Source organism: Tamandua tetradactyla, chromosome 2 (assembly GCF_023851605.1).
Source record: "Tamandua tetradactyla isolate mTamTet1 chromosome 2, mTamTet1.pri, whole genome shotgun sequence".
In the NCBI taxonomy this organism is placed as follows: Eukaryota; Metazoa; Chordata; class Mammalia; order Pilosa; family Myrmecophagidae; genus Tamandua; species Tamandua tetradactyla.
The window spans coordinates 8,660,649-8,804,827 of NC_135328.1; the positions used below are offsets into that span (position 1 = coordinate 8,660,649).

Genomic DNA, 144,179 nt, shown 5'->3' on the forward strand with positions numbered 1-144,179 from the left:
TCCATGGGTGTGTGCATGCTCTGGGTGGGTAGGGTGCCTGGGGAGCCAGGATTCAGGGCTCAGCTGTGAGGTGCAGGTTGTGCATCCTGCGACCCATGTGGACGCGAGTTGGGGTGGGGGTGGGATACCAGGCAGTGAGGGTGGATGTTGTGCATTGAAGGAGAGCAGCTTGGCTTACTTCCTAGTCCCCACCTCCTTGTGTGTGCACTCTTGAGGGCTCCAGGCTTCCATTTGGAAAGGAGCACGTTAGGCTCTTTGCTCTAGCTTGAAGGTCTCCAGTTTTCTGCCTCTCAGTTCCTCAGCTTTTTCATCCAGGACCTCCCTATCTAGTGTAGAAGACCCTCTCAGGTCATTTGCACCCTGGAATTACTGTCCCAGATGTTTTTCTGTTTCTTCTCTAGCTGTTCATTGTAGCAGAGGTGAATTCGGCCTACTCTATTCCACCATCTTCCTAGAAGCATATGCTTGATTTTTTAAAGTATGCTATGAACTGTTGCAAAACACAGAAATCATTTTAGTCTAAGATAATGACATTTTCGTATGAAGGGATTTACATTGGCTTCTGCCAGGCACTATTGGAACTAGTGCTTTAAGATACTCTTAATTCAATTTCAGGTATTGAAATGACTTAAAACTGAGGTTCAGTTCCTTGCAAGGATCTGACATTTTCCAGTTCAATGTCACTCCTAGGATGCAATTTTTTTGGTTCTCAAATTAAAATAAGTTGTAATAACCACAGTACCCCTTTGACATGCCATGCCCTTCATGTCAATTACGATTCTTCAAATCTATTAAATGTGCCACTCTGACTCTCAGCTACCCTCTAAGAATTGAAAATGTCCCCTGGAAGATACCCCAGAAATTGGAAAATGCTGACCTTACTTTTTGGGATTTCCGCCTTCACTCAGTTCTTGGTTCTGCAATTCTTCACTAAATTTTTGTTCCCAGATATCCTTACATTGATCTTTTCATATTTTATTTAGATCTAATATTGTTCTTAGCAAGAGTTTTGTTTCAAAAGACCTAATTTATTATTACTAGAAGCAGAGTTTGCTGATTCAGTTTTACTAAAATTTGGGATCTCTTTGGACACAATGGGAGAAAGTGGGAGGACAATGCAGGCAAATATAAAGACTTCAAAATCAAGTGGGTATTATATAGGTTCAGGAAAGGATTTGCTTCAGGAGGTTTAAGAATAAGAGGGAAACTCTAGAGGGAAGAGGAGGCTATGCCTAATGGAAGGAAGATCTCAGAGTCCATGGAAAGGTGCTTTATTGGTGGAAAGCAATTCAAAACTTAAGCATGAGTGGCTTTAGTTGTCATAACATGTAAAATAATTCAAAATGGTTTAAATGATAAAGGAATTGTATTTTCTCACATGTTAAAAATTTTCAAATTGACTTATTCATCAGTTCAGTAATGTCTTCAAGAGTTTGGGTTCTATCTTTTCTACCTTTTTTTTCACATGGGCAGGCACCGGGAATTGAACCCATGTCTCTAGCATGGCAGGTGAGAACTCTGTCACTGAGCCATGGTTGCCCACCTGGGTTCTTTCTATCTTACTCAACATGTTGGCATGCTTAGGTTGGAACCTGGCAAGATGTCTCAACTATCCAAACACGTCCTCCAGAGAAAACAATAGACCATGCAACTGGAGGCACTGCTCCTTCCCCTAGTTGTACCTCTTTTAAAAGGCAAAGACTGTTTCCCCAGAGGCCTCCAGAAGATGTTCACATCTCATTTGTCAATTGTTTCACAAGTCCATGCCTAATATAGCACTGGGATCATTGTGATTGCCTTAGACCCATTGTGATCACCCTGTGGAACTTGGATGGGGTCCCCAGTGGGGCAGAATTAGGAGGTGTTATAATGGAGGCTCCCTATGTTTGAATAATGTGTGGATAGGATAGGAGAGGAAGGAGAGGCCATAAACACACCAATGTCTGTTAATTAGGTCTGGGTCAGAGGCTGGGACGGTGAGTGTAGGAACAGAAAGAATGTGGGGAAGAAGGATGGAGGAGGGAAAAGCAACCTGAGTATGGCCATTGAACAAAAGGTAGGTGTTGCACATTGCTCAACCCTCTTACCTCTCTGCTTTCATTTCTCTGAAAGTTTAGTTGGATCAGTCTACAGAGATGTATGTCTGAATTGTGAATCAACTTGTGCAGGGCAGTTCAATACTACTTCCAGTGTGCAGACCCAGAAGCTTGAGTGGGTAATAGGATCAGCTCATATTGGGCAAAAGCATTAGGTGCCCCATAAAGTGGGGTTTGCCGTAATGACAGGCCATAATGACAGACCCTGTGGCCATTCGGACTAAAGAGAGCTCTAGTATAAATCAAGCTTGAAAGAGGCCCTTTGTCCCTCTTTGTCCTTTTCAGATACTACCATCAACCTGAGATGACAGCAACCACAACAGCATGGATATGTTTGGAATGATTCATGCCCAAAATTATGTCTTTTTTTACTATGGTCTTGGGGGCAAGCTGAGTTGAGTTTTCTGAAGGGTTGATCCTGGCTAGTCCTTTGGCCATCTAGCTGGCTTTCACTCTTCCAAAACATGATGGAGACCTCCTGTAGGCAGCTTGAGACTAAGAAGATAATTTTGATTCAGAGGTGTCCCAACAAAAATGGGAGCATCACATTGTGGCTATGCTTTACTCAGAGTTAGAAACAAATCATAGGAGCTTGGACTGAGCAGATTATCTTGAGACTCTAGTTAATTGGACTAAAATGTGTCATAGTCTACAGGTTATCCAACCTGGGGATTAGCTGGATCTCTATTCTGTGCGGTTCAATTGAGTAAACTCTCCCCAAAAGCAAACCCTGTGCCAGACACTGATGACACAGAGGTCATCAAGTCATGTCTGTTCCCATTGATTGCCCAGACCAATGGCTTTAATCAACTCCTTCCTTGACCTTCACGTCGCAGGACCCTCTTACGGAGGTTAGGACTCAAGGAGGTTAGGACTCAAAGGTGTAGATTAGAGTTTGGCAGACTTTTTCTGTAAAGTTCAGATAGTAAATAATTTAGGCTTTGTAGTTGATATGGTTTGTGTTCCAACTTTTCAACTTTGTTGTCATAGCATAAAGGCAGCCATAAGCAATATGTAAACAATGCATGTGGTTGGGTTCCAGTAAAACTTTATCAGGTTTATCTAGCCAGGTATTGGGCTAGATTTGACTACAGGTCTTAATTTGTCAATTCTTAATCTAAATTCATCAATAGTAGTATTTTCTATGCATTGATTGTTCTTTCATCTCAAGTCACTGATTTCAACACTTGGTAATGGTGGTTTTTAATTGCCAGTTTTAGTAACTGTGATGAATTACATTTTAATTGCTTTCGAATTGGCTAACAAAAGGAAAAAGCTGCCTCATATCTTCTTTCCTACCATATAAGGCATCTGGTCTTTTGAGTCTGATTTGCTACCTAAGTAACTGTACCAGAGATTTATAATAATTTATACAGTGAGTGAGTCAGACTCTAACAGTTCTCTCTGTTCCTATTTGTACAATTGATGAAGAGAGTCTGGACTTGCTGCTAGCATAGCATTTGTCACCCACTAGCTCTCCATTCACTTGGCCTTATGTTCTTAACCACAGCTGAGAGCTCAAGCACCTATGCAATTCTTAAGGTTCATTAAGACTGTCAGTCAAGTGTCTTCAAGATAGAGGAGAAAGTGTGCCTGAACCATCTGTGATGGAGAATTATATTTAAGCCAGAAGAGTCACACTTTTCATGTAGCATGAATATATTGATACATATTTTATTATTTATTTACTTATTTTTGCATGGGCAGGCACTGGGAATCAAACCTGGGTCTTTGGCATGGCAGGTGAGAACTCTGCCTGCTGAGGGAGTGTGGCCACCCTATATTGATATTTAAATCAAAGCTGTGTTCTTTTTCTCAATGTGAAACACTCCCAGTCTCATAGAACCCTGTGGTCAGGTTAGTTGCTGCATTTCAATGGGGATCTAAAGTCATTGCCTGGGGCCTCAATGAAGAGGTCTGGGGTAAAATACTTAGCTTTGAGTAATATTGTTTGGTGAGGAGAGGAGTCACACATTGTTTTAGAGCTTCCTGTGTGCCCTGAACTCTTCCAGTGATTGTGCAAGGTGGACAGAGATGTGAGTTTGCAGGCAGAAAACCCATTTTCAAGTCTCTGAGTGCTAGGGTCTTAGCCAAATCACAGATTTTTCTCTCATCCTCTCTTTTCTGTAAAATGGGAGTATTATGAATTGATGGCAAGAATGACCCCAGTACTTAATCATTTCCTCCCTTTCCGATGTGACTTTTAGCTACTCCTATTAAAAGACAGAGTCTAATTACCCATCCCTTGAATTTGGGCTGGCTTTGTGACTTTGTTTTGGTCAACAGAATGTAGCAGAAGTGACAAGGTGCCAAGTTCAAGTGTTGGCCCTCCTAAGCCTGGTGCATTTTCACTTATCCTTGCTCCTTTGTCTTTGCCATGAGAGTAAGCCTGGCTTAGCCTGCTGGAAGAAGAGGCAGCACGTGAAGGAGAACTGAGGCACCCAGCTGACAGCTAGCCGTGCCCCAAAAGCGCATTTCCTAACTGACACACAGGTATGAAGGAGCATGGCAGAGGAGATGAGAATAACTGTGCAGCTGATCTCAACCTAACTTGCCAAAAAGCTGAATCATGAACTGGTTTGTTATGCAACAATAGCTGACTGATACAAGGGGTACCAATCCTTCTATCTCAGAGGATGTTGTGGAGATCAAATGAAAACATGTGTATTAAAAGGCTTTGCGAATTGTAAAGTAGTACACTGATATAAACTGTTTTTAAATCAACTTTTAAGTTTCATCAGTGTTGAGACCATGTAGAAGATGCAAAGCTATAGAAACAGCCCCTTCACTCCCCTCCGCGCTCCACCTTAATGCATGAAAGAGTTGTTTATCTCTTCCATATATCCAGATGGAAGTCTTTAAAACTTCACACACTCAGTCAGTGTTTATTCACCACCTATGGTGTAGCAGACACTGTTTTAGACACTGGGCTTGCTGGGATGGATGGGTAGAGAGGTAAATAAATAAATGAATAAAACAAAGAAAATATAAACATTGAAATGTGCAATGCAGAGGATTAAAACAGGGAGAAGTGATGGAGTAATTAGGCAGCTACTCTAAATTGGGAGGTCAGGAAAGAAGGAAGCAAAGAGGTGGGACCCAATGAAGGAAAGAATATTCTAGGAAGAAAGACTTGCAAAATACGTCTGGGCCCATGGGAGCAGGAAGTGTACAGAGCGGCAACTCATGTTGGGATGAGCTGTGAAGGCCAAGGTAAGCTGGTTCGTTTTATCCTCTAGTATAACAGGAAGCCACTGGAAGGTTTGAAGAAAGGGGATACTAGGTTAGAATACATTTAAAAGCCTTTTTAGCTGCTGTATAAAGAACAGTATATAAAAGAGCAAGAGAGGGGGCGGGCCGCGGTGGCTCAGCGGGCAAAGTGCTTGCCTGCTATGCCGGAGGACCTCGGTTCGATTCCCGGCCCCAGCCCATGTAACAAAAAAAACGGAAAAACAAAATACAATAAAACAAGAAAATGTTTAAAGATGTTTCCCTTTCTTCCTTCCTTCCTTCCTTCTATCCTTCCTTCCTTCTCTCTTTATTTCCTTAAAAAAAAAAAAAAAAAAAAAAAAAAAAAAGAGCAAGAGAGGAAGCTTGGACACCATTTACATTTCTGCTTCTGATAGTCCATGGGAGAGATGTAGGTGACTTTGAAATGGAGAAAAGCCAGCAGATTTGGGACATGTTCGGAAGTAGTTTCAGCAGGACATGCTGATGTATTATATTTTAGGGGTATAGAATAAAAGAGGAAATGAGAATGACAAGACTGACAGTTCTCATAATACATGTGTGTGCTATCAGAGCACATACAGCTTTTTCGGTTACTTTACATTTTCTCTTTAAAATCGATAGGCTCCTCAAAAGTTCAGTGCTGATAAGCTTCTTGGGGTTCTGCTGCTCTGGAATTCATTGGTAGAGCATGTGGGGTTATTCAGTTACCATTTGTTCTTACCACCAGGATGGTGCCAAGGTCTCACATCACCGAATTTGAAAATAAACTAAAGACGTGCATTAATGATCTGATGCTTTGCAAGTGTCTCCCCAAAACGTAATGGCTTAGAGCAATAATAGTCATTCCATACCTTCCACAGTTTCCATGGGTTAGGAATTTGAGAGCAACTTGACTGTTTGTTTCTGATAGGGTCTTTCATAAAATTGAAATCAGATGTCTTTGGGAGCTGTAGTTATCCAAAGACTCAACCGAGGCTGGAGGATCCAGTTTCAAGGTGATTCACACATGTGGCTGGCAAATTGGCACTGGCTGTTGGCTGAGGGTCTTTGTTCCTTTTGACATGGGCCTCCCCACATTGTTGCCTGAGTGTCCTCATGACGCGGCAGCTAGCGTCTCCCAGAGTAGGAGACTCAAGAGACCAAGGTGAGAGCTGCAATGCCTTTTATACCCAAGTCTTTGAAGTCACACACTGTAACTCCTGCTACATTCTACCCGTCACAAAAGGCTAGCCTTGATTCAGTATGGAAAGTGGTGAATAGCAGGAAGTAATTATCTTGAAGACTGGCTACTATAATATACCCTGGTTTCCCCAGAGAGCTAAGGATATCAGTTGACCCCTGGTCAGAAATGCACTGAAATTACTTTTCAGTAGTGGTGATTTATTCCTGAGTTATCCACAGAGTTGGATTAGAGTCAGACTACTTATGTCCAGTTCTGGCTCTTCCCACTTGGGAGAGCATGTAAGTCTCAAGTTCCTCATGTGTAAAATGGGATGTCACTCCTGCCTTGTGGAGCAATGTGAGAGTTGGGCTCAGTGCTGAAACAAAAATTAGCACTTGAAAAGTATCCTTTCCCTCTTTTTGTTTGCTAAGCAGTGCATATTTAAACACAAGTTTTAAAAATGGGTACCTTTGTTACTACTGATCTTTTGTTTTAATCTTTGCACCTTGTATCTATCAAGATTGAAACAGGAATCTCCTCTTGGCTTTGCCTGACACTTTCTGAGTAAGTACAGATTAGAAAGAGCATCTACTGGGGACGTGTGATCCTCAACTGCTGAGCTAGTATTGAACCTCAGCTCATGGGGTCATGGTGGCCATCCTTTGAACATTCATGCCTGTGGTAGTTTGAGGCTGTTATGTACCCCAGAAAAGTTCACGTTCTTTTAATGTATTCCTATGGGTGCAGACCTATTGTGGTGGGACCTTTTGATTGGTTATTTCTCTGTTTTGTTTTTTTTGATTGGTTATTTCAATTGAGATCTGACTCACCTTATTCAAGGTGGGTTTTCGTCCTTTTACTGGCATCCTTTATAAGAAGACACACACAGAAGCTAAGAGATAAAATTCAGTGAAACACCCAGAGGAGATTACAGAAAAAGCACAAATGGTGTTTTAGTATGTTGGAGCTGCCTGAATGTGATATACTAGAATTGGAACCATTTTTTAAGAAGAGGATTTAATAAGTTGCAAGTTTAACAGTCCTAAGGCTGTGAAAATGTCCCAATTAAGGTATCAAAGGAAGATACCTTAATACCAAAGAAAGGGTTGGGCTGATGAAGTTCAGGGTTGCTCTCTCAGCTGGGAGGGCACATGGCAACATCTGCTAGCTTTCTCTCCTCATTTCATAATGCTTCTTCAATGACTTCCCCGGGGCTCTGTCAGTTCTGTTGACTCTGTCAATTCTAGCTGCTCTAAAGCCCTCATAAAGGGCTCCATAAGCAACCCCAACTTGAATGGGTAGAGACACATTTCCATGGAAACCATCTATTCAAAAATTACGTGCACAATTGGATGGGTCACATCTCCATGGAAACAATCAAAAAGATTCCCACCCAGCAATATTGAATGAGGATTAAAGGACATAATAGCTTCAAACCAGCACAGATGGAGAAGCCAGAAGCTGAAGCAATGAAACCTGGAAGAGAAGAACCAGCACACAGAACCCTGTGCCTTGCTATCTGACAGAGGAGCTCAAGCTGGTCTGTAAACCATCTGCAGAGAAGGTATCATCCTGTTTCACAGCTTTAGAACTGTAAACTTGTAAACTAATAAGTCTTCATTCTTAAAAGCACGCTCATTTCTGGTAGTTTGCATTTCATCAGCATTACCAAATCAGGACAAAGCCCATCCCAGAGTTATCTTCTCTTTCAGTTGATTATTCTAGTAGCTCATAGGAGTCATTCATTGTATTCTATACTTGAGGTCTGAATTATATGTCCTGATGAGCCATTCCAAAAAGAACCAAACTGGTGGCACCTTGTGGCTTGTTGGTAGCTGTCTGAGAATGCACTCAGGACTGTGATTCACATATGGCAACCTTCTTGGCTGCAGGTTCAGTATAGGCTACCTTTGATTTTTGCTAAATTTCAGTAGGTTAGATGTAAGTTGTGTACTTTGGTTTAAATTATTTTCATTGTTCTGAAAATTGGCTTCATGTTTCAGAAGCTGGGAGCCATTTAATATTCCAGTTCTCATGTCTTATGTGTTCTACAAATCGGCAGGTAGTTCAGGATAAGATAATGAGCCAATACTTCTTTGCATTAGATGGTGTCTTATTTTCCTAGGGCACAACAGAAAGTTATTTCCTCAAAGGTGTGGGGTAGCTGAAAACTCCCAAATAAGGTGTTGAAAGGAACATATTCTCTCTGAAGTCTGTAGGGGAAAATATGTTCCCTGCCTCTTTCCTGGCTTCTGTGGTGGCTGGAAACCCTTGGACTTCAATCTCTGCCTCAGTTGTCACATGGCTGTCTTCTCTCTTTTCAATTCTATGCCTCTTCTCCCCTTCTTATAAGGACACCCGTCATCTTGGGTTAAGGGCCCTTCTCACTCCAGCATAACCTTGTTTTAACATGCCTATTTCCATCTGAATCAACTGTATTTCCAAATAAGGTCACATTCTGAGGTATGGGGATTAAGACTTCAATATATTGCTTGAATATTGTTGAAATGATATTGTTAAATACATCATTTTTGAAGGATGCAACTCAACCCATTACAGGTGGTCACTGGATCATTTCTTTGTAGCAATATCATTAGCATCACTATCCAGCTGGGAGATTGTGGCTTTGCAGACACCTTGACTTGTCCTTTGGTGTGGGGTAAGGATTGAGTTATGTTCCCCCAGTCAACAATGTAGAATGGGTCGGTCTCAATGGAATGGAACTCTTGGGAAGACAGACCAAGCTTAACCTGAGACCAGATATCCTCACCAGCTTCCCTCCCGGCGGTCACTGGTGGCTGCAATCCTCACAGCCTTATGAAATGGCAAAGGTTTAGTGGAGACTTTGAGCTTCACATTGAACTGGAAGTGCTTGATATGATTTCAGAAAAAAATTTCAGATTTAACATTCTGGAGCCATCTTTATCAAGTTTTAATGTTTCCACCAGAGATATTCATAAATCTAAAGATAAGCCTATGTGATCAAGTGGTCTTCCATCTTAATTTATTTAATAATGCAATTGAAATCAGAACTGGGTGCGATGATGTGCAAGCTGTCATGGAGTGATTCATGCTGCTCGCATGTTGGGTAATTGGTGGTTTATGTGCTGTGAGCTTGGGTTCTGTAGAGTCTCGTTAAAAGAGAAAGGTGGCTTTGTCTTATGGAATGGTCACTAATATTTTTGCTTTTCTTCAAATATTATTTAACTCAGAAGCCAACTCTCAATAAAATATCTTGCATGTGAGAGCTCATTGAATTGCAGCAGTTAAACGTTTGCTCTGTTTACCAGCCCAGCACTTTGTTCCCATAACCACTGAAAATAACTTTCAGGACACATTATTTAGAAAAATAGTAATAATAGTGCCCCCATAAGATCTGTTTTCTGATGAGTCCTGTGGTTAGGAATTAGTTTCCTGTGGGAGTCTGAAGAAAGGAATGTTCCTAGGTGGAATTAAGGCAAACCCCACCAATCCTATAGGTCAGTGCTTTTCAAACCTTAACCTGCATAGGAACCACCAGAAAAACTTGTTGAAACTCAAGTTTCTGCTTCAATAGGTCTAGAGAGAGAGCCATGGAATTTGCATTTCAAACAAGTTGTCAGATTCCCCTGCTGCTGTCCCTTGCCTTGAACAGCCTGTGATAGTTTCCATCCCTACAAAACTACCAACTCCCAGCTGATCTTCTTAGTTTGAATTGTTAGCTTATGATGGGTTTCATTCAGGGAACACTGGCTGTGTGGGAAGCTTTGCTCATCAGTTCCTTTTCCTAGTGTCCCTTTGAGACTGGAAACTGGAGGTAGGGATGTGGTTGCTTTAGGACAGCGAAGCTATAGCGAACAGGTACTCACTTCCTTGGGGTGGCATTGTGTGTGTGTGGGGGGGGGCATCCAGATTGTCTTTTGAATGCAAATAAGTGAATTGTTCTCCCTGGTTAGTAACCGGTAATGACTACTTCCTCCCATAGGGCAAGAATCTGACTGCCTTTGGGAGTAACTGAGTGGAAGAAAATGTATTAGTGAAGTCTTCAAAGGAAACAGAAGACAAATGCTGGTGGGAATCAGAAAAGCACTTGAGGATGGAAGGGTCTGAAAAGTGGGAGGCAGGGTTAAGGGATTCACAAGGATAGTGAGTCTCCTAGGGACTTCCAAGGGCAGGAAGACAATTCACCTTCATGTTTGGAAAAGCAGCAGAAGTCAGCATCATTCCCGGAGCACAGAGGGAGTGGGGGCCCTGGAATGGGGCCACCCAGCAGGAAATGTGGTCACCAAAGAATGCAGCCATGGTCCAAACCACAGAAATAGCTTGATGTTCACGGTCAAAGCCAGGAGGGCAAGAGAGCCTGGGTAATACCATTTGGAGGCCAGACTGGAGAATGGGTCTTGGAGAAAGAACATTTTAGAGGGGGTCTGAGTCCAGTGGATAAGATAGGAGCCGAAGGGCAGTCCACCCTGCCTAAAGTCTTGTGGGGAAAACCCAGATCCATGTTAATATTTTGGTTTCAAAAATAACTACAGTCCTTCCACAAAGGAAGGACTTCCACATAGCCTCTAAGAACCCATTTTCCTTTTCTAAAGGAACAGTATTGAACTGTCTGATCAGGAAGAACATTTCCATTCTGAAAGTTCTGTTATCAGTAGAGGTATAATCTCCCTGGCAATGTGGGGCATGACTCCCAGGGATGAGCCTGGCCTTGGCACTGTGGGGTTGACAATGGCATGCTGACCAAAATGGTGAATGGAGTATAACAAAATAAGGTTTCAGTGGCTAAAAGATTTCAAATAGAGTCGAGAGGCTACTCTGGAGGTTACTCTTATGTAAGTTTCAGCTAGATATTGCTAATTGTCATAGTATGCCAAGCCCCAAACAATAATATTCCTGAAAATTCTAAATAATACCCAGGGTTCTATCTGAGACTCTATAATAGTTTCACTTAGTTTATTTTTCCAAAACCTAAAAGGTCCAGATGGGTTCCTTAGCCAGAAAATCCCTGAAACCCAAAGGTACCAGTCTCTCCAAGAACATCAGCTAGTTGCATATCCCTACCCCATAATGTCGACACCCCTTCTTAGTACGAAGAAGTTAGAATGGTCACTGCCCAAATGTCCCTAAAGATTGAGTAAAGGATCAAATGAGAGGAGGAGTTGTAATAGAGATGATAGGATTTAGCAAACGACTATGACTGCTAAGTCATTATATTTATATTTCTTTTTAGTCTCCAGTGTCTTAAACCAACTAGAAGGAAATACCTAAAATTGTGGAAATGTCATCCATATCATTCTTTGCAGTTTGTTCTATAATTAAAATGTACTTTGAAATCTATCCCTTTTTTGTATGTATTTCACAATAAAAAATGTTTAAAAACAAAACAGAAAAAACTGTTAGTGGAACCATGAACAAGAATAAAAGAAAATTTAAATATTAATAGTGGCTAGCTTTGGTTGAAGGAAATGTATATACAATTATATCAACACAATAAAATCAAATAAAAATATACCAACAAAAATTCTATTATCAATGTAGACATGGGTCATAAGCAAGATTCCTAATTTTGGTGTGACTGGTGTTAAGGCTGGGCTGTCTTCAGCCTTATGAGTGGTTTACACCATGCTAATGAGCTAGTGTAAAGGTATATTAAGATGTCAAGTTGGGAGGTCTCTGATGCTACTGAGGCCTGATATTAACCAAAGGAGACATGATATCAAAGTATAGAGACCACAGGTGGGCAGATGACATTTGATTGGCTCCCTTCTCCATTCCCTACCATGGATTTGGCAGTACCACCTCTCAACCAGACTCTGAGTGTGGTGGACTCGAAAGTCAATCAGATGGCTTTCCCAACTTGAAAGGGACTTGCCAAATAGCAGGCATATAGCAGGTAAGAGAGGCATGGTCAGAAATAACTACAGGATGAAGCAAAGGGGAAAGGTCAAGAGGAAGAAGCAGACACCTTTGGAATCTAAGAGGAGAAGCTGTTCCTGGGCAAAATTAGGGCAGGCCCTGCTAAATAGGGTCTTGAGATATTTGAAAGGTCTTGAGAGAATGATACCAACTGTGGCATTGTGGATCAGCCAATTCTGGGAGCCTTGAGCAGAAGTCTTGTATTATGTACTTTTCCCCAGCCCCTGCCATCATGCCTGCCTGATGGGTGCTCAGTGAAAGTGAGACGAATGAGAGCACAGCAGGAAGGGCACTGTGAGCAGAGTTCAGCTAAGCAGAGGCTCAGGTGGAGGAATGTGGAGGACAGGACACATACAAGGCACCATGAAGACTGAGAGGTGTGTAACAGGACAGGTTTACCTGAGGACTAATTCCCACAGTGGATGAAGATTGTGCTTCCTGGGTGACTGACATCTTGCACGAAACTCCATTTTTAGCTTAAGGGGCAGTTTCTTCCAACAAATCAAAGTTCCACTTCCTGGTAGGTCTGGGAAGGCCCTAGAATTTGAAATAACAAGATTTCAGATGCTGCCACTGCTGCTCATGGTCTACTCCCTTGAGCTGCACTGAGATAGACCATCCCTACAAAATTAGTACCTTGCTGCTGACCTTAAGAGTAGAAGTTGTTCTTTCATGATTAGATTCATGCAAGGAACATTGCCAGATGAAAAGCTTAGCTCCTTGCACACCCAGCCCATTGCCCTTTACCTCTCACCATCAGTAAAGGTGGAAAACATGGTGAGTCATCAGTCACTTGCAAACTTGAAGACCGCAGAGAAATGGAGCATGACATCAGTAGGTTTGGATGGCAGGGGGTGTATCAAACAGAAAGAGTCTTGAGCTACTGAGTGCCCAGTGAGATTGGAGAGGAGAGGAAGGACAGATGAAGGGTTAGGGTCTTACAGTGGTGGTGAACACACGATCATCGCTCCTTCCCAGCTTTTTGCTTTGTTTTGTTTTTTTGTCATGGGCAGGCCCTGGGAATTGAACCTCCCTGCTTTCTTCTCTGGAGATGATGGGCTGTTATTGAAGAGGATGCAGACTTGGCAAGGCCTTGGCAAAAATTCTTCTCTGCTTCTTAGTTGTTAAGGGAGATGTTTGCTTGAGGAGGCTCAGGTACTTTACCAGGGTGGGGGACCCAGTGGTTGTGGCAAGGCACAGAGATGAGGCTCTCCATGGAGAAAAGGAGACACTGGCTGGTTCCCATCTCCTACAGAATGGAAGCAGAACAGCACTCAAGCATAACGAATTGGGTGAAGAGGGTCTTATAGGAGGCAAAGTCAGTGAACTTTCTTCTCCTTGGGATATTGACTTTTTTCGAGGGGTGCGTGGTCTGGGAATCGAACTTGGGTCTCAGGCATGAAAGGCAAACATTCTACCACTGAACCACCCATGCAGCCGGGGCATTGACTTTAAAACTCAAAACCTTGTAGCCAATTTCAGGCTGTTCACAGAGAGGACAACATGAGAGGAGTTCTGAGGCAATTGCTGCTAAATGTTTAGCATTGAACACGGTTTAGCCATTTGCCCTTTGACACATAAAAAAGCAACTATAGATTCATGTGGACTATAAATTCTCTATAAGATGGCATATAATTATGTTCTGATTGATAGGAAGCTTCAATTTCACAATTCTAGGGTTTGCTTAACCTCTGAGGAGAGATTTGTCAGTTCCATATCTGTGACAGTAGAAGGAATATCAAGTGAACCAACTCAGTTTCTTCCCTCCAGCATTTGATAAGCCCCACATTTGCTTGAAGGTAAGATTTTGAGAAAAATCTAACCCCAAAGCACCTCCCCACACCCCCAGTCCCCACCCCCACATTTATCTCCAGGTGTATCTAATACCTTTGATGAAATTATTCCCATTTTTCTGTTATTTTCTTTCTCTTGAGAGAGCTAATTAGAAGGAGAAATAATTAATGTTCCTGCATAATTTGACTAGAACATTGTCAACCTATAAAACAAGCTCTACTGGTTCTGCCAGTGATTTTTCTTGATAAGGGAGCTGGCAGCCTCTGTGTAAATTTGTTCTGCTATGTGTAAATGGATGTGGGGAGCAAATGTTCCTTTCCTTACAAGATCTATTGCACTGAGAATGAGGTTCTTGTTGTGAGGCGTGAGAAATAGAGCCAACTGCATTTATAGTGGCCTTCTGGATAGATGGTTTCCTGGGATGTTTAGGAAAGTTGGACATTCCTAGGTACTGAAGAGGACCCAGGACAACACAACTTCACTTATAGCTCAAGAAGCAGAGAGCTGGGGACAAGAACTTATGAGTAAAAAAACAACTTCTAGAGCCTTGAACTAGCCTCTTGGCTTTCTATACAATGGAAGGGCCAATGATGTGTGTCTCCATTGTGGTGGGGTTGGGAGCATGGAGGACATAGCCCAGTAGGAGGGCTGGAACCACTGACTGCTGTCTTACTCCGTATTTGGAGTGGGACACCAAGGGCAGGTCTGCCTTAGGTAGAGCCTTTGCCTTCCCTGTGCTTTATCATCAAGTCAAAGAGATGATCCAGGGATGGCTAGTCCTCCTTCACCATCTGAGAGTCTACAGAGCCCATGGGTAGCTCCTCCCCCAGTGTTTCACTACACTCCCCCCAGAGACTCTACTACAACATGGCCCAACTCACAGACTTGCTCCAGCAACTTGCCCTAGATGCTATCCACCAATGATCCTGACTCCTAGAGAAATAGCACCTTGTGAGCAGCTCTGGGTTGCCCAGTGAGAGACTCAGAATACTTCTCTAATGGCAAACAGGGTGAGAATATTGTCTCCTCTTTCCTTTTCTTCTGTCCACACTTCCACTGCTCTCCTTCCTCTTCTTTTTATTCTCTGGAGTGATCCCATCAATTCTGTGTGTTGCTGTGTCACAGGGCCTATTCTGAGAGAATGTATGGGTGCTGATTACCTATAGTTTGCAGTGACTTCTGCCACTAAAAAAGGCTTCCCATGAGTGCTCATGGATTGGCTTCTCCCCAGGTCACAAGGTACCTGGGAAACTTGGGTGGAGGAACCCAAGCCTGGAAGAAGTACGAATGCAAAACCCTGGTAGGGAATTCTGATTGTCCTCAGGTTCTTTCCACTCCAGACATGCCCTACTTGGGAATGCAGATTAAGCAAGCTCCACGGGTCTTCATCATAATATTACTCGAAGTCCCATAGAACCTGCCATGGGGCAGAGAAAGAACTCCAGGCTGTTTGTTATTGGGTCTTAATCTCCTTGACTGTAAAATGAGGGGATTGGCCTTGATGGTCTCTGATGTTCCTTCCAGTCCTGGAAACAGCAAAGGCTGTTTGAGGTCTTCTTTCACATTCCCTCTGTCCATGTCTGCTTATCCATTGCTGAAAACAAATTACCCCAAACCTCAGGGTGTTAAAATGATGATTTGTTATTATTGCATTGGTCAGAATTTTAGACAGGGTACAGCTGAAATGGCTCATCTCTGCTCCACTCATGTCTGAGGTCTCATCTGGGCTGATGTTTCCCGGGGTCCATTGTCTGCATGCAGCATCTTCCTGTAGCTTGCTGGGGCTTCCTCACAGCAGAGCTGCCTCAGGATAGTCAAATGCATATACGGTTGTTCAAGGGTGGGTGTTCCAAGGGGTGTGGGTGCAAATTGCAAGGCTTCTGTTGATCTAACCTTAAAAATCACAGAAACCAATATCACTCCCAACACATCCTATGCATCAAGCAATTCAGGAGAGTGGGTCCCTAAGATTCCACCTGTCAATGGAGGAGTACAAAGAATTTGTGGTTATCTCTTATCCACCACGACCCATCTCTGAGTCAACTTGCAGCCAAGATGAAGAATTCTTCTATAGCCTAACGATGTTCCAACCCAAGCCTGCTCTCATTCTCTGCTTGAGGGCTTCCTCTGGTGTCTCAGGAGCTTGCTCAGCAAATGGGCAGTACCCCAGAAATGCCAGTTCTTTAAAAGCAAGCTCACTCAATGAGCAACAGGAGTAAGTAACTAGTACCCCACTTTTCCATTCCATGTTGGGCTGATTTGGAGGCACAATCTGGGGCATAGCTTGGAGGGTCCCCAGGGGGATTGGGCACAGAAGCCACAGCAGTGACATGTTCCTTCCTGGCTTCCTTTCCAACCCTGTCTTATGTTTTCCTTCCTTTCATTTAGGTTTCCCAGTTCATTGTCCTCCCCTTCTCCCCACCAAAAAACAAAACAGAAACAAAAAACCCTACTTGCTCTCAAGTCCTTGTCTAGGCTCTGCTTTGGGGGGACACCCAAACTAACACAAGAGCTTGGGCGAGCATCTCTTTTAAAGGTACATACTAAATGCCAAATAAATGTGAACGCTATTTATCTTGCCTTCTGAAAATGCCTTACAACCTAATATGGTTAGTTTCATTCCAGATACAGACAAAAATGTTATGATCTGACTCCTTCAGTGATTTCATGGTTAAACTGTGCTTGTGCCTGTGTACTTCTTAGTCTTCCAAGATCAAAGGAACCTTGCTGTCCTTGAGTAAACCATCTGCCCACCATCGTCATGAGTCACACACCATGGTTTGTGTTGGACGTGGTCCACAGCAACAACACACCTTGGCAGTGCTTGGCAGAAAGGCCTTCAGGATGGATTAATGCAGACCTCACTGTCAGCCCTGTCAGTGGCCCTTGTGTCTTTCTGTGGTTTTATTCCTAGGATAAGTACATAGGGATGCTTTTAGTTTTGTTATTTTAGAGTTAACATTTAATGACATTGTGCCTTCAATAGCTGCTTGATTTCAGGTATGCTTAGGATCCACATTTAGTAGATGAGGAGAGCAAAGCTTAGAGAATTTGATGTAGAGAAGTTGAAAAATTGCTTACTTCTGGGGTACATCACAAACTAATGTACCCCAGAAAAGCCATGTTCTTTAAATCCTAATCCAATCTTGAGAGGCAGACCTATTTTTTAAGTGGGACATTTTGATTAGGTTGTTTCTACGGAGTTGTAACCCCACCCATTCAAGGAGGGTCTTTATTAGTTCACTGGAGTCTTTAAAAGAGCTCCTGGAGAAAGAGCTCAGAACCAACCCAGAGAGCAGAGAAATGAAACCAAGACACGGATGTTTGGAGATGCTAAACTAAGAGATAAAATACAGAGTTTGCCCCAGAGAAGCTACCTGAGGGCCCACAGAAGCTCAGAGAAGAGGCCACTGGAACCAGGAGCTGAGAGCAATGAAACCTGGGAGCAAAAGGCCAGCAGACATTGCCATTTGCCTTCCCATGAGATAGAGAAACCCCAGAAGTGATTGGCCTTTTTAGAGTGAAGGTGTGCTCTTGTTGATGCCTTAATTTGGACATTTTCATGGCCTCAGAATTGTAAATTTGTAACCTAATAAATCCCCTTTGTAATAAGCCCATCCATTTCTGGTGTATCGCATTCTGGCAGCATTTGCAAACCAAAACACTAAATTCAAGTTTCTAACAAAATCTCCTCCTCCCAACACTGTCCTCACAGGCTTTGCTCCCCATTAATTTCTAACACATATGCACACACATCTTAGAAGCGGGGAAGGGAGTCTTTTGGGATGCCATTGTTATTATCATGAGATATGCTGCTATATTTGTGGATATATTAGACCCAAATTCAAAGACTTTGGGGGTCAAGAAAATATTCCCAAAAAGCTGAAAGAGCTAGGAATTGCTGGGAACTACAAATAAGAGGAAGCACAATATCAGGAGCATATCAAGTATGGGAGTGGGGGCCAGTGATCTGTATTGGGTGTAGGCTAGGGGTTCATTGTCTGCAGAAAATAGAAAAAGAAAACAAGAAAGCTGACTAAAATCGTGTCTTCTCTAGAAATTCTACCCAATGCCAGTGATGAAATATTTCTTCTCCAAAATATCTTTTGTTGGCCTATGTTCTAAACAATTGCTGCAGTTACCAGTTTCAGTGCTTCAGTGGTGTACATGTTAGCTTCAAATTAGCGTACATTTATTATATATCCCTTAACTTGTCCAAGTTTGCGTTTATGTTTAAAATTTCAAATAGTGGCATAGTGTGAGAATTTTGAGGTGCAAGAGTTTTGTTTGGTAAGTTCAAATTTTAGCACATATGTGAACTATGTTTATTTCATTTCATGAATGTTATCAAAAATAATTTTACCTTACAGAGGGAATGAGTGTTAAAAACGACCCACTTTACAGGTGCACGGGTGGTTCAGGGGTAGAATGCTCGCCTTTCTTGCGGAAGACCTGGGTTTGATTCCCAGACCACGTACCACCCCACACAAGAAAAAACACAATAAAGGAAAATTACCCACTTTGGCATTAAACATGCTATGTGTACATTACATTTTACCATCACAAAGTGGAAGTCCAGGCTTTTATTTTTTTGCATACAGTTGTCTTAAACCTGAAATATATGTGGTATTGTGAACTGAGAAATAACTAAAGCTGCAAAGTAACAAAGACCTTAATTGGGGGACTTAGAATTGTGATTCATGGAGCACAGATTCCAGAGGAAACCCAAACCGTGCTCCATCTTGGCAGTACCCAGGCAAGGGTTTTTATGAAAAAGAAAAAGATTACATAAGTTATTTGTGATTGTGGATATTTGGGGTGCTCCAAATGTTGAGTCTGGTGTCAGGATGCCCTTGGGCTTTTGAGGAACACTTGTATACTGTGGCAATTTGTGATATCTGGCTGGGATTTGCATAAGAGTGACCTCCAGACTGGACTCTGACTCCATTTTAAATCTCTTAGCCATGGTAACTCCATTTAAAAAAATTTCTTTTTACAACGTATTACACATACTATTATTTTTTTCTATTAAATTGCAGCTGTCACTGTGCCTTATTAAATTTTCACACCATATATCTTTATCTGAAAGCACAGATTATGGTCACTTCTCATAGAAAAGGGACTACTGATTGACCCTTCTGGAATGTTATGTCCCTGGGGCTTGAGAATTATGGTTCCAGAATCTTCAGACTGGCACATCAAAGACCCTGGGTTTTCTTGCTTGTTCTGGATACTGTGATGTGCCACACAGATGCCCTTTTGGGACAAAGGCACTCACTTCCCCATACAGGGGGTGTGGCTCCTGAAGGTATCTAGGTAAGCCATCCCTAGGGACTGCCTCAGTCAAGAGGAATTGCCTCACTCAAAGAAAGGCCCTTTCCTGGGAATGACCTGCATCCAGGGGCTGGTTCATGTGCGAGCACAAAGGCCCAGCCTCCTTGCCTCTGTTGGGGGCAGTTCTGAAAGGTAACCCCAACTGAGGCCTTCCTTGGGACAGTACCCACAGTTCAAATTCTTCCTCTGCCTGTGATGGCTAATTTCCTGTGTCTGCTTGGCTAAATTATGGTGTCTAGTTGTTTGGTCATCAAGCACTGGCTTGCCTGTTACTGTAGGTGGGATTTGCATCTATAGTCAGTTGATTGCATCTACAATCAACAAGGGTGATTGCCCTCAGCAGTGTGGGGAGTCTTATCATCCAATCAATTAGAGGTCTTAAAAGTCAGAACTGAAGATTTCAGAGGTCAGAAGAATTTCTGCCTGACTATCAGCATAGGCATTTGCTGGAATTTCTAGCCAGCCATCTTCCCCTGAACTAAGAACTTCAGCATTACCTTGACAGTAGTTTCCGGCCTGAGGCCTGCCCTATGAAGCTAGGACTTGTCAGCCGCTGTGGTTGCATGAGCCTGTTTCTTATAATAAATCTCTTCACACACATACATACACACACATAGAGAGAGAGAGAGACAGTGAAAGAGAAGGAGAGAGAGAGAGCTCTTCTTGGTTCTTTTTCTCTGGGGAACCCTGACTAATAAACTGTCAGCCCTACTTCTTTACTATCGCACAGGGATCAATTCTTAGAACGTACACCCACATGCTGCCTACATATACATTAGGTTCTGTTTCCCAGGAACACTATTATGACATCATACACCTCCCCAGACCCAGTCCCCAGAGACTGTATCTCTATCCTGCTTCCTGAGTTATGATCTCTTCTCTAAATGCTCATTGGTACCCCCACTTTCACCCTTACCTCTTAAGGTCTTGGCAAAGTGCAATAATCTCCTTAAAGCCTTCTGTGAATCCAGTAGGGATTCTGTGTTCTACTTCAGTTCTTTACAAATCTGTCCCCCCAAATATGCTAGACTGACAGTGTCTCCAGCACAGGAAGCATGTCTTATATCTTTTGCAAGACTTTAGTCTTGGTAGATAGGAAATGTTTCCTGAAATGAAATGAAACTCATGAGAAATGGATTGAGGTGCTAGGGATAGCAAGATTAATAAATATGTATAACATTACGAGATACTAAAAATGAAGACATTCTTAAGACCTATACTAAATATCACAAATCAAGTTCCTTTTATTAGCTTTAGTGCAAACTAACTGAACTATCGCCCATCAGCTGGACATCCCACATTCTGTGCAGGTAGAATATTTGATTTAAGCATATCCACATGTATTAGTGTCTTAGGGCTGCTGTAACAAATATGACCACTGGGTGGTTTAGAACAACTGACATTTATGCTCCCATAATTCTGGAGGCTAGAAGTCTGAAATCAAGGTGTGGGCAGGTTTGGTTCTTTCTGGAGACTCTGAGGGACAATCCTTCCTTGCCTCATCCTGGCTTTTTTCTGGCTACGAGCAATCCTTGGCATTCCTTAGCTTGTAGACTCATCATTCTATTCTCTGCCTCCATTGTCACCTGGCATTCTCCCTATGTGTCCCTGTGTCTTTGCATTGCCTTCTTATAAAGAATCCAGCCATTTGATTTAGGGCTCCCCCTAATCCAGCATGACCTCTTCTTAACTCAACTAATTACATCTGCGAAGATCCTACTTCCAAATACGGTCACATTCTGAGGTTCAGGTGGGTATGGATTTGGTGGGACGCTTGTCAACCCACTATACTTCAGTACTCTGTAACATTTTTCTCAACCACTGACTCAATATCAGTGTCAGATGTTCTCTCAGTCAGTTACTTGGGTTCATTTATTGAGCAATCATCAAATATTCTGGGGTGCCAGATACTGCTGATTTGAATTGAAAATATGCCAGTGAGTCCTGTTAAAATGGACTCTAATGAGCTACCCACTGAAAACATCCAGTTATAATACCATGCATTTTAATAGCTCTGCACATGTCTTGAAACACTCTCACTATACAGTCTCACTGAGCCCCTTGCTGGTAAAATGGCAGTGCTACTGTTCCCACCCTGCAGCAGAGCCCAGAGCCAGGGATGCTGAGGGATCTTCTGTGGCACAGAGGCCAAAGCTAGGACCCAGCTTAGGAGCCTCACTTCATCATTGCCACGGCATAGAGCATGCCTGCCCTCCCCTGCAGCCTTATCTTCTGATGCTATTATTGAATATATTCTCTCCGAGAGACATTTAACTTCCTTCTCAAGCATTTCAAGGAGCATCCCAAAGTGTTTTCCAATTTCCTTCTGAATTATTTCCCCTAAATGTCAGATCATTTACTTTTTATTGATTTTAACTTCATCACTTTTCCCAAAACTGTTACATATATTTGTCTTAACTTGTCTTCACCTTGTCTGTTTCACAAAACCACCTTGAGCTTGAGGCTCAGAGTATCAAGAGAACACTGAGTCACAGGGCTGCGTTTTTAGTGCCAGGTCATGGAGTGAGAATTTTCGAGTTTCCAGGCCCCTGAACTGCACTGGGGTGCCCAGGCAATGAGCCACATTATAGTTTCTGTGGTTATTCTCCATCAAAGATAGGTCTTGGGTTGGCGATTCTCCCTGGACCCCATCACCTTCTTTTACAAGACCCACTGCACTTGCTACTACTGCTGGAGACCAAAGGTTCGAGAAGTTCAGGCAGCCAGAAGTGGAGAGAAAAGATAGGAAGTCCCCCAAGAACCAGGAATGGGCATAATCTGCCCCACATTTGATAAACATTTGGCCCTTATTTGAAAACCAATGAATCTGGAACCTAGATTGTGATGCCCTTATGGTGGACTGGAGCTCAACATGCTTTCTACTCTTCTACTGTCTAGAGGCTGAAGCTGAAAACTACATCCTCTAACCCCCCTTGCAGCTAGATTCCACTCCATCTTATTTCAATTCAATTCGGTACATGTGCTGGAGACTTATAGGGCAGAAATGAGCTGGGACTGTGCTGCTGCTGTGTCTGCCATTTTCTTTGGAAGCATGGTGGGGGGGTGTCTAGATTTTTTGCAACAGTGTTAGTGGAAGTCCCACGTCCAGCCAGTGGGAGCATGAATGTCAAGGGGAGGATTGGAATCATCTGCTTTGCTGGTAAGGATCTAGCAGGAGCTAATAACTGCGGTGGCCTCTGCTCATTCTTAGCTCTCAGCTAAAGTGAGGTATTCCTGAAGCACTCAGGTCTGGCTAATATTCTTCATCCCTGAATTGACATTAAGGATGGGTGATCTTAGAGCCAAAAGTGGCACGACATCTTCCTCTTGATTATCCAACTTCCTGATGTGGCTGTGGTAGCAGATCATTTGGTGGGCCACTTTTCCCCTGGGTTCTGGAAACCCTTTCCAGAGGTTTAAGCTAGAGACCACTCTAAGTCCTCTCAAACCAGTTTGCCAACATCTCATTTCTTATATTAAGTCCTGTTTGGCTTAATAGCACCTATACTTGTGTTAACACAAAATGTCCTTTAAAAGTATTGTCCATCTGCTGATGTCTTGACTTACAAACCAAATTATAAACTGAATTTAATTTGCATTGAAAAATTAGAAGAATGACTATGGATCTTCCCTTCTTATATTCTGCCAAAGACTTGATGAAAGTGGGGTTGGCCATAGCAGTGATGGTGTCGGAATCATCTTTTGCTATTCTTTTTAATAAGGAAATAAATCAAAGGAGTTTACAAAGAGCCACTTACTTATGGTGCAGGACCCTACAGGAGAGCAAATGCATGGAAATTGTATGAAAGCACTGCATCTCACTGTGGCTGCTTCTGTGTAAACCACAAAGTCCTGTTCTGTTGTCTATTATTGCTCATAGTAAATCAATATTTAGTGGCTTAAAATTTGTTATTGTCTCTCAGAGTTCTGTGGAGTGACTCAGCTCAGCTAGGTGGTTCAACTTGGGCTCTCTCATGCATTTGCAATCAACTGAAGGCTTCTCTGAGCTGGATACCCAAGATGCTTTCTTCACATGGTTCACAATCGATGCTGGCAGGGAGCTTGGTGGGACTGTCAACTAGATAGAGTTCCTGCAGACTGTCAGCCACTGGCCTCTTCATGTGGCTGGTTTGGACTTTCTTGAGCATGCTATTTTGAGAATGGTGGCTTAGGGTCTTCAGATTTCTTACATGGTGGTTAAGGGCTTCATAAACAATTCTTCCAATGCTTGGAATGAGAATTAGTAGTACTTGGAAAGGAGGTCTTCTTGCTCCATCTGAGACCATCCTACCATTTTGGTTGTGTGTGTGTACTTCCGTTTTAGATTGCTAAGTTTGCTGAAATGCAGTATACAAGAAATGGGTTGGCTTTCACCATGGGGATTTATTAACTTACAAGCTTACAGTTCTTAGGCTATGAAAATGTCCAAATCAAGGTAACAAAAGGCAATACTTTCTCCCCAAAGACCAGCCATCAATGACCCTCAGCTCCTCTGTCCCATGACCAGGCACATGGCAATGTCTACTAGTCTCTCTCTTTTCTTCCGGGGTTTTGTTGCTTCCAGCTACTGGCTGCCGTGGTTTCTACTCTGTTTTCTGTGTTTTAGCTTCTGCGTGTACTTCTCTGAATTTTGACTCTTATGAAGGACTACAGTAAGAGGATTAAGACACACCTGGGGCATGTCTCAGCTGAAATAATCTAATCAGATGTCCCACCCACAATAAGTCTACATTCACAGGAATGGATTAGCTTTAAGAACAGGTTCTTTTCTGGGGTACATAACAGCTTCAAACCATCACAACTTCTTTGATAGATGGAGAGATTTCTGCCACTTTTAATGGGCTGCTTGGATTTGCTCTGTGCCCAAAGGGAAACAATAAATTAGAAGCTCTAGTTTCAGGAATTTTCTTTATTGTTAGTATTTCATAACTTAGAAACATACTCCAGGAAAGTATTAGGTGGAATCAGATTTGTTGTCCTGCTCCTGAAATTTAGGCTGACAGTCTCTTCTCTTTTCCCATATTAGATTATTTTCTTACTGGAGCAAAAAGGCAGCCCACAGATTTCATTCCTGGGATCAGCTTTCCTCCCATTAAAAAAAAAAGTTACTTTTAGTGCTAAAGAATTTTGTTTTAATTTGGATTAAATTATCCTATTCAATTTGGATAGCAAGTGATTTTCTGTATTTCCCAAATTTACTCCAAAAAAAGTGATTATTTTTGCATTTTATACTGTATAAGTTAAAACAACTTCCTTTCACCCAGGCCATTCAAAGGAAATATTTTTGCATCTACAGCTATACATAAGCATACCCCCTTGTTACATTTTAATTTCACACAGATGGGACTTGAGAAAGCACACCAATGTGTAACTTTCTTGGGCACTTTTGCCTAGCAGGGCATATAATAAAAAAGCATGATAATAGCATTTACTAAGCATTTTCCAGGTGCAATATACTAAGCTAAACCCTTTAAATGAATAAATACATTTGATTTTTACAACTGCCCTAAGAAGTAGGCACTCTGAGAAAGCACTCCCCATTTTTGAACATTTTTGTGGACCCTTCCCAGTTCCCTTCACATTCAGCCCCCTCCAGCTGGCTTTCCTCCCTGCAGCCACAGAAACTCATTCAAAGATACCACTTGTCATGCCACCCAGCCTCTTTCCAGGACCTCTCAGGGCTCTCATGAAGACAACATTTCTCCCTCTTCTCAGGGCTCCTGTCATGTCCCATGCATATCACATTTCACAGAACAGCCTCTTCTGTCCCGGTTCTTACCCGGTAGGATGTTTCAGCCCTTTTTTAGTTTGTATGCAACTGGTGTCTTTTGGCTGACTTTGCTTGGCAGGATGGGGGTGGGGGGCTTCATTTCATTAAGTTTAGAAGGAAAGAGGTTTTTCAATCTTTCTATAACACCACTACCTTTCCTTGGATGTCTGCATTGGCTTGGAAATAAGAAAAATAATTTGAAAACCTTTTACCCTCATCGATCATTTGATACTTCCTCTTGGGGTTAATGGAGAAAGTAGGCAACACCAATAGGTATTAGGAAGTGGTGGGGATTTCAGTGGTGTGTAGATAGAACAATGACGCTTGGACAAGACAGGCAATGGACTGAAGACACCCAAGCAAGCTGCAAGCCCTGGGTCATCTTCCCCTGGATGTGACCCAGCCTCTGGGGTAAGGCTGCCTAAGAGATCTGGATTCTGGAGAGAGCCACACTCTGGTCAATGGCCAAATGGATAATGCTGTTGTCACAGGTGAGTCTGTACCACCAAACACCCCTGCGAGGAGAGCCTGCCTCTTGCATGGCAAGGGACCACTTTCCTTGGAGAAAGCCTTCTCCTTGAATGGGAGGGGATACCTATGATGCCAGTGCCTTCTGGACCTTACTCCTTGTGATGATTTGAAGCTATATGGACCCCAGAGAATCATATTCTTAAGTTTAATCCATTCTTGTGGGTGTGGTTCCATTATAAGTAGGCTGTTTTCGTGAGTAGGATTGTAAGGAAAGACATGTTGGAATGAGAAGTAGTAACACATTCAGGGTGGGGCTTATCTTCTTACTGGAATCATTTATAAGAGGATGAAATGCAGGAAAAGACACAGAACTTGACAGAGGTAAAGATACAGAAGCTAAGAGAGAAAGCCACAAAAACGGAAAGGAATCCCCTGAAGCCAGAAGCTGGAACAACAGAACCCAGAAGAGAAGGGAGAGCTCAGCAGACACCAACACGTGCCTTCCCGTGTGACCAGCAGGAGCTGAGGATCGCCAGCAACTGGTCTTCAGAAACAAGGTGTTGTCTTGATGATGCCTGGATTTGGACACTTTCATGGTCTAAACTGTAAGCTCATAAGTTAATAAATCCCCATTGTAAGAACCAACTCAGTTCTGGAATTTCACATTTCAGCAGTGTTAATGAACTAAAGCCCTCATCAAGGCAGCTACTCTTCAACTGAGGGAGTAATTTACATCTTAAAACTCAACCAAATTTCTACCTGGAATCTAGGTGAATCTTGAAACCTAAACTGCCTTCTTCATTAAATGGAATCATTTGCTTTTGTGTTAATTGAGTTAATTTATAAAATGCTGCTCTCTTGGGAAATAAAATGCACAACATCCTGTAAGTACCAGATAATTCCATTTAGCAAATATATATTCACCACAAAAAAAGGACATAAACATCAAATTTAATGAACAATTCAGACTTTTGAAATCTCCCTTCTCAAAGGTCTCTGTGACTTATTGCCTTTAAGGTTTATCTTAGGTTGGGAAATTTGATTTTGTGGTCAGAGGTTTTTATCCAGCATGTTCCTCGACTTCTTTGAATGGTCTGACTTCTGAGATTTCTGGTATAGATCCCCAGGATCAACTCCTACCCTCCTTGAATCCAAAGGAATTTTTTTGGAGAAGACAGTGAAAGTTCTGCTCCTATTTTCTTGGGTAGTGGGACAAATTTCACCAGTATGGACATACTCAACTTGTGAAAATTCAACAAACTTCACACTCATAAAATGTATATAAATGTATGTTTATGTATAAACTAGGGAGGAAAGAATGTGGACCAGCCTTTGTTGTAGGGTGAGCAAATCTTAAGATCATACTGACCTTTGGAAAGAAGGAGAGGCCTTTCTTTAGGCATCCGTTTACTGACTGAGCAGCACTTCTCTCACCACTCTGTGCTTTGTCCTGTATTTTTCTCCCTGCTGGCTGTGAAGGATAAATTCCAGGGCAGGAAAGAGTGACCCTTTGATTGAAACTACCAACTATTCGGCCAGTGCAGACCTCAGGTGGACTCCTTGAGAGTTTAGCCACTCTGGTATGGTGGTTTTGAGGAACTCTGGCAAAAGAGAAAAACAGAAAACCATCTTTTTTGTTGTTTGTAACATTGAGATTCCAGATTATCGAAAAGAGTGGGAACCCCCAAGAGCATTTTGGTACTTGAAGTGGAAGAGTCAGGGAGTCAATCTGGAACATTCTAAAAAGTTCAAATGGACAAAAAGTTCAAAAATATAAGAAAAAGCTGAAGCAGGAAGGGCAGTGACAGAAGTGTCAGCTCCATGTTGGAGGTTTCTGGGAGAAAACTGTGAAAGGATTAGCATAAAACCTTGCAAAACTCAGGAAATAGACCTGTCCACAGCTTACAAAAGTTATAATCCATGTTTTATTATTATTATTATTATTATTATTATTGGTTTGGCTCATGGAAAAATGACCTCTTCAGAGGAAGAAATTAAATTTCTCTCTCACAAACCCTTAAAAAAAATCCTGCCTAGATAAAAGAGGACAAACCATGTTCAAAAGTTCTACTTCCTCATTTCTTAGCTGAATCTCAAGGCACTTAAGGGGGAAAAAAACCAAACTGAGACACATAGACCTATTTTGAAACAGCAGGTATTTTCACATTGGTCTTTGACTTATTTCTAGATCAGAAACTGGGTTGCACATCCACAAAGCCTTCTCTCCACCTGGTGTTTGCTTGGCACTGAGGTTGGGAAAGAGCAGCTCTTGGGGTCTTAACTGAAAAAGCTGTATTTTTTTCCTTTGCATTTTTGTGAGTAGAAGGTCACACATTTACTAATTATAGCACCTAGTTACATTGTACACTGAGGCCAGATTGCAGCTTAGCCCAGAGTTTTCTGGAAATACTGATTCATTTGGTATTTGGAGGTCCACTTAAATGAAAGAAATGTAATTTGTGTTCTCCTATTAGTTGCCACATCATTGTGTCTGTAGCTTTCTCTTAAGAAGCTTTAAGAGAAGCCACTATGAGTTTGATGGTGAATAAGTCATTGTGAGTCCATCTGCCAAGGGGGTCTTCCTAGTTCTAGAACCTTGCCAAAATAAAGGGATTTCACTGAAGTTCAAATCTGGGCATTCCCCATAACGAGTGATATAATATTGGAGCTTGAAATGGCCATATGGTTCTCCTGGTCTGCTAAACCCTACACTAGCTCTAAGGAGTGGGCTATGAGGTCTGAGGATGAACTGACCAGGAACCACTGGGAAAATCATCCTTGTGCAGCAAGGGGGGTGAGGGAAATGTTTCCAACAAGCCAACACTCCAAGATGGCACCTCCAGGGCTACCATCTCTTATTCCTACTCAACCTCCAGGTACACACCGGGATTCCATAAATACATTTTCATTTGATAACATTTACCAAAGGGAAAAGAGTTAAATGTCATGAATCTACTTGAAACCCTCATCTTACAAACAAAAAACTTAGGCACAAGAAACATGGTTGCTCAGGGATTCCCAAAGAGAAAGATAAACCAATAGCCAAGAACTGGCAAACATTTATACAAAATGAATGCTGTAAAAAAGTGGCATCCAAATTCAACAACTCCAGAAAACAGCCAATACAACAGACTGAAGCCTTAAAGGCAATTTTAATTAATATACTCAAGGCGATTAAACAATATCACCTATCCAATCAATAAGAGGAGGTTGTTAAGAAAAGAATGATAGAACTTAGGAATTAAAAAATGATTGCTCAAAAATCCTCAATAGATGGACCAACAACAAAACAGACAAGATTGAAGAATGAAGAAGTGAACTGGAAGATCAAGGGGTTCTACTAGAATGTAGTTCATAGGCACAAAGAAATTCAAGGAAGAGAGAAGATCTGAGCCATAAAAGGGAGAACCAGAAGTTTCATTATCTGTTTACAAGGAGTTTCAAGAGAGAACAGAGAGAACCAAGGGAATAAAATAATCAAATAATGAATCAGAAAAAAAATTTATCAGTTTTTAGTTCAAAAGCAGGGCCAGCTTCATGTGTGTTGAGCTTGCGTTTGGGTAAGTGAAGCCCATGGGAAAATGGAGCCTGCTTGTGAGCAGAAAAGATACAGGTATAAGGCCTGTCCACCTGTGTTCTTTTCCTCCCCATTTGCATATAGCATTCATGACATGCCCCCTGAACACAGAATTCTGGTGGACCATGATGATGCGTAGGAGTCCAGCCAGACTCAATGTGAGTACAAGGGAAGCATATCACCTCTAGACAGAGCAAAAAGGTTCCTAGCAAGTCCTGGGATGCCAACTCTCTGCTGGAACTTGAACTTGCTTCAAATGCACTGTCTTTGTTTGTCAAAGCTGCTATGACAAAAACCACACAATGGGTTGGTCATCTTAACCAGCAGGAATTTATTGTCTCATGGTTTTGGAGGCCAGAAGTCCCACATCAAGGTATCAGCCGGGCTTGCTTTCCCCTGGGGTTTGCAGCATTCCAACAGTCCTATGTAACATGGCCGCCTTTCTCTCTCTCTGTCTCCTTTGTCTGCTCCTCTGGTCTTTATTGGCTTTGGGCTTCTGCTGACTTCTGGATTTTTCTGACTGACTGTGTCCAGATTTCCTCTGCCTTAGAATGGCTCCAGCCCTATGGATTAAGTCCTACCCTGACTCAACGTGGCCTCATCTAAATAGGATCTTCAAGGAACCTAGTCACAAATGCATCTCCATTTTAATAACACTTTCCAAGGTCCACACGTTCGGGGGTTAAGACCTGACATGTCATTTGTGGAGGACATAATTCAATTCCCAACATGTGGAGAAAAGACAACTTCATTCTAAGTAACACCAACGGCCAAAGAACTCTGCCACATCCTTTCTTACCCATGCTACTTCCCCCATATTAGTCAACCATTTACACTGAAAGTGATGACATAGAAAGGGAAAAATGGGGCAACCCATAGTTTCTTTTACTTTCAGTCCTTCCCTATTCATCGATAAGATGAAGGGAGAGAGTAGTGCTTGAATAACTGGGTATCAAGAAGTGAGGTATAACAGAAGTGAAATAATAATAGTTCAGATAGTTTGGTGCAATGTTTCCACTGTTCTGGTAAGAGTGAGATATATATGCATGTACAAGCAAAAAAATATGAAATGTATAATTTCAATGATTGTGCAAATGTGTTAAATTCACTTTTACAATTGAAAGTGGCATCGTATAATATAAAGATGAATGGTAAAAGTCATGCTAATAATTTAAACTTTTAATTGTTCTTTACTTAGAATGACATGAAGTGGCAAATAAGAGACACCATAAGCTAATAAAAACAAACAAACAAACAAAAAATAGCTGTGGCAGACTGGAAAAATATATCTCCAAGCAGTTTGTCTCGGCCCTGAGAAGTACTGCCGAAGTTTTGAATGAACAATCCCTGCCTTCTCCTTTATTTCTTGGGCAAAGCACTAATGAGAAGCCCAGACAAAGCCATCTAGGGAGGGATGTGTAGAAACAAAAGGGCTGGAGAAGTGCGACAACACGGCAGTGTTCCCCGAGTCCCTGCAATGTGCGTGGATAGTGTGGTTGTGGGGACCATGGGATGCACAGAAAAGCTAGAGGCTGTGATCCCTACTCTCAAAGTGCAGACTAATGTGCATAAAGCAATTGACCTCAAACTGGTTGGTGCATTGTGTTTCAGGGACTATAAGAGCTGGGGGATTGTGATGGATGGGACAGACAGCTGTGGACAGAGGGCACCATGAAGGGGAAAGAGGCATGAGCTGAGTTTTCAGGTACAAGTAGACATGGTTAGGACAACAGGCACCAGAGAGTGACACCACCCCAGGCCAATCCTGCACATTGCCCTGTAAAGATGTTCCACAGCTGTTGCATAAGGACAGATTCCTTGGTTAAAAGCATTTAGGAAATGCTGGACGAAATGAACTTAAATGGGTTTCTTTGCTGCAGTAATTCTGTGCATTTTGAACATGCAAAATGAAACTGAATATGCAATTTCAGCTTGAACATGCAAGCTGAAACTCCAAAAGGGGGAATATAAGCTGCGGAGTTTTCTGTAAGCGTTCAGTACTGGAGTTCTTTCTTACCCCTTGAGCAGGATCCACTTGGGAAAGCACTGATGCTATACGGCAATGGTGACATCTGCAATGGCTGTGGCACAGGTGACATGTTATGGCTTGGGTGGCAAGAGGAGAGGGTCTTGGTTCTATTGCACAGGATGCTTGATTCCTCCTCAAATGATCAATGGCAGGATGGAGCTGAAAAGATCACTGTGTTGGTTTAAAAGGGCTGAGCCAATACTTGAATTTCACTTGCAGCACAGTGGAGTATAAGATCCATGGTGGCATTCATGCAACCCATCCACAGAGTGAAAGGCAAAAGGACTCCAGGAATGGGAAATTATGCCTTTCTAACCCAACTGCACATTTGAAGGGGTAAATATATATCTTGAAAAGGGGAAAACCCTGTAATGGCGGTGGTCATTGATTTTTTTTTTTGGCATGGGCAAGGACTGGGAATAGAACCCGGGTCTCTGGCATGGCAGGTGAGAACTCTGCCACTGAGCCACTGTCACACCACTCGAGCCACTGTTGTACAGCCCTGATTTTGACTTTTAAAATTCCTTTGAACCATCTATTTGCTGAGGATTGTTGCTAAACAACAACCACCACAATACTTACTCTGGTCATGCTTTGAAGAATGTTTGTCATGGATGGATATGAATCAAAGGATGGCAAGATGATGAGTGAAATGAGAAAATGAGGCTTCTTTAATAGTTCCTTATGTTCTTTGAAAGAAAATGTGCACAATGAAATTTCCAAGTCTAGTCATCCAAAGACCGCAAATATGTATTGCGCCCCACTTCTGTGAAGGCTGTTCTGGGCCCTAGGGGTGGGTTCAGAAGAGATGACTGATGGGCATGGAAGAACTGTTTTGGAGGGGGATTTCAGGTCAGCCAGCATGCCCTGCAGCAGGCACTAGCCTGGGCATGGGGACATGGTGAGTCACCCATGTGACAGACATTTATGGGCCATCCACTAAGTGCCAAGTCTGTCCTTGATTCTGAGTTAAAACAATACATTCAGTCACATGGGCCCAGTACAGTTGGGGAGGGGTCAGAACTGGCGCTTGCTCTCCAGTCTCATGATCCAGTATGGATGGAGAATCCTTTGGTTCTCTCTTGGGGTAACAGAACTAGTTACTCTGCCAGTGCCATTACTCTTATGTGCTGCCTTAGTTTGCCATGCTGCTATGACAAATACCACACAATGGGTTGGCTTATTAACAGGAATGTACTGGCTCCTATTTTGGAAGGCTAGAATTCTGACATTAAGGTATTGGGAGGGCTTACCTTCTCCCTAAAATCTGTAGTGTTCTCATGCTGACTTGCTGTAATCCTTGGGGTTCCCTGGCTTGCATCTCTGCCTCCCATCATATGGCAATGTCCTCTCCTTGCATCTGCTCTTCTGGTTTCTGCTGACTTCTATCTTCTACCCATGGCTTTCTCTAACTTCTGGTTTTTGGTTTCTTCTCTTTATAAGGCCTCCATAATCCAGATAAGGCCCACCCTCATTCAGTTGGGCCTCACCTTAACTAAAAATAATGTCTTCAAGAGGTCCGTTTTACAATGGGTTCACACCCACAGTCCCGCAGATTAAGATTAAGACCATGTCCATGTTAGGGAGCATAATTCAATGCCACCAGGTCATGTCATGGAACCTGCTTAAAAAATTGCCATTGTCTCTGAATGACTGAGGACCAACAGGATGCCTTGAACAGACCCAGGACTAGTGTGAGGCAAGTGGGAAGTCAAAGGCACAAAATTTAAGGAGGCAGCTGTTCTCAGGTTGGGCAGGTGTCTCCCTGAGTTTTGGCCCAAGGACTGCTGAAGTGGGGCCAAGCAAGCAATGCACCTGATGGGGAAGAGGTTACACGGATGGAAAAGGCTGGACCCTACCTTCAAGGAAGGTAGTGAGAGCTAGTGAGATAGGTAGACGTGCAAACAATGAGCTGTGAGGCCAGGAGGCAGAGACAGCCCACTGAGGCAGCACAGAGATGGCAGTGACCTACCTGTGGCCACCTCCCCATCAATCAGGAGCACAGGTCAAATGTCCACTAGCTCCCACACATATTGGGGGTCCTTGGGTGGTAAGGGTCCTTATTTCCTCCTGGTTTACTTTCACAGTTTCCATCATGCAGGAGTCCCAGGCCTCAGGCATTCTGAATGCTCATGGAGACATGGTAGCTGTAAGTACTATTCTTTGTCCATCCCTAATGATGGACCACATCAATACAAAGTCAGTATTTATTAGCATTATTATGGCTATTGCCACAGCTATCTTCTCGGGAAGATGAAGAAACCGAAGCTCAGGGAGGTCAAACTACTTGCTCAAGATCACTCAGATTTTTTTTTTTAAGCATTGAAAAACTCAAATGGAGGTGTTGTGGAGTCCAAGGACCTAGTCCAAATCCCTGAGGGTCTAAAAAGGCACCAGGGGTAAAATAGAGACTATGAAGTCCTGCTTATCTCTTTCCCTGCAGTACATTGAATTAGGCAGCCTCTCAAAAGACCTGTCTTACTCTTAATCTGCATTCCTATGGGTGTGAACCCATGGTAAGCAGGACCTTTCAGGATATTATTTTTAGTTAAGGTGTAGCCCAACTGTATCAGGGCGGGCCTTAATCCCTGTCCCTAGGAGCCTTATAAAGAGAAGTCAGGGATCAGCCAGAAACCAGAAGTCATGAAGGCGGAAGAACAGACACAAGAGGAGAGCAATGGCCGCGTGCTGGGAGGTAGAGCTGCAAGACAGGGAACCGCAAGGGTGTGACAAGCCAGCACCAGACCACAGACTTCTGGGAGAAAGCATGGCCTTGCCGACGCCTTGACTTTGGCCTCTGAAACCGTGATCTAGTAAATGCCTGCGGCTTAAGCCAACCCTTTGGGTGGTGTTTGTCATAATTGGCAATATCTTAACCTGGCAAACTAAAATCTTCCCCCACCTCTTACTGTTTCTGTTCGTTGATAATTATGGCCCTAACTGAGCTCCAGTGTCTCCTATGGTATTTACATAAGGACAAAATTGAAAGTTAAAGGGGAAAGCATGAATTATCCAATATTGTTGTATCTGCATTACTTTTTGTTTCACTGAATTTGTTTAATTTTCCAGTTAAACAAATTGGGTTCTGGGGAACTTGAGACTCATAAAGAACCTGAGACGACTAGAAGAAAGAGTACCATCTCATCTAAAAAACAATAGGCAAAGAAAGTCCTTGAATACTTTTTGAGTCCACTCTTTATGAGCCAGACATTTTTCTAGGGTCAGGTCCTTCAGAGGGAAGAATGGAATTTAAATAATATCAGATACCTGGGAATCAAACCTACTTTCTTCCTTAAAATTCTCCCAAGGCTTTCTTCAGTCCTATACAGAAGTTATATCTTTAACCTCACTTTCTCATACGACATACTAAGAAACATATGACAGAGACTAAGACATTTTTCACAATATAAAATCTTATGTCCCTATGCCAAATCTCTACTGGCACTGATGGAAACTTTTGCCCAGAAGAGCTATGGTGAGAGGTTAGAAAGCAGTTCTTGAACTGGTTGTTGGAAATGTCAAACAATCTCTTTGACTTTCAGAGTGATGTTCCCCAATTTAAGGGAAACTGGAGGAAAAATTATACTCACTTAGGGCCTAAATCCTTTACATCTGTTTTGCACTATCTCTAGACTGCACTGTGAGGTAACTGAAGGAGGTAAGAGAATAAATATAGAGAAATGCATATCTTTTCCTCATGCATCAAATATTTGTCAAGGGGTGTGGCTCACCTTGGGCTTTGCTTCCCTTTATAGAATCAAGAGAAAACACAAAGCTGCCCTGTAATGGGATCTCCACAACACTGCTTTATGGCATGGAAGATGTGGGAATCCCAGGGTAGGACTGGAACAGAGGAGAAAGAAAGCCTTTATTTGATCAATGGTCTTAAACCATGCCCATCTTACTCACCTTGGATTTTTGGGACTCAGTTTCCTCACCTGTAAAACAGAGGTTGGAATAGAGCTGTGTCTTTATTTCCTGGGGTTGCCTGTAATAAAGTTCTACAAACTGGATGGCTTAGAATAACAGCAATTTATCTGCTCACAGCTCTGTAGGTAGGAAGACCAAGTCAAGTTGTCAGCAGAGCCAGGCTCCCTTCGAAATCTCCAGGGTCCTGGAGATAGCCGGCCACCAACTCATGCTTCCTTTAGCCTGTCATGTAACTCAATCCCCATCACAGGGCTTACTCTAGTCTTCTCTCTCCTATTTTCTCTTCTGCTAAGGGCACCATTCACCATGGATTAGGGTCTCAGCTTAAGGAATTCTACCTTCAAGTATATTTCCAAATAAAATCTCTTTCATGACACAGACTTAAACATATCGTTTGGAGGGACACGAGTCATCCTACACAATCTGAGATCCTTTGTTTAACCCCCTTAGACCCGACATTCCAAACCATATTGATTAAGTAGGAGATAAGTCCATTACTTTGTTTTCCACACTGTTCTTTAATCAAAGTCCTTGGCTATTCAAGCCCTAAGTGAAGGACCTTGGCGTGTCTGCTGCGGACATGACCTTCCTCCTGGTCAGTGTGATGTGTTCTTCTTGTCCCCAAAAGTTAATGGTGCCAGTTAGAGACCAACACGTCCAGGAGGGAACTCCGTTCCAACTCAAACTTTATATATCCCACCTTTGGTGACATAATGGTGGTCAAAATGACCACCCTTCGAGGTCGAACGTCAATGGTCACTTTCCAAACAGGTCTTTAACAAAAGGAAGCAAAAACACCATTCAAAAATCCCCTTTACTAGCCAACTCTTTGATGACAGAGATTAGAAATTGCTTCCCCGAACAGACCAGCTGGCTGCCAACCACTTATTTTGAACATCAATGGCTTAATAAATTGCTTCCACACCTGTTGAAATGTGATTTCCAATAGCGAGTCCTGCTGGCTTCCCTGAGTCTTTAGAAAGATAGACATAAACCAGATGAGTAGCAACACCCTTTCCTGCCCAGTGGGCAGCAGGGAGCAACAAGCTCTTGCTCAAGTGTTGGCTTGCCACCTGGTGGCCACCTGAGAGATAGTACGCGGAGCGCTCGGTGGCTGCCCAGGAAATTTGGGGTGTCGGTAGGGTCCCAAGTCACTGTCCCCCGTCCCTGTGTGAGGGACGCTGCAAGCCCTCTTCCTTCCTGCCAACTGTTAGAGCTCAGGAGTATGTTCACCTTCCCCCTTTCCCCTCCCCACCCACCTCCTACTAATGCTTGCCTTTTAAAGGAGGCTCACATCTAAAGAACAATCCTCATTCAAGGAATGAACCACCAGTGGGAGAGGGAGTCGGGTGGTAGTAGGGCAGTGGTTTCCACTTGGCAAGGATTGCCAATCCCTTGAAAATACTATCTTGGGGCTGGTCGGCCGTGGGTACCAACTTGGCTTTGGGCGGGTGTGTCATGTTAAATTCCTCCAGCTTCGGCGTTGCAGGAATAGATGCTCACCTGGGATGGTCATCCATGCCCTTGGCCCTGAAAACTTTGGGTGCTCCCAGCCCACATGGGGGAGTGTGGGTGAAACTGGCTGACTGAGGGACTTGTGTTCTCAAGGGACGGGTGTTGGGGAGGCAGGGGAGTGGGTTCCAGGCCAGGGTCAGCCTCCGCCTCGTCCTCTGAACACAAACAGCCTCTCACTCGCTCGCCAACAGGCCCCAAACTGGGGTGATAGTTCCAGATGTAGCAGCTAAGGCCAACGCCCTGGGGGGTGTGGTGGTTTTCTCTAGGGCCCTGGGGGAGGGAGTCAGAACTGGGACCAGATCCAATCCACCGCAAGCCTTGTCCCCCTCACTCACGTGGAGTGCGGCTTTGGGGACATTCACCCCCAAAGAGTGGGGTTCCTGCTTCTGCCTCTGTCAGCCCCTTGTGGGAGTGGAATTCATTTGCACTGTAACAAACTAGAAATTTGGAGATTTCTTTGGTAATAACTGTAGGTTTTCTCTGGGCTGTAGAAAATTCTCTGTTGGCTTTTTTCTTTTTCTCTCTTGTCTAGTTCTTCATCTCTCTTCTCCATCCATCCCCTCTCTTTGGCTGAATGTGTGTGTGTCTCTATATTTCAGTCTCTCTCTTACACACACACACACAGCTGAGCCCTAGAATGTGAACCACCCCCACCCCCGTAAAGCAGCAATCTCAGAACTGCCTCCCAAGGCCCTCCCGTGGACGGGAGGATAGGTTTGTGCAGGGAGGTGTTGATCTTTGACCGCCAAAGGCCTTTGAACTCCCCAGTTCCGCTTTGGATGGGAACTGGAAAGCAGGGATGGTTTCAGCCCTTGGGGCCTGCGTGGGGAGGGGGGGCAGCAATCAGGTTGGAAATGACTTTGGGGTTTCCATAGCCTTGTGGGGACAGAGGGCAAAGTGAGACGAATCCCCCGGCCCCACCCCACCCCCACCCCTGCCCCTAGCTGCCCGGGCACGATTTCTCCACACACCTGCTGGATAAGCACACCCGGAGAGGTCCCGACTGCAAAGAAGGGGCCCGGAGCTCACCGTGCAGCAGCCCCCAGCCCGGGGCGGCACAGCGCTCTGCAGGGCAGGAAGCCTGGGGCCTCCTGCACAGGTCCTTGCCCTGGGGCAGCTCTGGGAGGACATTGCCCGGTTAATTCACCAGTGACTCAAGCCACGGTGCCCAAGCCTTTCTTGAAGCAGTGGGGACGTCACCCCCACCACCCTGTGGGGTCCACACAGCAACGGGCGGGCAGGGGTGCTGCGTGGGGCATTCAGGGCCCTGCTTGTTGCGGGGCTGGCCTCGTGCTGTCCCTTCCCCACTGGTGCCCTGGCCAGGACGGCTGGGCACCTGCATAGGGTGACGCTGAAACTATGACCGGGAAAAGTCCCGGGAGTCTGCAGGGGGGTCCAGACCCTGCGAGGGAAGGTGGAGGAGAGCCTGGCTTCTCAGAGGAACCCCTTGTCTAGGTAACTTTGGGGAAGGAAGGGACTCAGGGAACTCTGTGAGTGCCAGAAGAGGAGGGAAAGGCAGGCTGGTGGCGGAGAAGGGGGGCTGTGCCGGGTCGGAAACTACAGCCATTAACAGAGGAAAGCAAAGGGCCTTGAAAAGCGCCCCGTTTTCAGTCTGACAATCAGTGAGCACCCAGAGCCCAGAGAAAACTCAGCCGGGGGTGGGATGAGAGGACAGGGATTTGGGGCTGTGCCGGGGCAAGGTCATTGAATTGAAAGTTGTCAGCAATGACCCATAGAAAATACATGGACAGTCGATGGTTATTTGCAGCGGTTCTGTCAAGGCACTTGTGAGCACTGCATTAGCACATGCTGCCTGAACCGTCCCTCCTGGAGAAATGCAGCGTTGGGTTTTGGGCGAGCCTCTGGTTACCACATTTTCATAAGAAAAACGGACATGTAACCTTGTTTGATGAGTGTTTCTGCTTAAAGACGCTTATTTAATACATATTGTTGATTCATGAACATTGAGCTCACAGCCAACAGGCCTATAACTCATACCTGAAGGAAGCCTATTGTACATGCATATTTTCCCTGAAGGCACACCACAGCCTTCCTATGTGTAGGAATAGAAGATACCACTTCAGCACTGTTTGGGGGATCACTTTAAACCATGATATCACCAAGAAAAAGCACAAAAAATGTGAAAAACGCGGCATGAATTATACCACCAAAAGACACTTGTTCACCTTATGAGAGCTGAAACAGAAGGCAGATGTCAGCTCGTTCAACCTTAGCTGGAAACATACACATTGGGTGACTCACATTTGTCACTGCTCTACAATCAGTGAATAACGAGGATTGACTGCACGTATGGCAATTAAATCATTTCTGAGGTTGGCAGCTTCACAGAGTCTCTGAATTTGGGTATTCCGTGAAGGTCGGGGATGTCCAGCCCAAATGCTACTGTAGAGGGATAAACTACGCCAGATGGGTAAAATACTCAGACTTACAATGATCACACCTCAAATTCTTCCGTCAAAGCTATCTAAGTAACTTGGCCAGCTTGCTCCAGTGTGGACAGGTAAGGAGGATACGGCTGAGCTCACTGTGTGCCAGCACCGTTCTTTATATGTGGGAAACCCTCCCGTGAGAAAGTGACTGTGAGAAAGCTCTGGGAGATAGGGACTTTCAGGTGGGAAACACAAGATATGAAGCAGCCTCATAACACATGATGATCACACAGGTAGGAAGCAGCAGGTAGGAAGGAAGGTCAGGCAATCAGCTCGGAATTTCGTTCTTTACCACTTGCTAAAGTGAGCTGTTGTTCCCAAGAGGTGCCAGATTGGGACACAGGGACTACCAGTCCTGACCAGGAAGCCCCACCTCCCCACAATGGCCCCCTCATTTACGCAGCGCAGCTCACTGAGCTCAGGTTTGTTTTCACGCCTGGTGCTGGAGCTGGGACAAAGACCAGGTGGGTGTGTGCTTTGCCACTCCCGCCCCCATGACTCTGATCCCTTGCAAATTTGGAGAGATCTGTGAAGGCAGAAAGTTACTTCTCTTTCCCTGGACCTCTGGTCACCTCTAGTGGTGGTGGGAGGAGGAAGAGACAGACACAGGTTCCTCCCAGACTGATGATGGAAATTTAATCTGTGGAAGCTTTGGGAGACAGTTGGGCAACATCTCTCAGTATCTAAAATGCTTGTGCCCTTTGGCCCAAGAAGGGTCAGTACACACAGCTGAGCAAAGATTGTGTGTTGAGTGTCCCACATTTTGTTCACTCCTCAGGGTTTGGAAGATATTTGCTGCAGCTTAGTTTTCTGGGAAACTGACTCTGGGATGGAATGGAGGGGCAGGGGATTTGTTGGAGGGTCCTTCAGGTTGACACCTGGGGAGGTGAAGGGGTGGAATCAGGACTGGGCAGAAGAAACTGCTCAGGGACATAGGCCCCATGGCAACTTCAGTCAATCCACGGGAGCTTGGGAGATAAATGAGCCAGTAGAGTTATCCCAGGTTGGGCCAAATGGCCCGGACCTGTTTAAGCCCATCTCAGTCATGAGGGCCCCAGCCCCAGCCTCCCTTAGGAGGCCCAGCTTATGTAAAAATGCTGTAAGGACTCTGGAAACCTGGGTTTCCTTTCCTGGGCCCTGGGATAACCTCTGGGGCAGCATTTGGTCCAGTCTTACACAAGTTCCCAGTGGCCCTAAGAAAGGTGCGTTCATTGTACCCCAGGACAAGCTCTGGTTTGGGGGCCCTTTTCTTAGGATGTAGGAAGGGGCTTGATAATGTGTCCACACAATCCGATGTTTTAGTGAAACTTGCAAATGTGAGATATTTCCACTATAAGCCATGTTGGGTTAATCACATGTCTTCATTCTTTTTCTTAAAAATGGTCTCTGGACTGGATGAAGTTCAGATCCCACAGAATCTGGAGGAACTTCTACTGGCCACTCACTGGCCTGGGAACTTCTCCCTCCTGAAGGCAGTGATTCTCCAACTGACCGTTCTTCAGACTCACGCAGGGGCTTGGAAGAACGTCAGGCCCCAGCTCCAGCCCAGACCAGCACACCCGCATATCAGGCCCTGAGGCTTGGACGTTGGCATTGTGTTCCTACCCAGGTGAGGTAGGAGCCCCAGTACCCTGAATGCTTGTTACTCAGGCATGGCCCACATTGGCCACACCTGCGATCAGTGAGAAATGCCGAGTCCCAGGCCATGCCCTAGACCCACAGAGGCAGAATCTAACTGTGTCCAAATTTCCATCTTCTTATAAGGACACCATTCCTATTGGGTTAAGACCCACCCATATCCAGTTTGGCTTCATTTTAACTAACCACATCTTCAGAGATCCTATTTCCAAATAGGACCAGACTCATTGGACCAGGAGTTAGGATTTGCTTTGAAATTCCCCTGTGGTTTTCAGAAGTCATCCTCACCAACCTTGTATCAGCCCCTCAGTAAACAAGAGCTAAGGGAACCATCTATGATTGGTCAGAAGCATCTTGTGAGCTGGGGGCAAACCTTTGATCAGGTCCCTCTGGGGTTCTGGACATTTATGAGCACTTAGAATGAACCAGAAAATGGACAGAGTCATTTGCATAGGGATTCTGGCTGGGAGAGGATGTGAGTGGGCTCCATAGAATGGCTAGGACACAGGGAAAGAGCATTTGAAGTGTGTTTTTGATGCTGGATCTCATTGCCACATCCAGCTCCATGGAGGCATAGCTGATACCATCTGAAAGACAGGTTCTGAAGAAGGCCCTGTGAAATGAGCTGGGTCTTGGGCACAGAGTGATGAGCCCAGGAAGGTGAAGGTTTCTGTGTGGACTCTAAGGCAGGCTATCTCACATGACCCCTTCAGTTCCTGGCCAGAAAGCAGTAGGGACAGCCATTACATTCTGCCTTCGGGGGACATAGAGCCCCATTGGGGCCACACGTGAGACTCTGGGGACTCTTGGCCTTGCCAAGATGATGAAGGCTTTGCTTCAGGGAGGTAAGAAGGAGAAGGGACATTTTCCCTCTTTCTATGAGTGTGATCTTGGTTGTATCCAGAGGTGAAAACTAGGGAAAGGTTGGTTACACAAACACCAGAAAAGAAGAGTCAAGAAGGGAGGGGCCCTTGTCAGAGGCTGCAGTCTCATGAGGTACTGGTAGAGATCAAGCTCTGGAGATCCCAGCCTAAGGGTCCAGGAATGACTTTTGCCTGGCTTAATAGTGTGGGTCCCTAGCAGGTGACTTCTCTCCTTTTGGGGGCACCAACTACCCCTTCTGCCTGCCTCTTCCCCAGACTACCCAATCACACCTTTCTCTCTCACTCTTTTTTTTTTTTTTTTTTTTTTTTTTTTTTTTTAAACATTTTCTTGTTTTATTGTATTTTGTTTCTCCGTTTTCGTTACATGGGCTGGGGCCGGGAATCGAACCGAGGTCCTCCGGCATAGCAGGCAAGCACTTTGCCCGCTGAGCCACCGCGGCCCGCCCCCTTTCTCTCTCACTCTTGCTCTCAATCTCTCCTAATACCTTGTCTCTCTGAGTTGATTGGCCTTTGGCACTGATGGATTCACCAGGTGCCTTGTAAACCTTAGGGTCCAAAGTTTACATGGGGTCCTTCCAGAACCCTTGGAGAGTACTAAACAACACAGCCATATATTTTTGTAGAATTTGCAAAAGTCAGACATTATATCTGCATCTGTTCAGATGGCTATCTCCTTTCATCTCCAATTTCTCTGGGTAGCACTGGGATGGCCAGGGGCATTTTTGAGATTCTGCTAAAGGAAGTTGCACTTGAGATACATATAGTTTGGGTTTAGTGAGATATAATTTGTGTGGTTTATGGTCTCTTGCATGAAGAGTTAAGCGATTTTTAGCCAGTGTAGGAAAGGCCAGTGCCCACTGGTTTTGGGGCATGAAGTTCATATGTGGCAGGAACACAGCATATGTTATGGCCAGCATTAGAAGTATGTGGGTAGTGGAAGAGAAAGACAGCTTGATGAATATGGAGCCAGAAACTTATCTATGGAATGGTCTTCTAATCATTGATGGAGGAGTTGGTTCTAAAAGTCAAGGCAAGTTATTACGCATGTACTTGGTACCATTAAGTGTAGACAATTATAAATGAACCATACTTTTGCTTTCCTTTTTTGATAGGAATCACATGGAAAAGAATTTGTTAGAATTTATCAAATTGAGTGCTTCTGCATATGCAGTTGCACATTTCATATATCCCAACACTCTGAATCAAGTATTACGTTAACACCGGTTCTGGTTGTTCCAATGAAATGAGACTCAAAATTCTCTTTCTTATAGAGACTCCAAATTGTTTGGACATTATGCTCCATCAGCCTGAGTCTGCCCTGGACTGTGGTTTAGCATTATAAGATTTTTAGTTTCCCTTTTCAGGCAGTCTCTTGTCTAAGGCTCCATGACCCCTGGGATGAGGCTGGTTGCAGTTCAGTCCTAAAAATGTAGATCTCCACTGGTATGTGGAGTCTCTTAAAGAGACTCACATCAGGCTGAAATGTTCTTGGGTTTTGCTCATTCGAGGGGATCCCTGAGCCTCCAGGGAATGGGATGGTGGTTGTGGCACTTGAATTTGGATCGCCTGGATTCTTCCATTCTCAGGTAAGGCCAGACTCAGAGTCTCCCAGGAAGCACCTGAGAGTTCCTCCTTCATCTTGGGTTGACCGAGTCTCCACAATGCTCTCTCTCAGGCCCCAAATGACCCACTCACTTCCCTATTTGTCAGACGCTACAGACAGAGAGGTCATGAAAGATGTGGCCAAGTTCACTGACTTGCAGAGCCAACACGGACTGGTCATGACATTGACCTCTCCCTGCTATAAATTTCCCAGGAATGTTGGATCCTAAGTCACAGAGAAGGGATGAAGTTTAACAATGAAAGCTACTGGGGCAATTTTTCTATAAGCCAGAGAATTCAAGAACCTCATCACTGAATCATTTTGGAATTTAATGTCTGTAGGCAATAGACTACTTGGTAGTGAAAATATCAGGTCAAAACCACTTGGGCTGGAGTGAAAGAACCCAATCTGCCAGAGCTCAGTTCTAGCTCTGGCTCTTGACTTCCTATGTCAGTTTTCCAGGGGCTTCCAGGGTCCCTGAAGTGAAAGTAAAGATGAACCAGAACACAAGTGGGGGCCACCCATATGCAATGGTTGCAAACCTTACCTCCTGGGACACTTTTAAAACTTATCCTTTTAAAACTTATCAGTGCCCAAGCCCCATTTTAGACAAATTAAACCAAACTGTCTGGGAATGGAGTCTGAGGACTGGTATTTTTTGTGCTCCAGGTGGTTTAAATGTACAGTCAGGGCTGTGAACCACTGGTGTAGGATGAAATTCGGACTTGCTTCCCTTTTTTGTATGCTGGTTTCTAAGTCATGCTTGTTAGTTTTCTTAAAATGAGGAGTGTGCCGTTTGAAACTGTGGTGTACCCTAGAAAAGCCATGTTCTTTAATCCTCATTCAATATTGTTGGGTGGGATCTTTTTGATCAAGTTGTTTCCACAGAGATATGACCAACTCAATTGTGGGGTTTTTGATTAGCTGGTTTCCATGGAGAAGTGTTTCTACCCATTAAGGTGGGGCTACTTACTGGAATCCTTTAAGAGGGAATTATTTTGGGAAAAGCTTCAGAGTCAACAGAGTCAACACTAGTTCCAGACTTTGGAAATATAAAAAGCAAGCACCCTCGAGGAAGCTGTCTCAAATCAGAAGTCAAAGACCCCAGCAGATGCCAGCCACGTGCCTCTCCAGCTGACAGAGGAGTTCTGGACCCATTGGCCTTTCTTGAGTCAAGATATCTTTCTCTGGATGCCTTCATTTGCACAATTTTTTTATGGCCTTAGAATTGTAAACTTGCGACTTAAATTCTTTTTTAAAAGTTGTTCCATTTCTGGTATATCGCATTCTGGTAGCTTTAGCAAACCAAAACAAGGAGTTAATAATAACAGCTATCTCAAAAGTTGACTTTTGACTTAAAATAGAAAATAACCTGCAAAGGCTTTTTTGTAAACTTTGAAATATTGTGCGAATGCAGGTTCTATTATAGAGTCCTCAAGCAATCACATCCTGTGTCTCTTGTCTACCAAAGCAAGCTAAAGTATCTGCATGTGTGCGAAATGCTCTGGGCATTCGCATGTTTGGACGTATTTATTACACCAGTCTTTGGCGTGCCCGTCTGCCCCAGGATGCTAGCTGCAGCCGATGGTTTCCTGGTGGGTGGACCCTTGAGCATTCATTTCTCTGGCCCAGGAGTTCTCACCTGGGGGTGTCCCAAGGCTGTGACCAAGGAGGAAGGCTAGGATACCCAAAGATTCGAAAGTCACTCTTGAGGGACTCAGATGAGTAGTCTAACTTGGTTTTCTTTCCTCCTGAAGCCTGTTCTGTCTTCAAGAAGGCATCTCCGAGAATTACGGCATCCTACTGTCACCAGGCACATCACTGGGGGAGCACTGGCCGTGGAAGGCAGCTGGTATTTCCCGATGCCATGAACCGTTGGTCTGGGACTCCCCTCACGCCACTTACCCATCAGGGGACCATGCGCAGGACAAACTGTTTATAAGGCCAAAGCTGGCTTTGCCTGGTAAGCAGGCTTCTCGTCCCAGGCTCGGGGGGCAGGAGTTGGTGCTGTGAACCTGGGGACATAGTAATAGCGAAAGTCCAAGTTCCACCGAGAAAGCACCAACAGGTGAGAAGAGGTGCTGTTCCCTGCGTCTCGGGGAACCCTCCTCTGGCCTGCCTTGGAAGCTAGGGTTCCTTGTGCCTGCCCATTGCCCCCCGTCATGTCTGTTCCCCAAATCGGGGGAGGTCAGCATCTGAGTAGTACAGGAAAAGCAGCCCGTTTATTGTGAGCTGAAACATTAGTCTCTGACAAAGACTTGAGTAAAAGTGCACTGGCCAATTTTGGGCTTCAGTTACCTAAGCAATGGCCTCTCTGCAGTTTTATTTTGACCGTGGCAACAGAAGTGTCAGTGGCTCAGACAGGGGAGTGGGGGTGCATGTCCAGACCCACACCCCCGGGAGAGGTTCAGCTGCTGTGAATGCCTCGTGCTGAGGGAAAAGCAGCTCTTCACAATAAAAGCTGAAGGCGGAAAAGCAATTTGCGAGCAGGTGAATAGCTTTTAAAAATGTTATTTTCAGTTTAAGTGGAATATTAGGAGTACATAAAATCTGGGGGAAAAAAAGGCAAAAGCACCTGTGTAACAGTTTCTCTCTCTCTCTCACACACAAAACACACGCGAATCCTGGGGAAGCAATACAAAAGAATGCGGTCCCCACCACCCAATTTTAGACCACTTGTTTCTAAATTACCCAACATAGAAGTACCGACTTGAACTACAGTGAACCCACCTGCTCCACAGGGCAACCCCTCACCCGACATGCAAAGTAGCATCTGGAAGATTATTATTCAGGGCACAAGAATAGAGGACTGGAAGGACACCAAAAAAAAATTGTAGTAGAACATTAAGGGACGGAGATTTTGTTAATTTTGAGAGAAGGGCGTCCTAGAATGAACAAATTGTCTAAATGTTTGGGTTGCAGAAGGAGAGTGTGTTCCGATGCTTTAACTGGTCCTGGGTTTGAATTCTCTCCACCTTGATCCTCATCTCGGGGCTAAGGGAAAGCTGCGCAGACCCTGCTCTGCTGAGATCCACCGGCTCTGCAGATCACCTCCTGTCTGTCTAGCTTTTCCTGCCATGAGCGTAATGGGATGGGGTGCAGCGTTTAGGTGGCTGGGGTGGGTTTGAACACACACCTCGCTTTGGTTTTCCTTTGGGGTTCAACGTTGACAGAAGCAAGAAGAGAGGGGAAGATCCAAAACTATGTCATGAGATTGTAAGCCACTGATTGTATAATACGGTTGGACTGTATGTGCGTGGATATTTCTCAGCAAAAATAGTTTTAAAAAAAGAAGGGAGCAGACGGGGTGGGGGCAGACTTAATAGTTTGTGTCCTTAAATGCTGACAGGTACGGGAATGCGAGTTGCGCTGCTGGGTGAGCTTGCTCCCCGGGACGCTGCTGGCCGCAGAAGGCTCACCCGCAGCCCCCCGAATGCATCCTACATCATCCTGGTTGCTCAGGAAGTTTGCTTTACCAGGCACTTTTCTGTAATGGGAGGGGACGCTGTGCTTGATGTAATCTCAGAATCTCCAGGTTCATTATGGAATTGGAAAGCATTTCCTGTGTCGTTAGCGTAGCCGCCTTGCCTACGCCCACAAAAATCATTTTCCTTCTGGCACAACCCACTTGATTAGGACTCTAATTTAGTAAAATGATCTTGACAAGTGATGGTTCTTACCTTTCCTTATCTGCTCACCACCTTTCGAGGCCAAGTCCTCTCATTTCCTGCCGTGGCAGAGATGGCAGGAATTAAACCAAATGCTTGGAAGCAGTGGAATATTCAGTCTTCCAACAGGCTCTGTCACCCCTCAGCGGCTTATAGACATTTATGATGTCACTTGATGGGAGCTGCCAAGAATAAACAGCACCAGAGCACCGGTTCCTTATTTTTTCAAATGAAGAAATGAAGAAATTGTTTATGAGCCGTACACAGTTTTCACTCATTGTCCCACAGTTTAATGACCATGGTGGAAAATGGAATCATTGAATGTGCTCAAAGACTGCAGCAGCTTCAAGTCTTATGACTCATGGCTAAAATAATAGCTCCTGGAAATGTCCCCGGCAGGGTGGCGTGGGGGCTGTGGGCACCCTTCATTCGTCAGCGATGCACCAAAACGGGCCGGTCAGATGGAGGCGCTCGGGCGAGTGAAGGAAGGTTTGAGTTAGACTCGGCGTTTTCTGTGCAGCTCCGAGGACGCTCACTGGACTCGGTGGCAGAGGCTCAGGAAGGATATTCTTTCTTCCTCTAGGTTCCTTTTAAAATGGTCTTTTATTTGCTATTTAAAATAGTAAGTGGCATTAAAAAGAGTTTTCCACAACAAAGCATCAACTTCTGTCCCCTGGACCAGGGTGCTGTGTCAAAGTGCCATCGTTTCTTTTCTTTTTCTTTGAAGGAAAGATTGATTCTATGAGTCACAATGTGTGTGCATGAGAGGGCAAGAGAGGGAATATGTGATGTGTGTGAACAATCAACACTTGAGAACATAATAAGATAGAGCTGGCTTTTCAGTGAGCAAAAATAGGTGATTTCAGGACAGAATTACCTTTCCCATAAACACCTACTATTCCACTTCGGGGGTACGCCCTCCACAGTGTTTGGTAAGTGTAGCATTTCCCACAGTGGGTGTGGGAAACACCAATGCCAATGTGCTAATAGGCGTGGAGCTGAATGGGGGTTCTGTGGTTAAGGAAGTTGGGAAAACATTGTTAGAAAAAAAATTGTGCAAAAGTCTTTATTGCAATTTTCCTTGGGGTTTTTAGAGGTGCTAAAAAGGTGCTGTAATCAGGAGACAGGAACACATCCATTTGTGTTTTCCAGTGTTATTTAATCAGGGAAGCTGCTTGTTGCTTAGCACAGCTCTAGTCTTCTGTAATAGTATTCTTTGGAAGACACTGTAAAATGCTTTGTTGGCTTCTCTTCTGAGGCTTGGTACACTTGCCACATAGGACAGGGAATTGAGACAAAGTGCTGGGGGTGGGCAGGGGTTGGGGGGCACGCACGCTTCACCTCTGTTGGGCTCATAACCCCAGAGAAAATATGACTCAGTAAGACCTGCTTTCCCTGAAACAGACCAATTTTCATCCTGGAGTCTACAGGCCGGTTTCCAGGAGAAGGAAGCAATTGCTGCCTAAAGTTGGAAACACTGGTATTGTTTAAACCTGAACTAGATAACTGAAAAAAACAAAACAAAACCAAAAACAAAAAACCAAACAACTCATTTGGGCCCTTTCAAAATGCTTCCTTCCTTCCTGAAACGAGAACATGTTTGTTTGCCAGTTCTGAAATCCCCTCCTGATCTTGGAAAGACAGGCCCGGCCTCCAAATCACTCTTGGCTGGACCCCACTTTAGTAATAAAGCCAAACTGCCATCCACACCCCACATGCAGATGAGGGGGTATGTTCTCATGCTTTAAATGCAATCATACAGCAGCGCCAGGGTGCCGGCCCCTCCCTGGTTCTAGGTCCAGAAGCCAAAAGCGGACGTTTCTTTCTTAAACGCTGCCACGCAGCACCCCTGCCGACCTGCAGAGGCCCCCCTGCGAGGCCCTGCAGCCAGAGATGGCCCAGCAGGCTCCTGCTGGCATTTTCAGCACCCCAAGCGCCCTAATGCGACAAAGAACTGGGCCTGCATGTGAAATCGTGAAAACCAGGCGGGTGGAGTCACAGACTTGGCCGCAGGCTTTCACTACATGGTCAGGCAGTGCATGGCACACCTCGCGGCCCGGCGAGCCAGTGGGTCTCGCCATTGCGCCCCCCGCCGCGGGCTCAGCACTCACCAAGGAAACCCAGGCCAGCGCTCCTTGAGTCTCCCCAAAACCTGTGACTCAGGGTGATGTTAGAAAGGACCTCAAGTGGGGCAGAAAGGAGGCTTTGCGGCCAGGAGACTGCCTTTAACCCTGCCCCCAGGCCTGGGGAGGGCAGGAGGGAGGCCAGGCACAGTGTTTGCATGTACGAGTGCCTGTGTGTGTTGTGTGTTGTGAATTGTGTGTCTGAGAACGCGTGCACGTATGTGCGTGTATGCATCTGCATAGGTGTTTGTGCACGAGTGCCTGCATGCGTGCAGTTGTGAGTATGAGTATGTGTGTGTGCGTGAGAGTGTGCATATGGCCATCTCCGCTAGAAGAGGTAACGCTCAGGACTCTGGAATTCTTTTCTTGGCTCCTTAAGCTCCTGACCTTCACTGAGAAAGGGAAAACCCACACCCCACATGCTGTTTTGGTCCCATTTGGGGATCTTGGGGTCTCCTGAGCCCACCTTCTCTCACGGTAAAGTGCAGGCTGTGAGGCCATCTGCTGTGTAGATTTTCCAGACGTGATCCTGTGTGGCACCCGGGCTACAGAGAGGAGTGAGGCTCTGCCTGGGAGAAGGGCTCTTCGCCCCGGCTGTGGTGGGAGATGATGGACAAGCTGGGGACAGGGCTGGAGACACCACCGTTTAGTCCTTACACCAATCTTTTAAAACACACATTGCATATATGACAATGCTGCTTTAACTACTTATTTGACATTGTGACCTATCACAGTCTCCTGACTTCCATGAACATCATCAAAAAGCTTGTTCCCAATTTGTATTGCTACACAGCCTATTTAGTCAAGGACGGCTCGTTGGAAGGTTGCGTGGTCACCTCTGCATGTGACACTCCAGGCACAGCTGCAGTTGGTGCCTCTGACATAAAGCCACCACCTGACAAATAAAAGCATGGCTAAGTGACAGCAAGCGTGGGGAAAGGACATGCTCAAACTGAAAATGTGCATTTTAGCCACTGAATGGATTACATCTCTGTGCCAAGAAGGTTTAGGGGGCTCAGATACCTGGGGCATCTGCAGTAATGCGAGGCTGGCCAGCTCCGTCTTGGTGGGATGCTGAGGGTGGACGGGAAAGTGGAAGCACATGGAGTGAGGTCTGATCCTACTGTCAGATGTGCACCTGCAATCGGAGAGGGGTTGGTGGGCAATCCAGCTAGACGTCCCAATAGAAGCCCTGAGGACCCTGTCCCAATCCTCCCAAGGCACAGATCTTTCTTTAATTAAGTTGCCTTTCCTGTTTCCCTACCCCACATCCAAGGGTAAAAGAGACTCACCCTAAACCCAGTGCACAGTTTCTACACACTGGTCCCAGTGGGTCGTCTACACCCAGAAGCCCACTCTCACCCACTCTGCAAAGCAGACAGGCCCAGGAGAGCCTGATGGCCGTGACCACTGCGCTGGCCTTCTGGGGGGTGAGCACCTCCCTCCTTTCTGCTCACTCACGTTCTAGAGGTTTCTTATCTCGCACTCCTGGTGGGGGAGGGAGTGCTGCTACAGGCTTTGGAAAATCAGCAGGTACAAGAGCTAAAAGGACTCCACACATTCCCTGCACACTTGACCTGGCTCCTATGAGCGTGCAATCTCACACACCATGGGGGTGGGTCTTTAGTAGGATAACCTCTTTCTCACTGCCTTATGAAAATCCACACACCCAACCATTTCTTCTATGACTCTAAATGGCCTGGCCAGTGCAGATCTTGGCATTGATCTTTTCAATATCAGGAAATATAAATATCCTGTTTTGAGTGCCTCATCAATGTTTCCAGCACACAGGATTCCTCTCTCTAACAGAATGATTAAACCTACCAAGTCATGTAATTTCACAAAGGAGTGAACAGCTTTTATACGTTTCTTAAGGCAAGTTCTAGGCGTGACTTGCGCCTTCATTTGGCCAAGACCAGGCACTGATGGCTTCCTTTCTCCAGCACCCACCCCACCCTACCTCACCCCTTAGGCTGTGCATATATTTTAAATGTTTTAGGTGTAGAGGAAGATGAGAGGGTTCCAGGTTGATATGCATCCTCGGACATAAAAATGATGACTAAATAGCTCTTTATTTTCAAGAGCCACAAGTACAACTGCTACCAGCGAGTTGATGATTTATGTAAGTTCAAATATTAAGTCTTGGCTAATACTAGGACGAGGGGACTAGAAAAGAATTCTCAGGTCTTCCACTCAAAGCTACACTTAAAATACTCAGTCAGAACTTCTTCAGACACTCATTATTTGATGGCTTTAGCTACCAGGTTTCCCTCCTCCTAAAGATACAGAAAAAAGACAAGGAATTCAGCTCTTTGGAGGAGACAAAGCTTGGGACCAAGCCAAGTTAGATGACAGAGCCGAAGCACTCTGCTTGCTTTCAAGTCACAGACACCTGGAAAACCCGTCCCGTTAGATTCCATATGACCAACATCCTGCCTCCCCTACACAGTCTCCAGTTCAGAACTTTATTTAGTAGTTTTCACACAAGTACAGTTTCTGAAATGGTCTGTAGGAGATAGGGTTATAGGGAAAGAAAGCCAAGCCAATTCATTCCAGTAGTTCTCAGTTTTAATGTAAATGTCTTCTGTGTCATAACTGAGAGCCAAAGCAGTATCCATAGTCTTTCTTTCTTTTTTTTTTTTTTCCTTTTCTTAACCAGCTCTATGCTTAGAAACTGCCCTGGTCAAGCTAATTGAAATAATGAAAACAAAGCCTCAATGCATTTTTATCCTCGAGAAAGATTTGGGGCGGCGAGGGATCCATCTTGAGAGCCGTCCATGCCATGCTGCGGAGATGACCGACTCCTTGTCTTGTCCTCCCTCCCGTCCTTCCAACCCGTGCGCCCACACTCAGGGCACAGCAGGGCATGGGGAGAGCTCTGGGCTGGCTGCAAGGGCTCCAGTCCCATGGTGACGCCTCCAGGCTGCTCCACGCTCAGGCGCAAGCACAGGACACGGACAGCCCGAGAGACATAAAAGGAACCGGCCACAGATCCGAAAAATAACCTGCCGTGAAAACTACACATCCGAGGAAAACAAACCGGTCCAGCCGCTCCTTCGATCCTGCGGCCGGCGGAGCTGCACGCGGAGGCTCTGGGGACCCGGCTGGCTTCGCGGCGGGCGTGGCCGGGCAAGGTCTGTGGCTGACGGTGGCCGTGGCCGCGATCCACGCGAGGCCTGCCCTTCTGAGCGAGATGGACAAAACACTCAAAAACAGCTCCTTTTACTATGCTTTCCTGTTGCCGCTCCTCCGATCGCAGGCAGCCTCCGGCGGGCACCAGGGCTGCTAGTTAACCACGTCGTAGTAGTAGTTCCTCAGCCGCAGCTCCACGGCTACGAACCCCGGCCTGTCCTCCACCCTGCAAAGGGAAGAGATGCGTCACCGGGGGGCGATATGCTGGAGAGAGGGCTCCCGTCGGGGCTCCGCAGGCGCAGAAGCGGGGAGGGGCTGCAAACCCCGAGGTCTAGAGCCCCCACCCCCCAGCCCCCACCCCCCGCTCGGACGGAGGGCCCCGGGTTCTCTTACTGCCCAGCCCCCCACCCCCACCCCACCGCCGCGGCTCCCCTCCTCTCCCTCCCACTTCCCCCACCCAGGCAGGGCTGTGGGACCCCAGCCCCACAATTGCTCTAGTCTCCTCCGGGGCTCCCAGTGGGTGCTTATTCAGCAAAACGTGATCCCCCCCGCCTGCCCATAGCTGTGGGTTAATTTGCTTCATGTTTGGCTTCAAACACCCACCCTGCCGTCCGCCCCTCCCACCCCCAGCCCAGCACTGCAGCCCCCACGAGGGAAGAGCTACCGATAGTCCTCGCCCCAGCACTCAGGAGGTGGAGGGCAGTCGGCTGACCTGTGTCAAATGAAAAATTCAAAAGTGTGTGTGTGCATGAGTGTGTATGTCTCCAGTGTGTAAATGTGTGTATGGATGTACATGTGTGTACACAGGGGTGCATGCGTTTATGTATGTACGTGTGTATATATATGTGCCTGTGTGGATATGTGTGTGTGTGCATATGTGTGTACACATGTCTGTATGTGGTACGTATGTCTCTAGTGTATGTAAGGATATGTGTGTGTATATATGTCTGTAGGGTATAAATGTGTGTGCGTATAAATAGGTGTGTATGTGTGTATATGGGTGCATGGGTATATATATGCATATATGTCTGTATGTATATATGTGTCTGCAGCATGTAAATGGATATATGTGTGTGTGTGCATATGTATACATATGTGTGTGTATAGTCTTGCTGAAACTGAAACTGGCTGACTTTTTACAACGGCAGAAAAATGAAAAAAATCTCAAAAAGCTTGGAGAATATACGGGGATCATTTCCATCCTCTTCCCTGAATCTACCGCATTCCGGAAGCTCTGTCCTGCTTCTGTGCCCCAGGCAACCTCGTCACTCCCTTGTGCTGTGTCACCCCGGCACAGAAGGCCCATGAAAATTCCATGAACAAATGCAGCACCCTCCCAGCCACCTGAACTTCCACTGGGCCCAGCACCTTTGAACAGCCCACAGAATGCACTGCATTTTCTGCCTGTGATTGACAGCCTGACCCCCACGCTGTCCCCCAGCCGTGAGCTCTGCGGGGCCTGGATGGACTCAAGAGCTGGCTTCCTGCTCTTGCAAGCACCTGGAAGGGCAGCCGGGCCCAGGACACATGCTCAGGTCGTGGGAGTGGCCCAGGGAATGGCCCCAGCACCCTGGAAGGGGTCCCGCTCCCCAAGAAAGGGCTTAGGAAGGAGGCAGGGGCACACCTTGCCAAGGGCCTGAAATCTCACACTATGCCTTGGGCATACACAAGCTTAAAGAAGATCGTGACCCCATCTAGAATATTCCCCATGCTCAGAGAGTCCCAAGTGCCCAGAGCTTTTCTCCATTAAACCGAGGCCCCCGTCCAGAAGGTCAGAGACTGTTTTTCAGGATAAAGAATTCCAGCTTTTTCTTTCATTGCCCTGAACATGAATCAACTCTATAAAATACAGTTTCAGCCTCCCTTGCTGGTTCCTGTTTTTCTTAGGACCAGTTTCCTTCCTGGCTTGAATGCTGCCCCTCATGGGACTTTTATGGGGTCTGAGCATCTTGTTTTCCCCTTGGTGAAGTGAGAGGGTACAGGATGACATCCACCCGCTCTGGGTCCCCCACGAATGTCGGAGGCCCTTCTGAAGTCCTTCCCGGGACCTGTCCCTGAATGGATCAGAAGCCGGGCAAATGGGGCGGGTGGGGTGGGTGGGGCCTTCCTGAGGCCACGGACCACAAATTCAGGTACACGGACCACCGCCTGGTGCTCTGGGATTCGTTTTGTTGGCCATGCCCAAAGAAAAGTTGTTTTTTTTTAATCACTCAACTGTGTATCACTTACTTTTATGTTTAGACCAAATCTGCCCCCCCACCGTCCCCCTCCCCTATTTCAGGTCACTACTAGAAAAAATTTCACCTTCAAAAGTATAGTTTTGTTGGGAAAAAAAAAATCAAAGGTTGGCATTCAGCCGTCATTTCTGATTTTTGATGTATGCCTCCATGATTTCTAATCCACTGGCATTTATGCCTTGGAACCGATACTTAGTCCTTCATGAGGAACTAGAAAGCTCATGCCCCTGAAGAGCATGACCTGAGATCGAACAGGCAAGAAATACCCCACCTCCCTGTAAATCTCAATTAAATTGACTTTAAATCTCCAATAGGGAAAATAAATTTTGAAAAATTTTCTTTCTTTTTAACCCAGTGTCTGACAATGACAAAAACAGAGCAAGGAAACTGAATATCCCCATTGTAGTATACCTACAAAGAGGAATGAAATAATCTTCCATTAAACAAAGGAGAGTGCTCTAGTTTGCTGTAACTTCACTGAATGAAAAGAACCCTTTTCGCCCTTCGCGTTGTGCCCCCTGGTGGATCCTCTGGGCAATGACAGAGAAGCAGCTGCGCCTGTTGTGAGGAGAGAGACCAGCAGAGTGCCAGCTGCTTCCAATTCTCCAAGCATCAAAACGAATGTGCCAAGGTGCCAGGAGCATTTAGCAGCTCCCACTGCGCCCACTCTAGAGCCAGCTGGAAGGCCAGGACCCCAAATCCATCCCCTGAACCCCTTCCCCTCGTCACCACCCTCCTGCTCTTCTTTTGTTAAATATCCACCCCAAAGATGCAACCAACAGAAACAAACATGCTAAGCAGTAAAATTAAATGCAAAACTACTAATTGTAACTATCCCAGCCGAGGAGATTAGGTCCAGGTTTTTTCCATTTGTTTCACAACAATTTGAAGGACATTTTTGCCCCCAAGGAAGTGAAACCTTCCAAAGGAATTGCAGGCGGGACAAAGTAATATGTCTCTGCTCCCACCTGCTGACTCCGCAGCAGCACCTGGAGGATGAGGGATATTCCAAGAGCTTTCAGATGCCCCTGGCATTCTGCACCCACCGGAAGCATCCCGGCCGCCACAGCAGGGAGTAGAAGTCTCCCCAAGGAGACCCACATACGCTGAGGGCAGGCTCTGCTTCCTGGGGGCAGCCTGTGCCTCTGGCCAGCGTTGGGGGTGTTGAGGAGGGTCCACCGATGTACATGCTTCTAGTAGCTGGTCATTTATCTGCAGCACTATTCTTGGGCAGAAAAGATCAGGTGAGACTCCAGAAGCCTGGCAATGGAGTACACGGGGGGGAAACGTGCTGTGACGCACAGCCCCCACCTGTAAGTCTGAGCCACACCCAAACTCTCAGGGAGGGACTACCCCTGGCAGGGGGCTCAAAAACATAGCAGGGTTTATGTGGCCTGTGAAAAGCCCGGAAAAGCCTGTCCTGTTCCCAGCAGTTTTATAGGTCCTCTGGAGCTCTGGAGAACAAAAGAGTCATTGCCTACACACATTTATGGGGCTTCTTGGAAAGTCTCAGAGAGCAGGTGCTTCCTTTGGTCCGCCTTTCGGGGAGGTGCCACAGAATGAGACAGGAGGACAAGACCCTCAGGTCTCGGTGCCAGGTTCCGTGGCATCTTCTCCGGGAATTAATTTCTCTCCTGTTTCTCCATATGATTTCCCCTACACACCCAAGATTTTCTAGCCTAGACCTTCCATTTCAATTTCAGAAACAGCTGGGCCCAACCTGTCAATGGTTCTAACAAATCTGGCCTGGGCACGAGGAGAATTAAGTCAGGATTTCAGGGAATGGGCTCTGCACCCCTAAAATCTATTCATGATATTTCTCTGTTGCTGACCCAGTGATATCCCTTTAGCACGAACGATCTGGTACAAAAAGGACCCTGCCAGGCCCTTTTCCTGCACAGGGGACGGGCAACTCTCGGCCCTTTCCTTCTGACCACCCCGAGTTGCTTCGAAATAAATAACAAGAATTTTTACTTCTACTCTCCACTGTGGCAGCTGGGATGCTTCCGGTGGGTGCAGAATGCCAGGGGCATCTGAAAGCTTTTGGAATGTCCCTCATTCTCCAGGTGCTCCCGCAGAGCCAGCAGGTGGGAGCAGAGATGGAATCTGAGCCCTCAAAGCACTAAATTTATGGCAAGTCTAAGAGCTCCCCCTGATCACAGACCTACATCACTTCTGTGATGCAAGGGCTCTCTGGGCACAATCAGGATCAAAGGTGTAGAATGGGGGGCTCAGAATTCCACAGGCTGCACTTGTTAGATCAGAAGATGCTTCTCTAATTCTCGGGTCCAGTGCATTTTCCTTCCCCTCCAAGCTCCCCTGAACATCAATTGAAGTACAACATTCACGAGTACTTGAAAGTATGGCTCAGCATCCAAGTTCTGCCAGGCAAGGCAGGTGGGAAGATAATGAGGATGGTGCTTTCAAAGTCTGAGCAGCTTTGCAGGGACAGCGACCTTGGACAGTCCATCTACAAGCTGGCCTCACCCTTAAAGGTCATCAGGGCATTAGGAAAGTATCATATTCACCCATTAGGTACTTCTTCACTCCTACTGCCCAAAATTGCACATAGCCCTGCACTTTTGCAAACATCTTTTTACTTCAACTGGCCCCCCAAGCTCCTCACATTTACATGTTGATACCCTGGATTTGTGTTCTTTAGACTCTGAAGAATACAAGAGCATGGTCTAGGAAGCAAGCTATCCTGAAGCAGAGTCAAGTATTTTTTTTTTTTATTCTACCACGTTGTTTATTTAGAAGGTGTGGTGGTGTGAAACTGTGTGTACCCCCAGAAAAGCATGTGCTTAAAGTCAATCCGTTCCTCTGGGTGTGGACCCACTGAAGCAGGCTACTTCAGTGAAGGTGTGACCCCAAACTCATTCAGGATGGGGCTTAATCCTCTTCCTGGAGTCCTTTATAAATGGAATGAATACAGAGAGGGAGAGAGAGAGAGTCATGGAAGCAAGAAGCTGAACAACAACGAAATCTGGAAGAGAAGGGGGAGACCAGCAGGAGCTGCTGTAGGCCTGGCCTTGTGGTGAGGAGCCAGGGGTGGCCGGCAGCCAGTCTTCAGGAAGAAAGCACTGACTTGATGATGCCTTGATTTAGACATTTTCTCAGCCTCAAAACTGTAAGCTAATAAATCCCCATTGTTTAATTTACTATTCCATAGTATTTGCTTTCAGCAGTCTAGGAAACGAGACTCCTAGAATATCTTCTGGATTAATGAAAATATAGGATTCATGGTTCTTTTTAGTGCCCAGCCATTGCATGTGGCTGAAGGACGTTTGGATTAATCAAAGGGAAGCGTTGTGTACTCACTCGTACGTCCAGCACAGCTTCATCAGCTCATACATCTCCCTTGGACACCCTGGAGGAGAGCTCATCCTTTCTCCTTTCTCTAGCATAGCAGAAACTTCACTTCCTTTCATTCCCTGAAACATGCAGAATATATGTGAGCTCTTAAAACATAACGTTAAGCAAAAAAAGCAAAACAAACAGCCCCTGCCACTCCTCATAAAAGCACAAAAGAAGAATGCAGGATGTATGATTTCGTATGAATGTACGAAAGCAGGGGAAACAAATCTGTGATGCTAGAAGCCACATGGCGTTGCCCAGGGGGAGGGCTCCTGTTTGCATGGCAATGAGGGAGATTCTGGGGTTCTGCTCATTGGATGCTGGTTTCATTTGTGGACATTCACTGAACTGTACCCTAGGATCTGTGTACTTTTCTGTACGCATATTAAACTTGGTTTAAAAATCCAGAAAAATGAAACCAACCTGCAATTTGATATCATATAGTGTCAAAAGAATTTTGACACTATATGATATCATAATTTCTATTTTAAATCCAACGAATGATGTGGTATCTACTTTATGCATAGTTACATGTCTCATGCCCAATGAACAAAAACCCATAATGTCCATTCAGCATCAAATACTTCTTTTACAATTTAGATTAAAATGAGGCCACATTAACTGTTCCATGCCAATGTCTGAAAGGGTGCCTGGATTTTATGAGTTTCAGGTTCCTGTAAAAATAATCCAGGTGCTGAACCATTTTAACAGCCATGCAATTGTGAAATGAAATGGCAGTAGCTCACTCGGTATGGTTTCTGTCCGTAGGAAAACGCTTCCCACATTAACACGCCGAAGCTCCAGACGTCACTCTTGCTGGAGAACTTGTAGTAGTTGATGCATTCTGGGGCGTACCACTTCACGGGCCACTTCCCGTGAGTCTGGGCCTGAAAGCAAAGCAAATGAAGACGTTTCATTCAAAGTGAAATCACCCAAGGGCAGGCAATGGTGGCGCCGTGGCAGAGTTCTTGCCTACCATGCTGGAGACCCAAGTTCGATTCCCGGTGCCTGCCTGTGCCAATAAATAAATAAATAAAATAACCCACAAAATGTGCGTGTGTGTGCATGCATGTGTATTTGGTCTGAATCTTAAAAACATGAATGTACTCATTTTTAAGTTTCAGCCCAAATCACTTAAACCTTAGTTGTTTTCTCTCACCTCTTATTTTGGCTCTTCACATCTTCATGTAGCTTGTACATGGCAATGAAAGAGTCTAGATTTGAAACTATGTACATGACCTTCATGAATATATCAAGCCTGACTATAACTTAATGATTATGCTCTAAGAAATATTGAAAAGTTCAAGAGTACATTTAACTATTACGGTGAATTTGTCTACGGTTTTAAATTAATGCTAGATATTTTGGCAGAGGTCTATTTGTTAGCATTTTTTTAAGTCCTCAATTTTGTAATTCAAAAAGCAAGTGGTAGTAAGGAGATCGAAACTGTGCATCATAAAACCCTTTCCTCTGGGGTCTGGGAATCAACGTAGCACACTGTTGCTGAGAAGCCAAGCCCTGTTATTTCCTGTTGACGTTACTCTTTAAATCTTGTAAAGTTTTGGGGTGGGCGAAGGAGGTGACGGGCACTGTGATGGGTCAGCAGGGGGCAATCTGGGGACCTGGGTCTGGAAATCTAAGATTTCCTCTAGATGACACAAATGGATTATACTTATGTCTCAAACACACTATATATGACTTTTAGATTTTGATTTCAAAAGTTGTGAACAATATAAGCATGTGTGTTATTTCAATTTTATCCTGAAGTTTGAACTAAAAAAAAGATAAATCTTAGAAAAAGCTTCAATACAATGTAGAGTTCATCTCTACCTCCCAATCCTCCTCCACAGAAGCAGTCACTTTTCATGTTTTCTCGACTCGTTCTACAAAACTCTATTTATAAGCATAACTCGACAACACATACTCTTTAGCGTAACAAAACTGAGGACATATACTTCTTGCACTTTGCTTTTTAACTAACCATGGGCCATCAGTATAGTTCTGTATCAGCACATGAAAATAAGGGCATCTTAAAGAGCTGGATTGTATTCTTTGCATGAATGCACCATGATTAATCTAACGAGTCTCCTACTGTGAGGTCTTCAGGAAGTTCCCAGATTTTTGCTGTTGTAAGTGATGCCACAATGAACCTTCTTGACTGTCTGTTATCTGCCCAGATGTGCGGGTGCTGGGTGCTGTTCTCAGGAACTTCTAGATCAAAGGGCACTTGTGTTGACGCTTTCGATGTTGCACAAACTGACACTGCAGTGCACAGTTACATCTGCTTCCACAGCTATCATTTCTCCATCTTGTTTACTTCTTTATTCTTCTGCACTTCTTTTGGCTTCGTGCTCTTAAACCCTACATCTGGTCGCTTATTTGTTCAGTAGTGTCCAATCTCTTTTTTCTGCTTCTTACATGGCTTTTGTTTCTTCAGTGGTTTCCTTTTTTCATTTATTTTCAGAGATCTGTTTAAGGTCTCTGGCAGTTAGAAATTTGGTTCCCAAATCCCATTACACTACACCTCTCAAGAGGGGGGGTCTACCCCCCAAACCTCAGAGGCCCCTGGTGGGAGGCTGTCCGCAGGCCAGGGGCAGTCCAGGACCATCAACTGCTGCTGCGTGAGGGGCAATGTGGAAACTCCTCCTCCGTGCCACCGAGCCTTTCCTGAAGACCAGTATGCAGCAGAAATCAGCCCTCTCCATCCAACCTGCCCAAGTGCAGACGTGTGAGCAAATAAATGCTTGTCGTTTCAGTCCAGTACATTTTACAGTGGTTTGTTATGTAGTAACAAACAACCAGAACAGCCTCTCCTTTTTTTCAATTCCTCCACCTCCTCTTTGAGTTCTGGTTTAAAAAAGGCCATATTTCCTTTTCCTTCTTTCATCGTCAGGAAGATGTGTTCCAAAGTTTCAAAAGTACATGTGGTCTTCATTCTCCATTATTACTTCTGGTTGTCCTGTTTTCCCTGCAATCTTGACAAAATAGGGCCTAGGCAGATGGCCTTCTAATGACTGCTCATCCTTCAAAGACCACCCTCTGGGGGAGCGGGTAATTTATGAAGGAGCCGGGGCTCCAGGCAGGTCTGGCCCAAGGCTGAATCTCCATACTCGACAGGAGAAAGCCTGCCCTGTGCTGACTTCAGCTGACCAAGGGCCACTATCTGCCCCTACTTGCCCGTGGCCTGCTACTCAAAGAAAGGCTGAGTGGTTGGGTTTTCCCACTTGGGCACACTTGTCCACCCACGACAAGGAGGCAGAGCTCAGCAAACAATGCTGTAATACCCCCACGTCCTCTGCCATACCTCCCCACCTCCATCCACCATCTGCTAGCTTGAAGTTTCAGGGTATGTCATTCTATTTCTGAGAACTCTGGATGTTCTGGAGACCTACAGAATGGAATTCTGCTCTGGGCACCCTCTTCCATCAGCTGGCCCCTAATTCCATTACATTTTTCAGCCAATCATCAGACTGCTTCTATGCTGTGGTTGAGGTGATATGAAGTTGGAGCTTTTTAATCTTTTTCTCCCCCTTCTTTTAGTTGTTAGCAGTTCATTTCAGAGTTCAGAGATGTGTAGTGAGGCCATTACACACTATGTTTTTACTGGAAGTGCATGGTTAATTCTTCATAATTTCTGCCTGGGCTTATTTCTTCTTTAGCATCCATTCACTTAAGTACCTTAATCTTTGCTTCCCAGAAATGCTTTTTTTTTTTTTTACATTTTAATTCACCTTCATACAAATTACATCAATAGAGCTATTTCCACATTTTAGTGGGAATACTGTGGGCCATCAATCCTGTATTAGAAGAGGATGATGGATTCATTTGACAATGCTCACCCTCTTTTTCTTTCTTTTACATGTACAGAGGGGGTGTCCATTAAAAGGTTATTTTGGAAAAGATCATAACTATATGCTATGGGATAATAACCCACAAAACAAAGATTTTAGAAAGGCAGCAGACAAAAACCTTCTACTGAGATTCGCAGTGCAGATTAGCATGATAAAGGCTCTGACAAACACCCCAGCCATGAAACCTGTTCAATTCCTATTTTCCAAAGTGTTTTAAGGAAGGTATTCCATTCTTCTTCTTCTTTATTAATCAATCATCAAATAATACCCGATGCCCTATGGTTCCAAGGAACATAATTTGGAAAATACTACTGTGACTAGATCTTAAGGTAGGATGTATTAAAGCATTTCTATATTTTAAACAATAGCATCAAAGCCTGCTAAGAAAAGGTTTTACATAGTTAATTTTAAATAAAAATATCACTTCTTAAAACCCTACTGTAATGAAATGAAGAAAACAATCATTTGCATTTCCAACTTTTACTACCTGCTACTCTTAATATGAGCTAAGGGGTTCCTACCTTGTAGTAGTTTTCATCAGCCCGAAGTGCTTTGGAAAGTCCAAAATCACTGATTTTGGCATAATGTTGAGTAACCAGCAATACGTTTCTTGCAGCCAGATCTCTGTGTACAAAATTGCACTCCTCCAAATATTTCATTCCCATGGAAACCTGATGAACCAGCTCTATTATGTTCTTATCCTTGACATGTCTGAAAGTCACAGATGTTGTCATTAGTGATAGTGGACACTGGACCATTTTAGACATGCAAGCGAGGTCCCTTTCAGACAGAAGATGAATGGACTCGTTTCCTATTCTTCCGAAATAACAAGGGTTATGAATGATGACTGCGGTGGACTGAATTTTATATCCCAACAAATGACAGGTCCTCAATCTTAACCCACACTCCTGTGGCTGTGAACCCTTTTGCAATAGGACCTCTTGAAATGTATTATCAATTAAGGTGCAGACCCATTGGTGCTTAGGATCTTCTAGGATCTTATCTAGGTGAGATCAAACTGAATCAGGGTAGGCTTTAATCCATATTACTGGAGTCCTTAATAAACAGAAGAAATTCGGATGCATCAATCAAAGAAGGCCACAGGAAGCAGCCAGGAGGCAGTAGAAGAAACTGGAAGAGTAGCTACAAGGAGAGAGAGAGAAAGTCATCAGGAGCAGACCAAGGATGTCGCCACATGACAAGGGGAAGAGACACAAGTCGAGGCGCTCCACAGATTGTGGCAAGCCAGCACCAGAATGCTTCTGACTCTGGGAGGAAGCATGGCCTTCTAAAGCCTTTCTTTTGGACCTGTAGCCAAACTGTGAGACAATAAATTCCTGTCGTAACCAACCCGTTGTGGTAGTTATCATAACAGCCTCGCAAACTCAGACAGTTCTGCAAGGCATTGGTAATGGTCAGCGGTTCAGGACTGAAGCTGATTCTCCTTCTGGTGCTCAGTGGGTGAGAGTTTCACGGGGTGCTTAGGATTGTATGAAAAGCAACGGAGTGGATGGACCTGGCTTAGAGACTGGGCTTCAGTTCCAATCCTTGATCCAAAATTGAACAAGTAACAAAACCAATCCTGCATCTGGGTTTCTTATCTATAAAGTGGATATAAGAGCATCTCCCTTCTATGGAGACTATAAAGATAAAATCTATGTAAAGTACAAACATAAGGTGACAAATAGGAGGAACTCAATTAGTGGCTATTATTACGTTTTATTCTGTGTGAGTTCCTTCACTTCAACAACAGCTTTGGGTGAACACAATGCATTTCCTCCATGGATGGTTGTAACCAACAAAGAGCAAACTGTTAAATTCAGAAGCAACCACACATGGCAGCTTAGAGGTATGGTCACTAGCCAGACATGTTAAACGTGACTGTCATCTCTTACAAAATGTTTACTGGAAATGTTTTAACATGAGGAGCATGCTCTGCTTCAGTGAGGGAAAATCTGTAGTGAAGATCTTCTGAGATGCAGTCTATTCTTGGGCCAACACAAAGTGAGTAAGGGAAGAGAATGAAGATAAAACTGTTGGCTAAGAGTCTCTCTCTAAGCAACAAGAGCTAAAGGGGCATTTGAGCCAAAGACTGTCTCTCCTCACTCCTCTTCAGGGCCCCTGAGTGTGGACCCACCCTGGGAAGGGGTGAGAGAAGAGAAGGCTTCCTGAGTAATGAGGTCCCAGCATGGGTTGAGAGATCCCCTGCAACATTAACTTCCGTGCCTTCTGGGGACAGTTCGAGCAAAGGTACCTGTTCTGCTGTAAATATTTGTTGAGAGGACCAAGTTCCGCCATCTCCATGACCAGCATCCAGGATTCAGCTTCACATATTCCTATCATACGCACAATGTATGGGTTATCCAGCTGCTGCATGACGTTTGCTTCTGCCAACAGCTCATCTTTAAGAGCGGGGTCATTTGCCTCGTTCTTCAGGATTTTCACAGCCACCGTTTTCACGACTCTGCAAAGGAAATCCTAGCACGTAAGGAAGTGTTCAGAATGACTCACCTCAAGCTAGTAATCCTCTGGGGAGCATAATCTTTTAGAGAGATGGGGCTATGGAACTATCTGTCAACAGAAATGAAATGTGTCTTAAGAAGCCATATAACACATTACTAGGTTTCCAACCGCGTCTGTCATTTTATAAAGATAGCAACAACTTGTTATTTAAAAATAATGCGGAGGAGGGTGGTCGTGGAGAAGGCTTAAATTATAAAATATTTAAATAACTTTCAAATCAGCCCTATGAACCATGACATAATGGATTCCTGGAATATCATGCAATTTACCATCTCGGTTATATAATACATACATGAAAATAAAATTCCTTTAAAGTATGCTAAAAATGAATTTCTGGATGCAGATTTAAAAGCATATATTGTTAAAGCACATAGTTTAAAAAACTGTTTTTGTCAAGTGAGTTCTGTTCATTGTTAGAAAGCCTCAACAAATTTGCAAAGTATTACCTGATTTTTCATTTTCGAATTAAACCATTGCACAGATCATGTTTGAATTCTTAGGAATATGCCAATCGGTATAGTTTAAATAAACGAATGGAACCTAACTACATGTGATTTGAAAAACTGCATCTCTCTGCAGAGAAGGGAAGCATACTTCTTTTCTTGAACTCCAGAACCGGAGAACAGAAAAAGAAGTGTCCAATAAAATGGAATGAAAAAGAGAATCACAGAATGAACATGAAGAAAAGTGTGGATATCTTCAGCATACCTCTAAAAGGCTGTTTACAAATTGAACACAGTCTGGTGGATTCTACACAAAGAAAATACAGGATATCACTGACACCACTGGAGTCTCCTTCTTGCCCCCTCCCAACACCAGGGAGCTATTCTCCTATGCTTTCTTTAGATGCCTTATTGTCCCACCGTCTACATTTTAGTTTACTGTGCATCTGAAGCTGATTTTGTATATGGTATGATACAGGGGTCCAAATTAACAAATGAAACCAGTGATTCTTCCAAATGTTCAAGGAAGAAATAACACCCACAGACTCTTCCAGCAAGTAGCCGAGGAGGGAAACTTCCCAACACATTCTATGATAAACCAGAATTACTCCGGGACCTCACAAAGGGATTATAAGGAAAAAGCATTTTAAAAAGTGGACCAACCTTCCTCATGAACACAGATGCAAAAATTCTAAGAGAAATATTAACAAATTAAATTCAGCGATAAATGAAAACTGTACTGTGAATTAAGATGGGTTTATTCCAGGAATACAAGGTAGGTCTGATGTTTGAAAATCAAGCAGTGTAATTTACCAAATAAACACAATAAGGAGTAAACACAATAAGGAGAAAAATCATATAGCCTATAGATGGAGAAAAAATATACTATGAAATTCAACACATATTCATGTTAAAAATCTCTCAGAAAGCTAGGAAGAGTAAAGAATGTCCTTAATCTGATAAAGAGAACCTATAGCTAACTTCATACATAATGGTGAAATGCTAAATTTTCTCCCCCTAAGATCAGGAATGAGACACCTGCTACTGTTATTCAACATTGTACTGAATGTTTTTTATCTTGTACAATAAGGTATGGAATAAATGTAAAAAGTATAAGGGTTGGAAAGGAAGAAGTAAAATCATCATCATCCATAAATTTATCATTAAATTTATGATTTAAAATTATAATAAAACATTAGAGATAACAAAGGCATTTGACAAGATTGCTAGGTTCAGGTTAATACACAAAATCAGCCAGCTATATTTAGTTATACCAGCAACATCAGGGGTTAGAAAATGGAATTTAAAAAACGATATCATACATATCAACATCAAAAGTATTAAATACTTAAAAATGAATCTAACCAAAGTTGTGTAAGACCTCGACACAGAAAACTAAACCACATTGCTGAGGTAAAACTGAGAGAAATTTGAAAAAGCCGAAGTAAATGGAGGGATGGGTCATGTCTATTGATTGGAAGACTCAATATCATGAAGACAACATTTTGTCCCAAATTGCCCTACAGGGCCTGTCTTTCACCCAATCCTCCACCCCCACTGAAATATGTACCTATAAGCAAGTCTATGCAAATTCATGTACTTCATTAAGGAAGGAATTTTAAATATCATAAACTAATTGAGAAAATATATGTCTTAACATAGGAAAACTTATATTCAATTCACAAAATGATTGCAATTTACATATACATTTTAAAATATGCATCAACAATGTAGTCTATATATGTATGCCCACATATATGTACACTTAGACATACATGGGTTTATATGTGTATGGGTATGTGTGTGTATCTCTCTATCTATATATGTTGTTGGTATGACAGGGCAGGATTGAAAGCAAGAATCTCTTGCATACTTTATATTTTTGGCCTTTGAATCTTGTGAATGACCTATTTATGAAAAAAATTGTAAAAATCCCTTAAATTTAAAATGACATTAAACAACTGAAACTTACCTTTTCTCATATTAGTAACATAGCATTCCAAAGAAAGAACATATTTTAAAGAGCTTGAAAGCCAGTATCTTTACTTAATATCCTACATGGGGTACATTCTAAAGACCAAATAAAGTACAAAGATAAATGAAAAATTTAGCAATTTTAATGATTGTATATACGTAGAATTATTTGAAACTATGTTCTTTACATTATAAGGATGAGGCAAATAATCATACTAATGAAATCTGCAATCAAGATTTTTGTGAGTAAGAAAAATGAGACTATTATAAAATCAAAGGAAAGAAGTGGAAATACTCCATACTGTCGTGGATGGATTTCATTTTAATCAAATACACATATGTATCTGTCTAGTTGGCAGTAGTAATATTTGGGTGGTAGAAACAGGGTATTTGCATTTTCTCAGGTTTTTGCTTGTTTCTAATTGCTAATTTCCTATAAGGCACATGCTAATTTTATTATTTCTATAACAAAAGTCAGTTAATATGCATAGTAATACTTTCATTATAACTGTACCAGAAATGAATAAAAACATATGCTAATAAAAGAAGGATCTAGCTATGCCAGGTTGAATTTTGTCCTTAGGACTAAATGAGCATTACGCATGCATATACTTGGTGTTTCTAGAAATGTAAGCTCATGTGGTAACGAGAATGATGTTTTGGTGCAAAAAGTGACTTACTTTTTCATTTTGTAGTAACCCTTTTTCACAGTACCGAAGTTACCAGAGCCAAGTTCACTGTCTTCCAGGGTGAGCAGTTTTCTGTCCAAATAGACTTCTTTGGGCCTGATCTCTTCTGGGTCCGCGTAGGGGCTTTCGTAGACTTCCGTGTCCATGGGCAAGGCTTCCCTCTGGTGGCCTGCAGGGCAGCCGGGAGAGTGAGGGTGCATAAGCACTCAAGGCCAAACCTTCCCCAACCTGGAGCTGTCAATCCCACCCCCCCCACCCCCCCCAATTCTAGTCAACCTGTGATTCTGCTTTGGCATTGATGGGGAAGAGTGCGTTTCTCTATGAGACATCAAGAAAGGGACATTCACACCTGAGGTGAAGACAGATGTGCCTTCTTAAATGTCTGTAACGGCCATACAGTACACCTGGAGATTCTCAGATGCTTTCCCATTGAGAGGTAGAATCTGAATTGCCTCTCACTGGAACTGGGTGTCTCTGGTATCTTTCAAGCAATAGAGTATATCAAAAGTGATGTGATACGACTTCCAAGGTTATATTATAAAAGCCCATGAAACTTCTTTCTGCTTTGCCAGAAATCTCACTCTGGAAGCCTTCAATTGCCCTGTGAGGCATCCAACTGGCCTGGCGCCACCCTGCTGTGGGCAAGCCTACCCAAACTAGTACACCTGGAGAGAGCACCTGGACATGTCCTGTGACTAAGTGAAGACAGTAAGGTGCCCAGCCAGCCCCCTGCTGCTCCAGCCCCAGCTCCAATCTGACTCCAAGAAAGCATGAGCCCGAATCACCCAGCTGAACCTTTCCCACATTTCTGATCTACGGGACCTGTGAGAGAAAATGAATGATTGCTACTGTTCTAAGCCACTGTGTTTTGCAGCAATAATCAGGCCAAATTCATTAATAAAGTAATGTCCCGGGGACACCCAGAGAACCCATGAAAGCCATTCATAAACCCCATTTCTGAACGAGCCCACGAGACGGCTGAGTTCATGGAACCGTATCATTCTTGTGGCCTCACAGAATTAGCAAAAAGCTCTCAAACACATCTAGAATTCCAAACACTCAGACAATAGCACCGTGATTACTGGTCATTCGCCTCTGCTCCTTCAGTGAAAACTCAGCAGCATCATTCCATGGACATGATCTTCATGGAGATATAAAGTTTGGGTCATGTTGGTATTACAAGAGAGGAGAATATCTGTTGCAGCAACCCTTCATTTTGGGGTGCGTGCCATTTCCCGTGACCACTGCTCACATGTACGTGGAGAATGCTACCTGTCCCATATACGTGGAGATCTATCTGCGTATGGGTGAAACAATGCTTTACTGCCATTACTAACTGCAATGCCCCTTGTTCTTTATTTTGCTTAACATCAATCTGCATCATGAAATAACTGGACACAATGCTGCTTAGTGTAAATCTTTGCTATTCAGCAGCCAGACAATGGAGAGAATGTGTGAGCTGCTCTTTGAATTTCCAGTGGTTGGGGGAAGTGCGTCCTAACCGCAGAACTCTAGGGAAAAAAAGTGGGTCTCTCACCTCTTTCCGCGTCCCAGGGTCCCCTGTCTGGCTCATAAGGATTGAACGTCACGGAGCTCTCTGGCCGGTTACTTTGGGACGCTGATGTCTGAAGCACACAAGTGATAATAAGTCATTTTCCTTCTTCAATGCACTGTTGATCTGTTTCATTATTTTTACTGACAAATGATAAGATTTTAGTTTATGCAGGGAAGGCAAAGGAAAGAATGAGGAGGAAGGACAGGAAGACAAAACAAAAACAAGGCAGTTATCTCATTCTTCGGACCAGTGTTTGGATGCTATGAGAGCTAAAAAAAAGTCCCTGCTGGGCTCTGCAAGGGTTTTGTGGGGTGTCGTGAGAGAATTAACTCTGGAGGTTTAGGAAGATTTCCCTTCCCACTTACATGTTCTTTCAAATCCCATGTCCACCTACCAAAAGATGCTGCAGATTTTCCTTTCCCCCTTGGATTAATTTTCTCTTTATCTTCAGCTCTTTATCTTCATTTTGTATTGCATGTAAGTTATTTTTAAAAAATGAATATTTAATACCTACCAGCTGCTTCCATCCATGCCCTAACTCGAAAGCATTGATGCAGTCCTAGTTGCACCTGCAGCTTTATCTTTGGAGGAGATGTAGCAACATTCAGGTCAACACCAGAGGCTAGAACTGGCCAGTGAGCTAAAGGTTCCAAAGAGGAACTCCGGGGTGGAGAAGCTGATGACGCTAACGTAATCCTGGCAGCCTGTGAGGTTGGAAGTCTTCTCTTTCCTCATAATTCTCATACCCAAAGTAGTAATTGTGGTGCATGCGTGAAACAATGCTTTACTGCCATTACTAACTGCAGCGTTCCTTGTTATTTATTTTGCTTAATATCAATCTGCATCATGAAATAACTGGATATAAATCTACTTTTTATATTCCTAAGGACTTTCTTCTTTGAAAATTATGATCTCTGCTTTTCCTGATCTACACTTGCTTCCAAATTAAAGCAAATTTATTGCTATTACATTTAGCTCACAGGAAAACCATGATTCAAAACCTTTTCCTTCATTTATTTATTCTTTTTTTTTGGTGTGAATGGAGTGGAACGTTTGTACATCCATTTGTCTTGTTAGCGCCCAAACAATGGCCATGAAGAAATGAGATACTGCCAGATTTTGGAGAAATGTAAGGAAAAGGAGACATTAAGCTTACTACTGCACGGTCACTTAACTTACAGTACACACAAAATCCCTGTCTGCCCTCCTAGTATTACAAGCCCAGGAACGAACAATATAGCAATGAAGTTGCAAGGTGCCATTACTGCCACTTGGTCATGTGTTTCTAATAATCTCAATTTCTCTCTTTCCTGCTCTATCCTGAGCACTCCAGAAGCCCCGCGACGGGTGGCAGAGCCTCCCCATGAGGCAAACGAACACCTGTTCTTACTCCTCAAGGGCATATCATTGGATACATTTCCTTATATGCTATCTCAGCACTCCCGAGCTGTTTAATAGAAGCAACTACAATGCATCAAGAATGAAAAGAGAATATAACTTCCAGGGGGCATAACCATTTATTCACTGCATTAGTAGCAGTGTCATGGCTGCCACTGGTGTTCAATAAAAATGTGTTGGATAAATGAAGGAAAATAATTTTTTAAAACTGGGAGAGTGCTATGAATACCAACGTGATTTAAAAATAAGTTATCTCTCAAGTATTTATACTAATAGAGAGAGAGAGTTGTGGATAATCCCAAATGATAATATGCCTCTTTAAAAAATTCATATATGATTTCAGGAGTATTGGATGTGTTGTGATTTCGCTTCTAATTTATAACAGAATTCCCCTGTCTCGTGAGAACTGTGCTAGGAGAAACCAGAAAATTCCCAAGGTTTTCCAGCTTCCCTCTGCTCAGTAGCCTCCTGCAATCAAACTCCAGGCTGGAAATAGTTTCCAAATTAACAAAGCAAAAGTTTCTTTCAGGTTAGCATTTGTTATCATAACACCTCTTTCTATTGTCCCCGCAGGCTGGAAACTTTTGAATACCAAAGACAAGACATCAACACGTGGGGGATTAAAGGATGCCCCTAGCACCAGCTATCACAGATGAGAAGTGTTGATTCCTTCTTTTGGCCTTGCAACCCACTCTTCTCTGTTCATTTAAGAAATTATCACTGGGGCACAGCCTCCAGAGTTGGAGGCTCATGACAATTAACCTAGAATGCAATTACCTTCATGTGTCTCCTGTGAGGAAGAATTTTAAAACAGTGACAGGTGGTTTCTTAGGCCTCTTGTGTTGTTTATGCCTAGTCTTTCGTGGTTTACAGATAAAGAAACGGATTGGGGATTTTTGGAGTTAAGATTCCATATTTCTAACTCTGGTGGCTCAGGGTTTTGATAATTCAAGACACAAACAGAACTACATTCCCCTCAAACACTGACTCAGCTCTCTCCCCCTTACCTGGTTGGCCCTTTTCAGCCCCGTTCCTTCTTGGTGACTGAAGGGACTGGAACAAAGGATGGCACTAAACTTGGGAGAAAGCTCTTGGGAAGAAAATGGGTGGTTTTCCACTGTGTCAGCTAAAAAGAGCTACGGTCACTTTGTATGGAGATGAAGATACAAAATGGAACTTTCCTTTTTCCCCAAGAAATTTGATAAGGTGCCATGCAGTGGAAAAACAAACAAAAAAGCTCAGGAAGCAAAGGTCAGTTGAAAAAGGAATTTCAGGACCTTGTAAACATGAGCATTAAGGCATAATGATAAATTATAAAAGTATTGATTACAATTTAAAATTTAATGAAAATTTAGTGTTAATGAAAAATGTCTTGCAAGTCCACATTATTATTTATAATTATTCTTTCTGCTTTGTATTTGATCATTCGTTCTATCGTAATCAACAATATCATCTTTTCAGCATAGAGACAAGAAGATGCAAATGAAATGTTGGTAGTTCTGTTTTAACCCCCATTTTACTCAGCTTCAAAAAAGAAATCCCACCTATGGGACACCACTAGATGGCACTAGCTAGCCAAGGTTTCTACCTTTCAAAAGCGCAATTGGTGATTCTTATAAATCACAAATTTTTAGAAATTAATTTTATAAATCATAAAAACTTAATTTTTGTAAATTAAGTTTTATAAATTCAGTGAACAACATATCACTTCCTAACGATAAGCAAAATCATGTTAGACTATAAATTACAGCCCCCGATCCCTTATTGACCAGGCTTAAAGGCAAATAGAAAATAAATTTGACAAATATTCTTTGAGTGTCTGTGTTTCAGCACTTAAAACATAGAGTGAAACAAAAAAGAAAAAATAAGGCTCTTCTGAAACTGACTTACTAATTCAACTGTCCTGATTTGGGGATGCTTTCGATGCATCCTAATGTCCATTTTTTGGTGTCAACTTTCATACTCAGGTGACTTGAAAGACATTTTCAAATTAGGCCATTGCAGTAGTACCGTAGGCTACCTACTTTGGACTTCAGTGACAGGAATGGCCAGTCTGCTTTAGAAATACTGGGTGCAATAAACCAGAAACGGTTTGCAGGTCTCTGGAAATGAGATCGCTACAGGTGAGGGCAAACAGTCGTTGGCAGAGATATGGGGTAATGTTAGGCTCGTTTCATATTCGTGAGCATAGCACTTGGCCTTTGGAATTAATCCTCTCTCCCCTCAGAAGCAAAGATCTAAAGTCTGACCCTTCATAATTACGCAGCAACACATTTTCTCGATGGCCTGGCCCACTGGTTAGGCACTACCGAGGAAGAAGAAACGATTTGAGGACACCTTTTTCTTTTTGTTCTCTACCCCACACCTCCTCCCAGCCCTAGTAAAATGGGCGTTCAAGTATAAAATGTAAAAGACTCCTATCATCAGTGTGTGCTTTGGAATAAAACATGAAACATGGATTTTAATGTGAAATTCTGGAAGGTATTGCAGTCTGATTGTCTTAGAGAATGCACCTTTGAAATGTGAAAATGCAAATCTGCCTTGAAGTCTTTAAGGATGCTGCTGTATCAACTATTTTTGGTAACGGAGGGATAGGTTTATGTTCTTAGGGTAGCAAAGAAAAAATTATAAAACCTATACTTAATGTAGAAGGGACTTTATTTAAAAAATACTTAAAGTAAGTTGTATTAGGAAGGAGGTGAATCATACTTGCATTCTTTATTTGAACTCATTTTCTTTTCTATAAGTATAGAAAAATTTCTAATTTCTAATGAAGAGCTTAATTTTATTATGAAATTTCAGATTCTCTCTGATTAATAATATTCAAATCAAAAATACTTTCCATTAACTGAGATGCTAGCATTAATTCAAGTTTTAAATATATTTTTGTGCCTTATTATCAACTAGTTATACTGATCAAATTAACAAATTCAAGAAATTCATTACCTTTTAGCTAAACAGATATACTATTTGACATAATTCTTACAACTGGTTAAATAACTGACAATTCCCCATCTATTAGTGAGACATAAATATTTATTCTCCCAAAATATTTCTGATGAGTAATGATATTTTTAAATCCATAGTTTAAATGATATAATCTTGCTCTTTTATAAATTCGACATTGGTATTTTGGGCATCTATGAAAATTCAGTTGCCTACTTCATTGTTGTCTGAAATGTAAATAGGCAACAAAAGCACTGTTGTCAAAGGATTTTCATATTATTAATTTAAAAAATGAATTTATAATATTAAAATCTCCTTTCAAAAACTGATCAAATAACTTTAAGGGGTGCAAATTTTAAAAGGTACAACAGGGTTTACAATTAAAAGTGGGTCTTTTTTGACACCCTGTTCCCTGATCTCAAGGCAACCAGTGTTACAAGCATTCTGTGAGTTCTTTCAGAGAAATTCTGTGCTAGATCTGCAGTACTTAGTCTTTTGCAATTAACATTAGATCTTGAAACAAATCGGAATCTCAGCTGCCTCCCACACATGAATTTCACTGTCTCTGATTTAATCTTTCTCATCAATAGACATTTAAATTATATCCAGACTTTGTCAGTTAGACAATGTTGAAATAAACAAACACCATATATATGTGGGTATGTATATATGATTGTATATCAATGCAAAGATATTTATATGATAAACACCTAGAAATAAAATTGCAGAATTAAGGAGTTACGTATGCTTTTAATTTTGATAGACGCTGTGCAATTGTCCTCTTAGAGTCCGTATCATGTCACACTTCTCCAACAAAGTGTCCAAGTGCTTATTTATTATCCCCTTGCCATACACTGTGTTACTAAGCTTCCATATTTGTATCAGTCTCACAGGTAGATAAAATAGAGCACTATAGTTTTAATTTGCATTCCTTTTATTAAGCAGTTGAACACATTATACTTAAGAGCTCTATACTTAAGAGCTCTTTATATTCACTTTACTGTGTAAATCACCTATTAACATCTTCTGCCCATTTTCGTATTAGATGGTGATACTTTTTTTATTGATTTATAAAATCTCTTTACATATTAAAGATATTAGCCTTATATATGTGTCATTATTGCTACCACTTATCCCCAGTTTGCAATTCTTCTTTTGATGGTGCTATGATTCATTTCCCTATGTATGTTTTTATTCTTATGTAGTCATATTTACTGATATTTTCTTTAACTATCTTTAGACATTTAGACCATTAGTCTAAAGATTTATTTCTAGATATTTCTTTAGTTGCTGTGGGTAAAGGGTTAACATTATACTTGAGTTGGCTTAAACCTGCTGGGAAAATGCTCTGTGGGGTGGGGGCTCTGTGTTCTCACAATACTGTTCTGCTTTTCCTTGCTGAGGGCTCTGTGATGTGTCAACTCACCTACGGTGAACTACAGTCCCTAGCTATTCAATCAAATGCTAACCAGTGTGCTGCAGTGAAGGAATTTTGCAGCTGTAATTAAAGTCCCCAGTTGATGGACTTATGTTAGGGAGACTAGCTTGGGTGGGCCTGACTTAATCAGTTTAGTTGGGAGCGCTTAGATGAGAGCTTACACTTCCATGGAAAAACAGGGAGAAAGAAAGATAGACAGACAGACTGATGGACGCTGGTCTGCGGACAACCGTTCTGGCTCCTGCCTGTGGGGCTCCAAAATGCTTATGAACTTTCCTTTCTGACTAACAACATTGTAAAGATCAGACTTGCTCAGCCAGATTCCACAATTCCATATACACGTATGTATGTAAGTAAACGTGTGTGTGTACACACGGAAATGAGTGCATGTGTATGCAGGTAAGTGTGCATGTGTGTGCATCTGTATCTTTCTTTTCTTTTTTTTTTTTTTCATATGGGCAGGCACCGGGAATCGAACCCGGGTACTCTGGCATCCCAGGCAAGCATTCCTGCCTGCTAAGCTACCGTGGCCCACCTTGCATCTGTATTTTTCTATGTACATCTCCTGCTGGCTCTGCTCTCTGGCTGAGCCCTGGATGACACATTTGGGAACCACAACACTCAGATGAGTGTGGAACACCACTTCTGCCTTGCTTTCGGCAGAACTGGGCCCACCTGAGATGCACGTGGCCAGGGGGAGCTATGCGTCGCCCTGCAGGCCTTGGGACATGGCAAGGAGAACGGTGCACAAAAAACTGGTGGGAGCCCTGGGCTGCAGCAGCTCTGTGTCAAGGCAGCCCACATCCACCCTGGTGTCTCCATGGCAACCTGACACACTGGGTTTGTGCACAGAAACAAACCTGGAATCAAAACGCATTCTGAATGATCTCATTGCATGAGGCGCTGCCATGCCTCTATAAGACTGGAATGAAGCCGTCCCAGGTAACTGAGTGGGATCCTCTCCCAGGAGGGATGCTAACCCTATGGTACTGTATGGAGGGCAGGTGCAACCCGAAGGCGGCCGCTGTGGAGAGCTGTGCCTTGAGTTTCTGGAGATGTTTACCGCACAAGGCTAAAGCGTCACTCACCAAAGCCCCAGTGGCTGGAAACAAATGCTAAATCACAGGGACCAAAAGGACACCCCTAAAAAGCCTATCACCTTGACAACTGGCTCCCCATCCTTCAGCCACACCCACATATGACACCCCGCGACTGCTCTTCATGAGTGGTCTGGAAGCGTCCGAGATGTAACGCATGTGGATGGGAGCGCGACATCCTAGACGACGGTTATTCCATCTGGGCATGTGGCAGAAGTTTTTGTCCCCAAAAGCCAGGTTAAACTCATTTCTGTGGTCATCAGGATTAAGAACATCTTGAGTTTGTCTGCTTAGAAAATTATTACTAAATAAAACCTCAGGCCCTTTAGACTTTTTATTTCTGTTCTTTCTAGTAAGTACTCTAGGAGAACTACCCTACGTGCAGATGTCAATTATATGTTGAAACATTTGGCAAAGAATAAATTCACTCATATGACAATGGAAAGACTTACCATTAAGAGAATCAATTTTAGCCCACTGATGGCAAAAGTAGAAAGGAAAGAAGGCAATCCACACATGTGGTTATATATATCTTGGGGAATAAGGGGGAGTCATTTGTTATAAAGAGCAGTTATTAAGATACATGCTTTTATTTTTCCCTCAAAACTCAATCCTATAAGAAGCAAATCATATGCCAATATCACTGCCTCAAAATAGCAAAACGGTTTTCCAGGTCCTCAAATCCCATCTTCTCTTCACACACGTTAGATCTAAAGTCTATAACAATTAGTGAATTATTTTGGCACTCACTGATTATGAAGTCAATGGCCTTACCCACTAACCATGTAGGATACGTCACAAAACCTTAGCCTTCCTTCCTTAAATATGAAATCATCAATTATTCTAACATTACAACCTGTGATTTCTGAGACACCAAAGGTCTAAGTTTGCTGTCAGCAAAGACTTTCTGATAGGAGCACTAGCTACTGACGGCCACGTGTACTGAAGTGACTTCACGGCTCACCTTTTGCAGACAGCACGCTAACGGGAATGCACCTGGGCAGCGGCATGGGGACTGACATGGAAAGCAGAGTGGGCGGCTCGGCTGTGGGCTGCCGGGCACATGGCATGCCAGACAAGGCGCTCCACGTGGCAAAGAAGCACAGAAGCAGGCAGCAAGCCTCAGGTCGTGGAGGGCCAGGGGACAGGTGCACACGGCGCGGCACGGGAGACGGGCGGAGTTGTGCATTGCGTGTGGGTAAGTCCTACCACTTAGCTGGGGAACAGCATGCATGGGGGGGCGTTAGCACCTTTCTGTGGCCGGGCCTTGGGAGGGTGTATGATTTGAGTCTTGAGATTATTCCACCCGGTGACCAAGTCTAGAAACCACAACGGCAAAGAGGAATGGTAAACGTTTCAGAAAACAAGGATACCTTACATGACACACCATTTAAACTTGTTTTTATAACCTGCCTACCTCCTCCTACCAAAGGTTTACTTTGGGTGATGCTTGATCATTTGGAGTGTTGCAAGACACGTTTACCCCTCGATCAGAAGGAGCTGGGAAAATCATGGGGTGATCTTTTTCCACTAAAGGCTACAACAATTGGAGCTGTTGCATTACATAGAATTATTTTATACAGAGAATTATTTTATACAGTTTTTTTTTTAACATGGGCAGGCACCGGGAATCGAACCTGGGTCCTCGGGCATGGCAGGCAAGCACTCTTACCTGCTGAGCCACCGTGGCCCGCCCTAGTTGTTTTATATAGAATTAGTAAATCACAAATCCAAGATAAGCCATGAAAATAAACTACAGAGCAAATGTGAACTGCTCAATTTTGTTTCTTGATGAGGTTAGGTGGTATCTGTAAAAAGCCAGGAAGTTGTAGACTTAATGGTACACGTGTGTTTTTTTTTTTCCTGTATGCATCTTAGCATTCAATCAAAAGTTAATGCAAAAAATTTAACTTCTTGAAGACACTAGATGATGCATGGTGAAATATAGGACTTCATAATCTTTTAAGAGTTCTGAGCTCTAAGATCTCATCCATCTTAAAGGAAATTGGATCTGTCTCCTGGGGTATTCAATAACATTAAAAGTAAAGTGAAAAGCCACCAGGCCTGTTAAAGGGTTATGGGTAAAATAAAGTGATGACTCCATAAAGGTGCTATATTCTAGACACTGACCCCAAAGTTCACTGGTATGTTAGCAAATTCACATTCCCACAATATGACATCAAGTGCTGGCCTCTGGATAGCCTCCCCCGTTTTAGCACAGGCTCAGCTTCTGAGCTATCAACAATCCCTACTGCAGACAGAGCATACATTTGGCTTTCTGTGGATTTTGGTTTTTAAGGTCAGCCGGCAAAAAGTCATAATGAAAGTATAGAGGGCACAGCCTACAATGGGGATATTTTCATCCTTCACTGAGGGCATTAAATATCCAAATGGGCATCCTCAAAAAATGAGCATGAAAGCAATTCCTGCTCTGAGTATAAATCCATACACCAGTACATATCAACTCATAACAGTCTGGAGGGGAAGAGAGGCAAAATGATCTGTCTTTATGGTAGAGACATCAGTCATGCATGCACCCAGCAAATCCAAGTGGAGATGCATGGACAGGCCAAGCTCCTACATTCCATTGACAGGGAGTGGGGCATTGGGTTCTGGCCAAGCCCTCACCTCCAACTGCTCCTTTTCCTAGGGGCTTCTCTTAGCTGTGTCCCTACCAGACCTCCCCCAGGCTTTACCTAAACTCATTCCAGGTCTTCCTCCCCTGAGCTTAAGTCAATCCATTTCACCCCTTACGTACTATGCTAACATCTCAGTTGATCTGCCCAAAGGAGCCAGCCAGACATCGCAAGGTGGCGTCTTCATAACAGACAGGTTCTACTGGCCACACAGGTGGCCATGTGGGATTGTGCTCACGCCATAACATAAGCGGTTCCAGGCTGAACCTGAACAACATGACTCCGTTTCCCAAATATGGCATGCGGCATATTTCTAATTTAACATTGATTTTCACAGCCATGTCATGATATTCTAGGAAATGGACAGAATTGTACATAGCCAGGAAATTGTGAAGACCTGGTTAGTGGAGAAACTGAGAATAGTCAGGGCGAGTCCAGCTAACACTCACGAGTATTTAATGCCGGTTTAAAAGTGGCTGTGTTTGGAAGTGTGACAGGAACACTTATGATCACTGGTCGCTGGTAGCTAAAACCTTGCTTTTCATTCATATGAATCAACAGTTGCTTCACTTTCGATGGTAGTCTAAGGACACTTACCACAGGGTGCAGGCTTGGAAGCGGTGGACGAGGCCCAAAGTTTATAGTTCCTGGTTAGAAAGAGCAGGGACAATTACTGCTGTATCTGCACCACTGCCCGCCTACACCGATCCCAGAGACAGTCACCATGCTTGTGAGGTACTGCCACGTGCAAAGCCCACGTGCCTTCTGCACACACATTTCTTTTCATCTTCTTTCGTGCCATTTTCTCACTCATGCAATTAAAACAAGTCAATTTTTTTTTTAAAGTTTATCAGCTATTTCTTGATTAACGGAATACAGAATCAGAGCCATCTTATGCCATTTTTAAAAATCAATCAGTGAAAAGAAGGCCTCATCCAAAATGAATCTGCAACCGTCCAGCGCTAAAGCCAGGCTGATCATCAGCAGTATCCAAAAATCGGGGGCTCCAATATCTTAGTAACTCACCACTTTCTGCGCCAATTTTTTGACAGGGAACTGTAAGGACTCGTAACAAACCATCTGGCTTATAAGAATAATGCTCAACGAGCTGAAACAGAAGAAAGTAAGAAAGCGTCATAAGTCACTGAGACAGGAAACAAAAATCTTGATTCATAACTGCTGATTTCTTTTCAGGCTGCAAAAGATGTCCAAGGACAAGCATAAACTACCAAATAGGGTTCCTTCAGTCCTCCCAATGGTTCCCTCTCTGTCCTCGTACCAGCCCAGCTTCCCTCCCTGCTGCCTGCTCTGCTCGCTGCCCACCTCCTCTCAATGTGACTGGCCCTAAGAGGCTGATAAATGACACTGAACATCTTTCTGTTCTTTTACATGCAGTGGTTTATTCCCCAGTTGAGCCTATTTAACTCTCTAAAATATTCGAGACACTCTATCCATTTCTCCAACTTTCATTCAAAGATCTCCTAAATTCTCCTATTTTCAGGCAATCCACTTTCCAAGGGTGATTGGGGAGTAGGGGATACAGGGAGAGATTTTTCTCCAGGGCCGGAGCAGGCAAACATCGTGGTATTTTCGGGTTTGCAGGCTACATACGGGCTCAGCTGCATTTTATTTTTTTTTTTATATACAACCCTTTAAGAACGTAAAAGCTGTTCTTCTTAAAGATCATCCCAAAACAGGCTGGGAGGCAGGTTTCGGTGCAAGGGTTTTTCTGACCCCTACTCTGAAGTAAAGGACATTAAAATAAAGGACTGCTACAGTGACCAACTCTCAGCCAGAGTACTGAGCTCGTGGGAGAGGGACTAGGGGCCTGACATTGCTAAGAAAAACCATTGCATCATGCATAAAGAACTGTGAGACCTTACAGGCATTTCCCTAAACACCGTGGCTAAGAAATATGAAATGGGAAAGATTTAATTAGGGATGAATACTGCAATACACAGCAGGAATCCATTCAAGTAGGAGAGAGCCTTGGGGCAGAACTTCCCCATAATTAGAACACCTTAAGGCTATAATGCACAGACTCAGAAACTGCCATGCAAGCAAATGGTCATTAGCAGAAGACCAGTGGCCCCTCCCCAGCAATGGGCTCTAGGCCTTCGGGTGTGGGACAGAGACAGCCTTCAGGCCTCCAGCTGCCTTCAGAAAGCATGCCAGCAATGCTGCTTTCTGGAGGAGACAGGTTTTGATGCAAAATTCCTATTGGAAGGTAACATTTTCGATTAATCTCCTTAATTTGCATAGGGCCACTAGCACACATAAGATTACATATGCTTTCAAATCAATACCATTTAAACAAAGCAATAGCCTGGGGTCGAAAAGGAGACAAATGCAATGCCAGTGTTATGGCTGACATGCATCAATACGACAATACCTAGTATCCAAAAAAACAGTATTTTCTCCCCATGACTGTACGAGAAACCTCAAAGCATTAGGGGATAGTTATTTTAAGTGCTTTAAAGGTAATGAGGACTAGTAGTCTCAATTTGCAAAAAGGTGGGATTCTGAGTTATGTCTTGTTGCTTCTGTCACCCCTCCAGATTCGATGGCGTTTATGCTCTAGGTGGCAGCAGAGTCCGTGGATTTCCTGTCCAGGATCCACTACCGTTTTTTTAGGACACTTCATTAAAAGGATACCAGCAGGGCTACTTCTGTTACTTCTTTATAGTCAGCTATTGGAGCCGTGAAGATATGAAATGCAGATGCACTCTTTATACTAAGTTCAGACCAGGAGACGCAGGGAGGAGTGTTATTTAAGTGTTCCTCAGTGTCGCAACCACCCCCCAGTTTGGGCTGTTTCGGGTCTTACTAGGTTGGGGGTGGGTCAGGGATAAACCCTGTTTAGACCAGGACGGCCACAGTCCTGCACACGCAGCAGCCGGAGGCGGGAAGTGCAGATTCACTTTCTAAACTGTCTTAATTTCCACCCAGAGACTCAGCTCACAGCGAGGCTGGCACCCCACATTTTCCAAGACTCCTCTTACTGGCCTTCTCCTTCCCTGGCCATCCAGGCCTTTTTATTTAGCCCAGGTCCTGGTCAGAATATTCTAGAAAGAAATGGTTTCTGGTTTCCTAAAGCAGGACCTCCTGGTAAACTATGACCCGAACCCTCAACAGACATCAGCCTTGCTGTGTGGCGGTGTGCGGCCTGGGACAAGCTACGGAACCTTCCGGAGCCTCTTTTACCTAGACCAGAGCTTGTCACACTTCAACACTACACAAACCCCCTGGAGGTTAAAAAGCAGACTTTCATTCCGCAGCAGGTCTGGGGAGGGACCCGCGGAGCTGCTGTGGGTGTAGGCGGCACGGCTCTTCTCACCCCCAGGGCCAGCAAGGTGCGAAGCCCCCCCGCACCCCGCGCTTTACGCCCGAGGAGCCGCGTCCCCGCCCCCCCCCCCCCCCCCCCCCGCGGCCACACGTACCTGCCAAAGCGTGTCGAACTTCTTTCCGTCGGGGATGGACAGCTTCCCGGTCTTGTCTTTATCGATGCGATAGTGCAGCACCTTGCCCTCGTGCAGCAGACAGAGGGCATACGACCCGTTATTGTCTCGAGCCCTGATCCTGGAAGAGAGAAAAGAACCCAATCACCACGCCGCGCGCGCCACTTTCGCAGATGGGGGTTCCGGGAAAGGTGCGTCCTGGCCCAGGCGGTCAGCGCCTCTGGCAGGAGTCTCCGCTCCTGGGAATGCCCAGCGCCCCACGAGATGGCAGCGCCGTCACCAAGGAAATACTGACCGGCTGGGAGGGCCGCGGCTAGGGCACCGTTGGCTCCTGGAGCCATCCAGGGGCGCGGCTGGTGAACCCTCTCACCCGCTTCCCTCTCCTCCCCGCCCCTCCCTCCCCACCCCTTCCTTCCCTCCCCTCCCCTCCCCTCCCCTCCCCCTCCCCCCACCTCCATTTCCTCCCCTCCCCGCCCCTCCCCCCACCTCCATTCCCTCCCTTCCCCCCCACCTCGGCTCACCTGGAGCAGCCGCACCACGCAAGGGCTAATCGCACCTACCAGCCCCACAAAGCGCCCCAGCTAGTGTGGGGACCATCTCTGGAGCCCTGTGGGACTCCCTTCCTTTTGTCAGTGGGGACAGAGTGTGGGTGACACTCACGGGTGTACAGCTCTGCTAGCTGGGAGGCAAGCTGGGGGGTGTTTGATGCACGTTTTAACTAGAACCTTCTTGGCCACGGGTGGAGAGGGGGCTTTGTCATTCCCTCCAACTCACCATTGCCAGGAGGAGAGACAGAGCTGAGCTTTGAAATGGCATCACTGGGGGAAGATGACATCCACTGTGGGATGAGGGAGCAGCTGGCAGAATCAGAGCTGGGTGGGGCTGACCCACCTTGAAGCCTCTGTTTTCACTGTGGGTGGGGGTTATCCTATCCCAAATCCCAAGGAACCGAAATGTGGAAATCGGTCAACAAGCAGATGAATCAATCTCTTGCCCTGTGTATGAGGGGCTGCTTCTGACTGTCTGGGGATATAACAGGTCTACTTGAAAGGGCTGTGGGATTTGGGGAGGTGGCAGTTCAGGTGGAAGCTACAAAGGCAAGAAAATGGCAAGTCCCCTCCCAATTTAGCTTCTTAGGCATCACCATCTGCAAACCCATCTTCCCCCTTTGGCAACTCAAGTCCTTTGGATCCTGAGACCTGAGAAAGTGAGAACCACAAGTTCCCACAAAGCCTCTCTGGCCTCTGTGCTTTCTATAATGAGGAAAGTGACATCCAAACATTGTGTATGATCTCACTGTTCATACTCAGAATAGACAAATCATAGCCTTAGAAGAGAGAATACAGGGTAACCAGGGCCCAGGATGGGGGTGCGTGGGGGGAGAATGGGGAGTTAATGCTTAGAGTGTACACAGTTTCTATTTGGGATGGTGGAAAAGTTTTGTAAATGGATGGTGGTGATGGTAGCACAGCCTTGTGCATGTAATTGACACAACTGAATAATATATTTAAATGTGCTTAAAAGGGGAATTGTAGGTTGTATATATGTCACTAGAATCACAGTTAGAAAAAAATAGGACTGAAGAACACAACGGAGAGCCCTACTATAAATAATGGATTATAGTTAATGGTACAATTATAATAATACTTTCATCAACTGCAACATGTGCTGTACTAATGTAAGGTATTAATATGGAGGAGAGGTATGGGAACTCTACATACACTGCATGACATTTTTTTTCCCATCAAGTTTATAATTTTATTATACTCTGAATAGAGATGATATTTAAAGAGCAGAGAAAATGACTATACAAAGGATTTATAGAACATTCATTTACATAATGGATATATTCTTTACAGTATCAAAAAAGTAAAATATTCACTAATAAGTACGGCAGCAAAGGAGACATTATAAGGCCTTTGATGCTCTGATGACACACAGAAACCCTTTAATGCAGTGTGACTTTTAACATGGTTAGAGTTTAACACCGGAGGATTACAACAATACATTGAATGAGTAGGTTAAAAGGACCCTGGGTATAATATTCGCTGCAAATAGCAGCTGCGAACTTACTAGCATTTGCTGTCCAGGACAGTCCATCTATGCCCAATTGCAGCCAGGGAGGCAAGCTGCCTGGGGAACGCACTTTCTCCCAGGGGCTCAGAGCCCAGCTGGGCAGCCGTGGCTTGCCCCTGGTTTCTGTACAACTACCTGGAGTCACCTTGCTCTCTTTTAATGCACATATTGCCTGATTCTTTTTTTTTTTTTACATGGGCAGGCACCGGGAACCGAATCCGGGTCCTCGGGCATGGCAGGCAAGCATTCTTGCCTGCTGAGCCACCATGGCCTGCCCTATTTCCTGATTCTTGTGAGCCTATAACTTGTCTAATAAATTTTTTTTTAATGCTAAGCAATGTGCCCAAATATGGTGTATTTAGGGAAGAACATAGGGACTTGTGTGTTTTAGGGGATTTTCTGATGCCTCCCTTGACTGCAAGAGGTCACTGTTCGTGGCCATGGCATTTAATAGAGATGGGCTTTGGAAGCGGCCATGGCCAAGTTTTCCCTTCCTCTGTCAGGTAGATTCATTTTGAAAAGCGAACCCAAGACTTGTGAGCTGAACTGTGTTGTGTGAGGTTGGAACTTTGCTTTAAAAATAAATTTCTTTGCCAGATATGCTTGGCTGAGTGCAATGGAAGGGCTCCGACCACTGCTAGGGCAGCTGGCAGGCATGGAGACACACACACTTAGATTCTCTCAGGACTCTACATGTGGCTGCTTCTGAAACATTCTACCCTGTGAAGACAGCCCTTCCTTCCAACCCAACCCAGCTACCCACACCCCGAAGTGTGAGCTGCTTTTTCACAGTCGACTAAAGCCTATTTGTTGCTATTAAAGCAAAAACAGAAAACATAGAGAAGGGAAAATGTATTTTTATATAGGAGTGAGAACTGAGTCAGAGGGAAAGTAGTTTACAGTATGGGACTATTTATATCTGCTACGTTTATTTTATAGGGCATTAACAGGGAACAGATAGGATAGTTTGGAAGGTTAAAGAACAATACAATTACAAAAGCATCAAGAACATATGCACATAAAAGGTGACCTTGAGAGAATGAATTTAACATCTACAGGCCATATTAGAAAAACCATTCACTTTGATTTAGAATCCTTCCCCTGTCACCTCTGCTAAATGAAGGTCATGGAGATAATAACTGGAACCTGTTTTCTTCTTTTCCCTGAATTCATATCCAATCTTTACTATTCCATCTAGCCCTATACCTTGATTTACTTTTTCTTATTAAAATTGAGATGGAGGATTAAAGATGATCCAAAGGGAAAGGAAGAGATGGTGTAATCAACCTCCTTAAAAAATCAGGGAAATGCAAATTAAAACCACAATGAAGTACCATTACACTTGTTTTAGAATGGCAAAAATTAAAAAGATTACTAATAGTAAGTGCTGGTGAGAACAGGGAGCAAAAGGAGACTTTATACACTGCCACTGGGTGTGTCAATTGGTTCAATCACTTTGGAAAACAATTTGGAATCATCTATTTAAAGTGAACCTATAGCACTCCATGATCAGCAATTCCATTCCCAATAAACATACTTTGTGCACTATGCACCCCAGAAAGCATGCTGGATAGCAGCTTTATCTATAAAAGCCAAAGTGGTAGAGCACTAAAATGGACGAACTACAGCTACAGAAAGCACAGATGAATCTCATGAACATAAAACATACTCCATGATTCTACTGACATGAAGTTCAAAAACTGGCAAAAGTAAATGCTTTTGTTTAGAGATTATTTTGCTTAGTGATTTGGAAGAAAAATGCAAGGACATACTAAAAGAGATTGATACCCTCTGGAAGGAATGGGGGATTGGATTTGGAGGGAAGCATGGCAGGGCGTTCAATGGTGCTGGTCATATTATATTTCTTGACTTCAGTGCTATTAGTATCAGTGCTTGTTGCTTGTCATTATTCATTAAGCTGCACATATATACATACCCATATATAATTATACACTCTTTTACATGTTTTATATTTCATAATAAAAATGGGATAAAAAGACAGCTGGTACAAGTTGAAAACTGACTGCCTTTTGCTTTTGGATAAACTCTTTTTGCAAAGGCACATACTTCTTTGAGATTCCCTGAGAGAGCAAGTCCTGCAGAAAAGTCCCTCTGTTCCTGTGCTCCAGCCCAGACAGGCTGTGCAGTCTCCCAAGATGAGACACCAGCAGGACGGGTGATCACGCTTTAAGGCCTGGCAGTGTCGAGCCCATTGCCACATGGAGCTGGCAGGAACAGCTACCAGCCATGGATACACAGCCTGAGTAGCGACCGCAGCAGCTGGCAGGAAATGAGGGTAGAGAAGGGAAACCCACAGGCCCAACATCTGTAGGTGGCAAAGACCAGAAGGCTCAGTGACAGTAACGGCCAGCAACTATGAAGTATCTGCTGGCAACAGGCAGGTCCCAGGCTGGGCTATTTTTAATCTGACATACAGGAAGAACTGGTTTGCAAGCTGAAATATTGCTCCTCCTTCTTGCTACCTCCTGTCCCTCAGAAAATACTCTTCATCCTGTGGCACCCCCACTGAGGTTTAGCCCCACGCAGAGGGGAAGATCAAAGGCAAGTCCTCTGGCTCCTGTTAGCTTGGTTCCCAAGTCAATTGGGCTTAGGCTTGTTCATGGAAGCCCTAGAATATTTTTCCCAATCATTCGCTCTGAGGAAGTGAGTTAACAGATTTGGGTGTTTTTGTTTGTTTGTTTTTGCTATCACTAAGTGTGGGATTTCAATGCTTTGAATTCAGATATGCTGCAAAGTTGTTCTGACAGGCCTTAAAGTCTGTGACTTCTTGTGGCATGGCTACTCTTGCAGGTGGGATGGGAAGAGTATCAACCTCCCTAGCTTGATAACATCAGTGTGTGCAATGAGCAAGCCTGATTCTCATAGGTGCCAAAGCACTTTGCAAAGGCCAGGGAGAGATGGCAAGCACGGAGGGGCTGAACTCTATTTCATCCTCCTGTCTGCTCCTGTCTAAGAGATGATGTGGGGTGGTGGCACCCAACCACGGATGGGGAAGTGGGGTCTCAGGAGGTGGGGGACCCTCAAGGTGGCTTCCCTGTGACCCCACTGCAGATAGAGCAGCCAAGGCTCATTCTAGCCCACTAGGCTTTCTCCTTTGCAATGGCTGAGTGGAGGAGAGTTGAGAGGAGGGGAAGGAGATTCCTGGGATGATCTGTGTACATGTAATGTACATTCACTGTGACTGGCGTGGACCTACGGATAGACATTTTGCCCTCCCCTCCAGAGCTGATGCTGTGTCTTGGAGAAGAACAGGATGGCAGATGCTGCCACATGGGCATCATTCCAGTCCTCAGTCAGAATCATCCACCTAGTGGTGGCTTCTTAAGAAGGACAGCTGAGCAGAGGGGAACCACACGGATGCCGACATAAGGCTGAGATCCCCTAGTCAGGAGAGATGGAAGCTCCACTGCTCACAAAAGACAAAAGCCAATGCTATTTTGGGGTACTTTTGCCTCATACCACAGCAAAATTTAGGGACTGTGCATTCCATACAAGTGATGAAAGCAGGATCAGTCTAGAACAGCAGTCCAAATCTGGGGCCACATCAACCTGGTCTTCAAGCCATCTCTGCCTTTTGGAAAACTTCGTCATGAATGCCCTCTCTCTCCCTCTGCTTCATTCATAAAGGTGGGACTGCATCTTGCTGCCTCTCCTCCACTTCATGGATATCTTGACCATCACCAACAAACTGATGTTGACATCAGCTCACAAATCCCTTTGAACTTTTAGCTTCAATAGGTCATGAGCTTTGATGTTGACCTCCTGGCTGCAGAACCACATATGTCAAATAAAATGTTATACTTTGATCAGTGCTGGCATGTATGAGAATGCTGACTGAAATTAGCTTTTATTGTGGTATATGAGGCTCATGTCAGCCAAACACAACCTCATTCATTAATACAAAAAGATCTTTGCTAAACCCACAATTTGCTTTTGAAATCTAAGTGTTGCATGAGTATGTGTGTGATTGTATAGATATATAGTATATATGTAAAGAGTAGTCTGAAACTTGGACAGGGAAAAGTGAGCAGCAAATAAGAGCAAAAAACTGTGGGTTTGTCCTGAGGTCAAATATTAATATAAGCAAGGTAGCCAGCAGCAAGACGGAAACCTGAACCCGTGACTCCCACATTAAAGCAAGGACCTGTGGAGAAGAAACCTCTTCAACCCTGCAGGAAAGAATTTCCAATATAAGACACTCACTATTCCCACAGAGGGATCACAATCAAATATGAACTCAGAATGATCTCCAAAACATAATGAAATATACTTTATGAGAAAGAAGGGGTGAGGGAATACTTGGATATGGAATATAAAATAACTATGTATAAAATGTTAAAGAAATCAAAGATGGGATCACAAAAACTAGCAAGCAATAAGAGATGCTAAAAAATGCCCAGCAAGATTCGAAAACAAAGCAAGACAAATAGAACCTTTAGAAATAAAAAAAAGAAAGAAAGAAAGAAATTGGTGAAAAAAATCAGTTGATAAATTTAAAAGATTAGACACAGTTGAAAAGACAATTAATGAACTGGAGGACAGATCCAAAGACCTTACACATGTTGTAGCACACAGAGAAAAGGCAATGGAAAATAAGAAAGAATACAGAGGATCAGTTGAGAGGGTCTAACATAGGATTAATAAGACCCTCTGAAGGAAGAAATAATAAGAATAGAGGAGAGTAATATTTAAAGAAAAAAATAGCTGGTTATTTTCCAGAACTGATTAAAAACATGAATCTATTGATATAAGCAGTATAGGTACATGAGAACCAATAGCCTAGGTTTATACAAATTACCTTGTTCATCTTCATAATGACTCAGAAAAAATATGTATTTCCCCATTTTATCACTGAGTAAACTGAGGTTTGGAGAGAGTAATTAAGTCATCTAAATCATAAAGCTGCTATTAAGTGGCTGAGCTTGTCTGACTTCACAGTCTGGGTTTCCTTGACAGCTTAGTTAAATAGAAGCAGTCTTAAGGTTAAATCTATCTCAGCCAGTCAAATACTTCAGTATTTGGCGTGTTGAAGGAACATTCCAAATTACACATATGATTCCAGATCCTCCAATATACTATGAAAATATCAAATTATCACTGTACTTACTCTAGTCCAGGCAGCTAACAGGCATCAGCAACAAGGTCAGATGTGGTCTCCAGACCAGCAGCATCAGCATCACTTGGGAACTTTTTAGAAATGCAAAATTTTGAGTCCCAACCCAGAACTATCAAATAAAAAAAAACCTGGGGCAGGGGCACCTAGTGATCTGTGCTTTAACCAGCCCTCCAAGTGATTTTCACACACATGAAAGTTTGGAAACTACTGCTCTACATCATTTCATCTGAATCTTGTATACATCCTGTGGAATCCAGCTGCCTAAAGGTACTGCATTCATCGTTCTTCTTTATACTAATTTACATTTATTTCCTGTCATGGGTAATACAAGTGTGTAGTCTTAGGAACCATCTCAGTTTCTCTAAGGAATGTGCCATATTGTAATAATTTTTTTTAAGGCTGGCTTACACTGAGAGCCCCACTTCCACTGAAAAGGATTACTAATACATATTTCAAAATGGGGGGCTTCAACAGCCATCCAGTCTACATGGCTGGACACAAAGAGAGGAGAAGGTGTAGGGTGTAGGTGGAAGGCATTGTTCTAATATTCAAGGGTGACAGGTATGGCATCTGGTATCCCCAAGACAGGTCCACCTACGCCTGTTCCTGGACAAAGACCATACGGCTCAGACTTGCACAGCCCTGCTTCTGAGTGGACACAACCCTTTTAGTTAGAGAGCCAGAATCTGAATCTTCTTGCTCTGGCTTGTATGGAAAATGGTGTACACCTCTCAGGACCATCTACCATGCTGGTCACTGCTTTATCCTCTGGAGTCTCCTACAGGGTCTTAGATGTAAGAGGCATAATGAGTGAGTGAATGATTGCGTGTGTGAGAGTGTGTGTGTGTGTGTGTGTGTGTGTGTGTGTGTAAGAGAGAGAAAGAGAGACAGAGAAAGATGAGAAGGAGAAAGAATAAGAGAGACGGGAAAAGAAGAGGAGAGGAGGGGTATGAGATTTTGATAAAAAAGGGTATAATGGGAAGGAGAGGGGAGGGAAGGAGAGGAGAAGGGAGAAACTGAGAAAGTCATACACTACATGGAAAATTGCTAATAAAGAATTGACGATTCAAAGATTAAAGTGTTTCTCTTTGAAAAGAAAGGGGAAGGAAGGTAAAAAAGGCAACTGCATTTTAGATGAAGAACACATAAGGATATACCACACCATGGAAATGATTGTTCATGGGAGCTGGAAAGGTGTTTGGCTATTTAGGGGTTCTGGAGGCCAAACCACACATATATTTGGTATCAGCTTAGAGGGCCTTCAGTATTGTTACGATATTCAGAAGAAATGGGAGTGATGGGAAATACACAAGTAAACTCAAAGCAAACTAAAGATAATATTGGATAGTCACAAGTGGCAATGTGGTGGTTTGAAAGGAAGTCTTCCCTCTAGAAAAGCCATGTTTTAATCAAAATCCCATTTCATAAAGGTAGAATAATCCCTATTCAATACTGTAGGTTTGAAACGGTAATCAAATCATCTCCCTGGATGCTGTGATTTAGTCTTAGTCAAGAGTGGTTGTTAAGCTGGATTAGGTGACAATATGTCTCCACCCATTTGGGTGGGTCTTGACTGGTTTATTGGAGTCCTATAAAAGAGGAAATCTTTTGGAGAATGGGAGATTCAGAGAGAGCAGAGAATGCTGCAGCATCACGAAGCAGAGAGTCCACCAGCCAGCGACCTTTGGAGATGAAGAAGGAAAACGCCTCCCGGGAAGCTTTATGAAACTGGAAGCCAGGAGAGAAAGCTAGCAGATGACACCATGCTTGCCACGTGCCCTTCCAGCCAAGAGAGAAACTGTGACTGTATTCACCATGTGCCTTCTCACTTGAGAGAGAAACCCTGAACTTCATCAGCCTTCCTGCACCAAGGTATCTTTACCTTGATGGATGCCTTTGATTGGACATTTCTATAGACTTGTTTTAATTGGGACATTTTCTCAGTCTTAGAACTGTAAACTAGCAACTTATTAAGTTCCCCTTGTTAAAAGCCATCCTGTTTCTGGTATATTGCATTCCAGCAGCTAGCAAACTAGAACAGGCAATAAGTCCTTTATGAGACTACCGTGCCAGAGAGAGACACATTGTAACACGTCATGTAGTTTATGGTATGTCTTTTTAAGTTTAACATCAACCCCCTTAGGCTATAAGTATGATGAGGACAGGGACCAATGTCTTATTTTTCATGGTATCAGCAGCTCCCAATGCCTGGTTCAAATCTGGTTGAATGCCCAAGTATTTTATTGAATGAGGACTATTTTGGTATCCTCTTCTTTTACACAGCATGTTTCTACAACTGAAAAACAGAAAGGTACAATTCAAGTGGCATTGGTGATTTATAAGTTTGATGGCTCATTGGACAGATCTGAAGCATCATTTTTTCTTTTTATCATAATTCAGCTCTTTGGAGGGTTATCGTTAATTTCAAGGATCACTTTGAACTTGCTCTTGGATCTGTTTGGATCTCCAAGATTTGCAAGGACTTTTAGCCAAAAGCAATAAAATATTTACCTCTGGATACTAAACATCAAGAAGGTGACAATTTCATGTATTTTTTTTTCTTTTGAAAAATGTGGTATTGGTGCAGAATTTTCATCCTAAAGTACTTCATAGATGAAACAAAGGACTCATTGCATTCCATTCTGGCAGAGATGATACTGCACAGGTCATGTCATGTGCTTCTATGCTGGGACACATGGGCCATGACAGTGAGGTATTTCTGCAAGAGAGGATGAAGGCTAGTGAAGAAAGCTAAGAAAACTCAGGCCTTGCATGCACAACCTCTTCCAAAGACCAAGAGGGGCCTAGCAGTGTGTCTGCATGACCATATACTTTTGTTCAATTCGTACTTTCTTTTAGCCATACCTGAGGAAACATTGTCTTCCACTCCAACTTCCCTTGAGAGAGTTGACAGCAATCCAAAAAATGTGCATGACTTTACTAATAATGAGCTGGGAATCTAGAGGAGCGACAAAAATATCTTTTTTCCATATAGAGGAAATAATGTTACAAAATTATTGTCCAATGAAAATGCAGTTAAGCATCACACTCTCAAAATATGTAGGAAATAAAAGATGTTATACAGAGGTGTCAGGGAGTTAATTAAAAATTTATATTGCCTTCCTAAATTTTGTATGTTTAAGTTTATTGTGGTTTTTTTTTCTCTGTCTAAAAATATATTCAGTGCTGCTTCATGCAGTATTCTCTTTTCTTTGTTTTAAAGAGGGTCTCCAAATTATATATGTTTTGGGCCCAAAAAATGCTTGATTCTTCCTCTCAGGGGTATTATGGGTTGAACCGTGTTGCCAAAAAAAGATGTGGTCAAGTCATAACTCCCAGTCCTGTGAATGTGACCTTATTTGAATTAGGGTCTTTGAAGCTGTGGTGAGGTAAACTGAGGCCAAGCTGGGTTAGGGTGGGCCCTAATCTAATATGACTGGTGCTCTTGTAAGAAGAGGCACATTTGCACACAGGGACAGAAAGACACAGAGACAAGGCCATGTGAAGACAAGGCAGAGATTGGAGTGATGCATCCACAAGCCAAGAAATACCAGCAAATATCAGAAGCCAGAACAGGCAAGGAAGGATTGTCCCCTACAGGTTTCAGAGGGAGCATGGCTCTGCTGACACCGTGGTGCAGCCTTGCAGCCTCTAGAACAGTAAGAGAATACATTCCTTTTGCTTTGAGCCATCAAATTTGTGGTACTCTGTTATGGCAGCCCTAGCAAATACAGGAGAGGATATATAACTTTGGAAAAAGACTATTTCTTTCCCTTTTCTAACAAATTCATTCCTTGCTCATACCTGAACTGCGACAAACTTCTCAAAATTGCCAACTGTGCCATGACTAAGACCTTGGTGGGACAAGGTAACACTCCTCACTCCCCTTCCTTCTGCCTCTGCCCCTGGGGGCATCTAGAAGGCATAGTCCTAGCTCACACCCACAGGGGCTGGCTGGGGGTCTCTGTGCCTGGGCCACCCATCCAGACATGAACAGGGACCTGGCATGGTTAAAAGCAGAACAGTGACTCACCATCTCCACAAAAGCCCCAGACAATTGAGAGAGAGGGTCTATAAAGACTTCTTCTGTCCATCTCCTCTCTAAAGAACCCATGTACATAATATGTATTAGATGCTTACATGCATTTTTTTCACTTCAATGTACAACGTCCCTGACAATGGCTTTCATAACCCAGTTGCTACCTGAATGGGCTCAGCTGTGCTGTGTGGCCAGGAGAGGAGAGATGGAGAAGGTCGACCAGAAGCCCCTGTGCTTTCTGATATTTCGCATGGACCTGTCCCAGTGCAGTGTCTGGCATGGGGTACAGGCAGTGCTAATGGCAGTGGAGCATCTGCACAGTGCTTTTACTGCTATCTGTGGACTCCTCACAGCCCAGACCATCAGGGACACTGGCTTCTGGCCTTGAGCTTCTGTTTGTCTTATAATAACTTCCTTGGTACCTGGGTCCTCGTTTGAAAAACAAGGGATTTAGACCCATTAAGCTGTTAAAATCCCATCCAGCTCAGGTATCCTATCACTGTAGATGGATTTCACATATAATTCAAGTGGAGAGAAAACTGGACAGCACTTCCCATCCCCCCAGACATGCTCTATCTTGATGGTTAGGATTTCTAGGATAGATCTTCTGCACGTTAAATTGCATCACAGGAGATTTATGATCTAATGCAGGTCTTGTAATTTTTGAAATACGCTGCCTTTCTCTAAATGTTTTCTCAGACTGTTAGATCAAAGGGATTTCTGATGGCCATAATGCTGAGTGTTTTGGGAAATTCTTTCTTTAACCATTTAAGCCACTTTTTATATACCTTGTTTTCAGTGTAATGTTCTCAGACTGAAATGGTGGTATCTGAATGTTGAAAATATCATATTTTTAATAAAAATGAATTCATTAAAATAATTTCTGGGATTTTGTTTGCCCTTACGGGTAAAATCCTATTAATTCTTTCACAATGTGCAATGCAAAAGTAAACTGTCAATCTACTCTGTGGAATAAATATTCTTTATTTAAATTTGTTACTTAAAAATAGAAAAAGCCAAATGTGAATGCCTTTATGCCAAGAACAGTGAATCTCACTCTATAGATCCACAACCACAGAGTAAAGATAACCACACCGTTTGCAAACTGATAAGAGAAGAGGAAGAGAGGGGCACTTCCGGGCATTCTCACCTGCAGAGGAAAGACTCCACGGTCAGCCGAACACCTATGCTGTGGAGAGCGAAAGGGTTTCCATTGAAGAATGATGCTCTGATATATGTGACTGGTGAATCCAAGTATATTTCATGACTGCTACAGGAGAAAGGCTTCACAGATGCTGACTTTCTGTACCAGGTGTTTATTACAGTATGTAATGCTCAATAACCCTAAGAGATATGTATATTCGTTAAACATTATAGAAAAGGAAAGGAAGAAAAAGAGACCACTAAGTAACATGCTCAATGACAAATGCTGGGTAGAAGGCTGGAGCCAGCATTTGATACCTGACAGCCTGAGAGCAAAGACCTATACCATGCCATTCCCTACTCAAAGATGAATCCTACAAAGCACAGAGTATGTTTCTATGTATTTCTATGTTTACCGCTGTATCCAGCACCTATACATCAATGACAATTTAGGAGGAGACAGAGATACATTAAAAAATCCACACATCACCATAGACTCATAGGGAACCACACACTACCCTAGTGTTGTAACATTTCAGGAATCAAAACAGTGATGTAATTCACTGACTTAGGCAACATATTCTTTGAGCATCTTCTAAGTCCTGGCCACAGGTCTGCCTACTCAGGTGCCTACCCCAATTAAAGCACAGCTAGGTGGCAGAGATAAAGTGATTTTGATACAAAAATGCCCTGTGACTGAATTATCAATGAAATACAAGGAAGTCCTTGGGAAGTAATTGAGAGAAAGAATCAGAGTAAAGTGAAAATGACTCTGTTCCTAGGCATAATAGGAAATACAGATCTAGAATCTTGAAAATAAAGAATTTGAATCAGGCTTGCGGTTCACAGAACCTATACAGTGAATGAAGAAAGGTATACATATACCAGACTGACTGGGGAAGTTCAAGAGTAACCCCCTGCCAAATGGTTCATCAAAAATCCACGCACTCAAGGCAAGAATGTGCAATGGCACCACTCTCCAAATGCACCTTCCAGTTTTAAACACTTCAAGATGATTTCTCACCACCTGTGCCACTTGTAAAAGTCATCTGGGCACTCAGGGCACTTGTCCTTCTCTGTAAGATGAGCAAGGAGAGTGGGTTGGATTTGTGAGACTCCACTGCCCCCTCCACCCTTGACATTCCAAGATGAAAGAAAATACCTACTCTGACTAGGTTTTGTGACATATACACAAAGAGCATATTGATGGCTCCAAGGCAATGCAACTGGTCAATTTCTAATATTCTTTTTACCTGTTCCCTAACACCTCTCCTACATTTAGCCTCCTAAAATAAAATACAACCTAAAGGGGTAAGCTTCCTTCGTAGCTCTGTAGTATACCTCCAAATGACTAAGGGAGGAGAAATAATAAAAGGATGGGGAGGAAGAAAGGCAGTGATTGGTGTCCCATTGCTTCTCTTATCCCACCCAAGCAATGATGGCAGGAAAGACTTACTTCTAATTTGGGCAGCAAGAATGCATGTTTTCCCAAGAGAGGGGTCTTGTGTCATTGGACTACAGAGAAAATCAGTGATTCCAATAAGAACTCCTGTATTTTCCCATTGGCCTATTGTTGTTATTCCCTAAATGAGAACCACCGGTCATTTAGTATCATGCAGCTGGATCTCACTTGGTCTTTATTCCCCATATTCATTCATGACTCAGACAGAACTTATGTTTCTTCACCTCCTTCAAAGTGCTAGACTTTGCACATGGCACATTTCCATGCATTAACTTATTTTAAATCAAGTTAATAGAGCCTATCATTAGGAATCACAGAAATTAGGTCTATTTCTAGAACTATGAGCTTCATAGTTTCTGTCTAAAAAAAATTTTTATTGACAAATTTTCACACACATGCAGTCCATACATGTTGTACAATCAATGCCTCACAACATCATCTCATAGTTGTGTGTTCATTAGTATGATCATTTTTAGAACATTTGCATCACTTCAAAAAAAGAAAAAGGAAAAAACTCGTATTTCCCATACCACTTACCTCTGCCTCTCATTGACCCTAGTATTGCAGTCTACCCATTTTTTTAACCCTTATCCCCCATATTATTCATTTATTTTTTTATCCTTATTTTTTTTACTCATCTGTCCACACCCTGGACACAAGGAGTATCAGACACAAGGTTTTCATAATCACACAGTCACAATGTAAACATTGTATCATTATACAATTGTCTTAAAAAATCAAGGCTACTGGAACACAATTTCAGGTACTTTCCTCCAGCCACTCCAGTACACCCTAAACTAAAAAGAGATATCCATATAATGCATAAGAATAACCTCCAGGATAACCTCTCGACTCTGTTTGAAATCTCTCAGCCACTGAAACTTTATTTTGTCTCATTTTTCTCTCCCCCCTTTTGGTCAAGAAGGCTTTCTCAATCCCATGGTGCCAGGTCCCAGCTCATCCCGAGAATTCTATCCCACATTAGCAGGGATATTTATACTCCTGGGAGTCATGTTCCATGTCAGGATCATGACAGTGAGTTCACCTGGCAAGTTGGCTTAGAGAAAAAGGCCACATCTGAGCAACAAAAGAGGTTCTCTGGGGGTGTGACTCTTAGGCATAATTTTAAGTATGCTTAGCTTCTCATTTGCAGGAATAAGTTTCATAGTCACAAACATATCAAGGACTCAGCCTCTTGATTTGGTTGTTCCCACTACTTGCAAGAATATCAGAAATTCTCCACATGGGGAAGTTGAATATTTCCTCCTTTCTCCCCAGGATCCAAGGGGACTGTCATGGTCAGGTTCGTGTGTCAACTTGGTTAGGTGGTGGTGCCCAGTTGTCTGGTCAGGCAAGTGCTGGCCTGTCTGTTGCAATGAAGTCTATTTCATGGACTTAAATCATGATCACGTTGGCTGCATCCACAGCTGGTTGCATTTGTAACCAGCTAAGGGGAGTGTCTTCTGTAATGAGTGATGCTTAATCTGATCACTGGAAGGCTTTTAAGGAGGATTCAGAAGAGATGGTTCTTCTGCTTCAGTCAGTGGGCCTCTCTTGACCCTTCTTGCCAGCTTCACAGCCTACCCTATGAATTTTGGATTCTTCCATTCCCACAGCTGTCCAGCCAGCCTCTCCTGAGAGTTCATTGAGAACCATCATTGGAGCTGCCAGCTTGCAGCCTGCCCTACAGACCTTGGACCCTTACATCCCCATGGCTGCCAAGCTAGCCTCTCCTGAGAGTTGGGTGAGGACCTTCATTGGAGATGCCAGCATGCAGCCTGCCCTACCCACAGACCTTGGACTCTACATTGCTATGGTTATATGAGACAATTTTATAAATTTTATATTTATAGATATCTCCTACAGATTCTATTTCTCTAGAGAACCCTAGCTAATACAGCTTGGTACCAGAAATTGGGTGGTTCTTAAGAAACAGAATCTTAAAAATGGGTTTTTACAATTGGTTTTATACTCTGACTGGAATCAAAGGTATTAAGGATTCTGTTTCCCATAATCAGAATGATACTGCCAAGCCAAGTTGAGGTGGCAAAAGAGATAGTCAAAATACCACCACTGGATTCTTCTAATGCTTTGCTTATATGAAGCCAGGCTCTGAGGGATAACGTTTTTGACACCTTTACAGAGTTTTGTGGAAATAGGAGGTATAAAGATGTTGGCTGGTTGTTGTTAGATATGCTGTATACATTAATGAGCAAAAGGGATGAGTTGAAGGCTTCAAATGAGGAGCTTACTTGCCATATGACAGATGTAAATGTTTCTATGACTGCCCTGTAGGAAAATCTTATTTCCTATAGTCACAGATTTAAGATCTCTGAAAATCAGACTCAGAGTCTCAATTTTAGAGTAGGAACTTTACAAAATAAACTGAAATCTCAATCTTGCATGGTGTCCCCTGTTAAAATTGAGGGCATTGATTGGAAAGGAGTAGGACCCTGAGAAATGGGATGGTGACATACGGATTGATAATGATGTTAGTGGAGAGGTTAAAACCCAAGATCATGCTGAGTCTTTTCAACATAACTCTGTCATAGTCTGCCCTGAGGACATAGCTGCCCCACCTCCAGCCTGCACTGAGGAGTTGGCCACCCAACCTCCACCTGAAAGGATTAACCCTAGAGTGATTAATCCTGTTTCACCAGATGAAACTGCAAACAAATGCCCTGAAGCAATTGGCTTGGACGTTACTTGAGGTTGATATAACTGCCCTGGTATAATGTAGATATGGGGATCCAACGGCTTAGAGAGACTGGAATGTTAGAGTGGATTTACCATGGAGAGTCTGCTCACACAGCCCAGGAATGTCCGGAGGATGCACCTTTTGCCAGAACTGTGAGAAATAAATTTGTGAGATTAGCTCCATCATCCCTGAAGAGCTCTTTAGTTGCCCTTCTCCATAGGTCAGATATTACAGTGGGAACTGCTGTCACTGAGCTGGAATCCTTAAATACAATGGGGATAATCAGATCCTGAGTTGGCAGAAGCCAGGTGGAAGCACTTAATTGCCAAAGACAAGGTGGACATGGCTATGATAATGGACAGCAGACTCAAAGCAGGAGTCAAAATAATGACTCACAGAAACTTGTGTCATTGCCTAGTAGACCATGGAATACATGGACACAAAGTAGATGGGTAGTCTATTAAATTCTTGTTTTAGCTGTATAAGTGAAAATGTTCTAGGTCAAGTGAACAGAAATCTATCCTGAATTACAAAAACAGAGAGTCATGGCCCCTTAATCAATTTCCATACTTGAGAGTTTACAAACCCAGAGCCCCTTGAATGAAGGGGAGGCCAGGTCCCTATGGGGGAGAAACCTGTTACACTGCCACAAATTTATACTATTAATCTTCCTCCAAGCCTTCCCCAAGGAGACTGATGGCCATTTACCAGGGTAACTGTGCACTGGGGAAAAGGAAATGAGCAGATATTTTGGGGATTATTAGACACTCGTTCAGAAGTGACATTAATTCCAGGGGACACAAAGCATCACTCTGGTCCACCAGTCAGAGTGGAGGCTTATGGAGGCCAGGTGATCGATGGAGTTTTAACTTAGGCCTGTCTCACAGTGGGTCCAGTGGGCACCAGGGTCCATTCTGTAGTTATTTCCCCAGTTCCAACATGCAAAATTCGAATAGACATACTGAGCAACTGGCAGAACTCCCACATTGGCTCTCTAACTCATGGAGTGGGGGCTATTATGGCAGGAAAGGCCAAATGGAAGCCACTAGAACTGCCCCTACCTAGCAAAATAGTAAATCAGAAGCAATATCGGATTCCTGGAGGGATTGCAAAGATTACTGCCACTCTTAAGGACTTGAAGGATGCAGGGGTGCTGATTCCCACCACATCCCCATTCAACTCTCCTATTTGGCCTGTGCAGAGAACAGATGGGTTTTGGAGGATGACAGTGGATTATTGTAAGCTCAACCAGGTGGTAACTCCAATTGCAACTGCCATTCTGGATGTGATATCATTGCTTGAGCAAATCAAGACATCTCCTGGTACCTGGTATGCAGCTATTGATCTGGCAAATGGTTTTTCTCAATAGCTGTTAGTAAGGACCACCAGAAACAGTTTGCTCTCAGCTGGCAAGGTCAGCAATATACTTTCACTGTTCTACTTCAGGGGTATATCAACTCTCCAGCCCTATGTCATAATCTTGTCTGCAGGAACCTTGATCATTTTTCCCTCCCATAAGACATCACATGGGTCCATTATATTGATGTTTTCATGTTGATTTTACCTAGTGAGCAAGAAGCAACTATTCTAGACTTACTGGTAAGGCATTTGCATGTCAGAGGATGGGAGATAAGTTCATCCTCTTAGACAGGGGCCTTCCACCTCAGTGAACTTTCTAGATGTCCCATGGTGTTGGGCATGTCGAAATATCTCTTCTAAGGTGAAGGATAAGTTGCTGGACCTGGCCCCTCCTGTTCTGGCCCCTCCTATGACCAAAAAGAGCCATAACACCTAGTTACTCTCTTTGATTTGGTGACAACATATTCCTTATTTGGGTGTGCTACTCTGGCCCATTTAGCAAGTGACCAGAAAAACAGCTAATTTTGAGTGGGGACCTGAACAAGAGGAGGCTCTGCGACAAGCCCAGGCTGCTGGACAAGCTGTTTTGCCATTTGGACTATATGATCCAGCAGATCCAATGGTGCTGGAAGTGGCACTGGCAAAAAAAAAAAAAAAAAACAGATGCTGCCTGGAGCTTTGGCAGGCCCCTATAGGAGAATCACAATGCAGACCTTAGGCTTTTGGAGCAAACCCTTACCATCTGCTGCAGATAACTACTTTTCTTTTGAGAAACAGCTTTTGGCCTACTACTGGGCCTTAGTAGAGACTGAATGCTAAACCATGGTCCACCAAGTTACCATGAGACCTGAGTTGCCTATCATGAGCTAGGTGTTGTCTGACCCACCAAGCCATAAAGTTGGGTGTGCACAGCAGCACTCCATCATAAAAGGGAAATGGTATATACAAAATAGGGCCAGAGCAGGTCCTGAAGGCACAAGTAAGTTACATGAGGAAGTGGCTCAAATGCTCATAGTCTGCACTCTTGCCACATTACCTTCTCTTTTCCAGACCAGAGCTAGGGCCTCTTGGGGAGTTCTGTACAGCAAATTGACTGAGAAAGAGAAAACTTGCACCAGTTTACAGATGTTTCTGCATGGTATGCAGGTATCATGCAAAAGTGGACAGCTGTAGCACTACAACCCCTTTCTTGGATGTCCCTGAAGGACAGTGGTGAGGGGAAATCATCCCAGTGGGCAGAACTTCAAGCAGTGCACCCGGTTGTTCATTTTGCTTGGAAGGAGAACTGGCCAGAGGTGTGCCTGTACATTGACTCATGGGTTGTTGCTAATGGTTTGGCTGGATGATCAGGGACTTGGAAAGAGTATGATTGGAAAATAGTTGACAAAGAGTTCTGGGGAAAAGGTATGTGGCTAGACCTTTTTGAGTGGGCTAAAAACATGAAGATATTTGTGTCCAATGTGAATGCACACCAGAGGGTGACTTCAGCAGAGGGAGGTTTTAATAACTGAGTGGATAAGATGACCTATTCTGTGGATACCAGTCAGCCTCTTTCCCCAGCAACTCCTCTTATTGCCCAATGGGCTTATGAATAAACTGGTCATGATGGTAGGGATGGAGGTTATGCATGGGCTCAGCAACATGGACGTCTACTCAGCAAGGTTGACCTGGCTATAGCCACTGCTGAGTGCCCAATCTGCCAGCAGCAGAGACCCACACTCAACCCCCAATATGGCACCATTCCCTGAGGTGGGCAGCTAGCTACATGGTGGCAGGTTGATTATATTGGACCACTCCCTTCATGGAAGGGGCAGTGATTTGTTCTAACTGGAACAGAACCATATTTTGGACATGGGTTTGCTTTCCCTGCACACAATGCTTCTGCCAAAATCAGCATCTGTGGACTTACAGAATGCCTTATCCATCGTCATGGTATTCCACAAAGCATTGCTTCTGATCAAGGAATCCATTTCATAGCAAATGAAGTACAGGAATGGGCATTTGCTCATGGAACTCTATGGTCTTAGCATGTTCCCCATAATCCAGAGGCAACTAGATTGATAGAATGGTGGAATCACCTTCTGAAAACTCAATTACAGTGCCAACTAGGTGATGATATCTTGCAGGTCTGGGGTGATTCTCTCCAGGAGGCTGTGTGTGCTCTGAATCAGTATTCACTGTATGGTGCTGGCTCTCCCATAGCCAGGATCCATGGGTCCAGGAACCAAGGGGTGGAAATGGGAGTGGGACCACTCACTATTACCCTTAGTGAGTCGCTAGGAAAATTTTTGCTTCCTTTCCTTGCAACCTTGAGCTCTGCTGGTCTACAGGTTTTAGTTCCAGAAGGCAAAGTTCTTTACAGGAGAAAGTGACTGCCACCTGGTCACTTTGGACTACTCATACCTCTGGATCAACAAGCCAAGAGGGAGTTACTTTACTGGCTGGGGTGGCTGACTCTGACTATCAGGGGGAAATATGACTGCAATTACACAATGGAGGTAAAGAAGAGTTTTCCTGGAATGTAGGAGATCCCCTAGGGCATCTCTTAGTTCTGCCATGCCCTGTGATTCAAATCAATGGAAAACTGCAACAACCCAATCCAGGCAGGACTATCAATGGCTCTGAAACTTCAGGAATGAATGTCTGGGTCATGCCACCAGGCAAAGAAACACAGCCAACTGAAGTGTTTGCTGAAGGTAAAGGGAACATGGAATGGGTAGTGGAAGAAGGTAGTGATAAATATGCACAACAACCATGTGATCAGTTACAGAAATAAGGACTGTAATGCTCTTTGTTCATGTTATAGTATTTAAGTTGTAAAATATCAAGTTTAACAGTGAATATTACCCAAGGAATTGCACCCTGTTCTGGAGAAATTTATTGTATTTCCAGTTGTATGTGGGGCAGCTGAGTATCTGTTAGGTGAGGAAAAAAATGTGTCGTTTTCTATTTAGAGATTAACTATGGTTTAAGGTGATGTGTATAGCTGCCAAGTTGACAAGGGGTGGACTGTCATGGTCAGGTTCATGCATCAATTTGGCCAGGTGATGGTGCCTGGCTGTCTGGTTTGGCAAGCACTGGCCTGTCTGTTGCACTGAGGACATTTCATGGACTTAAATCATGATCACGTTGGCGCATCCACAGCTGATTGCATTTGTAATCAGCTAAGGGGAGTGTCTTCTGCAATGAGTGATGCTTAATCTGATCACTGGAAGGCTTTTAAGGAGGATTTAGAAGAGAGAGTCACTCTTCCTGCTTCAGCCAGAGAGCCTCTCCTGTGGTGTTCCACCAAACCCTTCAATGGAGTTGTCAGCATCACAGCCTGCTCTATGGATTTTGGACTCTTCCATCCCCACAGCTGTCCAGCCAGCCTCTCCTTAGAGTTTGTTGAGAACCTTCTTCAGAGCTGCCAGCCTGCAGCCTGCACTACAGACCTTGGACCCTTGCATCCTCATGGTTGCCCAGCCAGCCTCTCCTGAGGGTTTGTTAAGGACCTTCACTGGAGTTACCAGTTTGCAGCCTGTTCCACAGACTTTGGACTCTACATTCCCACAGTTATGTGAGACACTTTTATAAATTTTATATTTATGGCTATCTCCTGCTGATTCTGTTTCTCTAGAGAACCCTAGCTAATACAGGGACTTTAGAAATATTTCCTTATTCACTGCCCAGATTACTCTGGGACACATGGGGCATCACATTAACCTGGACAAACCAACAAGATCTTACACCCTTTTCAAGATTTCATGTACTTATGATGTTCAACTAAACTGACCATACATGTTAAATTAGGTAATGTGCTACCCAAAATACAAATTTTGCACCAAATAAACATCTCTCCTTTTGGTCTCACTCAGAAGTTGAAGTTTTAAAATAAGAACAATATCATCCTTTACCCTGTATTCTGATTTACCCCAGTCCTATCCAGATCAGCTTCATTCTTATCTCTAGTCAAAATCTAATCCCTTTTTCAACTTTTTGAATAGTTCCTGTATGGGGTACTGCTGATTTTCATAGCTTCAGAGCTCTAACTCTGAGTCTCAGGGTCAAATAATTCAGGGAACAACTATTTGTAGGTTATTAATGTCTTTCCAGACACTGCAGGGAGATGCAAGGTAAGGGAGGTACAGCTCCGGACTTCTGCCATGTACAGACCTGAGACAGCTGGGGAATGGGCTACAAGGCAAGGGTAAGGAGAGCAGTGAGCGCAAGTGGAAGGTGACACCAAACAGTAGCCAGGCAGTCCAGCGTAGAGAACCAGTGAGTGATGGGCATGAAGGAGTCCAAATGTCAACATCCAGCAGTGAAAACCAAGCAGAAAAACGGGGTTGAGCACCTAGAACCACAAATCTCTGGCAATTCCTTGCCTATGATTATTTGCCCTCTGAGACTCGGTTCAGACAAACCTTTTCCCTTAGCTTGAGTCCAGAGCCCTATCCACATAGCTGCCCCCACCATGGTATCATCATGGTAATGGTATCATCATTATTTGTTTATTTACCTGCCCCCACCATGAGGCTATAAACTCTTTCCCAGGAAAGTGTCCAGTCATCTTTATATCCCAGGAACTAGAAAACAAGAGTTATTGAATAAACCTTTGATTAATTCATTGGTTGGATGCTATCAAACTAGGGTCACTGGGTCCCCCAGGTAAAGGGGAAAAACAAACCACAGCAGTGATCTGTTTGTTGGTGAGAGGGCTGGGGTGAAGATGGTTCATGAAGTATGGAACCTTGTGCTGCAGTCCAGTCCCCAGAATTCAGCCTCCCACCTGGCTATAATGTGCATGGCGAAAAACGAGACAGAGATGAACTACTGTTCCCACAGGTCATCTAGTGTTCCCAGGCACAGAAGAGAAGGGTGTGTCCACACAGAAATGACCTGGACACCTTGACCCGGCTCCAGCATGATGGTACAGGGCTTCACAGAGGAAGTGTGGCACCCTGCACCAGGCTCTGCTCCCCACCTCCTGCCACCACCAGCAGCACACACACCTGCACATGTCACTTCTTCTTCTCACCATCATTAAAAGCATTTCCTATGCTCAGCCATGAGAAGGTGAAGGTCCTGATATCACCATAAAAAAATAAAAAATCAACACTGCACTTTGGTTCAAATGTACATGAATGTGCAAATCAGGGTCTCCAAATGCGCCTGTTCCCCTGGCTCTCTACAGTCTATCTGCTACACAGCAGGCAGATGCATCCCAGTGAATATCAGACCTGGTCTAACCTTCCCAAAGACTAAGCCAAAGTAAAGTCAGCACCACGCTTTTGTGCTCCCCACAGCCTAGCCCTCATCCCCACCCCTTCCCCTCTCTCACTTTGCACCAGGCACAGTGTCCTCCTGGTCAATTCATTACCTCCTGGTAATGGGAAGCCCAAGGGCTAATGCTGGAGAAAGAAGACCATGGAGGACTGGAGAGAGGAAAAGCCAAACCAACCTCTCCTATGTGCCTACTGCATACCAAGCACTGCGCTCCGTGCTTTGTAGCCACTTGTGTGTTTTCTGCAATTTTCAATTGTGTTCTCCGCAATTCTCAGAAAAATGATGGTGCATGACCATCACTCATCTCAGACCTGGAGAAGAAGCTGCACGAGCCTTGGGGAGGCTCTACCATTTGCATAAGGTTGCTCAACAGGTGACAGGGCTTATTTTAAATTTTGATGGTGGAAACATTTATGACATAACATTTCTCATTTTAACCACATTCAAGTATCCTGCAGTGCTAATTACATTCACAATGTTGAGCTACCATTCCCAACATCTAGGACCAAAACTTTTCCATTGCTCCCAAAGAGAAACTCTGTGCCCCGTGAGAGCTTGGGTTCTGAAGCTGGGTCTCCCTGACCCCACATTTGTACTCTTACTATTTGTCAGTCACCATAGGACCTAGCATTGGGAAATAGGCATGAATAAAGGGTACTGCCCACCCATTATTCAAAAGACAACTGCTGAGACTCTGCCATGTGCATGGGGGCAGGGGTGAGGAAGGTGGGCTACACAGAGCAGAGAACGCCTTCTGCATCCAGGAAAGGGAGATATTAGATGGCTACAGTGTAAGGTGGACCAAGAACCCAGCCCCAGGTGAACAGCCAGGGGACTAGGGGGAAATGCAGAAGCCCAGGCCTCTCCCACAGTAGGTTCCCCCTGCACTTTCTTAACTCTGACACCACCTGAATTTGAAATGCACCATGAGATTTTAGTCTGTGCAAGGCAGGGAGGAAACAAAGGAACGTTTGTCAAACAAGAGTTAAACGCAGGCTTCCTGAGTTCTGCACAGGGTTTATCATCATTCCTTTGGGAGGATGGTGACAGCAGGACTGAGGCCGACAAAGGACGCAGCCCTGTTTTCAGGAATAGACAACTGTGAATAGGAATCACAGTTGCCTCATGACTGCAGCTTTTCCCCACACAGCATAAAAGCTGGCATCTTAGCCAGTGAAGAAGAGTCAGGAGGGCTTAGTCATTTTACCAGATTATGCTATTTTGGGTTGACTTCACAAGCCAAGAAGCTACATAAGCGATCCCATGACAATTGTGTCAGGAATTATTGCTGAGAAAATGTTACAAGTCCAGACCTTAGGGAAAATGAGCTGATAGGTGTCTGCACTAAGGAAAACATCTCTTTATTTCTCTTGAGTGGAAAAACTCTCGGCCCTGCCATCACAGTATCCCATGAAACCATCATTCCCATCACTGCTTTCTGTCAGCCTGCATGAATTTATTATTTTCAAGATCATTAGTTAAAAAGAGTATTGTGCATGCGATCTTTTTTTTTTTCTTTTGTAAAGAGGTATGTGGTAATAAGGCTGAGGAGAGTTCTTTAAATAGATGAATACTCAGAAAAAAACGTCTATTTCTAGGAAAATTTGAACAGTCAGCTGGATATTAATCAACATGCTTGAGCATGCGACGCCACAGTTGCTGTTTCTAGTTAAGTCTCCTAGGCTAAGCTACAAAGAAACAAAGTTTTAATCTGTGACATTCAAGAAGCACCTATGGAGACATCAAATGGCAATCAGCAAATGCAGGAGAGTGCTGCGGTGTGGCTGTGTGGTTTTCGGTCAGAGAACCTCTGGGGAACGGGCTGAAGTCACTGGCAAGAGCACAACCCCTTATCTTTTCTTGACCACTCAGTTGGCCTGTATCTCCAAGACTGACTAATATTTAAATTTTTGTTGAACCACTAAACATAACAAAGAACGGAATTTAGCTACCTGGTCTTAAATTTTGAACGCACAAGGCCAAAGTTCACAATCCTGCTTCTAATCAAACAGCTGTGCTTACTATGCATTTAAGCCACTCTCAGCAAATATTCCTTATTACCTACCCTGTTAGCACTTGAGTTCCAAGTAAAAGTAGAAACAAAGACTATGGGGGAAATCAGAATGAACAAATGTGATACTTTTATTTTAGTTGCATAGCCACCAAAATTGCTATGCATCCTACATTTGTCCTTAAAAGTGAAATATGTGGCTGAATAATATTTTCTTGAAGCATTATCTCCCTGAATGCCCAAAATGAGTCTTTGCTTTAGGGTCAGATGGGGCAAAATCCACGCAGGGGGAATTACAAGCAAGAGCTTCAATTCACAAAGTCTTCATAACCGGCCACCACGGGTGTAGTCAGATGGTAATGCGTGAACCCTTTGCCAGGTCATCTGGAGTTTAGTAATGCAGAAGCTGAATTGCCCCCAGTTATCAAAGCAGGTCTGGCAGTAGGACGTGTGGGGATTAAAGACAATACTTACAAAAATTTTCCATTTGTCTTTGATCCTATCAGGACAATTTGCTCAGATTCAGTCCGGGAGATATTTCCATGGAACCAGGGCATTTTCTCATGGGCAGTGGTAGCAATCAGCTTCTCCAACTGTGGCTTCTGACTGATAATGGCTTGCTCCAAAGCTTGGCCCTGCCAGGAGAAGGGATGTGGAAAGCAAGGGAGCCAGCCATCAGAGTGCATGATAACAAGTAAAGATATTTAAAAAGATGCAGAAATCATGTCTAATTTATCAAGTCATGAGCCTCAACATGGTAGAACAGGATTAAGTTTTCTTTCTTTCTGTTTCATTTTAATCCATTCATTCAATGAATAAAACCAATAGGTTCTTTATATATTATTTAAGGACTTTCATATGTCAGTAACAGAATAAATTTTAGAATGAAAAGTATGGTCTTTTGAAAACCTAACATGGCTTTAGAAACTGTCTGATTATATCCATGAGGTCTAGAGAAAGAGCCTTCAGCCCTAGGGGCTTCAGCTCAGCTTGTCATTTAATAACAATAAAGGAGCCCGGGAAGGGAGTAGACACACAGAGAGGTGTGTACAATAAAGGAGACGTGCGCTTTCCCATCTGCTTCTTTAAGGCTTTGCTCCAAGCACCCATGCAACCTGCAACCTGCAAATGCAGGGAATGTGACCACAGAAAATCAAGCTTGACAATGTACAAATAATAATGTGGAAAAAAAAAAGTGGGAAAATGGGTTGAAAGCTAGGTGAATCGATTTCCTCCTTTTTGTTTGTGGGAGAGAAATAGATACTCTTTATAATAATAAAAGGGGAACTGAAAAGGGATTATTTGGAGTTATAAAGAGAACCAGTGGATGTAAGAATAAAAATGTAACCAAATGAACTAGGAGATGGAAGGGAGAAGGATAGATGGAAAGGAGTGTAAGGATGGCAATTTTATCATGCTTCACAGCTGGGAACAGAACCCAAACCAGCAATAGGTTACATACCAGACAAGCATCTAAAACAAAGGGAGTACAGGAACAAAGCAAAAGGGTATGAAATGCCACCCAACCATCTCAAAGAACGAATCACTGAAGCGTGCGATGGCACAGATGCATTGCCAGTGCCTCATGCCATGAGAGCAAAGCCACTCTGAAAGTCGAGATGCTGTGTAATTCCATTTATATGAAATTCTGGAAAAGTCAAAACTATAAAGACAGAAAACAGATGAGTGGGTGCCAGAGGCAGGGTTGGGGGAGGGGACGGATAGTGCTTGATGGGGTAATGGACTGTTAATATCTTAACTGAGGTTGGGGTTACATGATACTACGTATTTACCAAAAATCACAGAGCTGTATACCTCAAAGGAATGATTTTTCCTGTATGTAAATTATATCTCAATAAGTGCAATTTATCTGAATTTTTAAAAAGGTATAAGGATGGTCTAAGATATATCCAATAAATACTAATGAGAAATTCAGGGCCCATCATATCAAAATTCATTTGAAAGTTTGCATATAAGACAAAAAATACGAAAGGTCTAAAAAGAGTTACTGCATATAATGTTCAAAAGTCTAAACTGTCATAACTCTGTACGTATCAAATAACACAGCAAAAGTTAACACTGAGCATGCATCCAGGGCATGCAAGAAAATACTGCTGAACACTTAAGTATGAGCAGGAGCCTGTTGATCAAACTTGTTGGCTCATGATACCTGGCACTATTAAGAATGTGGTAGGAATGTAAAACGTCAAAAGCTCTGTGACCTTTCTGGATAGCAACTTGTCAATATACGTCAAATTGAAACTCACATCCTTGGATTTGGTAAAGCCAACCTGTCTGAGTTTATCCCGCAGAGAGATTGCTTAAAAGCCAAGTACTGGAATGAATTATGTAACTGGGATCACTCATGTCCTCAGGTTGACCCACATAGGTGTGGGAGTGGACCCAGTGCAGGTAAGAGCTCACCAAAATGTTACTGCAGCTAAGGTGTGCTCCAATTGAATGAGGTTGGGTCTTAAGCTGGACTGCTGGAGTCCTTTATTAGCAGGAGAAATTCAGACATAGTGAGACAATGCCACCGGGATGAGCTGGAAGCTGGAAGAGAAAGGAGAGGACACTGCCACGTGATGGGGAGGCCCAGGACCATTCGCCAGCACCAGGCTACCAAGTCTGGGAGGAGAAAGCAGCCTTCTAGCCAACGCCTTGGACTTCTGGCCTCTGAAAGCCTGAGCCAGTAAACGCCTATTGTTTAAGCCTTGCAAACCAAGACAGACAGGTATAAAATATCTTAGGGCAGCATTATTTGTAAACAACAAGAGCCTCTATCGACAGGTACTGGCTAAATAAACGATGGTACACATTTGCGGGGAACAGACGGCCAGAAAAGGGGTGATGCGGTTAGGTGTGAGCTGGCGTGGACAGCTCTGCAAGAGAAATGATGATGCTACAAAATTCAGCGCCCATCGACATGTGTAGTATGACCTTTGCATGATACATAAAAAGCAAGGGATACCTCTGAAAGTTTCTCCAGAAGGGATAAGCTAGCACGGGGTAACCACGGTTTCCTTTGGTGGAGAAACCCTCAGCACTGCCCTTAAAAGGCTTACCCTCTTCACCGGGCTGGAGAAAAGGAAAGACTGTCTTAGAGCAAGTCAATTTCTAACCGAAGTTGACTAAGGAGAAGGTTGTGGGTTCAGACCCCGCGCATGGCTGTCCAGGTAAGCTGGGACGACTGCGGGCCATGCCACAGCAAGCGGGCCCCAAGCGGCAGGACCGGCTCCAAGCTCACCTGCAGATTCCACGTCTGCTTCACGTATTCCCGGATGAGGTTCTCCTTCAGGTCCTCAAAGGGCCCGGTCTTGGGCTGCACCCCGGCCGGCCGGTTGCAAGGCTTCTTGAGGAGGCAGATGAGGCCGTCGCACTCCTGGGAGTGGTAGAGGCAGAGCTCGGCGGGGCTGGCGTGCGTCCTGCCGCCCGCGATGGCGTAGCTGCCGTTCAGCTCGCGCTCGATGGTGTAGTGGTGAGCCTTCCTGCTGAACGCCACCGACAGCGCAAACCCGCCCAGGTAGTTGCGGCTCTGGCGCAGCAGGTACAGCCCGTCGCTCATGCCCCCCTGCACCAGGTAATCCTCGGCCTCCTCCCGCGTGATGTTGCCGAAAAAGAAGGGCAGTTGGCCCGCGGCGTCGGACGCGCTGCTGGCCATGACCGCCACCTCCCGGCCCGCAGCTCCGGAGTGAGCGCGCACAGGGGCGTCCACCTGGGGAAAACAGAGGCGAGAAAAGCGTTGGTCAGCGAGGACACCATCTGCCGCCTTTAAAACCGGAGGCAAATCCTCCCAGTTCAGAACAGAATCTCTTTCCTCTTTCAACTCGGTGGCACAGCCCCAGCACGCTAACTTCATTATTTTAGTTTCCAAATAACCCGCCACCCCCACCCCCTGAACATTTAACCTAAAAAGAAAGCAGTTCACAAAAGTCACCAAATCAATTATTTTTTTTTTTTGGTGGGGGTAGACAATTCTTAAGAAAGAGACACGCTGAAAAGAGAAGTATTATTGCAAAACAGGGTTGACCAGCAGCTGCCCTGATGGTGGGCAGACGGCTGTACAGCCCAAGCGTGAATTTAAACCAGTTACTTCTCTTGAGATTTAGGACAGGCAGCAAAGCGAAGCAGCCAGACCCTGTGCTGGGCATCTGCCACTTCCCATCCGAATCGACATTAAAGAAAAAGTGTAGCTTCCACAACTGACGATGGTGCTGCTATGGAAAAAATGTTCACAAAGGCACATTTAAACTCCACAAGGGATGTCTTCTTCAGAAGAGAAAAGGGGAGGCTCTTGTATTTTTCATAGGGAAAGTGTTTTCTCTCCATTGTGAATATGTAAAACAGGACACATATTGTTAGTCCAAAAAGTAGCCAGAGAAGTGTGTATTTTAACCAAAAGGGGTTGTTATCAATAGATAATTATCTAGATAACTCCACCAGTTCCTAGAGAAACCTCATGTTTTCATGCTACACACACATAAGATGACGCAAAAACAGCCTTTCAATGTGAGTTAATTACACGTGGTTGTAAAACATAAGAACACCTGCCTCATAGAAGTATTAGAATTTTCTCTAGGCAATATCATCAAATAATGCCTCTGGGTGAGCCCCAAATAAAATAGAGGATTTAATTATACTTGACAGTACAAGGAAATGATTTTCTTGCTGAGCTTCTCATTAAACCATCAACGACTAATTTCTCTTTGGCCAACAAGTTTCTAAAAATTCACCTTTCAGCAAGATTTGTTTTCAAAGAAGAATCCATATTTGTTCTAAAATATAAGAATGCTATTGACAAAAAAAGTATATATATATACTTTTTTGTCAATATATGTATGTATATATATATATATATATATATATATATATATATATATAGAGAGAGAGAGAGAGAGAGAGAGAGAGAGAGAGAGAGAGAGAGAGAGAGAGAGAGATGTCCTTGGAAAAATAGTGAATTGGTGTATCTTTTGGAAGGAAAGGTTACCCCTTTTTTTTCCTCTCAAGCAAATCTGTCCATGAGGCTTTTGTTGCTGGTTGGATCCCCACCCTCCTCTTAAATAGCAAATGCTCTAAACTCTCCTTTCTCAAGCTCTATTCTTTTCTTGCAGAAGGTTTTCCTAGGGTCTCAACTATCAGTACTGCTAGGTGACCCCCACCTGCATTTCTAACCTTCCTCTACCTCCCTCCCCCTGACCTCATTACCCTCTAGGCCAGCACTTCTCAAGCTTGTCAAACTTCCAGGAGTGTAAATCACTCAGGGATTCTGACAGTGCATGGGCCTGCAACCCTGCAGCTCCAATAAATGCCAGGAGAGGCTAATGTTAAGCCATTGACCAACGGGGCCAAGCCCACTACCTGCTGCCTCCCAGCTCTGCCTAGCTGGTCCAGGTGGTGGCCACAGCAGCAGCCCAGCTGCCCTAGCTAAAGCCTCAGAGTCGTTCCAGCGTTGCTGGCTTTTCTCATGCTCACTCCAATGGGTTAGAGCTATATGTGCCCCAGAAAAACCTGTTCTTAAACTTAATCCATTCCTGTGGGTGTGAACCCACTGTAAGTAGGACCTTTTGGTGAGGTTACTTTAGTCAGTGTGGCCCACCTTAATCAGCATGGGTTTTAATCCTATTACCAGAGTCCTATATAAGTGGAATGAAATTCAGAAAGACAGAGAGAATGCCATGGGAGCAAGGAGCTGAAGGGCAACACAACCTAGAAAAGAAGGGAGAGGCAGGAGACGCCACCATATGCATTGCCATGTGACAGAGGAGCTCAGATCAAGGATCACTGGTGGCTGGCTCCAGAATGCCAGCCTTCAGAAAGAAAGCATGGCCTTCATGATGCCTTGATTTGGACTTTTCCTAGCATGGAATGTGTGAGCCAATAAAATTGCCATGTTTAAGTCAAGCTGTTGCATGGTATTTGCTTGAGCAGCCAAGGAAACAAAAACATCACCTTCCAACATTCTATCCCCTTTTCCCCCAAGTGGTGCTGGTATAAACTCTTTAATCTCATGTTGATTGTCACGCCCAACCTAAGCCACATCTTTTCCAGGCTGCACTGCTGTAAGCACCACGGTCTGCTGTCCCCTCACCTATTCCTCCTCCTTCATGTGTGTGTATCAACACAGTTCCTGCCACCTCCTGCTCTCGATACACAGGCCCTCCAGTGACTTTCCCTTGGCCCCCAAATGTTGCCCAAACCCTCCAGCATGCCTTCATCCCTCCCTGCCTCTTTGTTGTATGTCTAAGACATCCCATGCAGAGACCACAGAGAACCACCACGTCTTTGCTCAAAGCCCTCTCTTTGCTTGTGTGCCCCCTACCACTCTGAACCCCTCCTTGTGGACTTAACTCTAATGCCATCCCTGCTATATCACTGTCCCTGACTGGCTTGCCTTTCTGTATGCTTTCAAAGCACTCTTTACCTAGCTACAGTTCACCATTAGCTTCAACTAACAGGGTGAAGCTGGAAGAACAGCATTTTCCACAAACTGTCAACAAATCACCTGGGAAGGTTTGAAACTGTATGTACCCCAGAGGAGACTGAGAGAAAAGACACAGAAGCTGAAAGCAACAAAACCCAGGAGAGAAGGGGGAAGCAGCAGACACCACCAAGTGCCTGGCAGTGTGGCAAAGGAACTGAGGATCGCCAGCAGCCTGTCTTCAGAGTCCAGGTATCGTCTTGGTGTGGACATTTTCACGGTGTCAGAACTATTAACTTGTAAGTTAATAAATCCCATTGGAAAAGTCAACCCATTTCTGGTATATTGCATTTCAACAACTCCGGCAAACTAAAACAAATACTTTTTAATTTATATAAGTCTTTATAAAATAACGATAATTAAAAAAAATACATTGGCTTGCCAATATTTCTATCAGCACTAATATTTTGGTCCTTCCACGTTCCAGGAGGCATGAAGCCCGTACTGAAGTGAACTGACACAAGACAAGACGGGCCATGATGAGGCTCCAGGAGCGTTTCCCACCTTGGAACAGAACTGCAAGGGGCTAGTCCCCCAGGTACATGTGGGGGGTGCTCCCGTATGGCTTTGATAGTGTGTGTCTTAGTTTTCTAGGACTGCTGTAACAAATGACCACAAACTGGGTGGCTTAAAGCAACATAGATTTTTTCTCTCACAGATCTAGAGGCCAGAAGTCCAAAGTCCCTCTAGAGGCGGGCTCCTCTAGAGGTTGCATGCCTCTCTCCTCGCTTATGGTGGTAGCCAACAATTCTTGGTGTTCCTCAGCTTGTGGGCTCATCACTCCCATCTCCGTTTGCATTTCCACATGACCTTCTTCCTTGGGTGTCTTGTGTCCTCTTGCTATAAGGAAATCAGCCCCGGGACTTAGGGCCCACCTAATCCTGTATAACCTCATCTTAACTAATTAAATCTGCAAAGACCCTATTTCCCCAGAAAAGTCACATTCACAAGTGCCAGGGCTAGGACTTTTGAGGGGAGCCAATCAACTCACTCCAGATGGTATATTTCAGATTTGATCCCATCTGGGTAGTAGATCCATCAGAATGGGCAGCCCTGTGCTCTGTGGAAAGTATTCTGATGGTGTGGTTTCCTGCGCTGGACCAACCCTGGCTGTGGACCTTGAAATAAATACATTTTGTTGTTTTTGGTGGTGGTGGTTTTCAGCAGTGGGAGAGGGTCACTGCAAGGACAACTTAGCCTACATCCTTTGGCTACTTAGCTTGTGAAATAAACAACATCTGTGGTGCTCCTGTTTACACCTTCTCAGGACTGGCCCCCACTTACCCACCCTGAGACCCTGCCCTGATGTCTGACTCCAGGCCTCTGGGCAGGCAGAGGATTCTCTTCTGTTTTCCACCCACCCTCCAGAGGCATGTCGTTGTCCAGGCTGCTGGGCTCAGCTCTGTCTTTCATATGTTAATGGTGCAATATTGCAAATCCAGAGTTTTATCTTTTCACTTGGACTTCTCACAACAGTTTCAACATCTAACTGCTTTATCAGCCTTGGGACAAATCCAGTCCAACATCTTCCCTTGCTGTACCCTTTCCTTCTGCACACCCATCAATGGTACTATACACACCTGTCACTTTTTCTTACAAGTGCAATTAAATCTCACTTTTCTTCTGACCCCAGGAAAAGTCTGGAGTTCTAACTCCCACTGAGATCCTTCGAATTATCTTCTCATTAGTATCTATAACTGATTCCCTATTTTTAGTCTATCTCAACATTCCCAGTTATTTTTCTCCTGGTATCAAACCACTTTATTCAAAATCTCAACATTTAAAAACAGAAAAAGGGCCTTTGGCACTCAGAAGCCCAGTCCCCCACCCCCACCCCCGGCCATCAGTGCACCTCAGCCTGCCACGCCCTCTGCGTCTCAGTGCACATCTTCACAAGCATGTGTTCTCAAAGAAGAGTCTTCAGATTGCCGAGAGGTGAGGTCTCCAAAACCCAGCTCAATACAGTGGTCTCTTCTCGTCCACCAGAAAGCCTCTTTCCCTCATCACAGATGGTGACAAATCCCCATGTGAATGGTCCGGAAGTGCTTTTCCCATTAGCCAACACTTAGACTTTCCAGAGTCTCAGTGAGTTTCAGTTCCCTGAAGGCACCTAATGAGGACCAGGAAACTGGATGTGAGCTCTTCTGCCGGCCTGTCCTTGTCCCCAGAGTCACAGCAGCTGAGCATCACTCACTCTTTTGGGGCCTTTTCATGATGCAGGTTAAGTGTTCATTTAGTAGCAGAAAAATGTTTCATGGTTCCTGCAGCTCCATAATCTACTTCTCTGCTTTATTTTTCTCCATCACCTATGTCCAAAGGGTTACAAGCCCTTAATATATCATACTGTGCTGGTAATTTCACTGATTGTCCCACTCCCTTCACCTGTGTCAGCTCTGTGATGGTGAGACTAGTACAGCTTTTGTTCACTACCCTATCTCAGTGGCTAGAACAGTTGCTGGCACACCATAGGTAGTTGTGCTGGTTTGAAAGGATGCATGTGCCCTAGAAAAGCCATGTTTTAATTCTAATCCCATTTTATAAATCCAGCCATTTTTTCTAATCCCTATTCAGTACTGTATGTTTGAATCTGTAATTAGATCATCTCCCTGGAGATGTGACTCAATCAAGAGTGGTTGTTAAACTGGATTAGGTGGAGACATGTCTCCACCCATTCGGGTGGGTCTTGATTCGTTTTTTTGAATCCTATAAAAGAGGAAACATTTTGGAGAAAGTGAGAGATTCAGAGAGAGCAGAGAAGAATGACATAGCCACGAGAAGCAGAGTCCACCAGCCAGTGACCTTTGGAGATGAAGAAGGAAAATGCCTCCTGGGGAGCTTCATGAAACAGGAAGCCAGGACAGAGAGCTAGCAGATGATGCCATGTTCACCGTGTGCCCTTCCAGATGAGAGAGAAACCATGACCGTGTTCACCATGTGTCTTTCCACTTGAGAGAGAAACCCTGAACTTCATCGGCCTTCTTGAACCAAGGTATCTTTCCCTGGATGCCTTTGATTGGACATATCTATAGACTTGTTCTATAGAACAATTGGGACATTTTCTCGGCCTTAGAACTGTAAAGTTGCAACTTATTAAATTCCCCTGTTTATAAGCCATTCCATTTCTGGTATATTGCATTCTGGCAGCTAGCAAACTAAAACAGCAGTAAATAAACATTTGTTTATTAGAGGATATTACTAGGTGAAAGCAGATTTTCAAAGAATGTGTATAGAACATTCCAGTTTTACTTTTTAGGGATATATATATATACCCTTCTTTTGACAAATGCAGAACATGGCTTTGTTATAGAAATATATGAAACAAATTAAATGTCCATAATCACACTATACATTATGATTGATGGAATTATTCAGCTCACTCAAATTTGGTGGGATAGTTTATATAATTCTTGAAATCCAGTGACCTTCTAAATGCCTGGGTTTGAAATGTACATGTACGTATTTTTGTTGAGTATACAAATTTCTACTCTCCTGACCTTATTTATAACCTCAACATTTTCATAGATCTTCTGTGAGTCTGTCACCAAGTTTAAGGCCTTTTATTACAAAATATTCAAAATGTTATATAAAATGTTATTACTATGATTAAAATAGTTAGCACAGTTATATTTGCCAGGGGCAAATGTACATGACACATGTAAAGGAAGGCTTTTTTTTTTTTTTAAGGAATAATAACCAATAGATAATTGACAGATTTTCTTTTTTAAGGAATAATAACCAATAGGTAATTGGGATACATAACAGCTTCAAATTGGCACAGAACTAGATAAAAAAAATTCTATCAATTACCTATTGGTTATTATTCCTTAATTTGGCAACTTGGAGGTCAGTGGCTTGGCAAGAGCAAGTTCATGGAGCAGGGGGAATTAAAGCCAGGCAGAGGGCAGTGGGTGGGAGGATTAAAGTGAGGTGAGGAAGTATTGGCAGAAAATATGAAAAGAAGTGAATAAAATGATCCACCATCCCATCATTCTCATTTAGATACATGTCCTTTTAGACTTTCTTCTTTTTCCCACTGTTACTGGCAGTAAATATGGAAAGACAGAAATTTTTTTATCTAGTTCTGTGCCGATTTGAAGCTGTCATGTACCCCAGAAAGGCTATGTCCTTTTTCCTGATCCAATCTTGTAGGGGCAGCCAAGTTTCTTTTAATTCTGATAACAATATTGTGGGGTGGAAACTTTGATTAGATTACTTCCTTGGAGATGTGATACATCCAATTGTGGGTATGACATTTTGATGAGATGGAGATATGACTCCACCCATTTAATGTAGGTCTTGCTTAGTTTACTGGAGTCCTCTAAAAGGGGAAACATTTTGGAGGAACCTCAGACACAGATGCTTGGAGAACAGTTGCTTCAAAGCTGAAAGACATGTAGATATTTGGAGATGCTTGAAGTGTCGACAGAGAGAGCAGGTGCTTAGACACTGATGTTTGGAGATGCAGAGCCCAGCAGGCATCACCAGGTGCCTTCCCAGGAGTTGTGTCCCAAAGGAGCCAAGTGAAGGTTTATAGACACTTAGAGAGGAAACTGGAGCTAGGTGAAGGCTTACAGACACTTAGAGATGAAACTACTGGCATTAGAAGCTGGAAGCAAGGGAACCGGGAACACTACCAGCAGATGCCAGCCAGGTGCCTTCTCATGTGATAGCCATCAGCCTTTCTTGGGGAAAAATACTTTTCTCTGGATGCCTTAGTTTGGACATTTTTATGGTCTTAGAACTATAAATTTGTAACAGTAAATTCCCTTTTAACAAGCCATTCCATTTCTGGTATATTGCATTTCGGTAGCATTTACCAAACCAAAACAAGTTCCCTTTTCCCTTTATAGCTAAAAGAGTTCACATGGGCATGCCATCCAATTCCTAAAGACTGTACATTTAAAAATATACACAAGGTGGTGCAACGGTGGCTCAGTGGCAGAATTCTTGGCTGCCCTGCTGGAGACCCAGGTTTGATTCTTGGAGCCTACCAATGCCAAAGGAAAAAATATATTTATACACACACACAAAAAAAAAATGGTGGGAAAAAAGAAGAGTGTCTAAAAGGACATGCATCTAAATGAGAATGATGGGGTGGTGGATCATTTTATTCACTTCTTTTCATATTTTCTGCCAATACTTCCTCACCTCACTTTAATCCTCCCACCCACTGCCCTCTGCCTGGCTTTAATTCCCCCTGCTCCATGAACTTAACTCTTGCCAAGCCACTGACCTCCAAGTTGCCAAATCCAATGTTCACACCTGTCCTTATCTTATTGGACTTCTCAGCAGTATGCACATAGCCAAGCATGCCCCGTTTCAGTGTCAATCTCTTTTCTTTGCTAATTCTCACCCCTCCCTGGCTCCTTCCTCTTCTGTCTCCCTCACTATCGCTCTCACTCTGCAACCCAGCGTGGGATGTGAAGCCCCGTCTCCCTCTCTTCCCGCTCCCTAGGTAAATCCATGTCCCCAGTTCTCACTACCTACCACATGTCCACGATTCCCATATCTGTCTCTCTCCTCTGTTCCATCTGCTTACCTGGTGTTTCCACTTGGATGTCTAACAAGCAACTCAACCTTCATGGTCCCCCCAATGCAGCCACCATTCTCCATGCAATGTCCTTCCCCAAGTATATTCTCTCCTGGCCTCTCCTGATTGAGGAACTGATGCACTGAGCAAGACTCTGAAGACTTTCAGGTTTCTTCCCTTTCACTCATTCCTCACTCTAATCTACTGAGTCAGATAAAGTTTTTCTATCAGAAGCACCAGTTACACAGGCTCCATTAAGAAGCAGTGAACTCCTTTCAGGAATCATGTTCTATCAGATGCAGACAGGCCATGTACCAAGGGACTGAGAAAACTCGAAGGAGTTTAGATGAGCTAGTCTCCAAGGTTCTCCTATCAGGTTTCCTCCAAAGTGTATCTTCAGGCCATCACTTCTCATTTCCCTTGCTGCTAACCCAGGCAAAGCCACAGCCATCTCTCACGTAGATGAAAGCTTATCTAATAGTCTCCTTTAGACTCTTACACTCCTTTTAATTCATTCTCTACACAGCAGTCACTGATGTTTTCCAAACCTCTCTCAGTCCACATCCCATCCCGCACTCTCCTGCCTGGCCTACGAAGGTCTACTTGATTTGGTCCAAGCTTCCTTCTAGCCTCAGCTTCTTCACTTTGCCCCTGTGCACACAATACCTAATCACACCCACCTCCCTCTTGTCCTTCCAATGTGTCCACCCCTTTCTTATCTCCCGGCCTTTGCATTTACAGCCTGTAATGATACCTGCTGATGGGCTGCCTCTAATGTTTTTTGTTTTGTTTTGCTTTGTCTTACCTTGTTTGGCATGGCTGGCTTCTTCTCAGCCCCCAGCCTCAGAGGGGCATATCCTGATGGCCCAACCCAGGGTGGCTGCCTCTGCCCACTCCCACATGCCCCTCACTCACAGTTAACTCGCTAAAGTTCTTATCTCCTTCATAACATTCGTTGCAAGTCAGCCCCCTTCTTTATTTGTTTATCTTCTCTTCTTTATTTGCTTTGCCCTAAAATGTAGGCTCCAAAGGTCTGGGCCTTTTTTTTTCTTTTTGCATCGGCAGGCACCAGGAATTGAACCTGGGTCTCCGGCATGGCAGGCGAGAACTCTGCCTGCTGAGCCATGTGGCCCACCTAGGTCTGGACTTTTTGACCATCTTATCCACAGGTGCATCTCTTGTGCTTAGGACATAGTAGCTGCTCACAAACACCTGCCGAATGGAAACATGCTGACATTAACTTCTCAGGGCCTCTACAGCAGATGCATACTGCTGTTATAACAGGCATTTTTTGTTAGTTTCTGTTTAGTCCAGATGAAGTACTCCAGTATCAGAGTCAGAGAACCTGGTAGACCAGCTCTTCTAAACTCCTTCTAGAATCCCCAGTCTCTTGGCTAGATGGCCTGGCTGTTTCTGATAGAACATGGTTCCTGCATGAAGCTCACTGCTTCTTGAGAGAATTCTTTCAGTGTTTTCTTGGTGCTTCAGCTAGAAAGCACTTTCTTATCTGACTCCCCTGTACCTCCTCCTCCACTCCCAATCCGTCTTCTGCCCCACAGAATGCACAGAACCCTTGCAGTTCTGTTTCTCCAAAGCAATCTTCAAAGACTTGATTTCAGTTACCATTGTCCCATCTTCAAGTTAATAAATCCTTTCTTGCATGACTTTATTTCAAGAGCTTTCACTATCCTGATAACTTTGCCCCACCCAATGTGTTGTGTCTACGACCTTCTTGAAAGTCTCACCAGATGTTCTGCTGCTACTGTAATCTAAGAAGCACATGCTAGAGGCAAATGCCTCTTCCTTGGGTGTGTACTGGATGATTCCAGGAACACAGTGTGGGATGGCATCAGCTGTGCAGCAACCACTCTTGGCTTGTGGCTGATAAAAAGCTTCCCTTTTTCAGATGTTGTCAAAACATATCCCCTTATCCTGGATTTACATATCAAGACTACTGTCTTTCTCCCTCTCATGCTCCCTTTGTTGGTTTCAGCCCTGTTTCCATCTGGCACCTTTCATTAGGTTAGCTCAAGGTCTCTCAACCTCAACAATACTGACATATCGGGACCAGATACTTCGTTGTTGTGGGAGCTGTCCTGTGCATTGTAAGATGTTTAGCAACAGCCCTGGCCTCTTCCTACAAGATAACAGTACCAACGCTCCTCCTCCCCATAAACTGCCACAACTAAAAAAATCTCCAGACACTGCTAAATATTCCTGGGGACAAAATTACATTCAAGCCTCCACTTAAATGTACTGTGTTAGCTGTTGTGGTTTGACTATAAATTTAACTTGTACCTTCTGGCAATCCAGCATTTTTACCAATAAATTAGATGATCAAATACCGCCCCATAATGTTAATATGATTCATTAACGTTATGAATGAGCAAAGGACAGGGAGGCTCAATAAGGAAAAGAGCCCCGGGCAGGTGAAGGTTCCCTGGTGCAGAAGGCAGCGAAGGGGTGTGGGACAGAGGCTATAGGTCGGAAGGGCTGACATCCTGTCCCAACTCAGCTACTTCTGTTGATGTGATTGAGCTAACATTAGCTCTTCAAGCCATGGTTCCTCACCTGGGGCAGGGATGACAACCAGAGCTGCCCTAACAAATCACAGTCGGAATGCAGAGTGCACAGGGATTTGCACAGCCAAGGGGAGCATGAGCTGTAAATAGAAAGGCGTAGGATTGGGTCATGGTAGAATGCTAAAGAGAAAGGCTTGGGAGGCCCCACACGTGAAAGAAGTGTTTGTGAGTGTGTGTGTGTGATTTGCACACGTGAGGGAGAGAAACAGGTAGACAAACACACACATCCATGAAGATGGTGGGGAGTTAAATGGAGACCTGGACCATGTCAAAGATAATGCTTCCTGACCTCAAAATCCTGCCTAGTGCCAATCAGGCTTCATCGAGTCATATAATTCACAATAAGGGCTAAATCTAGAAAGACCCATATTTCTTGGATGTCTTTGACTCTGCCTGCCCCATCCCACATTCTGTAGTGCTACCAGCATGGCCGTGCAGCATTCCCAGAGGCTGTAAAGATGGCTTGTTATAACTGATGAGAGTGAGGGTACACCCCATTCTACTTAGCTAACATCCTCATACCTTCCACATGTTTAATTTATACTGCACCAGTTTGCACATCCAATATTCCATTCTAACTGGACGTTCATGGCCCATTTTCCCAATTCCAGGACTAAGGCTGACTCTGCAACCTTTGCCCTTTAAAATGCATTGCACTTGGAAAAAAACATTTGTGTGCTTCTTTTTATCAGACAGCAACATTACAGGTAAGAAGTGATGGCTCCACACTTGCCACCATAAGCACAACTGTCGCTTTCTGCAAAGCTGATCAGGTCAGGATTAAGGTAATTCAGAACACAGGGGTTAGGAAGACATTGTCTATATTTTAGAACCTCATCTACTCTTGGGACCAAAGGAAGAAAGGTTTATTTTGTCTGGAATCTAAATTTTCTATAGCACATAACCTAACTCAGCCTGTCTGGCTAGATCATTTAAACAATCCAAACACAGGGAGCCCAGAATACAAATGAGGGCCTTTAATCCTGTATATCTTAATGTAATACCTGGATAAATCCTAGAGTATATTAAGCAGATGATCAAAAAGTATTGGCAAAGTCCCTTGAGGGATGGGACAAAGCATGGAACTATTAAACTTTACCACCAGGGAAACTCCTGATACTGTGTCAAACATTAGGGGCACCCAAGTCAATAGGACAAGCCCCTGATCTTGAAGCGTACTCTTGTGAAGCTTAAGTAAGTAGTGGAGAAGCTTAGTCTACCTATAGGTATACCTAAGAGTTACTTCTGGAGGACCTCTTTTGTTGCTCAGATGTGGCCTTTCTCTCTCTAAGCCCAACTCTGCAAGTGAAATCATTGCCCTCCCTCCTACATGGGACATGACATCCAGGGGTCAAATGTTTCCCTGGTGGCATGGGAGATGACTCCCAGGGATGAGTCTGGCCCTGGCACTATGGGATCAACAATGCCATCCTGACCAAAAGGGGGGAAAGAAGTGTAATAAAGGAGGTATCAGTGGCTAAGAGAGTTCAAACAAAGTCAAGAGGCTACTCTGGAGGTCATTACTACACAAGCTTCAATTACACATTGCTCCCTACCATAACTTGTCAACCCCCAACCAAAACCATCCCTGCCAATCCTAAACAACTTAGGGCATTATATAAGATTCTTCAAAGGTACCATGTACTGGAATAACTTTCCAGAAACCTACAACCTTCAGATGGGTCCCCGGCCCAGATAAGTGCTGAAATGCAGATGATAAATTCACAGCTATATGATGATATTGTGAACCACTGATTGTACACTTTGGATTATTACATAGGATGTGAATATATAATATATCAATAAAAAATGAAAAGAAAATATTAATGCTTCTGAGGGGAGCATGAGAAGAAGATTAAGTACAGGTGGTTACACCAGGTCAGCCACTGGAAAGCCATCTGAACCAGTGGCTTTGGTTGCAATTTCATCCCCTGTGGAGGAACAGTCTCGGTGAGCAGCGACGTAATGAAGAGCAGCTGAACTCTACAGCACTGACCTGACACCTGCCCACCCCACTTCCTAGCCCATCTCAACTTGTTTGTTCTTTTTCATTTACAGCACCTATCACTTTCTAACATTGTCTATACTATTTTGTTTATTGTCTGTATCATCAAAACGCACAAAAATATACACTCCATTCGGGGAGGTATGTATGCCATTTTGCTCCCTGCCACCTACAAGAAAGTCCACCTAAGAATGGGCTTCTGCCCTACAGAGTTTTTTGGAGGTTAAAACATATAAATGGTAGGCAGCCTCCAAGACAGTCTCTGATGAACTCTTCCACATGGGTGGAGGGCTGACTGCAGAGTCTCGGACTGTGATGTCAGGCTAGCCCATAAAAGCCCTTATACCTTTTCCCTTGGTCTCTGAAGTGCTCAGCCTGGGTGAAGCCAGATACCATGCCATGAGGATACTCAAGCAGCTCTGTGATAAGGCAACAGCCAAAATGAGCTTGCCCCCCATGTGAGTGGGCCAGTTTGGAAGAACATCCTCTGGCCCCCGTCAAGCCTTAGGTAAGTGCAGCCCTGGCTGACCTATGACTTCTGCCTTATGGGAGACCCCGGGTCCAGCCAAGCTGTCTCAAATTCCTGATCCATAGAAATTATGAGATAATAAATGTGTATTTATCGTTTCAAGTCATCAAATCTAGGTAATCTGCTATGTAGATAAAAATAACGATTATGATTTGTGCAATCGAACCAGGTGAGAGAAGTAACTGGTGCTTTGATGAATATTTGAATGAACTATTGACAAACAAGACCCAAAAAGCTGGGCATGAAGTGAGGTGACTGGAGGCTGATTTTTAAAAGAGTCCTGATAAAGCTTACTGATATTAAGGAAGTGAAAGCGGGTAAAATAGGAAGGAAGGAGCTAAGAAGCTACAGGTGCCTATTTCATGCTTCTTGAAGCTGCCTTCCTTAGCCAAAGTCTTCCTTTCCATTTCTACTTGTGGAGGTGCTGGCTTCCCAGTCCCTGCAGCATCACTTAAAGACCAGGGGGAACCAGGAGCAGAAGCAGATCTCAAAGTTAAGATTAATTCATCCTCACTAACAGTGTTGTAACTCATTAACCTTCACAGTGTCTTTTCTTTTCATGTTTTCTCCTCTCTCCATCATTCTTGGCCCTAATCTCTTCTTATCTTGGGCACAAAACAAAATTAGTTCTTGACCACACTCTCTCTCACCTCCCTTCCCAAAACACCAGCTCAGTGATAAAGATACACAATTCTGCCTCAGTTGTTTTGGGAAAGACACCCAGCTGCATATACAACTGTTCTTAAGTCTCCTTAAATTGTGTTTATGTCATGATTTTCTTTCTTGCCATGGGACCAGAAGAGAAGGGCTGTGTCTTTATAGCTCTCTCTTCTATTATCCTGTCTGTTCTAGTTATCAAAAGGTCTTAAACATTTTAATCAAAGGCTTCAGTCTTCCCTAAACCCCAGTTTTTATGAGTCCTGCAGTTGTTGGCATCTTCGCCCTTGGGGATCCCCTTCAACATTCTTCAGCAAAGATTTCAAATGGTGCTTTGCAACTCAAGGGACTGGAATTTCACATCACTGAGCCACAAGAGCCTACTCGCAGCGTATGAGAAAAAGTGACCATTTACGGGGCAAAACCAAGAAGATGCAAAAAGAGATCTCAGCTTATCATTCTCAAAGCCACACGGCCTCCTAAATGCAAAGCAGCCCTATCAAAATGTTCCTGGGTATTTCCTTTGCAGCTTGCAGCTGAGAAGAATAAGCATCAGGACCTGGGTAAAAGGAAGAACTTCATCTGTGGGTCAGATTAATTTTCATAAAAAAGAGGAATGAGCATAGCAGAGAGGAAGGAACAAGCTTGCTGGGCCACTAGTCATGGATTGGCTAGCTGACATACAAAATTGACCAAGCAAAGGCCCTACCCCACCCCCTACCCCCGCCATAAGCAGCACCTGGGTGTACAAACTAGAAAAGCAGCCAGTCAGAAAATTGCCCTTGTTTACTTTGTGGAGGGGTGTGGGCACTACCTCTTGCAGTAGAATCTCACTGTTCAAAAGAGAACACATTTCTGGATTTTGAGAGGCTGTTTTATACATGTATAACCTGGTATTTAGAGATAAGAATGACGCTGATCAGGTTGGGATTAAGGTAATTCAGAACACAGGGGTAAGGAAGTCATTGTCTATATTTTAGAACTCTTCCTATTCTTTGAGACTAAAGTAAGAAAGGTTTATTTTGTCTGGAATCTAAATTTTCTGTAGCACGTAATATAACTCAACCTGTCTGGATAGCTCATTGGAACAACTGAAACACAGGGAGCCAAATAAGAATGAGGGACTTTAATCCTGTATAGCCTAATGTAATGCCTGGATACATCCTAGAATATATTAAGTAGATAACCAAAAAGTGTTGGCAAAGTCCCTTGAGGGATGGGAGAAAAAATATGGAACTATTAAACTTTACCATCAGGGAATCCCTTGATACTGTGTCAAACATTAAGGACACCCAAATCAACAGGACAAGCCCTGATCTTGAGGCTTATACTTGTGAAGCTTATGTAGGTAGTGGAGAAGCTTAGCCTACCTATAGGTATTCCCAAGAGCTACTTCTGGAGGACCTCTTTTGTTGCTCAGATGTGGTCTTTCTCTCTCTAAGCCCAACTCTGCAAGTGAAATCATTGCCCTCCCTCCTACATGGGACATGACATCCAGGGGTCAAATGTTTCCCTGGTGGCATGGGAGATGACTCCCAGGGATGAGTCTGGCCCTGGCACTATGGGATCAACAATGCCATCCTGACCAAAAGGGGGGAAAGAAGTGTAATAAAGGAGGTATCAGTGGCTAAGAGAGTTCAAACAAAGTCAAGAGGCTACTCTGGAGGTCATTACTACACAAGCTTCAATTACACATTACTCCCTACCATAACTTGTCAACCCCCAATCAAAACCATTCCAGCCAATCTTAAAGAACACCCAGGACAATATATGTTTCTTCAAAGGTTCCATGCACTAAGGTAACTTTCTAGAAACCTACAACTTCCAGATGGGTTGCTGGACCAGATAAGTCCTGAAACCTAGAGGGCCCAGGCTCTCCAGAATATCAGAAAGTTCCATCTCCCAACCCCATATTACTGACAACCCCTTCTAACATGAAAAAGTTAGAATTGCCACAGCCCAAACACCCTTACAGCATGGGATAGAGAGATCAAAGTTGATAGTAGAGTTATTCAGAGAAGGTAGGGTTAAACAAATGAGTATGATGGCTGAATAATTAAACTTATATCTCTTTTAATCTCTAGCATCTTAGAGCAGCTAGAAGTAAAAACCTAAAGTTGTGGAATTGTAACCCATACAAAACTCTGAAATCTGTTCTACAACTAATTGTGCTGTGCTTTGAAATTTATTGCTTTTTGGTATATATGTTATTTTTCACAAAAAGAAAAACTAGTTGATGGTGATGACAAAAATATATGTCTTTTAGCCTCCTATATTCTGGAGCAGCTAGAAGGAAAAATCTGAGAGGATGATATGGTACCTCATGACAAACTCTGGGATCTGTCCTGTAACTACTTGTTGAAGAGTGCTTTGAAAACTATTGCTTTTTTTCTTTGCTTTATGTACTGGTTTGAAAGGATGTATGTCCCCTAGAAAAGCCATGCTATAATCTAAATCCCATTTCATAAAGGCAGAATAATCCCTATTTAATACTGTATGTTTGAATCTGTGATTTGATTATCTCCCTGGAGATATAACCCAATCAAGAGTGGTTGTTAAACTGGATTGGGGGAAATGTGTCTCCACCCATCTGGGTGGGTCTTGATTAGTTTTTGGAGTCCTATAAAAGAGGGAACATTTTGGAGAATGAAAGAGATTTGGAGAAAGCAGAGAATGCTGCAGCACCACAAAGCAGAGAGTCCACGAGCCAGCGACCTTTGGAGATAAAGGAGGAAAATGCCTCCCAGAGAGCTTCATGAAACCAGAAGCCAAGAGAGAAAGGTAGCAGATGACACTGTGTTCACCATGTGCGCTTCCAGCTGAGAGAGAAGCCCTGACTGTGTTCGCCATGTGCCTTCTCAGTTGAGAGAGAAACCCTGAACTTCATCGGCCTTCCTGAACCAAGTATCTTTCCCTGAATGGATGCCTTTGGTTGGACATTTCTACAGACTTGGTCTAATTGGGATATTTTCTCGGCCTTAGAACTGTAAACTAGCAACTGATTAAATTCCCCTTTTTAAAAGCCATTCTGTTCCTGGTATATTGCATTCTGGCAGCTAGCAAACTAGAACACATTGTATATATGTTATATTATACAATAAAAAAAATTAAAAAAAAAAAAAAGAGAGAGAGAGAGCATGTGAGACAAAGCTGATGGAGAAACAGGACCCTGGGCACTGGGCGTGAGTCTGCCCTGTGTCCTTCTGGCTTCAGGAGCAGATATGGTCTTGCCCTGGAAGACCACCCTTTGTAGGCCTGACCATCCTTCCCGTGACCTGCATGGCCAGTCCATGGCATTACAGGTGGCTGGTCACCTATGGCAGAGCCAACCAGCATGCTCATTCCACTGACCCACACCCTGCTCTGCATTTGTGGGAGAGCCCTGGAGATGTCCTTGGACACAAATTGCAGGATCAATATTTTTGCTAATATTTAGAAACAGAAGGGATATTCCAATACTTTAAAACATCATTCAGACCTTCAACTCCCAATGCTTTTGCTGTGCCTTCATAACTTGAAAACACTGAAAATGCATCAAGTAAAGGTTGATATATCCAAGTCAGTAGATACGCATTTTTGTGCTTCACAAGAAATGCTCAAAGAGCTCCTTTAAATGCCCACTGAATATTTCTTCCTTGACATAATTATCACAAATCACAGATATTATGCCTTGAGGTCGATATAAATGTTACTTCTCAACATATTTGGTTACAAATAAGCAACTAGACTATCATAATTGAATTTCATTTTAAAATAGAGATTGTTTATTCATTCAATGTTTATTGAGTGTCTACATAATGGAAGTCCTTGTGTTAGGTGCCATGTGGTGTAGGCAATGAACTTCTCTGTTTCTTGACAATATGTAAGAAGTGGCTCATGGAATGGGTATCTGATTAAGGGGTTCCACTTTCATTCTGAGTACTGTTAGCATTCCATTTTTGCCTCTACCTACATTTCTTCTTGCCTCAGTGTGATTAACCAAAGTCACCTTAGCAAGTAGGTGGATGTCCTCAAGTCAACTGCTTCCAGGCATGAGGTCCTCAGAAACATCCTTGGACTCCTCTGGGACACCTGAGGGTCCCTGAACCCCATCTCAAGTCTTGCAAATCAGGATCTCTGGGTAGAGACACTGGACTTCCATATTTTAAACAGCTGCCCTGGTGATTTTTTTTTTGTAGGATGTATGGTCTGGGAACGGAACCCGGATCTCCTGCATGGAGGGTGAGCATTCCACTCCTGAACCACCCATGCACCCCCCTGTTGATTTTTTTAAGGTTAGAGTACCTCTGCTATAATCCACTACTTCTCTCCAAATGATATTGCCAGGGAGTAAAGTAAGCTGGCCACGTTTAACATCCAGGATCAAGGGAGAAAAGGAATCTGGCAGTGGGACATAACTAGGTCAATTAAACAATAAAAATTGCCCAGACTGCTGTGGCTGATCCCCTCCAGACTCCATCAAGAGAGAAAAGGTAATCATAATACTGCTCTGCCAAGTATCATGTACCCCAGGTGGGTTCGCAAGCAGGGGGACCATATGCACAGTAATTTGCTATTAAAATGAGAGCACTAAACTTTGTAAATAATTCACTGAAAGTTCAGGCCTGCATCCAAGGTTATCACTTAGAAACGTCCCACTCATGCTCTCTTGAGCAGAAGAGGAAGGGTGGGGTTGCAGTCCGCGAGACTGAGACTGACTTGTATTTGACTCAGTGTGTGTTTACAGAACCCTCCCTGGTGAGTTACACCCACCCACTCACTCACTCTTCTCTAGGAAACAATAAAAATAATTGACAAAATAATAGACAAGAGAATGCACATTGGAATCTATTCACAGAACGTCATAATTTTCTCTTTTTATGGACAAATCACACAGGGAAGACAACAGGGCAGGAAAGTTACAGAGCTCTCCTTAGCTTAGAACAACTCTTCAAACCCTTTCACTACTCAGAACTGAGGCATCTGGACAGGCTTTGGGTCACATATGAAGTGATATTCAAGGGTAAGAGAGTGAGCAGACATGGCTTTCCCTGCCTGATCCATAAGTACTCTATAACATTCTCAGCTTTCAGGCATTATTTAATTTTCTATCACTCTACCTCATCAACAAACCTTTCCAGGGATTCTGAAGATGCTGGAGAGACTAAACCATGTGATCGAAATAAAAAGCACTTACCGAACTTGGTTAAGAAACTACAGGAAGTTTTACTGAATATATATCTCAGTTCACCACTTTTTAAATTCTTTCAGTCATTTAAAGAATCATTTTGGATGATCCATGATTGCAAAACATTACAGAAGCTTATGATAGTCTCTGATTTCATAACTGTATCTTTCATAAACCTGTGACATAAATATGTCCAATGCTTGAAGTAAGTGGCAAAAGGTTATATAAAGGGAAGGAAGATGGTTTTACCCACATGACAGCTGGAACCAAGTACTGGGGTGGCAAATAGCTATATCCTACATACAAATGCTGACTTCAACGGGGAGAAAATAAACATGCAAGGACATGAATTCACTGAAACATAGGTCATGGTTTCTAAAGATATTTGATTCCTATCAGTTTGACCTACCTTCTTCTCTTGGTTTCAAATGCAAGTTTTTTTTCTCACAAGTCCAGGAAGATATGGAGTGTGGAAAGAAAAACAGCACCCACAAAGAGAAGTAGCATAAAAGATCAATTGAAATGGAGAAAAAGCAGAAGGCAAGCATCAATAAGCCGGAGCACTTCTAGCTGCTAGATGGTGTCTGTAATTAGGGAAGTGGGCTTTCTCTTTCAAGTGTGCAGCATGAGAAACAAACTAGAAAAGCAGAAGTGCAAGAGCCCCAGACAGAATGGGGCCTCTTTTCAGTGTACCTTCAAAATGAAGTAACACTCAGAGAACGTGTCCCACCCCAATTGAGTGTTTAGAGAGAGTCACTGGGTATGGGTTTTGCCTAATAGCACTTAAAGCCAGAAAGTATACTCTCCCCAGTTTTCATCAAAATGAACTTTGCATTGAATTGCTAGGCTGGGTATTATTGAAATTTGCTTGGTTAATTTAATATTTAAAAAAAAAGTGCTAGGAAATTATGGGTATCACACTCAACCAGAAATCTAGACCAAAGAAGAGGGAAATCCTCAAAATGCCTTTATGAGAGACCTGATGAGACCAATTCTGAATCAGAGTCAAGCAGAGACGTCTTCCTGTGTAAGCTGGAGCAAATGTGTCTGCTTTCTCTGTCCCTCCTCCCAGATCTTCAGGAGAGACAGAAGCTCATGCTCTGCAAGGGGCCTCTGAAAAGTTCCTGCAAGCTCAGACAAGAGGTATTTTTCAATCTCTATGAAACATTTACATACTCTGGGAAGCAAGTAGGCTTTTGATATTCTCACATGAGACTGTGTTGTCCCCCAAACTGGGAAAAAGAGTCGGAAGAAGCCCAGAATTCTTCTGGGGAAGCCAAAGCAGTGAAACATCAAGGGAAGTGCAAAAAGGAGAGAAATCCTCTCCAAGACACCCGAATCTCACGCACAAGGCTTGTGTTGAGAAAAATCGCGGTACCCATCACACACCCCAAACCTAGGAAAATGACCGCTCTATGTAAAACGTATTATCATCTGACAGGTGGATAAACTTTAGCCATAAAGAGGTCAAGTAAGCATCTTCAGTGCTGGCCAGAGTGACCAGTCAAAGATGATGATGAAGGTGACAAAGATACAACAGCTACCATTTTATCCTTGCTTGCTATGCGGATGCCCTGTGCTAAACACTCACTTATAGGGCATCGGCTGATTTGCATAACATCCCTAAAGTTAGTTATTATTGTTGTCCTCAATTCACAGACCTGGAAATTGAGGCTCAGGAAAGCCAGTGAACCCACCCAAGAGCACACGGACAGTCAGGGTAGAACTAGTATTTGCACCGAGCCTGTACTCTTAACTTCAGCCCTTAGGGACCATCTTCACGTAAATGTGAAAAGACATCTCTTACTCAGCACATCCAGCTGGAAGCTCAGGAGCTTTCCTGATATACCTGGAGTTCTTACTTTGTTTCTTCACAGCAATGTCTCTTTGTGTACGCTCTCTGGACCAGCAACATCAGCTTATTAAGAAATGAAAATTCTCAGACCCCTCCCTGACCTGCAGATTCAAGAAACTTTGGGGGTGCTACCCAGCAATCTGTGCCTTAATAAACTCAAGTTTGAGAACTTTGCCTCAAGAACACCACCCACTTAAACTGCTTAAGTACAGTCTGTGTTCCCTCCCCTGAATTTTTTTAAAACCATCCATCATCCATCCAACTCATCTTAACTGTCCCACTTCCAGACATGCCCACTTTTCCCCAGTACCACGACACTTTCTCTCTAATATCTCTCTAGGACAACTCTCCTCCAGCATCCCTATCTCCTCCTTTCCAATGTGTTCTCCTCACTCTGCAGCCAAGGTGAACTCTTCAAAAATAAGCCTAATTACACCACTTCTCTGCTAAAATCATCACTGCCCACCCTTTGATCTCAGGATAAACACTCCCCTGTCACCCACTATAAAACCTGCTTACCCTCATATCTTGTTTCCATTCACACTTTGGCTGTACAACACTATCTGATGTTCCCAGAATGTCCAATCCACCTCAAGATACCATGTGCTTTTCTTTTGCAATACTGACCATTGCTTTGTGTTCACTTTCATTTACTTCTACTTTGATGTGTGTGATTGTTTGATGAATGCCTGTCTCCTGCATAAGGGCAGGGATGGTGCCGATTTATCTCTATCCTTCTCTCTTCATTTTTAAATAATCTTTTTACTTTACAATAGAAAAAGATTTACAGAAAAGTTGTGAAGATAGTACAGAGACTTGCCATATATCCCACATCCAGTTTCTAGTATTATTAATATCTTACATTATTCCTCACAATGAGTGAACCTGCCTTGATAGATCATATTAACCAAAGACCATTTCTCGGGCTTTCCTTGCTTTTGGTAATCTTGACAGTTCTAAGGAATACTGGCCAGATATTTTCTAGAATATCCCTTGACTGGGATTTGTCTGATGTTTTTCCATGATTAGACTAGGGTTAGGGATTTTTGAGAGAAAGACCATAGAAGTCAAGTGTCATCCTCATGAATCATATCAAGGATACTGGTTGGATCTTGGCTTATCACTGCTGGTGTTATTATATCCTGGGAGAGGTAGTGTTTGTTCCTCTACTGTAAAGTTACTCCCACACTCCTCCCCACTGCCTTTTCACACTTCCTTTGGAAGGAGGAAACCATGCCCAGTGCACTCTTAAGGAGTTGGGAGATATGTTCAACCTCTTTGAGGGCAGATACATTATCTGGAATTCTTCTCCATGGTAGATTTGTCTATTCTTCACATTAGTTTATTTTTTCATCATTTATTTATAGAAGCATGGGTTCAAGGATATTTATTTTATACTTTGGGCTATAATCCATTCTGACTTTATTTTGTGGCTCTAGTCATTCTAGCTTTGGCTATTGGGAGCTCTTTCAGTTAGCTCCTGTGTTGCTTTGACATGCCGCCATCACTGCTATGTGCACCCTCTTCCAACCAACTTAGCCCTTCCTTACTGTCTCACACTACAATATGTTCGAAATTTCTCTTACTATGTTTCTTGCTTTAATCATAGAACCAATTATTTCTTCAAGGAGCACTGGTTCTTCTTAATGAAGAGGGGTATTAGAAACCAAGATCTGGGTGCTTGCATCTGGGTCCTATCAGATAAAAAAAGCAAAGAAATATATGTGTACTTGCTTAACCCCTAGTTCTACATATATTCATCCATAGCTATATCAAGTTATATGTAAGTTCATACTAATGTCTCCAACTGTAACCCATTACACATGGATCTTTCTAGCCTTCTCCTCTTGTTTGTCTATAACCCCCACCCCAATAGTGAGCTTTGTGGTTCCCACCTTCCACCGTTCATTTACTTAATTGTTCAGTTCTAGTGTGCATGTATAGTGGTTTCAGAATTATTAATGTTTAAGGTCAGAGGAAACAACGTTATCAACTAGAGTACTGTTTATGTGCAGTTCCTTTTACCTTCAATCTTACATACCCCATTCATTTTCAATTTACTTAGTTCACCACCTTTCCCCCCGCTCTTTCAATGAAATTGTTCCATACATTCATAACTTGATTAAATTATTATGCCTTTTTTATTGCATTCCACTCCGATATCCCTTACTTCCCCATGTATGTAAGGATCTTTGTGCTGTAAAGTTCCAAGGGTTTTAACAAATGCATAGTATCATATAGCCACCATTTATAGCACATTACGGAATAATTTCACCACCCTAAAACTCCCCCTGCACTTCACCTATTCAACCCTCCCCACTCACTCTCCAACCTCCTGGCATCCACTGATCCATATGTAAGCCTTTTCTGTAATGTTATAAAAATGGAATCAGACAGTGTACAGCCTTTTCAGAATGGCTTCTTTCACTTAGCAGTGTGAATTTAAGATTACTCATTTGTATGAATGGCTTGATAGTGATTACTTTTTATTGCTGAGTAGTATCCCATTGTACCAGTTTGCTTATTTATTCACCTATCAAAGGGTATCTTGGTTCCTTCCAGGTTTGGGCAATTATAGATAAAATAGCTATGGACATTTTCATGCTGTTTTGTGTTTGCGTATGAATGTAAGTTTTCCATTCAGTTGGATAAAAACCTAGAAGTGTGTTAGCTGGATTATATGGTAGAACTGTATTATAAGAAACTTCCAAACTCTCAAAGTAATTATAGAACTTTGCATTTCGACCAGTAATGCATGAGTTTCTTGCCACATCCTTGCCAGCAATTGGTATTGTTAGATTTTTGGATTTTAGCCATTCTATTTAAGTGTATAGTGGTATCACATAGTTTAATTTGCATTTCTCTAATAAATAATGCTGAGAATCTTTTTATATGCTTATTTTCCATCTGCACATCATTTTTTTTTTGGTGTGTCTGTTACGATATTTTGTCCATTTTAAAAATGGGTTTGTTTAAACCAGACTTGCATATCTGGGAAAAAATTATACTTCAACATGGAGGATAATTCTTTTTATACATTGTTGAATTCATTATGTGATAATATTTTGTTGAAGATTTTTATATTTATGTTCATGTAAGATACTGGTTTGATTTAATTTCTTTAAAAGATATAGATTTATGCTATTTTCCTCCTAAGAGTTTTGGTGGTTTGTGTCATTCAAGAATTAGTCTATTTTTATCTAAATTATTAAATTTGAGGGAATAAAATTGTTCATATTATTCCTTTAGTATCCTTTTAATATGCGTGGGACCAGTAGTGTTGACCTCTCTTTCATTTCTGAGATTTGTCATTTGTGTCTTCTCGCTTCCTTTCCCGGTTACCTTTGATCATTCCAATGAACCAGCTTCAGACCTGTTTACTTTTCTCTACTGTTTTCTGGTTTTCAAACAGTGATTTCAGCTTAATTTTAATTATTTCTTCTCACCTGCTTGATTTAGACTGTTTTTCCTCTAGAGTAAGGTGGAATCATAGGTTATTGATTTTATATCTTTCTTGTAATATATGCACTTAGTGTTAAAAATTTCACTCTGAGCACTGCTTTTATTGCATCCTACAAATTTTGGCAAATTATAATTTCATTTTTATTCAGTTCAAAACACATTATAATTTCTCTTTGACCTTCTTTTTGGACTCATGAGTTATTCAAAAATCTGTAGTTTTATTTACAAATATCTGGTGATTTCCAACTAACTTTTTGTTACTGATTTCTAATTTAATTCCACTGTATGCTGATACTTTTTGATCATACTGTATGATTTCTGTTTTTAAATCCGTTAATGTGTTTTCTGAGAACATGCTCTGTTTTGATGAATTTCTCATGAGTTTCGAAAAATACATATTCTGCTATTGTTGGATAAAGTATTTGTATCGATTGATAATGCTTTCAGGTTAACTATATCCTCACTGCTTTTCTAAGTAATTTTTCTATAAATTACTAACATAGTTTTGAAGTCTCCAATTATAATAGTGGATTTGGCTATTTTTCATATATTTTTTATCAGTGCATGCCTCATGTATTGTGATGTTCTAATGTTAGGTGCATATACACTTAGGTTTGTTGTTTCTTTGGAGGAATTACTTTTTTATCATTATGTAATGTCCCTCTTTACGTCTGATAATATTCCACGTTCTAAAGTTTGCTTTGTTCAAGATTAATATAGCAACTCCAGCTTTCTTTTGATTTAAGCTTGTATGTTATATCTTTCTCCATCTCCTTACTTTTAACCTGAATCTTTTTCTATAAAGTGGATTTCTTGTGAACAACATATGTTTAGGACATTTTGTAATCCACTCTTCCAGTCTCTATTAATTAGTGTGCTTAGTCCATTTGCATTTAAAATGATTACTGATTTAGTTGGATGAATAGTGATGCTTTAAGTGTTTTCTATTCATTGCATGTGTTTATTTTTCCTCCTCTTTTTATGCCGTCTCTGATTTTAATTGAGCATTTTATATTATTCCATTTTATACCTTCATTTAAGGTATCTTTTAAAAATTATTTTAGTGGTTGTTCTAGGGTTTACAATATTAAATTTAAAATAATCTAAAAAAATAACAGCATTCTGCTTCATACATAGCACAGGTACCTTATGACAAAATATTTCTATTCCTCCCTTACATCCCTTTGTGATTTTGCTGTCATTCATTTCATTTATTCATAGGACATAATCACCCAATACCTTTTACTACTATTGCTTTAAACAAATAGTTATCTTTTAGATCAACTATGAATAAGAAAAATAAATATTTTATATTTCCTTCATGTATTCACTTTCTGACAGTCTTCTTTTCTTCCTGTAGATTGAAATTTTGGACATATTATTTTCCTGCTGCCTGAAGAACTTCTTTTAATATCTTTTTGTGGGGCCAGTAGGCTAATGATACATTTCCTGTTTCGGTTGTCTGAAAATGTCTTGACTTCTCTTCTGCCTTTGAAGGATCCGTTGGCTGGACATAAATTCCAAGCTGGTGTGTCTTTCTTCTTTCAGCCCTAAACACTGCACTCCTCCCAGGCTAGCTTGTGCAGCTTCTGATGGGAAATCTGCCATATCCTTATTCTTATTCTCCTACAGGTAAGGTTCCTCCAGAATTAGGCTTCTTTCATGTTATTCTCTTTGTCTTTGGTTGCAGTTTGAATAAGATATGCCTAGATATGTTTTCTGTTTAATTTTATTTTTTATGTTCTGGTTTTTTTTTTTTTTTTTTTTTTTTTGCTACTTGGTGTTCTCTGAGCTTCCTGGATCTGTAGTTTAGTATCATTCATTTTGGAAAACTCTTGGCCATTAGTCCTTCAACTATGTCTCCTACTCTTCTCTCTTCTTTCTTCTCCTCTGATATTCCAAATATGCATACATTTTTATCTTTTTGATATTGTCCCACAATTCTTGGATGCTTATCTCTTAATTATTCTTTTTTCTTTGTGCTTGGGAAGTTTTACTGATATATCTTCAAGCTCACTGATTTGTCCTTGGCTATGCTGAATCTACTGCCAAGCCCATGACTGAAGATATTCATTTCTGTTACAGTGGGCAGTGGTTTTGATTTCTAACATTTCCTTGTCATTATTCCTTAGAGTTTCCATCTCTCTGCTTACATTACTCATCTGTTTTTGCATATTGTCTACTTTTTCCATTAGAGCTCTTAACATCTTAATCATAGTTATTTTAGATTCTATGATGATTCTAAAATCTGTGTCATATGTAAATCTGGTTCTTACGATTGCTTTGTCTCTTCAGACTGCTTTCTTTCTTGTCTTTTGGCATACCTTTAATTTTTTGTTAAATGCTGTATATATTTTATCATGTAAGAGAAATTGAGGCCATTAGGTCTTTAGTGAGGATCAATGTTAATATGGGTAAGAGTTGAGCCATGTTTATTGTTTGCTATAAACAATCTGCCCCAGCCCCATCTTTTTTTGTCCTTTTTTTTGACTTTAGGCTTCCCTAAGTATTCCTTCTCAGAGAGTGTGCCTTGTAGCTCTTTCAGCTGGAATCCACTGCTATTGTACTGGAGCCCTGCTGGCATGGTGGTAAGGTATGTGAGAGTGGACGGAGAACATTCCATGATATTCCAATTAAATAGCAGTCTTTTTAGTGGACCTGTGTCTTGGGACTATGTATGACCTTCACAAGTTTTCTCCAGTGCTATAGCTTTTAGTACCAGGCCCATACTTCCATCCTTGGTTGCATCATTCCAGTCAATTTCCTTGAAATTCTGATCCTGGCTAACAATGTTTTCTTTTTTCTCCATGGCAAGTTCTGTACCCTTGGAGAGCACAACTTTGTTATGGAAAAGGCTCTGCATATATTTCGCAATGATCACTCTTGCCTTCCCCCTGCCATAGGCATACTGGGTCCTTTCACAGCTCTTCACTGTGAGAACCAGAAGAGGTTACTGAAAATAAAGTTCACTGAAGGCTGGGATTCCCACTAGGACTGGGTTTGTGCAAGTTTCTCACTCTCTGGGTACTACATACTCAGCCTCTAGCAATTCATTGAAATTACCACTTAAGAGTTCCTATCAGTTCATGGCTTCAGAGGTTTCTGTTCCAGGTAAGCATGTTCTGGTGGTGCCTCTCTGAACCCACCCATATTTCCAGATTTCAGGATGGCAGTTGCCCTGCCCTGTCTCAGTTTTCAGTTTGTCCAGCTTTTCCTTGTTGTAAGGATGGAAGTGATGATTTCTAAGCTCTTTATATGCTGGAGCTGAAACTGGAAGATTATGTTCACCACTGTTTACCTGATGCCTAGCATGTGGCCCGTCATATAATAGATGCCCTGTAAACATTTTTCAAATCAATGGATGGCTAGATAGGATTGTATTCTTATACAAACAGGAGCTCAATTACTCACCTCAATTCTAAGTAAGTCTATAAGTAACCAAGTGTCCCTAGTCCAATCCATCATAATTCAGTCCAAATTACTAGGGAGCCCCCATCATCATATTTAGACACTCAGTGCACCTGCCCATATTTTCTTCCCAGGAGCTGAGACAGTTCAAAGCTACTTCTGTCTTAAATTGTTCGGTCACTGTTTTGCCATGCAAGTATGGAATGCAGATGGAGAAAAAATATTTGGTTTTCATGCTTTCCTTAAGTGAAGTACTAATTTACAATTAGCAAAATCTTTATCTCTTATTTATATACTGTCTAATTTTTTCTACCAGTCTTATTAATGAGTCATAACCTTGATTACAGAGAAACTCTGAGCCTTATTATCTTTATTCCCTTTTTTTCCTTACATGCAGTTTAACAAAACTTGAGATCTGAATCAAAACTGAATTAATGCTACAAAATTAGGGGATCTATGCTCTGAAAGCAATGCCCACCAAAATAACAAAGTTGACTGCATTTTATGTACCTTGTTCTAAGCAAAAGCCTCCTGCAGGTTCACAGAAAGCTTGACCATGTGTGGAATAGGGGAGGCAGTCTATGAAGAGGTTACAAGTCCCAACTCAAGGTTCAGACGTTCTGGGATCAAATCCTGTCTCTACTACTTTTAGGCATACAGCTCAGCCTCAGTTTTCTCATCTGCAAAATGAGGATAATGATAAAACTCATTTTGAAGAGCTGAGGCAGGGATCACGTTGCCAGTTCAGGCCAAGTGCTTACAGCTTGTTGCCTAGTGCTTCACTGACTCTCACCCATGATCATGATAAGGATTGGAGTTTCCTCATGACATGCAGAAGATGGCTCAGTCCTCATCCCTCCCTCAAGATCTGGGTGGAAATGACCTCCTTAGTAGATTTTCTTTCAGTCTCCAGGAGGCACCCATTCTCAGGAAGGTACATTGACACATTCCTACTCATCAGCCTCTGTAGTTTTGCTGACTGCACGCATGCTTGGGGAACGCAAAATAATTACAAATGTTTTCCTAAAGTTAATTTTCCTAGATGTGATAACTGAATTATTGTAATGTCATTTTTTAAAGAGGGATGTAGTGAAGTACTTAGAGAGTCATATTTCATCATGGCTGTAAAGTTTACTCTAAATATAGTTGAGTCAAAAAAAAAAAAGAGAAGATAAAGTTAATATAGAAATTTTTACCACAACTGAGTCAATACTATGGTCTCTACTTGCCTATCTACCAGAAAATGTTCATTGTTTAAAAATTAAGTTTTTTCATGCAAAAATATAAAACAAAAAAACTCTCCCTACCTAACAGGGGCTCCAAAACGAAGTTTAAGACACTTGCCCTGTAGCTATCATTTTGGACCCCTCTGCCTGCACAGGGCCCACTGAGTGATACCCACAAGCGCCTCTCATTCTGGGCAATTGGGTAATGGTGCTTTCTTGATCTCATTGGACTAAGCAGAGCTGACCATAACATCCCAGACTCAAACACCCTTCTACCACATAGAGTGATTGAGGGCATCACAGAACAATGGACAGGACACTTTAAAATCCATATAACCCTAGATAAAAGTTTCTCAGTTGTTATAAGGTTATCTAAAAAGAACTTTGTTGAAAGAAAAAAACTCAAACTTCTAAAATGACCAATGTTTTACCCTCTAAGTAATGTAATGCATCCATCAGAAGAATCACTTCAGTTCAACATTTAACACTCAAGAAGCAGGCTCTGGTACCACGGAAGGATTGCCTTCTTTTCGTATGAGCTCTGCAGCATCTATGCATCCTCTTGATAGGAAGTGTTGTGGGGGGGTGTCTTTATTTCCTATTTAATTCACTTTATTCAGTTAACTCATAGTAGATTTTTATAATTCTTCCTACTTTCATTGATACATCCATCCATTATTCAGGTGGAATCTCCCATGCAGAAAGAGCAAAAGGCAGTTTCCATCAAGTTGTTTCCTCAAATAGCTTCCCTTCCTGTATAAGACCATGTACCAAGAGTGGCAAAGTCCATGAACAGTGACACATAAAGAGGCCACACAGTATTCTGTTCTGAAAAGCCACACCTCTCTCCAGTAAGTAGAACCCTTGTCACTAGCCCAAATTTCAACCCTGTACCATGACTTCAAAGTGATTTTCCTTCTGCCTTACCCACCAGCCAGGGGTCTCAGAGGAAGCCCAGCTGTCACTGGAGCAAGGGGCCCTTCCTATATTGATCTGCCCAGAACCTTCCACTGGAATGTGCTTTCCACTAAAATTGGGCTTATGCTTGGTTCATACTGTAGGTCATCAGTAAATGTTTGCTTAAGGAAAGGCCAAGTGCCGCTTTCAATCTCTCCTTGGGTCTGGCTTGGGGTCACAAAGGCTGATAGGTAAGAGGAATTTTCTTCACCCTGTGAGCTCAGAGACACATGTCCCACTTCTGACTGAGATAACTGTAAATGCTGTAAATACCGCAGAAGTTGTCTCTTGTTATGAAATTAATTAGGATGGCCTGTTCTCACACATACATACGTGCACATACACACACAAGCTCCAACTCTTCAAATGCCCAGCAACTGCTATAAAAGGAACAGCATAAATCACGACTTCAAACCAATATAGTTACTTTGATAGTTCCATCCTAGGAGCAGGTTCAGGGACCCAGCAAAGGAATTCCTTCTTTTCTTTTCAACTGTGTAGTATTGGGGGCAGTTTGGTGGAGCAAGTTAAATACTCAGGAGTCATGAAAAACGGTCCTTCCAAAATCATATTTTATTGTTTCACATATAATATAGTTCTATAAAATGTAATTCTTCCCAATAATGCCCAATGCAGCTTTTTGTGGGTCACAGAAGGGAAAGAAAATAATAAATGTGTATTGATATCTCAAAGGTAATCTTCCTTTCACAAACTTTCAAATATTTCTTTATTATTTATGAAGATTCAGTTGATGTTTACAAAGTTATTAATTTTACTTTGATAAGAGACATTGGACTAGATTCAGTTTATTCTACATTTCTACAAAAAAACAAAAAAGTCTCCATGGCATTTTCCTAGAGATGTCACCAAGGTTACTGTTGGAATCCTTGGTATATTACTTTAGACCATTTAGGAAGTAATAATAGTCTTTTAAGAATGAGGTTTTAGAATTTTTAAAAAAGCATATTAATTTTTTCCCCAAATGCAAATATGTTTTAAAGAGCACATACGAGACTAGTAGTTAGAGTGGAGGACAGAGGTTAAAAAAATTGTAGAAAAGAAGATGAGAATTTTTTTCAGGATACTGGATTGATTTCTCCAGCAAAAGCAGCATGCAACCACTGCCCAGCCCTTCTTCTCCCCTACTTTTCACCTTTAACTACAGAAAAGTAGAAAAGCTGATAGCCAGCATTCAAACTTTAACTCCCCCAAAAACAGTTCCAGATATAGTAGGACAGAGGTAAAAAAAAAGTTGCCTTACTATATTAGAACAAAAAAGAATATCCCAACAGAGCTGCACGTCAGGTGTGTGGATATATAATTATAAGGTTTAAACATCATTTCAGAGCTACTAAAAAATCGGAAATATCAAGGCATAGATGAGACTGACTGAAAATTGAGCTAATGGGTATAGCGACTAGTCCTCAGCTAATGCAATGAACAAAGAGTTGGTCAGAGTTGGAGAACAAAGATGACCAACATAAGGAGAATGGGTGCCTGTGACGTACAGAGCCCCAAAAATGAAGTAGAAAAATCTATTTAAGAGGGATGATGGGATTTTCTGGTTAAAAAGGCCCATAGTTTTAAAAAACTGAATGCAGTGCCATCAATATCAATAGCTGTATAGCCTCATTAAGTTAAGGAATTGCTGGGACAATGAAATAATTAGGCATCCAGGCAGATAAAAGTTAACCTCAAAGTGGGAGAAAAAAACAGTAATCTGCACCCTTTCCAGCATCAATATTCAACAATACAAGGCAATATATTTGTGTCCATATAGTCTGAAGAAAAGAAGACATGTCCAAGAATATTCCCTCCAGCCTCAAAATCATTTCAATGCCAATTAACAGGCAGGCAGTCTCAAATATGAAAGGACCCATAAAATATCATCATGGTGGTAAAAAAGACAAAACAAAGCAAAACTACTCAACAATAAATTCCAACCATCAGGGGCTGGATCAAAATAAACAGATCAGGAGTGAAAGCAGCATGATCAAGTATATGGTAGTGAGTGGTAAATACATTTAATTATAGAATTAATACTAAATGTGTGAGTTGTTTTTGGTTTCCAAGCATGATGTAAAAGTTTATAATCTTTAACAAATAAAAATCATAAATGCAATTGTGAGAAACAGAATAAAACATAAACAAAAGCAATAGAAATCAGAAGATAGGAAGATGCATATAAATGTTTGTCATTTCAGTTTTTAATGCAATTTTATTGAAATATATTCACATACCATTGAAACCTTCTGAAATATACAATCACTGGTTCATAGTATCATATAATTATGCATACATCCCCATGATCAAATTTGGAACATTTTCATTAAACCAAAAAAGAAATAAAAATTAAAAAGAAAACCCTAATTCTCCCAGACTCTGGTGTGATATATTTGTTACTTTGATAAAAGAGTATTAGAATATTACTGCTAACTATAGTCCACAGTTTGCAACAGGTACATTTTTCCCCATCTAACCCTCTATCATTAACTCCTTGTACAGTTTTAAATAATCACAGACACTGTCCACTATAAGATTTACTATGTTATACATTCCTGTGCTTTATCCTACAACTTTTCTTCTGATGACATACATGACTCTAAACTTCCCCCTTCCACCACGCTCACACAAGACTCTGCATTGTTAATTATTCTCACAATAACACGCTATCCATTTTCAAACGTTTAAGTTCACCCTAGTTAAACATTCTGCACATATTATGCAAGTGCTCCCCATTCTTTAGTCTTATTCTATCTCCTGGTAGCCTATATTCTGTATTTTATGTCTATAAGTTTACATATTATAATCAGCTCATATCCATGAGATCATACAATATTTGTACTTTTGTGACTGACATTTCACTTAACATAATATCCTCAAGGTTCATCCATATGGTTGCAAGCTTTGGGATTTCATTCCTTCTTACTGCTAAAAAATATTCCATTGTGTATATATATATGCTGTATTTTGCTTACCTATTCACCCATTGATGGACACTTGGAACTCTTCCATCTTTTGGAAATTGTGAATAATGCCACTATGAACAATGGTGTGCAAATGTCTGTTCACATCCCTGCTTTCAGATCTGAATACATCCTGAGTAGAGGCTTTGCCAGGTCATAAGGCAACTCTATACTTAGCTTCCTGCAGAAACTGCCAAACCATCCTTCACAGTGGCTGTACCACTTTACATTCCCATCAGCAGTGAATAAGTGTTACT

At 43.1% G+C, this 144,179-nt stretch overlaps 1 protein-coding gene and 1 long non-coding RNA gene across 6 annotated transcripts; both read right to left on the reverse strand.

The window, feature by feature from the left end:
* Positions 1-10,504: 10,504 nt before the first annotated feature.
* On the reverse strand, positions 10,505-20,254 carry LOC143658949 (uncharacterized). Its single transcript, XR_013163377.1, has 3 exons — positions 20,013-20,254; positions 12,787-12,924; positions 10,505-10,867 (listed from the first exon to the last, which is right to left on the reverse strand). It is a non-coding gene; the product is annotated as an uncharacterized LOC143658949 (long non-coding RNA).
* A 31,469-nt stretch (positions 20,255-51,723) lies between these two features.
* Positions 51,724-110,870, reverse strand: SYK (spleen associated tyrosine kinase). Of its 5 annotated transcripts, none has more exons than XM_077139508.1 (13): positions 110,348-110,838; positions 107,575-107,735; positions 81,890-82,028; positions 79,476-79,557; positions 79,047-79,096; positions 72,357-72,434; positions 68,917-69,004; positions 67,371-67,548; positions 64,005-64,214; positions 62,272-62,461; positions 58,646-58,786; positions 57,864-57,976; positions 51,724-52,531 (listed from the first exon to the last, which is right to left on the reverse strand). In XM_077139508.1, exons 1-13 carry the CDS (start codon positions 110,759-110,761, stop codon positions 52,459-52,461), a joined length of 1,917 nt encoding a protein of 638 aa, XP_076995623.1. In that variant the 5' UTR covers positions 110,762-110,838; the 3' UTR covers positions 51,724-52,458. The 5 variants fall into 5 exon arrangements, with proteins under 5 accessions (XP_076995623.1, XP_076995631.1, XP_076995638.1 ...); XM_077139516.1 differs by lacking the exon at positions 72,357-72,434 and adding an exon at positions 77,064-77,132 and having other exon boundaries at positions 110,348-110,837; XM_077139497.1 differs by lacking the exons at positions 51,724-52,531; positions 72,357-72,434 and adding exons at positions 54,624-55,767; positions 77,064-77,132 and having other exon boundaries at positions 110,348-110,868.
* Between the last annotated feature and the right edge of the window lie 33,309 nt (positions 110,871-144,179).

Coding starts and splice junctions, on each gene's coding strand:
- SYK (XM_077139497.1), bottom strand. CDS start 110,761: ATGGCCAGCAGCGCGTCCGACGCCGCGGGCCAACTGCCCTTCTTTTTC. Junction 79,558..81,889: donor AGTTCGACACGCTTTGGCAG/GTACGTGTGGCC, acceptor CTTCTGTTTCAG/CTCGTTGAGCATTATTCTTA. Junction 67,549..68,916: donor ACCCTGGGACGCGGAAAGAG/GTGAGAGACCCA, acceptor GCTGCCCTGCAG/GCCACCAGAGGGAAGCCTTG.